Source organism: Leuciscus leuciscus, assembly GCF_965113295.1.
Source record: "Leuciscus leuciscus genome assembly, chromosome: 6".
In the NCBI taxonomy this organism is placed as follows: domain Eukaryota; kingdom Metazoa; phylum Chordata; class Actinopteri; order Cypriniformes; family Leuciscidae; genus Leuciscus; species Leuciscus leuciscus.
Window position 1 is genome coordinate 12,748,147 of NC_138730.1, and position 144,179 is coordinate 12,892,325.

Below are 144,179 nucleotides of genomic sequence, written 5' to 3' on the forward strand. Positions count from 1 at the left end.
AGTCTGAGAGTCTGAGGAGGAGGAGGAGGAGGAGGAGGCGGGAGAGCCCACGGTCTCCGATATCTTGAATTGGACTGCAGTACCTTATTCCACCACTAGTCATTCTTACAGACTGCACCTTTAAAGGTTAATTCCTGTTTCTAATAGCTCAGTCCAAAAGGATCTGAACATACTATTTGGGGAGTCATCAGTTTCCCTAAATACCTTGAAATGTGCATTTTGCATATTCCCTGCATGTTTCTTCCTCTGTTTAATGTCGGATTGCATTTTCAGTGCATTACTACCATCTCCTGACAGCAGATTTAAAAAAAAAACAAGTGTACTGATAACAAAATACCCATAAATTCTCCATATAGTGGTATCTGGTCAGTTATTCTTGCTTTTTTCTTTGAGCAAAACATAGTTCTTTACTCTAGTTGTTTCCAATATGAAAACATATATTTTATTAAAAAAACAGATCCTCAGTCTGAACTCAAACCCATGACACGATTTGTTCTACGCCCATAATAATTTAGACTCCACGCCTTTAACAGTGGTGCAGAAGACAGTAGTTGGTATCACACTTTTGATTCATATTTTTGAGGTGTATTGTATGGGAGGGTACTGTCTAGCTTAAAAAATAAAAGGTCTTTAATGCACGAGGTGGGAAATATTGGAGGTTTATATATAATCTTATCTATATGTCCTTTCTATGTCACCCAAATATTTCATTTGACATTAAAATCAACTAAGCGATATGAGGAAGAATTGAACGTTACAGTAGCAAAAGATAAATGCAGCAACAGATATATTAAAAATGTATTAAAGAGAAATGATTTGCCATGTTCAACAGTGTTTTGGTCATCTAAATATGAAATTATTCAGTGGGAAAAAGTATGGTCAATAACACAGAAGTTTTTTTTTTATTTTATTTTTTTTTATAATTAATAATGTAAGAGAGGTATCCTTTAAAATTTTACACAGAGTTTACCCTGTTAAGAGTTACTTGAGCATTTCAATTATGCCAGACTCCTATGAATTTTGTGTTGTTGCTAAATAATCTGTGATCCATCTTTTCTTTGAATGTGTAGGCCAATATTCGAGAATGTTTTGGTTGGATGTCCCAAACTTTATTTCTAGGCTGTTTAAAACATTAATACACATTTATCTGTATCATGTTATAATCTTCTCTCTCTCTCTCTCTCTCTCTCTCTCTCTCTCTCTCTCTCTCTCTCTCTCTCTCTCTCTCTCTCTCTCTGTTTTTTTTCAGATAGCTATCATTGATTCCAAAAGTAGGCCTATATATTTTTTCCTCATACAACTTTTGTACTTGGAAAATATCACATTCATGTGAAGAAATGGGCTAAAGCTAAGCCAAATTGTGCACACTTTATAAAATAAATTAAACAATATGGCACTACTTTAGATAATATTAAAAACAAAAAGCAAAAAAGACTTACGAAACATTGTGTCACTTTAACTTATTGTAATTTTTTACTCCTGGCATAAATTGTTTTCCTTTATATATTTGTTGCGAGTTGTATATGTTTGTGCAAATTTTGTATATTTTTCTGTAATAGAAAAGAACGTTACAGTATTTTAAGTTCATGGTCGTGTATCGATTACTTTGGTCTGACAGATTACTTCTTCAGATTGAACACCATTCAGCGCATTACCGCCACCAACAGGACTGTTAAAACGGCTGAAAAAATGATAAAAAAGTAATAATTTAAACGAATAACTATAAAAAGCCAAATAATAATAACAATAATAATCGTGAAATCCGGGCACACAGTCCCGAAGTCTTTAAAAATGCCTGAACATATTTGTATGTTTCGGATCGGTTTGACAGACTGAAATGCCGATGCAGGAAAACTCGATGCCCATGCGGAAGTCGGTCTATGATCATATGGATAAACGAAGTGGAGAAAATAACGAAATTAAAATGTAAGTAGGCTTATACGTCCATTGATTAGCACTGCACTCTTAACTGCTCTAAGTTACCTGTTGAACTGAGCTTTTGCTTTTCGGATGTGTTGCAGTTTGAGCATCTAATGTTGATGTTTGTTGTGGTTGTGGTTTTGGGCTGGGCTGTATTTTAGATGTCAAGCTGCTGTAAACCTATCACAGGAACATGGACATTTCAGTCCACACCGGAGTTCAGGGTGATGCTAGCTTTCATGATTTCGCAGAGGAGGTGTGGCTCATTTGTTAAACATCTGGTCTGAGCACCTGAAAGGTTGCAGGTTCGACAGGTTGTTCCTGTGATCAGTTCACAGCAGCATGACAGCTAAAACACAACACAGCCCAGCCCAAACTAAACTACAACAGGTTGGGGTTTATTCGGTTACACCCATCAAATTAGCTTTTAATTTAGCCATAGAACACCACAAAATGTCCACCTCAATTTCTTTTTTTAGATAATGTTAATAACAATACATTTCTGCACGTAAATGTACATATTCCTTGCAGAATATGCCCCCTTAATGTATTAATGCACTGTCTTGCCTTCTTGAGCACCAGGAAATGTTTCTACCTTTTGTAATAGTTGCGTTTGAGTCCCTCAATTGTCCACATTATGAAAAGATGGATCTCAAAATCATACAGTCTGTTGGAAAGAACTCTCACAAAAATATTAAAATGAATGAATAAAAAAGCATCGAAATGACAACAATACACTCACTTTTATAATGTTCAACCACGCAGGAATCAAACCCACAATTTTCAGATCAGGTGAATGTTACTTACTACCACGCTCCACTTGGAAGACACATATTCTCCTTAACTACCGAGCTTCAGTAGTTCAGGTGAGAATGAATTTAAAATGAAAAGAGGTTTATTACAGTGATCACAGAATAAAAAACAAACAAACAAAAAAAAACATTAATTTGTTAATCTAAGAGGAAGAAAGATTAGTACAATGCTTACCCAGATAACAAAGGAATTGAAGTGACATAACAATACATTTTATAAAGTTTCACCCCGCAGGAATCGAACCCACAATCTTTAGTTCACGGGGGAAACGAGCCATACACCGTAATCATTTCACCACTGTAATTTTGTTTTAATAGCTTACACACCGCACAGGGAGGCTTTATTTGAATCTTTGAACTACATTTACAAAAAATGACAAGTAAACAGCAATAAATAAGAACAGATAAACCAATTGCAAACGATAGCACAAATAAAAACAATAGAATAAAGAGATAAATGAAATAAACCCAAAATAAACATTTTCAGTTGGGTCTAACAGTAGTATTCAGGTAATACTACAGAAATTTTAATAAATTACTCAAATGTAAACTAACACTGGATAGTTTCCATTGCATAAATTAAATACAGATTAATGCTTACAATTAAAGTTACAAAAGTTATTCAGTCAAGGGCAGCGAATGATTTTCTGTTCTGTTCTTTGATTAACATGACAGACAGCAGCAGGTTTATTAGGCTGCTGTCACTTTAAGAGCTTAATACGCACAGATTCACAGATTTACTATTACACAACATGCGTTTTCTCAACTATTTACGTTCTACAACTGGCTGTATTTACCTGAATATTCGGCAAGGCGGGCATTTTCGTTTCGATTGATCAAAGTTTTGCAGAGATACAGCCTCTGATTAAATTTTGGGTCAACATCGTTTAGTTCACGACATCATCATTTTTGAACAAAGATAAATATTAAACATCTGTTCAGTCATTTCTGTGCAGCTCGGTTCAAAGATGATCTGATCAGATTTTTGACAAAATTCGACAACATTTGTTGGTGGAGTAGTGAAAAAATGAAAAACTGTACTTTTCAAAATGGCCACCACTGTAATGGGTGGAGTCTTAATGTGAGCTATTGAATGTGATCAGCATGAAGAGAGTAATCAGGTGAACTAAATTACATTCTTCTTGAACCAAGGGTTCCAAAGTTATAACCTTTTGAAATGTACCTTGGGATAATTCTCCCAAAAATGAAAATTCTTTCATTGATTACTCACCATCATGTCGTTTCTTTCATCTTCGGAACACAAATGAAGATCTTTTTGATGAAATTTGAGAGCTTTCTGTCCCTCATTGACAGCTACGCAACTATTACTTTGATGCTTAAAATCTTTCATAACGAGATCATAAAACTAATCCATATGAATTGGTAGGTTTAGTTAAAATTTTACGAAGAAACTTGATTGCTTTATATGATGAACAGATTCCATTTAGGCTTTTAATCACATTTAAACAATGAACAGTGGACATAAACAGAAGCTCAACTAAACCTGCTTGACACACGAGAACGAACCTCATTGGTTCTTGCAGAAGCTCAGACGTGCTGTGCAACACACGAGAACGAACCTCATTGGTTCTTGCAGAAGCTCAGACGTGCTGTGCAACACACGAGAACGAACCTCATTGGTTCTTGCAGAAGCTCAGACGTGCTGCGCAACACAAGAGAACGAACCTCATTGGTTCTTGCAGAAGCTCAGACGTGCTGTGCAACACACGAGAACGAACCTCACTGGTTCTTGCAGAAGCTCAGACGTGCTGCGCAACACAAGAGAACGAACCTCATTGGTTCTTGCAGAAGCTCAGACGTGCTGCGCAACACAAGAGAACGAACCTCACTGGTTCTTGCAGAAGCTCAGACGTGCTGCGCAACACAAGAGAACGAACCTCATTGGTTCTTGCAGAAGCTCAGACGTGCTGCGCAACACACGAGAACGAACCTCACTGGTTCTTGCAGAAGCTCAGACGTGCTGCGCAACACAAGAGAACGAACCTCACTGGTTCTTGCAGAAGCTCAGACGTGCTGCGCAACACAAGAGAACGAACCTCACTGGTTCTTGCAGAAGCTCAGACGTGCTGTGCAACACACGAGAACGAACCTCACTGGTTCTTGCAGAAGCTCAGACGTGCTGCGCAACACAAGAGAACGAACCTCATTGGTTCTTGCAGAAGCTCAGACGTGCTGCGCAACACAAGAGAACGAACCTCACTGGTTCTTGCAGAAGCTCAGACGTGCTGCGCAACACAAGAGAACGAACCTCACTGGTTCTTGCAGAAGCTCAGACGTGCTGCGCAACACACGAGAACGAACCTCATTGGTTCTTGCAGAAGCTCAGACGTGCTGCGCAACACACGAGAACGAACCTCATTGGTTCTTGCAGAAGCTCAGACGTGCTGCGCAACACAAGAGAACGAACCTCACTGGTTCTTGCAGAAGCTCAGACGTGCTGCGCAACACACGAGAACGAACCTCATTGGTTCTTGCAGAAGCTCAAACGTGCTGTGCAACACACGAGAACGAACCTCACTGGTTCTTGCAGAAGCTCAGACGTGCTGCGCAACACAAGAGAACGAACCTCATTGGTTCTTGCAGAAGCTCAGACGTGCTGCGCAACACAAGAGAACGAACCTCACTGGTTCTTGCAGAAGCTCAGACGTGCTGCGCAACACAAGAGAACGAACCTCACTGGTTTGCAGAAGCTCAGACGTGCTGCGCAACACACGAGAACGAACCTCACTGGTTCTTGCAGAAGCTCAGACGTGCTGCGCAACACAAGAGAACGAACCTCATTGGTTCTTGCAGAAGCTCAGACGTGCTGTGCAACACACGAGAACGAACCTCACTGGTTCTTGCAGAAGCTCAGACGTGCTGTGCAACACACGAGAACGAACCTCATTGCTTCTTGCAGAAGCTCAGACGTGCTGCGCAACACACGAGAACGAACCTCATTGGTTCTTGCAGAAGCTCAGACGTGCTGCGCAACACAAGAGAACGAACCTCATTGGTTCTTGCAGAAGCTCAGACGTGCTGTGCAACACACGAGAACGAACCTCACTGGTTCTTGCAGAAGCTCAGACGTGCTGTGCAACACACGAGAACGAACCTCATTGGTTCTTGCAGAAGCTCAGACGTGCTGCGCAACACACGAGAACGAACCTCATTGGTTCTTGCAGAAGCTCAGACGTGCTGCGCAACACAAGAGAACGAACCTCATTGGTTCTTGCAGAAGCTCAGACGTGCTGTGCAACACACGAGAACGAACCTCATTGGTTCTTGCAGAAGCTCAGACGTGCTGTGCAACACACGAGAACGAACCTCATTGGTTCTTGCAGAAGCTCAGACGTGCTGCGCAACACAAGAGAACGAACCTCATTGGTTCTTGCAGAAGCTCAGACGTGCTGTGCAACACACGAGAACGAACCTCATTGGTTCTTGCAGAAGCTCAGACGTGCTGTGCAACACACGAGAACGAACCTCATTGGTTCTTGCAGAAGCTCAGACGTGCTGTGCAACACACGAGAACGAACCTCATTGGTTCTTGCAGAAGCTCAGACGTGCTGCGCAACACAAGAGAACGAACCTCATTGGTTCTTGCAGAAGCTCAGACGTGCTGTGCAACACACGAGAACGAACCTCACTGGTTCTTGCAGAAGCTCAGACGTGCTGTGCAACACACGAGAACGAACCTCACTGGTTCTTGCAGAAGCTCAGACGTGCTGTGCAACACACGAGAACGAACCTCATTGGTTCTTGCAGAAGCTCAGACGTGCTGTGCAACACAAGAGAATGAACCTCATTGGTTCTCACACGTCAAGCAATCAAAATTGAGCCTCTGTTTACCACAACTGATGTGTGAATGATGAAAGTTTATATGTGAATAAAAGCCTAAATTCAATGCTTTCATTGAGTATTGACATCAGTCTGTTTAATCGGTTGATTATATGGTTGGTTACGCTTCATTTTAGTTTGTTTTAGTTTTTTTCAGCATGGCTCATAAATAAAAAAAACTAAATTATAAAACATGATCAAATACAATATACAAAGTAAATCAACTTATGCATTTTCTGTTCAGTTGTGTCTTTAAATGACTCTGTAATAAGGGTACTGTGAGGGGTTTTGGATGAGAATAGCATTATTGAAAGTGTCTGTTTGTGTGCTTTAGGTAAAAGCATTGTTGTGGTGCCCAGCTGGAATCATCATGTCCTCCGCTGGTCCATCTCTTCCATCTACTCGCCGTTCTGTGGCTGGAGATGAAACCGTGGCGGCGAGTGATCATGGGATTTACTCCTCAGACAGACATGCTGGTCTCCTGCTAGCTCAGATGAACAAGATGCGTCTGCTTTCTGACTTCTGCGACGTGCGGCTGCTGGTTGGCGGACGGGTGTTTGGGGTCCACAAGCTGGTGCTGGCTGCCAGCGGCCCGTATTTCACTGCTCTGTTCTCTGGAGGCATGAGCGAAGCCCGCGAGGAGGAGGTTCGCATTGCTGGAGTGGAGGCTGACGTCTTTGAAATTCTCCTGGGATTTATTTACACTGGTATGTTAGAATCATATTTGTTGTATGTTTGCTAATGACCATTGTCACTATTAATATTACCACACTTGTGCTCCTCACGGTCAAAAATGGCCGCATTGGAAACGAATGGGAGACGAATTTCATCTAGTGAAATCTTTAGTGTTCACTGCTTTAAACCGTTTTCACCTCAGCAATAATTTGCCAAGTGTCGTCTTTAAAAAGAGATCAGACTTAAGTCTGTGCTTTAAAGCATTCAAGATTTACGACAGTTTAAGTTGGAAATGTAACTTCCAGGTTTATGCTCAAAACGTGAATAAATGGATTATAACTACTGCGTAAATACAATGTAGTACCATAAAATCCCCTAAAAATACACAATATAAAATAAAAAACATTATCAAATATTTTACATTCCTTTCATTGAAAATAAAAAAAATTTGTTCATTTTTGACCGGCACGCGAAGAGCACCAGAGGGTTAAGCCTTTAAAATCTTTTGGTCATGCTTTATATAAGATGGCCTTAACTACTATGTATTTAACCAGTTAATATATACTTATTATGTGCATACATGTGAGTGCTTAATAACTTTACCCCTAACCATAGCCTTTATTTAATGTGCAGTGTCCCTTTAAAATGATATTTATAACAGGGGAAGGTACAAGATTGTCATCCAGTCACTTCTTTGACACTGTCAAGTAGTAAAGAGTTTAAGTGGACTAGTTATGTGTGTGTTTGTGCCTACTTAACTATACGGGGAGAGATTTGCATCCTGAATTGAGCTAAACCTGACAAAAACACTTCCATTTGGGGATGTTTTCACTTGTAAAAATAAAGTTTTGTTCTGGTGGCCCTCAAAAATGACCCGGATGATGCACTTATTTAATCGGAAAAAATGAAGCGTGGGACGTTGGACACTTCATGCACTCGACTGTCGCAGCTTTAATTACGTAGCTGAGGGGGAGGGGCTATCAGACTCCGATGTTGACGGACAAAATAAACATATAAAGTTCATACACTACACGGTTGTGTAGTGTATTAGCGCATAGTGTATAGTGCGTCATTTGGGACACGTCATTACTATAATCTCGTTCATCAGGGTTCCATAAATCCTCGAAGCCCTCAAACCCTGATCAATCTCAGCGGCCTGTAATATGATGACCTTGATTATCTTGCTCAGGTGTCTTTGATTAGGGTTGGCAGTGGCCCTCCGGCTGCCAGATATGAGGAATCCTGCCGTACATAATCAACAAATGGCACAACGAATGGGATCAATGCATTCCAAACAAACTACATGAAAAAGACAAATTTTTCTACATCCAATAATCACTGGAACCAGATCATTTACTCCCAGGCTGACATTCCAAAGGATTACACATCATTTTTTTTTTTATATCAGGCAATTGAATGCTCCATTATGCCCGCTGTCTTTGAAGAACAGTTTATTATAATCATTGAAAAGTTCATCAGTTTTAGAGTTTTTTTTGTAAAAATACTCTTTAAAACCTTACATAAGTTTTATGTTCATTGGGACTGGACCTGTAAAAAGTACACTGAAAGTTTCTTTGGATAAAAACCTTTCTGTTATATAATGTGTAATAGTCTTTTCCAAGTATATGAATGCTAAACATATTTGAAGAAGGTCTTCTCCTGCTCCTGACAGGCTCTATTGACGTGACGGTGGACACTGTGCAGGAGCTGATGGTGGCTGCAGACATGCTGCAGTTGAGTGAGGTGGTGGATATCTGTGGAGAATTCCTCCGGGCTCACATGGACCCGTCCAACTGTGTGGGGATCTATCGCTTTTTGGAGCAGATCGCCTGTATGGAGCTGTTAAAGTTTACTGAAGACTACATCCACTGCCACTTTCTAGAGGTGGGTTTATTGACTCGAGTTTTCTGTATTAAATATTCTCAGCATTTTGTTCTTTGTTCTTTGTTTCTTTTCACCCTGATTCAAAGGTTTAAACCTGAGACTGAAAAGAGAGGGTTTTTGTAAAGGTAGAGTTGATTCTGGATGAGTATTGTAAGTACTCCTCTCAGCATGGAGGTCTGAGCCAGGAGGCCTGTGTGGAGTTCGCATGTTCCCCCTGTGTCTGCATGGGTGTCCTCTGGGTGCTCTTGTTTTGCCCGCAATCCAAAAACATGCAGTTAGGGCTGTGCCGGTAAACTTGACAACCGCACCACCGCGGTTGTAAAGCGCCACCGCGGTGGCTGAGTAGTACCGGCGGTAGTTCGCCTAAAAAAAATGTTTGTATATGAATGCTGTTTAACATTAATATTATGACACACAAAGCTTTGTTTACAAAATAAATAATAGGTTAGCAATTAAATGTAATATCGCAGCCATGGAAAAGTTTAAATTCATGACGAATGAGAGAGTTGTAGCCTACGTGAGCCCATAAACATAAGCTTTGTCGGCTTTGAATTCTGGTTTGCGATCTGGTCACCCGATTATTAGCGAATTTAAAAATATTCCATTAGTTATTCTTATAGAAAGCTTGAATTATATACTTTTAAACAAAACAATTCAAAACGAAAATAAACCGACTAGCATATGCTTGTGTATTCCGTATGAAGTGTGCATTTCTCTCTAGGCGCGTTCACTGCAAAGAGTGAGCATCGTCAACTTCATCTTTGCAGCCCGACACTGACACACACAAAAAAAAACACTTTATTAATAAACAATTCAAATGTCTCTTTGCTATCTTTGACACGTTCATAATCATTACTTTTGCCAGTTCTTTGTGACAGCTGTTATGTGCGTTATTGGCAGCGTCACCCTCCGGTTACGCATCACCACTGCATCAGCACCAGAACATGGAGATTTTATTTTAGAGAATGATCGCACAACAGACATTAGAACATTCGATATTATATAATTAAATCAACTAATCGAATATTCAAAAATCGTGACTCATCCCTGCATGGAATGAATCTCTTTTTTCTTTTCCCATATCTTCACTCGCGTCTCACCCAAAGACGCGTTATAAACGTTTCTTCCTTTGTTCGCTTTTAGGTCGATTATTTTCGTATTCTTTACTGTGTTAAAGTAGAAAAAACGCTGTCGGACAGATAGCCTACATTTTTACTTATAAGTCAAATTCTTTTTAACACAGTTTGTGCTTGTTAGACATGATAATTGGTAAGAAGCGTCAAGTTCATTTTGTAAAGCGCGTTTCACAACCGCGGGTGATTTTAGTTTGGCTTTCTCTGGCAGCGCGCAAACAGCCTAAATGCCTTGCCCTTGTAGAAGATAAAATTCGCTCTTCATACCTTTTACAAGTAGAAAACATGATGGTCTCGAAAAGATCGATGGTCTCTTTCCTGCTTGTGTCCCACATCCCTCTCAATGCGCAGAGCGGTAGGCTATATCACGCGCCTTTGTGTGGAAATATTAACCGAAATTTTTTCTTAATTTTTTTTTTTTTTTAAATAGATTCAACTTTATTATATTATGTAAGTTACCAGTATTTACTGATATTTATTTCAATGCTTTACAGGCTTTAGTTTGTTGTTTCTTTGTTTTTGTTTAATTTATTTATTTCAAAACACCCCCCACCCAACAACCGCAACACCGCCGGTATTTGGGTCCATTACTACCGCGGTGGTAAAAAACTGCCACCGTCACAGCCCTACATGCAGTATAGGTGAATCGAACAAAATGAACGACCAAAAACATTCTTTCACAGAAAAAAAAGGAAATTCTCCATTTTGAGAGTAAATTAATTATTTCTCATGTATATTTTATTTTTTGATTTGCTACATGAAAGATTATCTTTTTTCTGTTAGGGTTACTTTATTCAAAGTGTTGATTTTTGGCAAATTGAATGGAGTAGTCAACTAATGGTAGACCAATTTGACCCCTAAAACAATTGATGTTGCCAACATTTATTCAGCCTTTCCAAAACACATCTGTGTTAAAGATTTGCATGCAAATTCATACCCCTAAATGTGAAAATGTCTCAAAATTACCAGTGTTTCAAGCAGTTGGAAAATTGAATGCAGGTCAAACTGTCCCCAACAGCATAGGAGGGTTTTTAACGTATAGAAAGTCACCCAGTTAAATGACCTACTATTGTAAGTACTGTCCACTGTTGTTCTCCAAATACCAGCTTCCATGACTGTTTTGAGAACCAATCACAACCTCATGTGTTAAAAAACCCGTGTTCGGTCATGTGTGTGGTGTCAGGTTCGCTCCTCAGAAGAGTTCTCCAGCTTGTCTAAAGATCAGCTGGTGAAGTTGCTCCGCAGTGAGGAGCTGAGGATTGAAGATGAGTATCAAGTGTTCACGGCTGCCATGGACTGGCTGCACCACAACGTGCCCCACCGGAAGAAGCACGTGGTGGAGGTTCTGGAGCCTGTACGCTTCGCTCTGCTGTCCCCACAGAGACTCTACAAGTACATTGAGGGTGAGCTAGAGAGACTGGCATTCAGATGAGTGCGACACTAATGAATGAAACTCAGAATTTTTATCTCACTTTTTATTTCACAATTCTGACTTCTTTTCTCAGAATTTTGATATATAAACTTGCAATTATGAGTAATAAAGTCCAATTCTGAGGAAAAAAAGATCTCACAGTTCTGACTTTATAACACCAAATTGCGACTTTATATCATGCAATTCTAAATTAAAAACTTGCAATTGCAAGTTTATATCACGCAATTCTGAGAAAAAAAGTAAAAATTGTGGAACTAAACTTCTATACTTTTCTGACTGAAAGTATAGCTACGGTAACCGTAGAAAATTCACTGTTACAGATTTGAGAGGTGTATTTAATTTTTTTTTATAAAAAAATGGCAGCCGTAATACATGTAAACACAAATATTATTATTAATAATAACATGAATAAAATATTCTGTCAAATAATAAAAGCAAAGAAAATGTTAAAATATATATTCACATGCAATGGTATTTCAAAATGTGTTACACAGACATTTTAAGAGGATTTAAGAGCAAAAAAATTATGGATAATAATTTTTTTTTAAACAATAAGAGTAGGCCAGTAAGAGCTGTGCGTGTAAACCTCACTCCCCTGATCTCAAGAGGCGCTCTAGCGATTGTAATAGATTAATAAGACCAAAGATTGCCCGTTTGATAAACCCAAAATGTATTATACGTCATGTTTAACTCTAAAATAAATTGTAAAATAGGCATTATGTTTATATATGAGTCACATATTTGAGGTCTAAATAACCACTTTCTCACCTAAAAAACTCTCAAAACTACATTCCGTGACACAACAACAGGAGTATTTGTAAAATAAAAATATGGTGGATTTGCTCGACCGCCATGACAGCCGCCGCAAGCGGAGTGATACAAACGGTCAGAGAGCTGATACTGGGGGGATATCGCACGGCTGGAAAAGGCTCTCGGCCATTCAGATTCGAGAACCAGAAAGAACTGTTGTATAAACGGAAATAAAATAATGCAGTGCAATAAATAAAGTGAAGTTCATTATCGATACAGAATTGAATGAATGTGCGTATCTTGTTTATTTTACAAAAAATTTAGCTGGAATTATTTGTTTTATTATGTTTGTTTTTGTGTACACATTGGTGATGAGACTTTCCCTCACAGGTATTTCTGACTTCAGTTTGCGGGTTGCATTGCAAACCCTTCTGAGAGAGTACACTGAAGTCAACAAGTCCCCCAAAGAGAGCAAACATTTCAGCCTTCTGCAAACGGCCAAGACCCGGCCCAGGAGAAAAGCCCGCAAGTACCTCTATGCCATTGGTACGTAAACTCTTCAGCCAGTGTGCAGCTGGGATATTCGTCTCAAGGTTGGAATACACCACAGAGTTTTCAAATCGAAACAGATTTTAACCTGTTAACTGTCTATTGAGTATGAACTTTATTGTTTTTTTTTTATTACTTTATTATTTATTTTGTAATTCATGAATGCTTTGGAATACAGACCTAAGGCTGGTTTTTATTATTATTATTTTTTTGAACAAGGCACTCAGTAGATTATTGCAGAAGTTCTTCAAAAAAGGTTTACTGTAAAGCAAATGTACTAAACTCAACTTATTATACAAAATATATATTTTACTAAATAATTTGGACTCTAGAAAAACAAAGTAATGTCCTACCAAGTTCCAAAGTTGATATTACAAAAATTAAGCCTGGATAAGTAAAAGTACTGTCTTCGTGACAATGCAAGGTCCAGTTTTAACCTGGCGTTCATGGGAGGAATTTTGAGTGTTTAAGGGTCCAAATGATAAAAAAATGTGATGCTTACTAAAATAAGTGCTGGGGAAAAAAGCATGCCAAATGTCCTGCTACCAGGACACTGACAGCTAACTATTGTTGACTCGTCCAGACTGTAAATCAGGGCAAAAGTCATGTAGTGCATTCCAGCCTTTAGTCATGTTCATCCAATTCAACTTCTTCCTCCTCCTGTCTATAGGTGGTTACACGCGCCTGCAGGGCGGCCGATGGAGTGACAGTCGGGCTTTGAGCTGTGTTGAACGCTTCGATTCGTTCAGTCAGTACTGGACCACCGTGTCTTCCCTGCATCAGGCCCGCAGTGGACTCGGTGTGGCGGTCCTGGAAGGCATGATATATGTAGTTGGGGGTGAGTGTGGGTTTATTCTATTGTGTTGCCTCATGCAAAAATGTCTTGTGTGGGTTTATTTTTTGTGTTTGTTCTATTGTGTTGCCTCAACAATATTAGTGCCCATGCAAAAATAATTTCTTGGCTGCACCCCCTATTAAATACACTAAATGGACAAAAGTATTGGGACACCTGACCATTATACCAACAGGAACTGTAATGACATTGCATTCTAAATACTGAAAAAAAGAAGTGACATGACATTAATATGGAGATTAAATGGTCTTTTGCAACTATAACAGCTTCCACTCTTCTAGAAAGGCTTTCCACAAGATTTTGCCCATTCATCCAGTATTGAGCATTAGTGAGGTCAGGCACTGATGTAGGACGAGAAGGCCTGGCTCGCAATCCCGTTCCAGTTCCTCCCAAAGGTCTTCGATGGGTTTGAGGTCTGGGTGGCTCTGTCAAGTTCTTCCAAACCAAACTCATCCAACCATGTCTTTATGGACCTTGCTTTGGCCTCTGGGACACAGTCATGCTGGAATAGAAAACGGCCTTCCCCAAACCATTCCCACAAAGTTGGAAGCATAGCGTTTTCCAAAATGTCTTGGTATGCTGAAGCATTAAGATTTCCCTTCACTGGAACTAAGGGGCCAAGCCCAAGCCCTGAAAAACAACCGCACACCATAATCCCCCCTCCACCAAACTTTAACAGTTGGCTCAATGCAGTCAGGCAGGTAACGTTCCTCTGGCATCCGCCAAACCCAGACTCGCCCATCATCAGACTGCATGATTCATCACTCCACAGAACGGGTTTCCACTGCTCCAGAGTCCAGTGGCGGTGTAATTTACACCACTCCTTCTGACACTTGGCATTGTACTCGGAGATGAGAGGCTTACACGCAGCTGCTCGGCCATGGAAACCCATTCCAAGAAAATCCCTCAGCACAGTTTTTGATATTTTCTGTTATTAATGCCAGTAGAAGTTTGGAACGCTGTGGCTATGGAATCAGCGCCCCGAGTTGGTGACTTTAACGTACCATTCACCTCAGCACTTTACATGGTCTTCCGCTTCGTAGCTGAGTTGCTGCTGTTTCTAAACGCTTCCACTTTCCAATTATACCACTTTCAGTTGACCGTGGAATATCTAGCAGGGATGAAATTTCACTAACTGACTTATTGCAAAGGTGGCATCCTATCACAGTACCACACTTGAATTCACTGAGCTCTTCAGAAAGACACATTTTTTTCATAAACATTTGTAAATGCAGACAGCGTGCTTAGGTGCTTGATTTTATACAACTGTGGCAATGGGTCTGATTGAAGCTCCCTGTGCCCCAATACTTTTGTCCATATAGTGTGTATAATTTTTAAAGTCTCCCTGTAGTCAATCATTTTATCACTAAAAAACTAATGTTTGATCACCAAAATTACATATTTAAAGGTTTTTTTTAAATCACGTCAAATAATGCTTTTTTGAGACTGTTTTTTGGAATTGTTTTGAAAGTGATTCCAATGATATCATTCCTTCCTGTTGTAATCGTTATAAATGTGGTGTGGTGTTAGAATGATTATTAGAACTTTATAGGTATCAATAAATGCCTCCAAACTGAAAACGAGATCTGAGTCTAGAGACCAGAATATGGGCGTATGCTGTTTGGCTATTAAGCCATCACATAGAGCTACCTAGCATAACCACATAGCAATGAACTAAAATTGTATTTAGAATATAATTTTAGGAGACAATGGTAAACATTCAGCCATCTTGTATTGCACAGGAGAAAAAGACTCGATGATCTTCGACTGCACGGAGCGGTACGACCCAGTGACCAAGCAGTGGGCGGCAGTGGCGTCTCTGACCTATCCACGCTGTGGGGTTGGAGTCTGTTCCTGTCATGGAGCTCTTTATGCACTCGGTATGCAAATTCATACGCTTTCTGGCAGGGCGAGTCTGCTGCTCTCTTCAGGGTTTTGTTGGGTTTCACTATAACACCATGTGATTGATTGCATGAAGATTCCTGTAGTTCAGCATAGCTCTGGCAACGCCAAGCTCATGGGTTCCCTAGCAATGCATGAACTGATGAAATGTACACATTGCGGGCAATATAAGTGGCTTTGGATAAAAGTGTTTGCCAAATGCATACATGTAATTGTTTATTGTTTCAGGAGGCTGGATTGGCTCGGAAATTGGGAAGACCATGGAACGATATGACCCAGCAGAAAACAAATGGGAGATTATTGGGAGCTTGGCTGTTCCTCGATATTATTTTGGCTGCTGTGAGCTGCAAGGTACGTCCTCATCGATAACTGAACCATATCGATGACCAATAAATGACTTTTAAAGGTTTAATATATTTGACTTGAACATCCACTTTGTTTCATAAATCCATTTATTTAAAATAGTGTAGCATTAAAATCAACATCAAATGAAATGGGAATACATTTACCTGGCTTAATTGTGCATGATTCTTCACTTCTACTGTATACCTCTTCTTTCATCATAAAGGCGTTTCACTCTCTGTTCTCCACAGCAGGGTTAGCTCAACTTTTTAGCCAAACTTGTACTGTGTGAAACGATGCAGTTAGAATGTTACGGCTCGACACTCAACAGCAGAAACCCAAACACGTGCCTCATTTTCATGTGCTTTGGTGCGTCACAGAAACACTGCACATTATATGACCAGTAGATTCAGAGTTTGAGGGGAGAAATGTCAAATGATGATGGAAAAAAATGTGAATTGTGACATACATTTGTACTCAACCTGCAAACAGTTTAAAATGATAAAGTCCACTAAAAGAACGGATAGAAAAGAATGATACATTCACAAACTGGACATAACTATAAAGTCAGGTAGCTTGTTTCCACCACAGAATAAAAAAATAAGAAAGGTAATTGCGACTTTTTATCTCACAATTCTGACTTTTTATCTCATAATTGCGAGTTTACATCGCAATTTTTATCTCAGAATTGCGTGATATACTGTAAAGTCGCAATTGCGAGTTATCAAGTCAGATTTGCGAGATATAAACTCAAAATTGCGAGGAAAAAAGTCAGAATTGCAAGATGTAAACTCGCAATTGTGAGATAAAAAAGTCGCAATTATCTTTTAAAATGTTTTATTCTGTGGCGGAAACAATCTTCCATAATAAAGCGCTGCAGTGATTACATATTTTTGTAGGAAGTTTGCATCAACCTTTTTTTTTTTTTTACACAATTTCTGATGTATTTAATATCGTAGAATAAAGCCTGAACTTATCTTAAGCATGTGTTCACCACAGACCTTATTTCAGGCATTTAACCGAAACTCCACTGACTTCTGGACGATGCATCCAGAAGTGCTAAAATGCACTGTGGGAGAATGGGGAAAACGTATATGCAGGCTCTAGTCTTCAGTGTGGTGTGTGAATGTTCCAGGCTTCATCTATGTGATTGGTGGCATCAGTGATGAGGGAACGGAGCTGCGCTCGGCTGAAGTGTACGACCCAATCTCTCGCCGCTGGAGCGCCCTGCCTGTCATGGTGACCCGACGGGCGTACGTGGGCGTAGCGAGCCTCAATAACTGCATCTACGCTGTAGGAGGCTGGAACGAGGCCCTGGGGTCACTGGACACTGTGGAAAAGTATTGCCTAGAGGAGGTTAGGATTCCATAAAGCCTGGTTTACATGATATCAAGCCGACCCTTTATGCATATGCTTCTCCTTTTAATGCTGCGTATGGCTCTGTTCTTTTAGGAGAAATGGGTGGAGGTGGCGTCGATGGCCGTCCCGCGCGCAGGGGTAACAGTGGCGGCTGTTAATGGGTTGTTATATGCGGTGGGTGGTCGGACCACGAGCCGGGACTTTTCAGCACCGGTTACTGTAGACTCGGTGGAAATCTATGACCCGCACCTGGACACATGGACCGAGATCGGTAACATGATCACAAGCCGCTGTGATGGAGGCGTAGCCGTGCTCTGATGTTCACAACCAGCAATATCACTCAACTCCACTCTTCTAACTGATTTTACAGTGTCTAATTTATTATACTTTTTAAACGAGTTAAGAAGGACACCTGGGATAGATCTCATATGTTAACCTATGAACTTGAGAAGGCATGTTTGGGAGTGAAGCATCAAGGTGTATCTTTTTTTTTTTTTACACCGCTTGGGTTTTGTATGGAAGCTTGTTTCCGCCACAGAATAAAACATTTTAAAAGATAATTGTGACTTTTTATCTCACAATTGCGAGTTTACATCTCGCAATTCTGACTTTATTTCTTAGAAATGTGAGATATAAAGTCAGAATTGCATGATATAAAGTCTCAATTGCATGTTATAAAATCAGAATTGCGATTCTGACTTTTTCTTGCAATTCTGACTTTATATCTCGCAATTGCGTGTTCGAATTTCAAGTTTATTTCTTGTTTATTAATTAAGTTTATTAATTCTGACATCTTTTCTCAGAATTGTGAGATATAAACTCGCAGTTGCGAGTTAAAAAGACCAATTCTAAGGAAAAAAATACTTTATAGAGTTTATATCTCGCAATTCAGACTCTAAAACATGCAATTGCGACTTTATATCTCCCAATTACGTTCTCAATTTTGAGAAAAAAGTCAGAATTCCGAGTTTATTTCTCCCAATTGCAACTTTATATTATGCAATTCTGCCTTTATAACACACAGTCGCGACTTTATATTATGCAATTCTGAGAAGTCAGAATTGCGAGGTGTAAACTTGCAATTGTGAGAAAAAAAAGTCAGAATTGTGAGATAAAAAGTCACATTTACCTTTATTTTTCATTCTGTGGTGGAAATGAGCTTCCATAGTTTTGAGATCATGAGCATTCATCAAAAGGTCACTCAGTTCACCCATGCCGTTCGTGGTCCATTGAGTTGTTTGTGGTGTTATCATCTCAGTGTTGTTGATGTCCAGTTTAGCCAGCAACTTGCTTCTTTTGTTCAGTTTCACATTTGCCTCATTTCAAAATGTTTAATTTGTTACATTTTGCACTTTTGTATTGTACCTTTGTTTCTCACGATCTTAAGCTTGTGGAAACCTGCTTGTTTGTTGTTAAAAAAATATTTTAATAAATTTAAGCACTAGAATTTGTTCAGCTGAGAGCTTTAATATTCAAGATCCTGGAATAAAACTAAATAGTTTTCCACTCCTGTAAGACTGTCATATCTGACTCAATGGCCATCACAGACATTCACAAAAGATGTTAATGAATTATGATTCTACAGACACAGTCCTACTGTAATATCAGACCAAAATGAATGTCCATTCACTTCCTTAACTATAAGTACAGCTATTAGCATAATGTAAATTGGAATTTAAATGTTTTTTTTTTATGATCGGTTTGTATTTTTGTCGTTGCAAATTTATCACAATGTAAATTTCTATTGACAACTGGTCAGTCATACAGTCACACTGTAATAGTGTAGTTTTATTACACCTGCACGGTAACATGTACAAAGATTTAGAATAAAATAGAAAACTGTGACATTTGGTTTATACATTTGAGACATTAAATGCATTCTCAGATTTCATATACACCACAAATGTTTGACAGGTCTCTTTCAACAAAATGTTTAAGATGCACCAAGGAATAAAATAAAACTCTGAAATGGGTTCTGCAGTTTTCTAAGACCCTAGAGACATAAAAAACAAAAAAATCTGTCAACTTGTATATGCAAAAACAAAATGACTAGCAGTTGTTTCAAAACATACACAGGATAATTCTACTTTTCATAAACAGCAGGTGTCTGGTAATTTAGTTTCCTTCGATTCTTTAAAATTGTGCCATTTTTAGAAAACCTTTTTTTCCCATTTGATAATCTTCATGTATGTGTATACACCACAATTTACATTATATTACATTGTTTTCACACTCGATGGATAATAAGTCACACACAGTACTTTGAAGGTTTGGAAGAAACCAACATAAACTTCTGCTGAACTGTAGTCAGTGTTTGTGCTGAACAGAAAAAAATACAAGAACGCATTTTAAAAGTCAATGTTTTATGTTAGAATATTATATCAGGTAAACTGGAACCACATAGTTCATGATATTTGACATGGGAAGGAAAGAAATATTTCTATCATGTCTATCAATGTATTTACTCGTGTAAAAATTAGTTTTAAAATGTTTCGACTGCTAATAAACAAGAGTGTAAACAAATCGACAAGAAAAAAAAAATGATTCTGTAGTTTCAGATTTTAAAACGATGTTTTACTTTGGTTTTCAAATGATTTTGTTTTGACAGGGACAGATGAGAATAGCTGAGCAATCTGAACATCTGTATAAGACTAAAAGCGTGTCCTAAACTTACTGTGGCTGTGTTTATGAGCTGCCTTACACAAAGTCTGAAACCACACCTATATTTCCTTGAACTTTATCAAATAAACAGATCACGTTTTGTTAAAAAAGGACAATATCCAACTTTAATATGAGCAATATTCATGTAATGTGTCTGTGAAACGTGATTATGCAATTCAAGACACCAGCATATGAGAAGCAACCATTACCATTTTTTAAGAATTAGTTATTAGTTAAGAAAAGAAGCTTTGCTCGACTTTTTGCAATGTCAGATGCTATCGTATGAATAAAAGCAGGTGTAACACTGCTATATGTGCAGATAATAGCTAGAATGTTTAAATATAGCAAACAGAAAGCTGCTTATCCAGTGTGTATACAGCAGCAACTAGGACAAAATCTGCAAGTTATCATAAAAGGAAAAGGAAAAACAATAAATTAGTGAACATGCTAGTTCGATACATCAATACCAAATAGATATAGCAATCAATATAGCCAAGATATATCCATCTTCCTTCATTATACAAAATAAAAACAGAAACTGTTTCAAAGACTAGACCTTGAGAGTTTTAGAGTGTTTCTTGGTTGAATTATAAATTTTCTAGCTTTAGCCCTGGAATGAAGTAACATACGTGGTCAAAAAATAAACTGAACATGGAATATATTAATCTGCACCTTTAAGTCATGAATATATTTTACATCCAGCTTTTTTGGAGTATTGACCGAACTTTCCTAAAGTCTTCCCTGGGTGGAATGTTCAGATCTGAAAACTTTATAAGTTGGAGGAGAATAGAGAGGTCGCTGTTGTTGGCAAGTGTATTCTTCTCTAGGATTTGTTGGTGTCTCTGACCTTTTGGATTTCCTGTTAAAGGAAGAGAAGACTTGAGTGGAAGTGAAACATTTTCACATGAGACGTATAACACCTAGTTTTATCTTTGAAGGAAGACACGAGAGGGATTTTTTAATGATTTAATAGGAGGTAAAAGAATGTAATGGTATGGCGATTTTGCAGTACACTGTTATTTTAAATACAGGTGGAGTCTATGAATTAGATTTCCATTATTATACATTCAATTATGTTCAAAAATGTCTAAATTCTCCATTCATTTAACTGTCACTCAACCCAGAATCCCCCAGTCCCAGTGTGGTTAGGGTTTGGTTTTTGGGTGGCCGTTATAGACGGGACTAATCAGAGCAGCCTCAAAGACGGCAGCAGGAACACGGTAACACTTTAATTTAAGGTGATGTAGTCACAAAAAACAGAAGACAGAAAGTACTAGCGTTGTCACGGTACACAGAACAATTTCAGTACTAGAGCAAAAACTGTTAAAGGGTTAGTTCACCCAAAAATGAAAATTCTGTCAGTAATTACTCACCCTCATGTTGTTCCAATCATGTAAGACTTTCATTCATCTTCGGATCACAAATTAAGATATTTTTGATTAAATCTGAGAGCTATCTCACTCCTCCATAGGCTTCCAGAGGGACCGAAACTCGCCGGCCCAGAAAGTCAGTGAAGAAAATGTTGAAATAGTCCAAGTGACTACAGTGGCTCTACATTAAGTTTATCATGCGACGACAATACTTTTTGTGCGAAAAAACAACAAAAATAACGACTTTATTCAACTATTAGTGTTCTTCAATGTGGGCCTCTGACGAGAGTTCACGGGAGCGCCACGACGCATGCAAAGTGAAATCATAATCAACCACCCCTTTAAAAACAATTGTCGCATTTCGACTCGTCCATTGGTTATCACTGTCAATCATTTCAGTTTCCGATTCAATCGCATATTTAAATACAGTTGTCAATCCAGAAACTTTACAGTGTACCGAGCAGCATGAAAAACTTCAGATTGTGAATGGGTGTAATAAACAGAAAGCAAGAGAAGAGCCTTATCACTAAGGCTGTCAAATCTCTAAAGCTGAATTTGCACTCTCGCGATTGTACAATCAATCTCTTATTTACATTGTTTACACTTTGTTGGTTATAAGGAAAGGACTCGCATTGAACAAAACAAAACCTTGTGCGTTTTCAGCAGTGTTGAGTGGATTCTGACCAACTTATTGACTAGCACCTCTGATTGGCTATTGGTTTCATGCGCTCAACAGATATGATTGTGATTGGCTACAATGAGACTTTTTTTTTACGCTTGTAAAACACACTGTAAATAGAAACCTTTGAAGCTAAGAGAAACAAACACGAATGTGAGAGTTTGAAAGCGGGTATCAAATATACCCGGTGCTGCTATGGAAAAAAATATTGAATAATAATAATAAAATAACATTAATATGATTATTATTATTATTATTATTAATAATAATAGTAGTGTTCTATAATAATAAATATTTTTTGCTAAATTATTCAATTGGATTTTGAGCAAATCTGATTGAGAGCATTTAAAAGAAATCCAAAATAAAGTTGAAATCCCGAAGGAAATTCAAGTTAAAGAATTGGTTATAACTTAAATGTCTCTAAGGGCCCTCCTGGGAAAACCAGGTTACTGCTGGAAGAGGTGTTAGTGAGGCCAGCAGGGGGTACGGCTCACCCCAGGGGGGTACATCCTAACGCCCCAGTGTAGTGACGGGACAATATAAAGACAAAGAGCACCGTTCTCCAGATGAGACGTTAAACCGAGGTCCAGACTCTCTGTGGTCATTAAAAATCCCAGATGTCTTTCGAAAGAGTAGGGGTGTAACCCCGGGATCCTAGCCAAATTTGCCCAGTGGCCTCTGTCCATCATGGCTTATACATTATATACATGATGGCATATATATATATATATATATATTATATATGGTCGGGTAAAAGGGTTGTCCCTATTCTCTTAATGAGTAATGGGAGTGTTTTGGCCGTAACGTGCAACAAACCAATCAGAGTCTCATCTCCCATTCCCTTTAAAAGCTAGTTGCGCTCGCGCCATGGCGGATTCGTGACGGAACATGACGGAATTTGCAAGCGGAAAAACTGAACGCTTCTCTAGCAAGGAAACGGATCTACTCAAGCATGAGGTTAAAGCGCATGAGCAGACCATCTACGGGACAAAGTGTAAGCTCGTTTTGGACCCGCCTATAGGCACACATTACCAACGTGCTCTTTAAATAACAAAAAAAATATTGCACCATTGACTTTAGACCAGGTTTCAGTTGGTCAATGGCACAGTCTATTTCAGTCACCTCAAAATAGCAATACGCCAACAATGCGCCTGAACACACCTCGTTTTCAGACCAGCACCCATGGGCGCAAATGCATTTGCCATTTAAACAACGTGGCGCAGGAAATGATAACTGCGTCGGGCTGATACTAACAAAAAACACTTGTCGCGCCTGACGCCCCATTGCACCGGCTGTATGATAGGGCCCTGCGTGTTGATCAGACAAGTGTCTACTAAAAATGATATTATTCAAATAGTTATTAGCAATGCACCCTAATACTGTGAAATATTTGTGAAAATGTTTGTACCGTGACGGTCAAAATCTCATACCATTACACTCCGGGTGATGAAAATTTAGACTGGAAAATGTTACCTCGAGAAGAGTGTCTTTTAATTTCCCATACGCTGCGTCAAGATCATCATTGATAATGATCACATCAAATAATCCAGGCTCTTTACCTGAAAGATGGATAAATTACGGTTAGCATGCTATTCTAGATGCGAAAAAAAATTGCAGCATTTTATTTAAAAAAAATTGTATAGGAACGGATACCTACTTATTTCCACGTCCACTTTGGCTGCATCTAAACGTTTTTTTAGACTTTCCTCAGATTCAGTTTTTCTATCCCTTAATCTTTTTTCCTAAAATAAATAAAGTTATACAATTGAGATTAAAATGAAAACATGTAAACATAATATTTGGAGAGAGAGCGCTCATTTGAAGTATTTCTTACCAGGATGTCCATTGACGGGGCCTGGATGGACACATATATGGGGTTGAGATCGGTCTTCTTGATGTTCTTCACTCCCTGCATGTCAATGTCCAAAATGCAAATCAAATTTTTGGCCTGAACAGCCTGTACAGCTGCTTTACTGTGAAGAGGGCAAAAGTGAGGTTAGTTATAATTACAGAAATATTTCTGCATACATACTTCTAAAGTTTGAATATGAGGACAAGCGTGTTAAGTTATAGACCATTCAATAAGACCAAGCACTTATCAATGGGATTGTATCAGTGGTTTCAAAAGAAGGATGTCAGTTAAATCTCCCTTCAAACAAGACTTTCCAAAGAGGGCTGTACCTTGTTCCATACATGTTCCCTGAAAATTCGGCATTTTCAACAAATTCACCATTTGCTATTGCTGCCTGCATAACTTCCCTGGTAACGTAATGATAATCTGAAAGAAAAAAGAAGATTTTTTCAGAAGATCCGTCACTCATCGACTGACTTTAAAAAAAAACCTGATATTTCAAAGGATGTTGCAATTATCATTTAATCAGCCAGAATACCAATTAAAAACAACACGCAACTGAAAGCACAAATTTGGAAAGCATATTTTTTATGCTTCATTTATGCACATAGCTGCTGAACCATGTTTTTGGCTCATCACTGTATCAGTCAATTTGACAATAGGGAAGAAAAGACTTGCGCAACTTCCACTTCATGCCGACGTTAAAGTGCCTCTATCATGCTATTTTAAAGGTTCCTAATGTTGTTTTGGAGTCTCCTACAACAGGTTTACATGCATCAAAGGTAAAAAAAAAAAAACATTTTGATTTTCTCATAATATACATTTCACATCACCACATTTTCAATGATTCTCAAACGACTCCGATGCTTCAGTCTCTCTAAATCCCTCCTTTCCGCAAGCTACTCTGCTCTGATTGGCCAGATGGCCCAGTCTGTTGTGATTGGTCGACAGGTTACAGCGCGTCAGAAACGAAACGGCCATTGCCATTAACTTCAGCTCCGGAGGCTTCCGTAACGATGGCGTCGATTTTATTTGATCAATCCAAGCGCGAGTCCGATGATGAATCATTGGAAGAACTAGTTATTCAACCCGAACCTCCATTGCAAGGACGACTCGAGCAGGAGCTACTCAGTTTGAGGAAAATTATGAGATGTTGCAGCTGTAATTTCTCACTATCAGCATTAAAGTGCTTGTCCATCAACAAACCAATGTGTATTTTTCTAATTTATTGCGGTGAACCTGCGGGAACTGAATCAATAACAGCGCGTACGTTAGCCGAGCTCTAACATGAATAACTGATGTAACATTAAAGTTTATAAAACAAATCTTGCTCCATCCTTTAGCTTTACTCAAAGTAGTAAGAACGACAGACAATCTGCATTAATTGACACAGATTGAGGTAATGGTGGCCCACAACTGATCAGCAGAAGTATTTCAGTAAGACAGTAATATCGTGAGTTAGCCAGTTAGCAGGAGACCTACACAATATAAAACTCAAAACTAGGTTTTTTGAACACCCAGTAGAAAATACATACATCAGTAGTTAATCATTCTTACAGGTTGTGATTCTGAGGAGCAAATTGGTCCAATTAAAGTGGGTACTGTCCCATCTTTAATGCGTTTTGTAAATCACATTTAGACCTCATGGAAAATTGAGAAGCAATGGTTATACTGTTGTATCGCTGTGGTAATTTTAACCACTTACTCTTCATTTCCTCATCCTTTGGAAGTGTTTACAAAGAGAATGTGCTTCTGTAGAGCAGAAAACATCGTCTTCTCGACATGTACACAACACGAACCAGCTACAGTGTTTGAGGAGGATCAAATTAGCCGCATTCACGGGCAGCCAATGAAGACCATAGACGGGCATTACGCAAACGTGTTACTGCGTTACGTATGAAGGTCACGGAAGTGAGACTGGGATTCCTGACGACTCGTTTATGTGGTTCAGAGTCGAATCTTTCTTTTGGGAGACAATAACTTTATTTATCGTCCACTTTCGACTTTACAACTTTGCAGAGTTTACATTCACAAACCGCTTTATTACACACTGCATGAGAGGTAATATTTGAAAAAGCATAATAGGGGCACTTTAAGATTTGATTCTGTTTGACTAACAACTGAAATAACTAGATATTTATGTAATGAACATTATGTTTTATAATAATAAGGCTTGTAGTCAAATTTAGTTTTGGGTTTTGAGGATAATGCAAAAGATATTTTCAGAAAAACATTGTTCTCTTTACCACTCAAGATCAAAAGCCTAACCTTTGCCGTTCTCCTCTCCTGGACGAGGGCTTCGCGTTGTATCTGGAAAAAGACCAATCTTAATTTAGAAAATTCAAAGTCCCCCTGTGGTGAAAATCAAGTTTTTAATGTTGTTTATATGTCTATGTGGTGTTTTTAATGTGCTTTCAGACAAACCATGTGTAAATTCATAAATCAACATCATTGCGGAGTATTTTCTCCTTAAAACTGCAGTGAACCAAAGACAGGCTGGCTTTAGCATATCATCATAACTATGCTTCGAAGCAGAGGAGTCTCAAGAGAAGCCAGATTATCAAGGTATATTTTTCTGTTGATATGAAAAATCTTGTACATTTGGCAATATAGTGGGTGAATTGTGTATATGAGGTATATTACGATATTATGATGAACTATTTGCCTTTCTCCACTATCGTTCTTAGTTGTTCAAAGCGTTTCTGATGCTAATTTTTAGAAGGCAGCTGTCTGACTCTGAGATGGTGCACTGAACATGGTTTGTGGAACATAAGCATCACATTATTAGCTGTTTGATAACGTAGTCAAGCAAAAGGCTAATCATATTAATTCCCGTTATGTGTCCAACATTGTAAAGAGCAATATCCTTGTGCAGTGTTTACTACAGTAACTGGAGTAAAATGTTGACCGATCAGGATCAGGTATTCTGAGCAGGTGTGAGTGAGTGGAGGCGGGGCTAATTTGTATAGTCATGGTTCACATATACTAAATGAAGCAAGAGTGTAGAGTTACATTCAAGCTATTTTAAGACATGAAGACTTTTTTTTTTCACAGGATTTTTTATTTTAAATATGTCATTTTGGAGTTCAAAGATGAGTTTTAAGGGATAAAATTGTTGACTATTCCTCCCCCCACCCAGCTTTTGTTACCACAAAATAATTGCTGGTTCAGCATTTGTACTTCCTCATATACTGATTGGCTTCATCGCTCTGTCTCCTCTCCACAAGTAAGCTGGTGTGTGGTGGGCGTTCTGGTGCAATATGGCTGCCGTCGCATCATCCAAGTGGATGCTGCACATTGGTGGTGAGGAGATTCCCCCCTTCTATGTAAAGCGCTTTGAGGTCTCAGAAAATGTAACAAATTATAATTATTATAATTACTTGTGTCACATATGTATGTGACTTACGGGATACGCTGAAGCCAAATACACCATCGAACTCCTTTAGCAGTTTCTTTAGCAGAGTGCTTTTCCCAGCCCCGGAGGGTCCACTCATCACCACAGGCCTCGGTCCAGCCATCGCTGCAAACACACCACAGACAGGGAGGAAGAAAGAAATAAAGAGGCTTTCAGAAATATTCAATTCACTTTCAGATTAAAGTCACATTCACACAGGAATGAATCAGTCTAAATGTTTAGAAAACTAAAGACTCTTTGTGAACTAAAGATGAAACATTACTCTTTGTAATGATCTGAGCTTTGAGCAATAAATACAAAGGTCTACAATAGGGAGAAACTTTCCATTTCATTTTCCATTTAAGACAGCCATTGTATATTTGAAATTTCAAAGATTTTCCATCTAATCCAGCTATTTTAGGACAATATTACATTTTTACCTTAAAATCAAGACCTTGAAAGTATCAAGATTAAGCAGCAAAGACTGCTTTCATCATTGATTATGATCAGAAATGTTTTTGAGCATCAAATCATAATTTCAGAATGATTTCAGAAGGATCATGTGACACTGAAGACTGGAGTAATGATGCTGAAAATTCAGCTTTCCATCATAGAAGTAAATTACAATTTAAAAGTGCACTGTGTAATTTTTAGCGGCATCTAGTGGTGAGGTTGCGAATTGCAACCAACAGAAGTTACGGTGGTCGACAGGAAAAGATGTGGTCGTCTGAGACAGCAGAGAGTAGCCAGTTCAGCAATGAGGTTTCTTTACAAAGATAAATTAAGAAATTATGTTTACTTAATTATTCAGTAAAACGATATGTTATTGCGAATATTATTGTAACTTGATCATCATTGTGTCAGTGTTTTATTCACTGACCTTAGCTAGTTTCTTTGCACGAAGAACAACATATTGACGAAACACGTTTGTCCGTTTAGGGCTCCTGTAGAAACATGTCGATGTAAGGGGACCCGCGGTGTGTGTAATAGAAATGCCTCATTCTAAGGTAATAAAAACACAGTGGCTCATTATGTAAGGTCTTTATGCACCACTGAAAACATAGTTATGTATAAGATATTGCATTTCTGTCAATAGATTCTCCTAAATATTACACAATGCAACCTTGGTGAGGATCAGAAACTTCTTTCAAAACCATATATATTTATATAAAAAGTTAATTATTCCAAACTTTTGTCCGGTAGTGTAGTGACTTCTTCATGTCTAAATACTGTCTCAACATGTTCCAACAGGACTGAAGCACAACAGCTCATTAGCTCTGAACGCAGTTGAGGAGTTTCAGATGAGCCAATTCACTAAGGACATTTTGATTACGACGACAGTGGAAAATTACAGATCCTGTATTGTGCCATGTTTCCGGGGGGAGGTAACCTCCCCAATATTCAAAATGTTCACACTGTCAGTCCAAATCAGATTATTTTTTATCTGATTGGAAACTGATCTAAAATTATTGACTGTCCACTAGGTGGCCCTTATTTTTCAAGTTTTGATTTATAATTGTCTGACCCCCTCAAGTTGTTCCAATACATGAAAAAATAATTCAGGCAAAATATGAGCTCATTTGAACAATATTTAGAGGTGGCACGATGACGTTGACATTTTTGTATAATCAGTTATTATGCTCAATTTGTGACAATTACCACTTGCATAATTGTATCTAAACTATTTAAATTACATACTTGCTTATTTAATGGCAATTCTTTTGCACAAAATATATTCTATGCATTTCTTGCAGAAGCATAAATTGTGTTAACGACGGGCTAACAAAGCCACTTTCACAGAAATGCGTGGTGTAAAGAAACTCTGAACTATTGACTTTAAACTGTGCAAACTTAGTCCAGGCAAAGTAGCGTTTTACGACAGACTAACTGTAAAATAATTTTTTGCAGCTTAGATAATTTCTATGAGGTGTCCAGAACAACATACTAAGTCCTAAGAAATCCTAGTTGAGGAAATATGTTAAATTCTCACCAATCCGAGATGTGTGCCAATAAGGCCAGGCAACAATACACCCCAATGGGGCTATTTTTTCCTTTACTCCTATCAAAATGAAACTTTACACAATGAAAGTACGGTACCCACAAAAAGTAAAAAAAAATTGTATTACAAGTTTCTTTGAAAATTTATTTTAATATGCAAATGAGCTATACACTAATCGAATATGCCCAAAATACACCCAAATAGGCTTAATGTTTTTCCTTTACTCCTACCACAATAAAACTTTACACAGTAAAAGAAATGACATTTTTTTTATTTTTTTTATTACAAGTTTCTTTTGAAATGAATTTGAATATGCACATGAGTGCCACACTTATTGAATATGTCCTAATTTGCATATAGGCAGAAACACCATTCATATGTATGACAAATACATCGACCCGATCTTCATCCAATCATCCTACTGCCAATGGGTGATGGCAATGCTGCTTTTAGACTGGCCTCTAACCTGAAAACTGCCTGGCTTGGTAGTACCTGCCAGGGGTATAACCCCCACTGGTATAGTCTTCAGGGTCGGTAACAACAGGTAACAACAACATGGGAGGTTTATTTTTTATTTATTTTTATTTTATTTTAGTTTTTTTGTTTTGTTTTTTTCTTTAACTAACCTAGATATTGCTGTTGCTAGCTTCTCATAACACTGCAAAGCTACTTTACAAACGGTGGAAGTCTGATGTGTGGCCCGCCTGGTCTGATCTCTACTTGCTAACTACAAAAAGAGAAGCAGTTTTGGTGTCTGGCAAAATTATTTTAAAGAGCTGGAATGTCTGGAAAGTGTGTCTATCCAGTTTTTCATCTGTCTTCTGTGTGAGAGTGAATCGTTTAGTTGGTAAGAATGACTTCTGTCTGTAATCTCGTAATCTTACCAACAATACCAATCATTTGTAAATCTACCAGCCCAAAATATCCCACCACGTTACTAATGACTAAGATGGCTATTCTGACTTTCTTCTGATGTTATCTGTGGGGGAATGTCATTAGGTAAGGCTTGTTAGCAAAAAAAAAGAAAGAAAAGAATTTAGAAAGCAACTGGAGGCAAGATTGTGCAATCAATTCTTAAGGTCAATATAAGTCTTTTTGTGGCAAGTGACCCAGGTAAGTGTGGCAAGTGACTTCAAATTTATGCATAGGTTAACTTACTGAATGGACATGAATGTGTTAGTTATTTGGCCCCTGTTTTTTCTACTTGTGACTTTATGGTTTCTTGGCCATAAGTCAATTAGGCCTAGTGTTGAGCTCATTTGCATATTTAAAATAGATTTTTCAAAGGAACTTGTAAAACAAAAATTTTACTTTTCATGTATACTTTCACTGTGTAAAGTTTATTGTGGTAGGAGTAAAGGAAAAAATTAAGCCTATGCGGGTGTATTTTGGGTAGCCTATTTTCGATTAGTGTATAGCTCATTTGCATATTCAAATTCATTTTCAAAGAAACTTGTAATACAAAAAATTTGACTCTTCATGGGTACTTTCATTGTGTAAAGTTTCATTTTGATAGGAGTAAAAGAAAAAAAAATAGCCCCATTGGGGTGTATTGTTGTCTGGCCTTATTGGCAAACATCTCGGATTGATGAGAATTTAACATTTCCTCAACTAGGATTTCTTAGGACTTTTAGTATGTTGTTCTGGACACCTCATAGAAATGATCTAAGCTACAAAAAATTATTTTACAATTAGTTCTATTTTTGGCTCCAAAATTAGTTACTTTGCCTGGACTAAATGTGAAAAGATGCGTATCATCAGTTATCTTACAATAGTCAAATGTATGTTGTGTAAGATATATTTGGTTAAATAATTAATATAGTACTCACACTGAACTGTGATCAAGTAATAGGCTATGTGATTTGATGCATTCTGCAAACTGTGTATAGTATTGAATACAATGCTCAATGCTAAACGTTTTAGAATGAAGAATTTTGCTGACTTGTAGAATTGCCTAAAAAAAACGTGAACTTTGATGTGCTTGAGCTACCTCTAAATATTAATATTTTTGCCCCATTTATTTTCTGGGGTGTTTTTAGCATAAATGGAACAAATCTAGCGGGTCAGGCTGCAGAAAAACGAAAAAAAAAAAAGTTCGTACATTTAAGGGCCACCCTACTGTCCACACTGTGTATGGCAACTGTTCAGATCCGATTTGTGTGTCCTGTGGCACTTTTGTTTACCAGAATATCTGCGTTGGTTTCTATGGCATTGCGTTGGTACGCATACGCCAACAACAACAACAACAACCGCAACATGGAGGGGTTTGCAAAACAGATGTCTTATTTACAACATGATTTTTTGCTGTTCCCACTTGCTAAATCTGATCAGATTTCAATTGGATATGCACAGACATCGGATTTGGACTGACAGTCTGAACAAGGCTTTAGATCGGATTCCAATTGGATACACAAATAATTTGACTAAAGCCGAATGCACGAATGGTGCGCAAATCACCGTATACTGTGCAAGATTTCACCAGCGCGCTCCATTTTGACTAACTAGACTTTCTAATAGATAATCTGTTAAGGGAATAGATTTTTTCCACTTTGTGGCTATAGTTCCTCATAAACCATGCCATCTATAGTGTTGGCTATTTGTAAATGTAATGTGTCTGGCTTCCGGTGTAATCCACTTCCAGTTATTTCTAGTGTACAAAAAAAGCTTGTTATGCTGCTTGATATTGCAAACTGGTATTTCTTAGCCTATTATTTTAATGTATTGTCATAATTGTAAACACAGTAGGCTGTAGAGCAAATAGTTTTACCATGCACTATGTTTTCATTCTCATTATATCCATATAGTGGCTAATGAACCGGAAGTCTCGCACATTCACAGAAACTAGCTTACTTTCGCGTTGAAAAATAAGGTGGATAGATTAGAAAAAAGACACAATTCTTGAATTATTGACCAAACATTCAGTGTTCCTGTGTAAAATGTGTTCTGTTCTAATGATGACTGACAGGAAAAACCTGACCTACATATACTCCAAGATAAGACAAAGCCAAAGTTGTTCCAAACCTGTATGAGTTTCTTTGTTCTGTTGAACACAAAACACGATATTAATGTTGGAAATCAGTAACCGTTGACTTGCATAGTATTTTATTATTTTTTTTCTATGGAAGTCAATGGCTACCGTCAACTGTCTGATTACCAACATTTTGGGGTGAACTATCCCTTTAAGAGCCTGATGTATTGTTAAAGAGCAGGAGATAAACATTATAAGTAAATATAAGAAAATGTTAAATGAAGTTAGTTGGACTTCCCATGGCACTTCGAAGTAGAAAATTCGATAACACTTTACAATAAGCTTTCATTTGTTAACATTAATGTATGTAATGTAATGTATACATTAATGTAACATGAACTAACAAGGAGCAATACATTTGTTACAATATTTATGTATTAATATTAATCTTTGTTGATGTTAGTTGCCAACAGTATGTTTATTGTCCATTCATGTTAGTTCACAGTGTATTAATTAATGATAACAAATACAACTTTTGATTTTAATAATGTATTAGTAAATGTTGAAATTAACATTCAGATTAATAAATGCTGTAGAAGTATTGTTCATTCTTAGTTCATGTTGACTAATGTTAGAAAATGAAACATTAAAGCAGCTGACATGTTAATGATAATGTCAATTATATAATTTTCATTAAACTGCTCTCTTAAGGCTTAGGTTTACAGGGTTTATAATATTTAAGCATTTAAACAATATTTCAATACATTCATAATAACAATAACTCAATTTACATCACAATTCAAGCTCTGCGTTTGTATTGCTTACCTTGCTCAAATGTGCAAAAGGAAACATGCACAACACTCAATCTGATCTGAACGTGTGTGTGTGTGTGTGTGTGTGTGTGTGTGTGTGTGTGTGTGTGTTTTCTGATAATGTCATGCTCCTATCAGCTCACTGGAAGCCAAACCCATCAAACAACCCAGCCTTCTTTATACGAGTTACTACCATATCAGCATTACACCAGACTGAAACACATCTGCCTAGCTTACAATAACAAAAACTATAGCGTCAACTTGTGATATTTCCCATTAATCTACTGAATAATTCAAATTTGAATAAAATTCAAATTATAAATTTTAGCTATGAATGGGTGCGTGAATCTCACAAAAACATGTCCAGGTCAGCATTTAAGCCATTTAAAAAATAAAATTAAAAAATAATTATTGTGAATAAAGAAATGTCAATTTTGTCTGTAAATTTGGACATACATTTTTTTTCATTGATAATTAAACTACACCTTCCCCAAAATTTTCATTAGACTATTTTTTGTTAATTATCATTGGTACACATGTATTGATTCATGTGTGAAATATATGTACAAATGTTTTCACAAACAAATCATGATTCATTATTAACTATCTTATTTAATTTATTATACATGTACGATTTTATTTTAGAAACAATCAAAACATGTATGCAAAAATCACATACTCTGGGTGGCCTAATAATCATTTTAAAGGAATAGTTCGCTTAAAAATTTTAATTCTGTCATCATTTACGCACCCTCAAGTTGTTTCAAACCTGTATGAATTTCTTTCTTCTGTTGAACACAAAAGATGATATCTTGAAGAATGTTGGTAACCAGACAGTTGATGGACACCTTTGACTTCAATGGTAGGAAAAGATAATACTCTGGAAGTCAATGGAGTCCATCAACTGTTTATTCATACAGGTTTGAAACAACTTGAGGGTGAGTAAATGATGACAGAATGTTCATTTTTAAGTGAACTTTTATATATATATAAAATGTGGGTCTGTAGAAAAGATGTTTATTGAGTTTGAACTGGTTTTGAGGATGGTGCACTTGAGGATCTTTCAGGTGTCTTTCGAGAGTGTAACATGAGTGTCGTATGTTTACTGAGTCATGAATGGCTGTAAAGAAAAGGCTGTGGAACGCAAGTCATCATGATTGACGTTTGATCAAAATTGACCCCATTTACTTTGTTAGCGCACATTACTAGACTTGTGGTGAACAATTAATCTGTGCAAGTTAATATACAGAAACATTTGTTTTTTTGTGGTAATCTTTAATCAAAATCTGAAAATTTGCTTCCGCTCTGGAATGGCGTTGCTTCTCTGATGATGTTAGTTTGGAAAAAGGAGATGAGTCACGACAAATAAGTTGGAGATAAGTCAAAACACTGAAGTAAATTCGGTAAACTTCCGGTTCACAGGGACTTTAAATGGAGATGGTACGGGCAGGTTTTATGCCAAACGACTAACCTTGGGCATGCAGTCGCTCATTTAGAATAAGCCAAATTCATTAACATCAGAACGAGGTTAAGAACAAATCCATGTGCGCACGCTCGTGTCGTGAATTAGGTGGATTCCATCAATTATTAGTGAATGAGACCCATTATTCTCTCATTGAAAGTGACATGTGAAGGCCAAGTAACCCATACTTGGAATTTGTCCTCTGCATTTAATCCATCCAAGTCAGTGCACACACATTAGGAGTAGTGAGCACACACACTGCAAACCGTGGACACACACACCTGGAGCAGTGGGCAACCATTTTTTGCTGTGGCGCCTGGGGAACAATTGGGGGTTAGGTGCTGATTTTGAGAATCGAACCCGCAAATTTTGGGTTACCAGTCTGACGCTCTATTAACCATTACGCCACTCACATTCTCAATGGTTATTCTCATTAAAATCTCCTTACTTTAATGTAGTATTTGTTACTGCACCACTTTTCTACAAATCAACTCCACCTCTACCAAGTCTACACCATGCAAGGTCAGTTTTCATATTGTACATTTATATACTACAGTACATAGTCACCACACATTTAAAGACACTTCGTTTTATATATATATATATATATATATAACCGGTTTATGGTATATTTTAATTCATAATAATATCAGACTATAGATCTTAGTCAGGGACAGGGTAGCTCAATATTTCAATTTTGACAGGAATGAATACAATGCTGTGAGGGAAAAATAACTAGCCTACAAAATAAGTCACTTTTTACTTTTTGAAGTAAATTTAAAAGGACTAGGAGAAATCCTAAAATGGCATCTTTGATTTGAAAATAGCCTCGAGTCTTTCTCCAGTGAGAGCTGAAGTGACGTCTCAGAGCAAACAGCTGTGAGGGACATAAGGCACTTGAAGGTAATAGGCTTGGAAGTCCTTACAGCTCCTTTTCAGTGTCAAAATCAGAGCCACTGCTCATAAGAGAACGTTTACAATACACGCACAGTGCATTCAAGCAAGTTCTCACACTATCAAGCACAGTTAACCACAACATGGCACCTTGTGCTATTATTTAAAATTTATATTCAAGAATTAAATTCAATAGGGAACCTGAACCAATCAAACCCTGAACAATGAATGTGCACCATCCACATCGCTGCATAAATCACTACAGCTGGACGTTCCCCTAGATTAAACTGTAAAACAGCTGTAATCACAGGAAAAATACTTGACAATGATCATAAAACAGGCCACATCTCATACTGACAGACTATATAAAAAAGCTTTCCTCCAGCCTAATGAGCCCATCATATGTGCAACTGTTTTCCCCCTTTTTAATTCAGTGTCCTACACAACATTTGTTTCAACCTCTCCATAACAAACTGATGTCTTCAAATAAATGAGCTCCACGTGTGACATCCACATTTTAATGCAAGTCATATGGTGCAACCCCTCACCCATGAGACCAGTTTTGTCTGGTGCTTAAAGACAGCGCGTTTGTTTCCTCACCAACCTTTATAGTACTATTTAATCTTATGTTGTGTGCTGTATCGTCCATGTCTAAGTCTTCAAGGTCACAAGACGAGTGGGTTCTTCTCAATACTCAAACTCCTCCATCCACTGACCCAGAAATCAATGAAGGAATCAGCTAGCTTAAAGTCTTCTCGAACTGCACTGAGAAACGTGGATTCTTCCAGAGGCGCTAAGAAAAGCGCTAGCTGTCGAAAAACCTCACGCATGTACAAATTCTACTCCCCCTTCACGTCACAATTTATTTAACTTACGTTTTACCTTTGCATAGGGGTTAGCAACCTGACGACAAAATATTAGAAAAGTGGAAATAAAGTGTTTAATGTGCGTTTAATAATAAAGAGTTTATCGGTTAGAGGTAGGTTTAGGAAGGGATTTATTGTCCCAATAAGGTGGCATCCATTTAATAATTTTAATCAATTACACCATGTTATTATTGCATACCGTTTAATGTACAACACTGAGGTGCTAATAGTGGCTCTGAATGAGCCAGTGGAATGGATTTGACTGACGGCGCTCTGAAGAGTGAACTGACATGCGCTGAATTAGAGACTGTAAAAGTGAGTGGGTCCAATATCATTGGACTTAAAAAGTTGGTGGGTCTTGTCCCAACGTGGGTCTGGTTCCGACGCCCGTGCTTGTAACGATTATGGAAACGTGATAATCAAGATAAAATGATCATTGTATCACATGCCATTCTTTTCCTTTAAAGCTACCGGTATGTGCTTTCAGCTTTCCTTAAAATCCGAAACTTAATGTCCAAATCAGTCAACTGTGGGACATGCTTTATTTTTAAAATGAGTAATTAAAAGTGCACTAAACTGCGAAAGAGACACACTTTTGTGAGTAAAGTATACTTGGGGTTTCAGGCGTGCACATAAACGGTCAAATATACACAAAAAAATCGTCAAAATGTCCATCTTGGCGAGTATTTACATAAAGACAGTCAGTTATGTGTCTTAAGTGAATAAACAGTTGGGACAGAAATTGGATGCGTGTCATTATATTAGATCCATGCATTCGGTCTTAAAACCTAATGCAAATACCTGCCGCTGTCCATGTCATTAATGTTAAACAAAAGACAGACAGAATCACTCACTGCTGTTGACTGAATCACTTTAGTAGTTTTAATAAGAATCAATTCATACAGTGAAGACTTTGCTGAGTTTATCTCGGGGTTTAATTACCATTTTGACAACTGACTGTTAAATGCAATACTGTGTTTTAAACTGAAGTCCATAGGCTTGTTCCAATCTGGATATTATCGATAATACATCTCAAAATTGGGAAGATCACGATTTAGATTGTGATATGAAATTTTGGGACGATCTACCTTTGCAGTTTAAATGAAGTGTATTTCACATATTTCTACAGGGCTTCTTGCTTTACTAATATTCAGAATGAATGTCTTAAACCACCAAACCTCAACATGAGGACAGATCCTTTGGGCGCAGCTGATGACATTTTGAAGTGATCAAGAATATTCCAATTTACAAAGAAGTTGTGTTTCGATTTCTCAGTTTCATTCACTGCATCCTTTCCTAACATTGGGCAGAGCCAGGAAGCGAGGAAAGTAAACAAGGATGCACATTTAAAGAGATTAAACCCAGTGGTCTTTTTTTGCCATGGTCTTTGTTTGTTGACAGTTGCGCAATCATTTTCTGCCCAGACAAAGTCAGACTGAGATTCCTCAAAAAACACATCTGTCTTCTTCCACCTTTTTACCTGCCTAGCCTTTTGACTGTTAGAAAAATCTAATATTTCATTATTTAGAGATTTAACTCTTGCGTCAATTTTTCAATGAGGTTTTTCTCAGATGTTAGGCTGATAATGCGCTTTATTAGTCATTTTTGTTTAAATATTACATTACAAAAATGGAAACCCAAAACTTTTTCACTTATCACACTGTAGCTTCCATATCTTTACACAGATACAATTGAAAACCCTTAATAAACTATACATAAATCCATCCAGGCATATACACAGCACTGTATTATCATTTAAATGCTTGCATAATGCATTAAACGTTTATGACATGCATATGACTAAAGCATAACGCAGCAGGTTCACTTTGAAACACGCCGAACGTGAGGAATAAAAATCCGCTACGAGTATAAGAAAGTATGCAGTAAAATTAAGCCTCATGAAAAGTCAACATCATAATGGCACTTCACAAATAATCTATAACACTTGACTTAAAAGGATGATGCAACTGGCGAGGATTTAAAGCTGTAGCTCATTTCAACTCACCTGAAAATAGCCTGGAGATAAACCTCACATACATTGGGATAAAAGTGGTCAAACACAGGGAGAATGTCTTCCCCCTCCGCCTAAAATCTTCCTTTCTCGCTCAGGTGACTGGCCTTCGCATGAGAGCCATTACTGATGCCCGGTGACGTCATCAGACGCGGACAGACGTTCCGCAGATCTTCAAAACATCATCAGTGAAGCGCGCGCCAAACGGCAGATGATGTTCACATCACATTTTCGTATTCACGACACTGCATGCGCTTTGTTGTTTTTGTAAGGAATCGTTTTTTTGGGGGTGTCGTTGTGAATAGAGCTTGCTCGACACGATAATGTTTGTGGTTGTTAAAAGAGCTATTCGTGCTGAATTCGTTACTAAGTAAAGACGAGCGGTTTCCCGGATGTTGTGGAAACCCAAGGCCTGATTCCTCTTCTACTACACGCGTGTAAAGCATCTCTCAGTGCCTCCAGGAGGCTGGAAGTGTGCCTGGATAGCGAGCAGAAGTCATGTTCGGCTCGTCGAGATCTGGAGGGGTGAGAGGGGGTCAGGACCAGTTCAACTGGGATGAAGTGAAAGTGGACAAACACAGAGAGAACTATCTGGGTAAGTGTCGAGCTAACGTTAGCAGCTAACTCAGTCAGCGCTATTATTGTGTGCTCTATATGCGAAGTTCACAAAATACAGCGTTATATTCAGAGAAGCATGATTTCTTGTGCACTTTACACGCTTGAATGAACTAATAATTGCTAAAGTAGAGCTCATGTAACTGGTCTGTGATAACATTTTGTAGTTTACTGGCACACGATAACCTGTTCAGAAAGCTAATAACTCGTGAGGATATTGTAGCAGACTTGTAATGAATAGTTGTTTTGCTTTCCTGTAAAGATATTGCTAATCGACATCAGCTCTGTCCATGACAGAGTGTCCTCTGGGTACACGTTGCATTATATGTTTTCTTCTGTTTAAAGTCCTTAGTAACGTTAATTGTAATGTAAATTCAAACATTCCTACCTTTTTCCTTGGTATGGTCTCTCATTACAACGCCTGTTAGTTGAATGTGTATGTATCGGACACAGTTGTGGCTTTTGTTGGTGTAGTTGACGTGTTGGCTTTCTAGTTAAAGTACCCAGAGTCGCACGACACGTGCACGCAGCGCGTCAGTTCACGAATCCTACTATGGCAAAGGCTCAGCATCTGAATATTAATAAGGTCATGCGGTCGTTGCTAGGTAACCTGCCCCCAGCGTCCTGCAGCAATCCTTCTACTGCGCATGCGTAGCTCATTAATATTGCTTTTATGTGCCGTGATGACGTCAGTGAGGCCTACTGGGCAGACGTGACGCCACCTGTTCAAGAAAGCTATCTTCATCATAGTTGGATTCATAATTTGATGTACCATGTGGGCATTTGACGTACCACGCAGTTTGTTTTTTTAACCCCCAAGACATTTAACTTACAAAGTTGCTTGCTTATCTTGTCTCTATCAGTCAGAAGGGCAATATGATTTAGTATTGATTGCCATTTAAAGGAGCTATATTTTCTACCCTTGAAATAATTATTTCAATTTCACTTGTTAATAACTGATAAGGACAATGATGATCTATAAGCCCTGCCGCACACAAAATATTACATGTATATTGTATAAAGAATTATTATTATAAATTATTATACACCATAAATAGTTTTAGTATTATAATATTATATATATTTTCATGATAGTTTGGCACATTTTCCAATAAATACGTATCATCAACATATGCAAATAAATGTAATTTTACTTGTTCTTGACATGTTATGTAAGATTTGACTAAGGTCTTGGGTAACACTTTAGTTTAGGGACCAATTCTCACTATTAACTTGTTGCTTATTAGCTTACATATTACTAACATATTGGCTGTTTATTAGTATTTATAAAACACATATTAATACCTTATTCTGCATGACCATATTCTATGTCCCTTAATCCACCCAGTACCTAAACTTAACCACTACAACAATTACCTTACTAACATTTAATAAGCAGTAAATTAGGAGCTTTTTGAGACAAAGGTCATAGTTCATACTAGTGAATATGTTTTCCCAAACCTTAAGTGTGACCAGGTCTTGTGTTGATTTTCCTCAGGGAATTCCCTCATGGCGCCGGTTGGACGGTGGCAGAAAGGCAAGGATTTGACGTGGTATGCCCGAGATAAGAAGGGTGGCGCAGCGGTGTCTAAAGAGCAGGAGATGGCAGCGGTGCGGGAGGCGGAGCACGAGGCCATGCTGGCAGCACTGTGAGTGTGCTTGATCCATCAGTGGCCTGTCAAATAAAATCAGTACAAATCTGAATGTTTCTGTCTGTTTTAGGGGTCATAAAACCATCAAAAAACAACCAACTGGTCTCACCAAAGAGGTTTGCATTTGTAAACATCCAAACATGGACATTTGTAATTATTTGCAGCATTTCTTGTTGAATTTTCTGATGCATATTTCTCTTGCTGGCAGGATCTTGCAGATGTGTGCAGGAGGGAAGGAGAGGGGGAGGAACGGGACGTGGACCGGGTCTCTGGGCTCGGAAGCTCCAGGTAAAGCCAGTGCTGTATGTTCGTTTGCTGATCTCTTTGCCTGTTAAAAATACATTCTGAGGACATTCTATGTTCTAAGTAACTTATTCCACCATAGAATTACCCTAATGAATGTATAATACATATTATCAGGGTTGAGCAAAATTCAGAAGTGCAGAATATCTGTCTATCTACCTATAAAAAATGACTTTGTACACCTTTAAACAAGAAGTTTTTTTAAAAAACACAGTGCCTTTTACTAGGGCTGTAACAATATATCGTGTCACGTGTCGCAAAACAAAAATGCAACAATATATATCGTGGATGGTGACAATCTGTATTTTGTATAATTCACCCAAAATGAAAATTACTGTGTGAGAATTTTTTTTACAGAGTTTTAGTGTCAGTACTACATTAAACTATTATATATAATGTTGAATATAATATATAATAATGCAATGGGGCAATATTTGTGGGTCCTGATAATGCCAAATGTCTTATGTTACCATTCAAAAGTGGCCTACATTATTTTAAATATATCTAGCTTCAGAATCATGAATATTTTTATTCTGGTGTCTCTATTATCTGTGCTTTGGGTCGCACCATGTCCAACCCAATTCATTTACACTCACAATGTAATACCAAATTTAGATTATATCATATTATATCATATACCTTATATCATATGTCTTGGAGTATCGCAACAATATCGTATCGTGATATGTATAGAATCGTGATATGAGGGTATCGTTACACCCCTACCTTTTACCAAGACTGACCAATCTACCAGGAGTATGTCGCCACCTGAACCCGATGAAGGATAGTTATTTATTTATTTATTTATTTGTTTATTTAACAGGGACAGTGCATGGCACTCTGCCATACCAGAATTAGCTACAAGCTAAATTTTATCTGTAGTCCCTGGGCAGGAAGAAGTAACATACAATTAACATTCCAAAAAACACATAAATATACCATAAAACGTCATCACGCAAGTAGCCTTTCAGACAACAAAGTTTCACATTCTTAAAACTACAATAAAACAACAGAAAAAAATAAAGTGCAATATTAATAGACACAACAATACAATGTTAGGATACGACAAAAAAATGAGTTTTTTGAGTTTATGATTAATGGGTACATGATTGTATAGATTTTACGAAGATTTTACGATATACTTCATGAAGACCTCACCTCTGTAAACCTGTCCTCTGCTGTCTCAACGGCAGTGCCAAAAACAGCCCTGAGGGCGAGACGGGGCATCAAGGAGGACAGCTGTATCTGACTCCTTGATCCCTGACAAATTAAGCCAGAGATGTTTCTCCATCACCACTATAGCAGCCATGGACCGGCCAATAGAGCTAGGGATAAACCTCCCCTGACCCAGGTCTTTGAGCAGATCTGCCACAGTGTGCAGAGCTCCAGCCGCTGCATACGCTCTTCCCACAAACCTCAGTGTCGTCTGACCTTCAGCTGGCTGTCTGGCTATGGCACGAATCATAAGTTTCGTATTTAGCGGTTTGCTGGGTCGAGCAGGAAGCCGATCTATTAGATCTATCCATTTTTTTCATGGACACCACGTCTGTTCTATCAGAATCATGGACGAGCAATGAGTCCGCTGTGTGGGCTTCCCTTCTGGATAGAAATGCTTAGGTTTTGAAGTGTGTATTGAAATGTTAGACAAAATAAAATCACTTTTCTGTTTCAGTTGATGAAGTAGCTTTAGTCTGTAACTTGCTCCTCTATTTTCATCTTATTTTTATTCATAAATAGAATATAACATTCTGAGATTCTGCTTTTGTTCTTCATCAGGGCCGGGGCGAGAGGAATGCTGCTTTCCAAGCAAGAAAAAGAAGCTGTAAAAATGGGTTTGCCGGTTTTCACGGTATGTGGACATAGATAATCCGTTTTTAATGCTAATTTGATTTTAAGAATGTGTCATTGCTCATATCTCAAGTAAAGCTGTCACTGACGATTATTTTAGTAATCGGTCAATTATTTTGATGTTAAATCGAGTAAATGGATAATTTGTTTGTGGTACTAAAAATAGTTCTGAGTGAACAATAGCCTTTAAAATGACTTAAAATATAGATAGAAATGCTACAGCCACTGTAATGTCTTGAACAAGAACATCAAAACACTCAAACTCAGAGTGAGGGTTAAAACTTTTATTTTTAAATAGTGATGAACAACTATGTTGATTAGCCTATTGATGATTATTTTTAAATCGTTTCTTCACTGGAAGAAACACGTAACCTGCACGCATGTATATAATAAAGCGTTGCGCTTCACTTTCAAATCCGCAGAGTATATATATATATAGCACTATGCTATATTATGATTTTTCAATGGTTTTAATATATCATGCAGCCCTAGAAAACGAATGCACCACTTCCAGTATTTTGCCGGTTAATCGCAACCGGTAAATTTAACCGGTAAATTGCAATCAATCGAGGATTTTTAGAATCGAGCACTCATTTGATTGCCCTAATCTCAAGAATCATATTACAAGCACAGTAAATCGTTACTGATCTTGAATTTATGAATACGTTTTTTGCCAGCATCATAAAGCTGACAGACCGCAAGAAGCCGCTAAGACGCCGGAGGAGTCCAACAGACATGATAAAGGAGATAAAAGGTATATAGACTAAATGATTCACAGGAAAAAAATAAGTTTGATCCATTTTATGGTTTTAAAGACTTGAGAACTGATATTAATTACAGATCTGACAGCAAAAAGAAGAGTAAAAAGGAAAAGAAGAGTAAGAAGGAGAAGAAGGAGAAAAAGAAGAAAAAAGAGAAGACGAAACACCGAAGCAGAAGGGACTCTTCAGATTCTGACTCTGAAATGTACAGTAAAAGGTAAACTGTGTATATTTTTTCCATTGTGTCAATTAACTAAATACCATCATTTACTTTTTGTTATAGATTATTTTATATGTAAAACTATAGATTTTTTATTTATCTAAGGTGTAACGCAGTTTCTTCACAAGAGGGCGTTGTAACACAATTTAACTGCTTTAGTTCATCACATCTTTTAGTTGGTTTCCTCTTCTTATTACATAATACAGTCCTTTTGAAGACAGTGGTACAACTTGGTTTGGGCTGAAAAAAAATGATCAAACTATGGTTCTGTTCAAAAACTTAGGGAGCTTCTAAGGTATTTTTATTACTTTTAGATTACTTTTGACATAACACTTTTATCACAGATTTGAATGGGATTATTGTGTACCATATTGATATGAGAGAGAGAGAATATTCCATTCTTTGTTGTCATGAAGTGCATTTAACATTAATTTACGCCAGAGTTTCTAACTTAGTGAAAAAACTGCAGGGAGTTCGTGAGTTGGTTTAAAAGTATTAAAATAAGTAAATCACAAAAAAATTACATTTTACAGTAAATCATTTTTAAATAATAACAATCAAAATAAAATACTAAAAATAGAAATATATTTTATTTGTTTACCTGCATGTCAATGTGTCCATTAACAGGATTAATCAGAGAGCCGTAAACATAGAAATTTGATTAAATTTCATAGGATTGCATGCTTTGACTACAGCATAATCACGTATTTATATTTTTTTGGTTCTCTCTTGTTTATGCATGTGTTCATTTCTTTTTATGACAGCCTGGACAAAAATTATGTTGGCAATTTGGCATGTTTCACTGCGTCATCACAAATAAAACAATTTACTCAAAGCACTACTACACAATATGTTTAAAAAATCTTTAACAAATTTTAATAATATTTGAATAAAAGGTGAAGATGTCAACTCAACTTGGATTATCTCGGCAAAGGAGAAGTGCTCACTAACACAGATTTAGACAGATTTGTGAACAATATTTGAGAGAAATAGGCCTTTTGTGTACATAGAAAAAGTCTTAGATCTTTGAGTTCAGCTCATGAAAAATGGGGGCAAAAACAAAAGTGTTGCGTTTATAATTTTGTTCAGTATATTTATTTATTTTTAAATCATACCAAATCACAATTCATTAAATTTTTAACATTGCACCCTATGATGCCTACAGTGGCAGCTAACTTGATTTTGGAAAAGAGCTGTAGTTTGATTAGATTTGGGAATCACAAATAGCACTCATTTAAATTAGTGTTTTTTTTGTTTTGTTTGTTTTTATGGAAGCTGAGATTGTCGGGTGATATTTCATATTTTAACTTCACCGATGCCTCTGTGACTGTGACACTTAAACTGCTTAGGATGGGGATCACAATTTTTAACTGTGATTTATATCACCGTATCAGTGTTACACACCACCAACTTTTTATAAATCGAACAAAACCTCACAAGCTTCATTACATTCATAAATTCACTACATAAAGTACACTTACGCTTAGTGGTATGTACTACTATAGCAAGTCTCAACTGTTTGATTGTTAGGGTTCAAATTTAAACTATAGTTGGATAAAAGTTGGATATATAACATCCTACTTTACATTCATGCATAAATACACTATAGTCATGTAAAGCGATCCATACCATGGTCTGTCTGAATACCCTATTCTGATTGGCTAGAAGGTGTGCAATAAAATAGTTTAATGCACAGGTAGTTCCCAGTCAGTTTAATCACCGTTCTATATTAATGCTCTGTTTTCATTGAAGCACACACACACACACGCGCGCCGGAGATCGTGCTGAACACACACAGAAACATTCAGGAGCACAGAAACTTATCAACGGCCCATGGATTTTATCGATAAAATAGCTTTGCCACTGAATCGCTGAGCAGTGATGACACAAAATGTGATGTAAAAAATTAAACTAAGATAAATCATATTTTTGCACCTTGAATGTAAAAATTACAACCTATGCAATGCAACTGAAAACCAAAGTGACACACTTTAGAGAATTGTTTTTAAACTTGTAATAACTAGCTGCATTTTTGTTCACACCCCTGATTAATACTAGTTGAAGCACCCTTTTATTACAGCACCAAGTCTGTTTAAATAGGAGTCTATCAGCGTGCCACATCTTGACTTGGGAATATCTTCCCACTTTTTGCAAAAACATTGCAGATCTGTTTAATTGTGATCATGGCATCTCATGTGCACGATCCTCTTCAGGTCCCCTTACATATTTTCTATAGGAATCCGGTCTGGGCTCTGGCGGGGCCATTCCAAAACATTCATCTGTCTTTGCTGAAGCCATACTTTTGTTGATTTAGATGTGTTTTGGATCATTGTCTTGCTGAAAGGGGAAAGTTCTCTTCATTTTCAGCTTTTGAGCAGACAACACAAAAGTCTATACCAAAATCAACTGATTGGAGCCAGAGATGTAAAGAGAACCTGAAAACCATACTTTAAAGGACAAGTTCGGTATTTTACACTTAAAGCCCTGTTTTCAGATCGTTTCTGATGAAATAGAACGGTTAAGATTGAAATTTGGACACATGCTGCTGGCCCGAAAATTTTCGGTTTGTGTTAGCACCACCCCACCTCCAGAATGGTTGCATAGGTGCACTGGAACTATCCTTCCTAAAACGCATTAAACTTTCGTTTACAAAGACGTGAAACTCACCGAGTGGTCAGGGGTGTTCACTGATATGCTCACACAAAAATCGCTGCAAAAGATGCTTTCCAACAGGTGTTTTACCATTCGTTGTAAAACTGTGGACCTTTTTTTCCAAACGCCTCACACCCGTACATTCTTCCGTTGAGAGCTTGAATAATAGACACTCCAGCCCTGCGGCGGAGTAATACCGTACCTCACAGCACATCCAATACAAGTCAATGGAGTTGGACAAAAACTACGATAAAACCTGTTGGAAAGCATCTTTTGCAGCGATTTTTGTGTGAGCATATCAGTGAACACCCCTGACCACTCAGTGAGTTTCACGTCTTTGTAAACGAAAGTTTAATGCGTTTTAGGAAGGATAGTTCCAGTGCACCTATGCAACCATTCTGGAGGTGGGGGGGTGCTACCACAAACCTATAATTCTCGGGACAGCAGCATGTGTCCAAATTTCAATCTTAACCGTTCTATTTCATCAGAAACGATCTGAAAACAGGGCTTTAAGTGTAAAATACCGAACTTGTCCTTTGAGTAAATGTTGAGATCAACGACTCTTGAGTCAAAACAATGGCAGTGACATTTTAAGATATCTCAGATATAGTTCTAGTGCAAGTGGCTTTCAGTTAAAACAGCTCACACATTAATTTAGTCTGAGACTAGCCTTTAACCCGTGGTTTCACAGACAAGGCTTGAGTATCTAGTCTTAATAGTATTTTACTCATACTGAATGTAGGCCCAAATATGCATTAGTCCTCAACACCTTTATTTTTTTTAAATCAAAATAAAACTGAACAGCTCAGTATTGCAATTAATCAAGGTGGACACAACAGCCTCTTAAAAGTCTACAAACAGTGAAGTCTCAGTGCTGGTTTGGGCCTCATCAGTGGCTGCATGTCCTCATCTCATATATGAAACACCTGCGGTTCAGCAACTACATGCTAATGAACTCGCGTTCGTGTAAAGTAGCCTTGTTGACAGGTTTGGGAGAGTGAAGGCAAAATGCACAAGATATCCCTTACGAAAAAAAACTATACTTCAAGTTCATTTTTTTTAAGTATAATTAACTTTATGTAGTAAGTATACTAATATCAATGTACTTGTATTATACTATTGTACTATTTCAATACTGCTTGGGACTAAATTGGCCCACTTTTTATTATATAAAAGTATATGTGTAAGTGTACTTACTATAAGTGTAACAGTAGTAAACTTTAAGTGCAAAACTAGTTCACAACTACATTTCTCATTTGTACTGAATACACTTTTTTTTCCGTAAGGGACAGTACCTTCAATGTCCTGTAGATGCCCGTATCACTTCTTTTATAGCAGAAATAAACTGCTGCAGAAAAGGTTAGGTGCCAAACAAAATGTAATAATAATTGCATTTCTCATTACAAATCTATTGGAGTAAAGAGTACATATACTTACTCAAAAATGTAGTCGAGTAGAGAGTAAAAGTTGCCAATATCTTTGATACTATAAGTCAAAGTACAAAGTTTATCCAAAAAGATACTTAAGTACAGTAACTAATTACATTTAGACAAATACTATAAAGGCCCCAATATACTCAAGGCAAAGTTTGGTTTATTTTTGTTCTTCGCTTTGGGGTAAAAAGAAGTTTTACGCTACGTGAGCAGCGGTATACTGTTAGCAAACATCCCGATGCCGCGCACACTGCTGAGAGCCAAGTTTAGAGCAATATGAAAATATGTGCTGTGCGCTTTTGATTCAATAACAAAAATGACAGTGGTGAGAACTAGTACTCCAGTAAATTCACATCATGTTTATTTATATAGCACTTTATACAATAGATTGTTTAAAATCAAGCAGCTTGATTCTTGAACATGAATTAAACATGAAAAACAGTGTCAGTGTCACTTTCAATTAGAATTATAACCTAATTTTCTACTATAAAGCGGCTGTCCAGTGTGTTCATGTTTTTACCCGTGGACGTCTGACCTCAATGGGCAAAGAAGATTTCCACGTCAAAGAAGGCGGAGCCTCTGAGCCACGCCTATTATTTTTCCATGGGTATGCTGTTCTTTTCCAGATGTGCGGTGTTGTTTTTGTCCCAAACATACCCGTTACAATTTTGGCCAAAAAGTTCAATAATGGTCTCATCAGACCATGGATTTGGGTGACTGTGTTTCATGGTATATCTTATTCACCTAATATATCAAATTTTTTGTAGCCCTCGCCTGAGCGACACTTTTTAACGAGATCCCATTAATGCTTCGTAATCTCTTGTAGAAGCATTCAAATAGGGAGGATGTCAGAAAAATCTTAAAAGAACAGCTGAGATGTATTCAGATAAAAAGTTCGGATATGATATATCTTCTCCTTTTTTACATCACAAAAACCAGCTGTTTTAACAGAGGTGTGTAGACTTTGTGTACATCCACTGTTTATATACTGTCCAATTTAATCCGCATATGTAAAGCAATATATAAAATGTAGCACATCTCAACTGCTTGACTTTATTTAGTACCAAAATGTAATTAATATTATCACCCAGCTTTTTATATTAAGTTGGATATGTAAGTACACCCAGCTTTATCTGTATACATCAGTGTACTCGCATAGGGCGATATGTACTATATAGAAGTATATTCAGTTCAAAAAACTGTTCGATTGCTTGTATTATCGCAAAATATAAGCTATATTATCGCCCAGCTCTAATCTTCTAATTGCGACTATAAGGCATGAATATATTAAGATGTTATACACATCAACATTATCATTTTCTTTAAAGAAGTTTTGAAAAAAATGTGTATTGTGAAAAGTGCTAAATAAATAAATGTGACATATTTGATATAATCCGTAGACAAGGATAGTGTATTCCTCATAGTCCATGTCTGAATTATGGTCCTCCCCTCAAACAGAACCAAACTTCCCATGCTCACCAGGAATAAATGATTGTCTAGGTGTGTTTTGTGCTCCCCAGGCCGAGAAAAGATTCCCGGGACCACCATGGTCCTAATCCATCAAGGAGCAGTCAGAGTGGAGCCGGAGCCCGTGACAGCCATTCAGGAGGAGGGCCAAAGGCTGACCGCAGGACACTGCCCCCCCCTCGCCAGCGGCACGACACGGACTCGTCCTCTGATGGGCCAAGCTACCGGCGGCGCCACCACACCAGCTCAGACCCCTGATGCCCCGTCCACACCTCCTCACCCCGAGAATGGATCTGATTTGCCCCTTTGTCAAGCCCTGGACAACTTAGAGACACGGCAGCTCAGCGAGGACAGATTCATATGCAGCACACTAGTAAGGAGTTCTGGGTGTCATGTAAATGTGGAGGAAAACTTTACCTTCGGACTAATTAGCTTGTACAGCACTCTTATTCTGGACACAAAGTGAGACTGCATTTCCTTTTCCCAAAAACGAAATTCTCTCATCATTTATTCACCCTCATGCCATCTACGATGTATATGACTTTCTTTCTTACGTTAAACACACAAACTAATATTTTTAGGAAAATAATCAATCTCTGCGAGTCCATAAAATGCAAGTGGCCAAATAGAAATGATAGGTGTGTAAGAATTTTTTTTCAAAAGTTAAAAATATGAGTATTTTTTCTCACACATACCTATCGTTTCTAATCAGAAGACATTGATTCATCCACTGGGGTCATATGGATTACCGTCCGATTGCTGTGTGTGGTTTTTCAAACGTCAACAGAGTGGCACACATTCACTTGCATTATATGGACTCACAGAGATTGATTATTTTCCTAAAAATATTAGTTTGTGTTTATCGGAAGAAATAAAGTCCTATATGCAGATGGGATGAGGGTGAATAAATCATTTCCCCTCAAAATACTCATCACTCTAATGCTAAAAAACAAACTAGTTTTATGCCATTTGTTGTCTTGCTGTGTTTGAATTTATGCTAATTCTTATAAAAAGAATTACAGCAATCAGAATGACAAAAACTCAGTTGAATTTTGGAATAAAATTGGCTTGTTTGTCATGAAAATAATATCACACAATGCACAAAAAAAAAGGTTGAATTCTCTTTATGCAAAATACAATTTATTTTTTCCTTTTGGGTTTTGAACTGAAATTATATCTGGACAAGTTTTGGTCTTCGATGCATAAGAGAAAACTCAGATCTCCAGTGATTACAGCAGATATGATTTACTTTTTATTCTTGTATATGTTTGGTGAAATAAACTTTTTCCATCACATTGTTATGGTCAATGCACCTGCCCTCAACACCTCTATCCTTCAGATATTGTTTTCTCAGTCTAATCTGTTCTTATTTTAAAAGTGCTGCTTCCTGGCTGCAGGAATGCGCTCCTGTCGCTAGAATAGAGGAGTGTTTGCATTTGCATTGAGTTGCTGTGAAAGGCGGTATTCTGCTGGCTGGCACCTGGGGCCATGCGAGAAAAGAGCAAAGCGCAGACAAAAGACAAGTGCAAAAATCCCGGCCCAGGGATGGCCCGAGCGCCACACACAAACCCCAAGCCGCTGGAGCAGCAGGAGTGGGCTGAACAAAAGCCACCCTGTAAGAGAGCCAGCGAACCCCTCCTTTTCCCACCATCATGCCTTCCCTGCCACGCATTACTGGCTTGGTTGCATTATCCATGGCAGCCTAATCGGGCCAAAGGAACGTTGTTGTAGATTGCTTTCCCTCCCCCTCGTTGGGCGCCTGATTCCAGGCTGCTGACCCCGTAGGCCCGGCCCATCCTATTTGTCACTTATTAAAGTGCTTCTGCTGAGAAGGCGAGGGAGGTGTTTGGAGAACTGGAGGGCGTTTGAGTGGAGAATTAATGAGTTCCTCAAGAGAACACCCGACAAACCAGGCACACGCACCACATATCTCTGCCGTCCCGTCCACTGAACGCCCAGGCACTCGCCACAGATGCTTATTGCTCAAGCAACTCTGCTCATTTCTCGAAAAAGGTTTGATGTTAAGTTAACCCCTCAGTTAGATGGCTAAACATTTTTGAATCTAAAAATCAGGTTTGATGAATGTCTTTGCTCTTCTTAATTGTCATTTCATCTGAACATCAACATTTGTGAGATTTAGTCAGTTGAAACAGTTCTCAGGTTGATTAACCCTTTCCCCACTAGCCTTAAAAAAAAAAAAAAAAAATTCACTAAGCTTTCATGGCCCCCAGAATATTTTGTTGTATGAATATCTGAGCATGCAATATGTGCGGGGTAATGCATTAAATGATTTTAATGCACAATGTGGATGGAAAAAAACACCTGACACGAAGTGCATTCAAATCGCCTCATCCTTCCCTGGGTAATTTTGACCCGGATTTTCTTTTTTTTATTTAAATATTGAGTGATCATCGGAGGGGTTCAAGAATTTTTAATGGATTCGAGGAGTTTCATGGTTGAAATTTAAAAAAAGTTACAAATCCTTCCTTCTCGGGTCAAATTGACCCCCATAGCAATGAATAGAATGCAAGGGATGCTTTAGTACACATAGAAAAACCTAAAAATGCTCAAAATTCAAACTTAAAATGCTTAACTTTTACCAAAAAAAATATTTTATAATGTCTACATGTGTATCTGAGTGCATACTGAAGAGAAATGACTTTAGGACCCAGTGGAAACAACTCATTTGCTCCATATAGAGCTATAAGGCCATCTAGTGGCAAGAGCTATGAAATATCATTATATTGTTTTAGTTTTTTTTCCCATAAGGGGTAGACACCCAATGTAAGATATTTTGAGCTGAATTAAAAGGTTTAGGCATAAAATTGTGAGTTATTTTGAATTTAATGGTAATTTGCCAGCATTGACAACTCAAAGCTGTTATTGATGTTTGCAGCGCAATATTTGAGTGAAAGGGCAAAAATTAATCGCTTTCAATCAGACACAGATATATAGTGGTGCGGTAAGATAACTTAAGATATTTAAAGCTGCAGTCTGTAACTTTTTTAGTGTTCAAAATTTACTAAATTTATATAGTAAGCAAGTACATTATGAATGAATTTTCCAAACCATGTTTTTGTCTTATCCTGAATCACTACGGAACACCTATAATAAGCGTTTATATTGGGACTATTTTAGACTGGCACGGGTCATACCACTGCGGAGTAGCCCAGTACCTGCGTGACTCGTCATAGACTTAGGCCCCATCCACACTACTGCGTTTTAGTTTAGAAACGGAGAATTAAAACGAATACGATCTCCATCCACACCAGCATTTTAGCTCCATCCACATTAAAACGACTGAAAACGCGGATCACGTGACCATTCACCAACACTGGCATGCGCGTGCTGGTGTAAACCTAGAGACTTTCAAACACAGACTGTAAAAAAAATGCTTTCAAACATCAAAATGTCGTTTATTAATATGTATTTGTGTCAAAATGACATATAAACATCTTTTCCTATTCTATAAACCCTTCCAACACGCTTGCGTGTCGCATGAAAAATAGGCGTCAGTTCTATTTCTAGCATGCACGCGTTTACCGCGCAAACTGCACAAGACGCAGCAGTTTCTTACAGTAAGAAACTGTTCCAGCGGGTGGAGTTTACTGGTACTGAATATTACCTGTGTATACTCCATGACTGATGACACCCAATCATAGAGCCGAGCGTGAGCCTCTGCGTCATCGTTTCTAAAGTCCTCCGTTTTGACCCGTCTTCACTAAAACGCCCTCCGGAGATTCAAAACGCAAAACGGGGTCGGCAGTGTTTCTAAACTTCTCTGTTTTAGGTCTTCGTTTTTGCTGTTTTAGTCTGGACGGGAGGTGCAAACGTAGCAAAAGGTCTCCGTTTCTAAACGAAAACGCAGTAGTGTGGATGGGGCTTTAAACCGAGAGAAGGAGATCCGGCTACAATGTTCTTCCACAACACGCATGCAGTTCTGTTTATTAACGGCTAGAGTGCCAAAAGTTACGGACTGCAGCTTTAAATTAATGAATTATAGCGTTTATTTGAATTAATTATTGAGAGCGAGATGAGAGAATGAGAGATGGGTGTGTGAATTACGTTCATCTGTGCAGCGTCTCTATTGACAACAAAGCTGTGAGTTTAATTACCTCAAAAACAGCGACGTTACCCCCTCACTGCTGAGAAATATAAAGTAGCAATTCAATAGCAAAGCTATTTTATTCATAGAAGTCGCAGGGCAGCGCTGAAAACTATTTTCTGTGCTCCTGAATGTGTGTGTGTGTGTGTGTGTGTGTGTGTGTGTGTGTGTGTGTGTGTGTGCTTCAATGAAAACAGCACATTAATATAGAATGGTAACTGACTTGGAACTACTTGTGCATTAAACTGCATTAGTCATTCGGTAACGTTAGGCAGTTTTGATTTATATGCTGTTTAATGTTTGATTTCACATGTACGTAAGCAACGGTTTTATCGCTTGTTTCTGCTTCTTCGCCTGTGTTATGAATGACAAATTCTCTAATCTTTCAGAAGTGACTTTTGGAGTGGAAGTCTACAATTGTGAGATATAAACACGATATCCTTGTGTCATAAACTTACAAAAAAAGTCACAATTCTGAGATCGTAATAATAATAGGTTTAATAAAATGTTATAGGTTTAAATATTATTTCATGCTGTAACTGAAGGGCTAAAATATGGAACTTTTCCATAAACTAAAAAAAATATACAATGAGAAAAGAAAAACAATCGAAAACAATGAACTAAATTGTAAAAGTTTAATACGGTCTTTAAATAAACTGTATTTTTTGTTATCAATTTTCTAAGCTTCCATTTTGCTAAACATGGTTTATGAATGCGCTGCCAGAGTTTTTGCTTGTGCTTTCAGATTTTTCATTTAAAGCCCTGAGATACTCACGTCTGATTTTGACGGACTGAACAGAAGAAACGAACCAGAGAAGATTTCCACATCAAAGAAGGCGGATCCTCATCCTCGCATCTATTACGTACTCAATGCTGTATGAAGGTGTTTACCAGCTGGAGTGAACTTTTCTGGAAAGCTCGCTTTGGCAAGCTGTTACAAATTCCCGAAAGGAACTCCAAATAAACGTAGTTTTGGCCTGATTTTGTTCGAAATCACGTCACACCAGTTCGTTCAGTTTTGCTTGAAGTATATCAGGGTATATAAAGTATGTATGATGCTGTTCATCACTTACACTAACAAAGCAATACATTTTCATCGAAAATGTCACAGCATTGTTTAGCCAATGGCTGTAAAAACCACTGAGCTGTTGAACATGGCAAAATATGAATGATAAGGTGGTTGGGGGTTATCTTCATCTCTATCAGCTTGTGATATCATTTGTTAAAGTCTCACATAGTGCACGTTCTAATTAGATAAGTTTGAGGCATATCGGTTCAGGTGCATAGCTGGATTAGGTCAATAGTTAAACTAACCTAAGGGTATGTCCACATGGCTAGTGCTGGGTTGAAAACCCTAAAACACTTGTGGTGTTCCGAGTCAAAAATGACCGGCCTGCAAAAAATTGCTTACAAATCTCTCGTTATGTTTCCTTATTACCAAACATTGGATTCAATCATTTCAATCTGATGTAGTCAGCCGGATCCGGGCCGTATCCAGATCAGATGGTGGACCTGCGCTTAGACACGACCACAGCGCATCCCTGAAGTGTCAGCAGAGGTTGTGTCCACTAGACTCTCCCCTGTGAAGGCCTCATCGACACGACAGCCATCGGCACAGATCCTCAACAAACTCGTCTCCATACCGGCGTGATGACTCGATCTTCAACCAGATGGAACTGGATAATATTCTGAATGTTCCAATCCAATCTGACTTCTGACCTGTAATGCTGCCACCTGATGGAGTTTTGGTTCCTTGCCACTGTCGCCATTGGCTTTTGGCTTGCTTAGTTTGGGACGCTTAATATTCAACTATGATATTGATCTGCCTGCATTGACACCATTATATGAGAACTGAACTGAACTGGACGATGACATCACTGTTTTCTTCAGAGTGGCTATATATATAAATGAACTAAATTAATAACTTTTTTACAACAAAAATGAACCATTACTGAACTTACTAAAGCTTGGTTGATCATTATTTTCCTTTTATCACTGTAAAGCTGCTTTGAAATAAAGGTGACTTAACTTGACTTGTCAGCTGGTTTTCTTTCAATTAGGACAGGTTTTGTATTTATTTTTTAAAGTGATTGATCGTAGGCCTCACTGATTTGAGAATAAAGTTCATCTCTGTGAAAAAGAAAGCCTGTAATACTAAAAATAGTTTGAGCTATTGTGCATTAACGTGTGTGTGTGTATGTGCGCGGATTCAAGAGTATGCATGTATATACACATGCACAGGTCCGAGGCCTTTATTTTTGCAAGCCCATGTACATATGTGAATATGAATATGGTGAACACACTCCTGAACACTAATTGTTTCTCTGATTTTCAACTCCCCCATTCATTTTCAATGGGCGGCCATTTTTGACCAATATAAGCTCAGTACACATATAAGCTAAATACAAAACCTGTCCTTATTTAAAGAAAACAAGTTTACAAAAAGATTGAATCCAATATTTGGTGATAAAATAGCATAACAAGAGATATAAGCTTTTTTTTTTTAGCTGGTCATTTTTGACTGGGAACACCACAAGTGTGACTTTGACTAAATTATCCACAAATAATGCTTTTTTCACTCAAAAACTGAGGTATGTAAGCTCAGATGAATGAGGCCTATGATCAATCAATTCCAAAAAGAAATATAAAACCGGTCCTAATTGAAAGATAACAAGTTGACAAAAAGATTTAATCCAATATTTGGTGATGATGTAAGCATAATGAGAGATTTAGTTTTAGAAGCAATTTTTTGTAGGCCGCTGATTTTTGACCGGGAACACCACAAGTGTTACAAAGTGGGGAAAAACCGCACAAAAAGTATAAAAAAAAATTGGGCAAGTTGTTAGACTCAGTAAATTTGAGTCCAATGCAATAACATTAACTAGCATTTTCGGGTACGGGAAAATCCTCTCCGTGTCAAAATGACCCGAACACAACATAAGGGTTAGTTAAATAACACTATCTCTTCGCTAGCCCACATACACACAAGTCAAGCCGCTAGATGAGAGTACATAAGTCTTGGCGAGATCTATTTGTTTTGGGGGGCTGTATTGTCCTATTGTCTTCCTATCATCTCTGTGTGATGATTATATGTGTATTAATGTTGCAGCATGTTTTAGGTTCTCTAAGCACCAGGCATGTGTTGGCTTGTATTGTGTCGCTCTTCTTGTTCCCGCTCTGTCAGGGGATTTATGCAGCAGCAGCAGTATATCTTTCATGCTCACAGCAGCGTGTCTGTGTATCTATTAGCAGTAGCAAGTCTAGTTGGCCAAGACCAAATACATTAACATTACCATATTCAATAACATGCTAAAACTATTTCAGGTCTATTTAGAATAAGTCTGGATTAACTGTAAACGTCCTGTGAGTATACCATGTGAATGGAAATGAGACAGACCATCTAGGTAAGCAGGCTCTGAAATATTTGGAAATTGACTTTAAAGTGGCAATAAGTATAAACTGAAGTGAAAGGGTGTTACTCTTTTCTGTGAATGTGCGCAACTTCCAGTTCATTATAGATCAATAACTGTAACAATAACAAAATGCTGTAAATGGTATAATTTGTGCTACAAACCAGTGTGTTTATGATTACGATAATATGTTAACAAATGAGTTTTCAATATCAAACAGGTGAACTCATCATCAGGTACTCAATGCATTTGAATGAGTAAAGCAGAAGGTCTATATATCGCTTCTCTTCACTTACTGCCCCAGGATACATGCTCACAAATGGATAAAATACTTTCTAATTACATCTGGAGAAACAAACCTCATAAACATAAAGAAAAATTAATAAACTGTCTGGAGGTGGCATACATATTGTGGATTTTAAAGTTTCCAACCAAATTCTGAAAGATAATAGGATTAAAAACCTTTTGAAAAATGTTGTTCCTCATTATTTTATATAAACACAATTTCTCTCACAGCAGATGTTTTATATGGAACAAAGGTAATCACTCATAACAGTGTAATATATTAATTGTAAACCAATTTTTTGACAAGAATGAGCAATTATGCACTTATTTTTCAAAATATGTTTTAAAGTTTTTAACTTTGCTTTGATAAACTCTAAGAACAGGAATTTCAACTTAATATAAAGTTTTAGGGTTGAAGATTAACATATAATTATTTTTTTCAGTTATGAGCCACCTTTTTCAATGAATTACTGATGCCATGGCAGTCAATAAATATTTCAAAGCAGCAGATTAACAAGAGCACACCAGTAAACGTCCAGTTATACTAATATCTTTAATTACAGTGCATTTCTGTCAAAATGAAAAACAATAAAAAAAGACATTGGTTAAGAGTCACACTATACAACAGTTTGCTATGAGATTCACATAGTTTCGACCCCAAGTAATCAGTGTCTACCAAATCAGAGGTTAATTGAGAAGAAAGAGAGAGAGAGAATAAAAGATAAATAATAAAGTGGTTTTTAAACCATCAGTTCTAACATTGCATTAACAGTGACCATGTGATTGACGTGAAGGTTGTTAATCTCTAACAGGTGTCTCTGCGGACAGTAAAGGCACCAGGGCTTATGGGGGAAAATCACTTCTACATGCAAAACACAAAACTCAAACATGTCTTTGATATTAACATGCCAACATTCTTATAGTTGTTTTATGTCTTAAATCTATAAAAATGCACTACTGATTTGTTAGATATTAAGTTATAATGTGCTAAGATGAGGTCGGTGTTGTTTATTCCTTGTGCTGGTTAGATATTGAGTTCATAACACACTTAAATCCAGAACATGAAATTGAAAATAACACTTAAACAGAGTGTCAAAACAACAGGAAATTTATTTAAATTAAGGTTTCAGTTTATTTTAAGGGTGAACCTCCACAAATATGCCCAAGTGACATTTCACCCGCCAAAAATAAATAATTGTAATATTTTGTAAAAAGAAAACAAAGCCTATTTTTGTAAAACAACTAAAAAAATTATATTGTTGCATTATTATTTTTTTAATGACCAACCTCCCCTTAAAAAATATCATTACTGTTACGAGCCTGAACATTTTACCTCAAACCTTTGTTAACCTGAGCCGCACCGACTTTTCTTCCACATATTCACAAAAAACATATGCTGTGTATTGGGAATCTGATTTAAAAAAATAAAAATAATAATAATAATCTGAATCTTTGTGTAGCTGACTTAATGATTTAAAGGCATCACTCCTCTGTGGCTTCTAAAGTATCACGACAGTAAAGCTAGAGGTCACGTCAGCCTTGGCTGAGAAGACAGTGTAATCGATTTTTGGTTTCTCTTCCTCAAAATTGAACCGTAATATGTGCAGGTAGTGTCCGTAATGTTTGATTTCCTTTACTCAGTTCAAGACAAACAAAACAGTTTTGTTTACAGTACATCTAAAAGAGAGTCGTCTTATAAGCACAATAAAATAATACATGTGCAAGATTCAAATGAGACCTGACAGAGTTTACAGGACTAACGTTCTTCAAACTCTTTCCAATGACTCAAACAGAAAGAATGTGAAAAAAAAAAAAAAACGTAACAATGAAGGGCTATATCTATTTTGCATAATGGTGCTCAAAAAAGCTGCCTCACAACAAAAAACTATTTACATTAAAGTGAGTAACACTTTTTCTCTCTGTATTTGAAATGAGCGCAGCTTCCAGCACCGTCGGTTTAAAAACAAGAGTAAAGCGAGTGTTGAGAATATGAAACTAGGGAAGAGCAGTACAGTGGGGCATTATTTGTGGTTTTTCAGTTGGTTGGACAACCAATCGAGTCCTTCATAGAGGCCATCGCCGCTTGTGGCGCACGTGGCCTGAATGTACCAGTTCCTGTGCCGGAGCGAATGCAGCCCCAGCTTGTCCGTGATTTCCGCAGCGTTCATGGCGTTCGGTAGATCCTGTCGGACAAAGACATTGTCAAATATGTAAAATAAAATGCATTTGGAAAGAACTGCAGATAATCAGTTGAAATCTGTTAGCACCTGTTTGTTGGCAAACACTAGCAGGACTGCTTCCCTGAGCTCATCCTCAGCCAACATTCTCATCAGCTCCTCTCGTGCCTCATTCACACGCTCTCTGTCATTGCTGTCAACCACAAAGATCAGACCTAAAGAAAGAAAGAAAGAAAAAAAAAAACATCAGAATAATGGACTGGTGTGAGAGACCAGCTTATATTTGGTTCCAGCCACAGATTAGGGATGAAATGGTAACCGCTTTGACGATAAACCATGATAAAAAAAATTCCTGACGGTTAGTATTACCGTTTCATATTTGAAATGACTCACTCGCATGTTTTTCCAACCCCATAAGACTTTCGTTCATCTTCGGAACACAAATTAAGATATTTTTGATGAAATCTGAGAGCTGTCTAATTTCATTCTGCCGGTCCAGAAAAGTTAATAGTCCAAGTGACTACAGTGGCTCAACCTGAAGTTTATCAAGCGACGAGAATACTTTTCGTTGCTACCTTTCTGGGCCTTGCAATGGCAATAGCAGTTGCAATGACGTTGCTGCCTATGGGTGGTTCAGAAACCTCTCGGATTTCATCAAAAATATATCTTAATTTGTGTTCAGAAGATGAACGAAGAAGGTCTTACGTGTTTGGAACGACATGAGGGTGAATAATTAATGACAGAAATTTCATTATGGGGTGAACTAACCCTTTAAATATTGGCCAGTTTATTAGTATTATAGTATAATCATGGACAAATTGCTTGGTTTAACCATTCGTTTGAAATGATTCACTTGACTGCAAAGTTGGTACATAAGTGGCAAAGTGAGGAAGTAAATGTGGACTTGGACAACAAAATACAGACTAATTGATCTTATTCAAATTAGGGCTGTCACGATATGATATCGCAATTATCGCATCCCAAATAAAAGTTTGTTTTTTCATAATAAATGTGTGTGTACTGTGTATAATTATTTTGTATATTTAAATACACATACGTGCATGTATATATATATAAAAAAAAAAAGTTTAGATATACAATATTTATATAATATAAATTATATATAAATCTATAAACTGTATATACATGCAAATATTTCTTAAATATATACAAGCATGTGTGTGTATTTATATATATAAAATAATTCTACACAGTACACACACACACATTTATTATGTAAATACAAACTTTTATTTTGGACGCGATAATCTCGATATCATATCGTGACAGCCCTAATTCAAATATATAGTGATTACAGCAGCCCGATTAAAACTTTCTTAGACTACTAAAATACACTATCACACAGAAATGTCTGATAACACTGTCTGCACATTTGAATTAACTGGACTTCCCAACTCTAGCACCATACACTCAGGGCCCGACATTAATGCTCGTCCGAGACAAGTGGATTTTTTTGAAGGGGCAAGTGAAAGAGAATTGTATTTGTCGGACCAGACAAGTAGCCTGATTAAAATGTAAATAACTAAAATAATTAGGTAATCACCAAAAAGCGAGAATAATTCTGATTTTATTACATTTAGTATAAGTGGCGACTGATAGTGGATAATAAATAATAATGTATTATGTACCGGTGATAAGGTTGTGCTGTTGAGGCTCGCACAGCCTCATGAGTAGAAATAGAAACATATGAGTGCAAGTTGCAACACACACAAATAAACTTGGTTAACATACTGCGGTAAAAAATCTAAATGTGGAGTTTTTATATTTAGCACATGACACACAACCTAGAGTGCTGTTTTCCTGAATACCATCACGATTGAAACTGTGACTGATTTCATACAACAGTTCAATAAACAAGTAGTTAATATTAATGTCACTTAGATTTTAGAAGCAATATTGACTGTTTTTGTTCTATTTCAGCAGTGAAAATAGCTCTAAAAAAAGATCACAGCAGAACTTTAGCGCATCTCACAGCAACACTCAGTCATGTGTCTTTACTGAATGATTCAGTGTTTTGAACGAATCGGTTGAGTCTGTCTGCCTTATTCCGTAGATTTGTGGCTGTCAGACTGCTTATGAGATTTTACGGCGATGGTTCCCATTGTAGCTACCCAACTTACCGTAAATCCTCTAATATAGGCCCGGGCCTTTATTTTACTCAAGCGCATCGCGGCCCAGGCCTTTATTGGAAGGAGGCCAGAATTAGAGACAGGCCTTTATTTCTATTTGAGCAAAACGGACTACCAGTAGAATGAATAAAAACTAGATTTTGTGTCTATTTGAACCTATAAAATACTAGGTTAATTTATTGAAAATGTACAGTTACCATATAACATTATGGTATGCATACAGAACATTAACAACAAATAAATATAATATAAATGATATTTTTTTTGTGAAAAGCAATGATTCATTTTGAAACAGTATTTGTTCCAGCTTAGCTCCACAACAGCGCGCATCTGTGCATTCATTCATTCATTCATTCACACACACACACAGAAATGCGATTCATATTTAAAAAGTCTTTTTGCGTGTAACTTACAGACACTATTGCGATTAGAACAAAGCAAATATAGAACTGACCTATTTCTCAGCTGGATCCGTTCCTCGAAATAATACTTCCAAGCACTTCTGAGGTACATTTTCCAGGATTATCATTACTTAGATATTGTGTGTTATCCAGCTGATTGTGGGCGTTCACAGGTTTGCGTGGATCGCCTCAGATTATTTGCGTTTGAATAGCGCGCGCTCTCCGTAATTAAGATCAAAGTCAACAGAGTATTTTGAATCTCTTTTGCACTTAAGAAAAAAAGCGAGCCTATAGCGCCAGCGCGATTGTCGATCCCAGGGGGTTAAAAAATAGATTTTCGCCAAAAATCCTCTTTGGCTCCGCAGCTGCCATGGTAAACAACATTAGCCTACCGGTGACTGAAGTCTCACGTGCGAGTCAAGAGCGAAGTGATTGACATGACCAGGCTACCGTAGCTATGGCTTGGATTCATTAGCAAACATTGCCCCCCTGTGGTATTTGCATGTTACTATCACAAGCATGATGTTGTGGCCTGCCCAGAAAAACGTTGGTTCTAATAATAGCCCCGGCCACTATTAGAGACTGGCCTTTATTTACCTCCGCCGACAGCGAAATCGGGCAATGTTAGAGACCCGGCCGCGAATGGAATACAGGCCAATATTAGAGAATTTACGGTAAATACCTTTTTACAAACGCTGCAAAATCCTTTATTTTGACCACCAACGGACTGCAACCATGTCCTAAATTGTTTGTCTTCCAGCCACTTTCCCATTTTTCTGGTCTAGTTTTATTCCTGCTGTAGGTTTGGGAACCGAGAATCGGTTCTTATCCAGAACCATTAGTGTTTTTGAAAAAACTGGAACCGTGCGAAATTCCTAAGTTTCGGTTCCGAAAACGATTCTGGTGCGATGTGTGGGCGAAGTGCTGGAAGCTTATCCTTTAATAGAATATGAATATTCTCATGAATATTAAAATAGTAATGAATGCACTGAAAAGCCCTCGCGCTACTCATATACGTTTTGCGTCAGATATCAACGCAGAGAGAGAGTATAAAGACAGTAGAGCTGCATGATTAACCTTTAAAAGATCTCGATTCAAACACCCACTCGATCTTATTCCTAAATGACAAAAACTTCACACCGGAACATTCAAATCTGTTTGCGCTGTCGCTGACCCAGAAAGAGCAGTTGTCAATATGACACAGCTTTACTTTCAGTCTTTTCAACCACACAGTATCGATATTTCTGTGTTACAAATATTCAAGTGATCACAGAAGTACTAAGATAAAAGTTTATAGTTCGAGTTTAAACACTGATGTCTACGGTAGCAACCAAAACAGAGTAAATTACCTTTTGAAAGTCACTTCAGAATTTACTAAATGTATATAATGAGCGAGTACATCATGAATGCCTTTTTTCAAACCGTGTTTTTGTCTTATCCTGAATCACTTCGGTAAGCCTGTAATAAGCGTTTATACTTTGACAAGTATAAGAAATAAATCACAAAAGGATTGTGCATTTTTCCCTTGCTACTAGTTTTTATTAGTTGTTTAATAAATGTATTGAATGGGAACCGGAACCGAAATCATTTGGCGGAACCGGAAAATTTCTTCCGATTCCCAACCCTACCCAGGTCACATCCGCATCATGCCAATTTTGCTCCGGCCGGAAGCAATTTACCAAACTGGTCCCGTGTGTTTATCACACTAACGTACATATTTTGCGACAGCAAATAAAAAATATTAATTATGAAGTCTATATTCAAATAAATTGATAATGTAAAACATTTTTTCAAGACTATCTACATTTTTAATGCCTGTAGGATTCAAATGTAATGCTTTTTAATGCCATTTAAGGCCTTAATTTTCACAAAATCTATTTAAATGACTTTTAATGCCATGCGGAAACCCTGAAAAACGCACTCGTGGAAAATATTTAAATATGTCAAAGCTGATAGAACACTGATGAGAATATTATAGCTTCAAAATAGATTATATTTACACCACAATACAACTTTTTTACTCGGACAAGTGAATGACCGATTTACTTGTCTGAAGGACAAGCACATGACAAGGCATAAATGTTGAGCGTTGACACTGTATTACTGTCTTACCTTGTGTGTTCTGGAAATAATGACGCCACAATGGTCGAATCTTATCTTGACCACCGACGTCCCAAACTGTGAAACTTATATTCTTGTACTCCACAGTTTCAACGTTAAAGCCTTGAACACAAAAGAAAAAAAAAAAATATAAATATACATACACACGCATTATTTATTCTCTTTATCAGACACTGATAATGGGAAACAGATCTTGTTCATCTACCGATTGTTGGGATGGTGGTAACAATTTCTCCCAGCTTCAGCTTGTACAGAATCGTTGTCTTTCCAGCAGCATCAAGACCCACCATAAGAATCCTCATCTCTTTCTTGCCAAAGACTTTAAAGAGGTTTGCAAATAGGTTGCCCATGTTTGAGAGATGCTTTTTTCACTCCACTGAAACTAAACAGGACAAAAAGTGAATTAAAAAGCCACTTCCTCCAGCAGGACCAAGTGTGAAATACTTACTGACACAAATAGTGTGAAAAATCTTATGCATTTGTGCACTTCACAGACACGAACAGAGGCTAAACTTCAAGTCGACATAATGACAAAGCGTGATTCTCCAAGTGGATAACATGTACATGACAACTGAGACTCTTTAAAAAAAACAGGAAATGCTGTAAAAAGCTCTAACGACTGAATATATAATCAAATATTTCAATAATAAAGCTGACATAACTCAACAGCTTGGAGAAGAATTTTAAAATAATATTTACTAATAAAGGATGATAGTGTTCAGGGGCAGTTTTACATAACTTATTATATCTCATCTGTTTAGTAAGCATAGCGATTTCAGTAAAATATCAGGTTAACTTATTAGATCTGATCATCAGACGTTTTAGTAACATGGCCACACGTCTTTATAATAATTTAAAATAATAAGTCGATTAAACTAGTTTTTGTGGTTGACTAAAGCCTCTATAATACCCACACATAATTTTTACAAATATGTTGAGTGAGAGCAAGTTAATGTATTACATCATCTATACGATATTAGTTATTTGAGAAGTAAAGTTGACTTCGGATTGTTGTTTCCTTTGTCACAGACACTCACATCTGACCGGCTTTAGTTCAGTTTAACTCCGAAAATCTCCCACTAACCCCTTTTCACCGGTAACGCATCATACAATAGTATCTAGCGTTTGTTTTCACTGTGGTTAACAGTTCGAATACAACAATTAAAGTTGAAATTAAATATGTAAACGTATGTTTTTTAAATGAAAAAACTCACAGTTCAAGTTTCCTCAACTTCGAGGCGTTTCCTCCCTCAAGATGGCGGGTTTCCGGCCACGTCAGTGCGTCTCGCATCACTTCCGTCGAGAAGGTGATACATAACAGAGAACTCTGTAGGTCAGGTTTAGTACTACACGTGTGCATTTTCTTTTTTTCTTTTTTAATTATCAATGCATAAAATACAGAGATGACATGTTTATGGTATACAACTTTGTATGAACAATATGAAAAAGAAGAAGAAAATAATGAACAATAATTGGCTAAAGACTGAAAAAGAAAAAAGAAGAAGAGAATATAGAGAAAAAGAATATGAGGGTAAGATATTTAGGCCTATGCATCAATTAGGATATGCAAATTAAAGACATCCTTTTTTTTTCACAGTTAGGTCCAACATGCACATATTCATGTAAAAAAGTAGGTAATATGTGTCAGTGGCTTTTGACTAATTTAAAATGTACTGTATTATGGTAATATCGAAGTAACATGTTAACATTTTCTGTCCAATTTCAAAATGATCCGAGAAATGGCAATGTTATCTTACTGTCTCAGCATTTAGCCTATACCGATACAGATAGACAGATATAGGCAAAGAAATGTACAAATATAAATAAAAGTGGTCGTTTTGAAACTTTAATTTTTAACTTTAAACTTTTTTGCAGAATGTAGGCTATATCCTATCTTTAACAAGTGCAGCTGTATGTTTGTTTATTGAATCTGTTTTATCACCTTGGAAATGAGGTGTTAAATCAAGCTAATTGCTCAATGTTGACAATATTTGACAACTTACATTTAGACAAGCCCCCATTGTTTCATAATTTCAAAAACTAACTAACACATATACTTATACACATTATTATTATTATTATTATTATGTTATCGCTTTGCAGCCATTTTAAGCAAATCATTGCATCTTATGCACACAAAGGCACTTATTCATGTGTGTCGCATCAAAGTATGTTGAAAGCATTTAGCTGACTTTCCCCCAGACAGCTGTCTTTTCATGAGGCATTTCTCAAGGCCAGGTTAACAGCTGCTACACCTCTGGGGGTGGAAGTTTGGGACCTCAGATCCAAGTCTCCTCCATGCATGCTGGCACAGAAATATTAGTACGCTGTTGGAGAAGCGCAAATCGTGATGGCAGGGCCATGTGGATACTAACGGCTGCTATAAGAACTATAATGTGACAAGCCAGCTATTGAAAACACAACCTACAAACAAATATGTTTATTTCTCATAATGGGATGTTAAAATTAATAAAAAGTGGCATAACCCACATTAACTATAACTACATTGTTGTTGCAAATACAATGTCCTATTTATAGTGGGAAACTAGTGGAAAAGCAATATGGTTTGACCATTATAAAGTTAAAGTTAACCACTTTATTAATCCCACAAGGGGCAATTATATTAGGGCAGTGGGCATCACATCACAAACTAAAAAAACATAGGCTACAATAAAAAAAAATTCATATTCCACATACACATATTTACATTTTACAACATTCCACTGCACTATGCTTTATAATAATAACAGAGAGCAGGAATATATAGGCCTCATATTACAATTGAATGGAATGAGAGGTGCATTTTATATCCCAAAAATATATAGTGTTGGAGAACTATATAGTTTGGGCTGTTTGGGGCTAAGTTGTTTTTTATTCATTTATTTATTTTATTGATTTATGTATTGATTTTTTATAATTTTTTTTGCGAGAAGTGTTGTTTCGGTTATTGGTCTATTTGCAACTATTTGCAAATAATATTTTATTTTTAAATATGCATACATTAACTCTTATTATGTAAAAAATGCAAAATGTTTCTTGTCTCGTTCACATTCAGTTATGAAGCACCAATAATGCAGTACTTTATATATATAAATCGTTAAATGTATTTAACCAAGCTTGACCAGAATATTTTTTCAAATCACCAAAATCTTTTTGTAATTCACAAAATTCACCAAAGACTAGCACTGGGGTTTTCCACCCTAAATAGGCTCTGTTGTGGATCTGCAACATTTTGAACAGGTCCGTTGTTGGATTCAAACTTAGATTAGGCAAATACTCACATCCATTTGTTGATTGTATTTGCTATGCATTTGCAGGAGTTAAAGAATAAAGTAAATGAATCAGTCCACCAGAGGGGGCAGCATAGCGAGTTCACAGCAGGAACTGTATGATTCAAAATAAAACAATGAAGCAAACAATAACATCTAAACTGAAAGTGTTTTGATCCAAGAGACGATAAATCTACATTTTTGTCCTGTAAAAATCTATAGTAAGGGCTCACTTGGGCAGCTGTTAGGTGTGAAATAAGTGAGCAAAAAATGTCAGGACTCAGTGGCAAACAATTCATTTGACATGATGACAGACATTTGTTAGAGGCAGCATATAGTTCTGTAATGTCTTGAAAGCACACAGTGCAGTTAATAAGCCAATAAGTCAACTTATGGAGTCATATCAATAAATGCACTTGACAAGATCAAATGATCAAAAGGTTCTCTTTCAGGAAAACATCTGAATGACTTTGTGTCAAATTCTGCTTCTTCAACAACAAAGAAAACAAAAGCCACTGGATTCACCCAGTTCACTGTTACTGAAACGGAACATATTTGGGTCATTCTATGAAAATGTAAATTTTTCTGTCCCTAGCCTTTACAGAAATATTACACTTAAAAAACACTTTAGGGTTACAATTTCTTTACATTTTAAAATAAAACAATATGTTATTTGAACAATTACACCTTCTTGAGCCATCAATGTGGCAATATTTGATTTTTATTAATTATATAGAATTCCAAGCACCACAGAAGTGCTCGTCCCAACAGTCATGTACAGACGGAAAATGCTTTATTTTGAGGTCAATAACAGATTTTTACACCATTTAAAATACAATAATGTATACATAACTATCAAATATATTATGTAAATGATATATATAAAAAAAATGCAGAATAAATATTATTAAATTTATAATGAAAGTAGTGGTCCCCTGGAGTTGTGTCACTGGTGTTACCGTTAAACAAAAATCTCTTATTTTGAAATAAAAATCACACTGATGACATCACTTGACTTTCTTCTTCCAATTTCCTGAATATCTATGAAGAAAAGCCCATGGTAGATCCACTGTCTCTTTTCAGTTATCAGAAATCTTCTCATTTATCTCATGATTTCATATGAAGCTTTTAGTTGAAGTCACTGGTATGACCTACTTTACTGTTAGGTAATTGTAAAAAAACTAGAATACAAATGGATTAAACTACTTAATTTAGTTAGTATACTATGATTGACAACATGTGGTTTGTTACCTTGCAGCAGCCATTTTGTCAAATTAATTTTTCATGAAAATTGTCACTGGTGTTACTGTCACTGGTGTCACCTTTCTTATGGGTAACACCAGTAACACCAGTGACTTCCATTTATAGATAAACTTTATTGTGTCACTGGTGTTACTGTTTATTGTGTCACTGGTGTTACTGTCTTTTTTTCTGTCACATTAAATGCAATGTCACATGTGACATAGTAATAATGTTACATCCATTTAATTCTGCTACACTCAAAAGTTAAGATTTAAAGGATTGCATCATTACTTGATTTTAACTGGTTTTCAAATATTTTCATTGTTATAGCAAATAGATGGTAGCGCAGATGAACTAACCTCATTCAAGCACACTTTTAACAAACCTGATTAAAATAAATAAAACATAATCTCCTTATTTGTTGCATTATTATTATTTTTCGCTAACTCTGTCTACATGTGCTGAAAAAAATTAGAAATAATATTTTATAAAAACCAAATAATATTGCCAAAGAAGTAAGGTAACACCAGTGACAAAAAAATGGTACATGCGGTCTTTAAATAAATGTACAAAAAATATAAAAAATCATTAAGCTGTCATTTATGCATATTCATAAAGTCAAAGGGTAGTCTAATAATGTGGTGTAAGTTTAAATGTTAGAAAAAGAAATCAATTTTAAGACATCTTGCCCTACCAAAAGTGGACGTTTCTGTAGAATGACCCATTTGCATGTCAACATAATTGTGTGTTGTAGCTCATGCACTACTACAAATCAGCCTGTACACAGTGATCAAAGTAAATATGAGATATTTAGAAAAAGAAAAACAATAAAAAGTAAAAAAATCTCAGTCTCACTTATTGGACCAACAACAACAACAACAAAGATAGTAGTTAGCTGTTGAATCTATTTAATATACACTAAAAAAAACATCAGGAATTTACAGGATTAAAGAGTATTATTTTACAATAAATTACTGTTGTCAGAAATTTACAGTGAAATCAATGCATGCTGGGTCATTTTCTTATGAATTACTGTCAATCAACAGCAAAATTATGCTGACATCACAGTAATTTACTGCTCTTGTTTTACTATGAATTCACATTATGAAGTTGTCTTTAACCATGATACCACTATAAGAAATGATATTGTTTAGTACTGTAATTGTTCTGAAGTCACCATGATTGTGATAAGTGTTACATATGTGACCCTGGACCACAAAACCTTCAGAAAACCACAAAAAAGTCTTATGGGTAATTTTTTAAAATTGAGATTTATACATAATCTGAAAGCTGAATACATAATCTTTCCATTGATGTATGGTTTGTTAGGATAGGACAATATTTGGCCGAGATACAACTATTTACAAATCTGGAATCTGAGGGTGCAGAAAAATCGAAATATTGAGAAAATCGCCTTTAAAGTTGTCCATTTCTATTGGCGATAGTGCTGCATCCATTCACAAAAATAAATGTTTTATATATTTAAGGTAGGAAATTTACAAAATATCTTCATGGAACATGATCTTTACTTAATATCCTAATGATTTTTGGCATAAAAGAAAAATCTATAATTTTGACCCATACAATGTTTTGTTGGCTATTGCCACAAATATACCCGTGCGACTTAAGACTGGTTTTGTGATCCAGGGTCACATATGCTTGGGATCTTGGACCTTGTATATTTATTTATATTAAAATTGCTGATTTAGTCAAGTCAGAACATTTGTTAAAACAATGATAAAACAAGAATGGTCTGTTTTTAAGTCAGTCAAACTATACTATTATTAGTTGTATTTCAGCATAAAGATTTACCAATATCTTATTTTAAATTCTTAATTGTTTGATATTCACAATAGTAAAACAGCTGCTGAGATTTAACTTTGAAAGGTGTCACATCGTCTTGCAACACAATTTTTGTTTTTCCATCACCTAATGATGCACAGACATTAATACAAAACACTACAACACTACAACTCAACAAATAATAAAAAATAAAAATTTGGAATAATAAAAATAAACAAACAACACAAACTGCTAAAAGTGAACCTAAAATAAGTTCAGCAGCACATATAAAACCAAGAAGAATCAAGAAACTTCACAGCATAATCTAATGAATAATCTGAATGAATGAAGAGCACTTTATAAGCCACAGTTGACTACAAGAGCTGGAGACTTTGGCCCGTTCACACCAAGCACGATAACTATAAAGATAACGATAAAGATATAATTCTAAAAATCGTTCTCCATATTAAAGAATAACAGAGTTCACACCACAACTATAACGATAAAGATATGAGGAACGATATCGTTGGGATCACTTTCAGAACGATTTTTTTTCCAGCTGTCCAACGATAAAACACTGACAGCCAATCAGAATCCATTCTAATTTAAAGGTCTCGCGCATTTAAAATGGCAGATGACATTGCAGAGAAGTTAATCGTCGAGGTACAAAAAAATCCTCCACTGTTTGACAAGTCAAACCCCCTTTTCAAGGATACGTTAAAAAATATGGATATATGGAAAGCAATCGGTCGTATCCTGGGAATAAATGGTGAGAAGTATTAACGATGAGATATTATGCAGTTTAGCATAGTGTAACAAAATTACCTCAGGTAGGCTATCCAGCGCTAGTTTTGACAACATTGCTGAAGTTGCAGTGAAAAAGGCGTTGTATACAAAGGTGTTGACTAGGCGATGTTTTTATCCCATCATTGACAGCGCGGGCGCGCGCGTGCTTAGAATAAAAAGACCGTTATCGGTCGTTGTTGTGGACGCATATATAGCTATCTTTATCGTTATCTTTATAGTTATCGTGCTTGGTGTGAACGGGCCTTAACACTTGATGGCTGCTCTGTCAAGTCTTCTTCATTGGTTAGGAACCTGGGTGTGCTTTTTGATACCAATCTCTCATTTGAAAGTCACTGTAATGATGAAGCAGTGTCGTTGAGATCCATTAGCAGTATCTTTATTGGTAATAGTAAATGTAACACAATCAGGCAGGGGTCAATCACCAGCAAAGGATATATCTGAGGTCCACAATCGTAGTTTATATTTATATTTTTATATTTATTCATTTAGCTGACGCTTTTATCCAAAGCGACTTACAATTGCTATATATGTCAGAGGTCGCACGCCTCTGGAGCAACTAGGGGTTAAGTGTCTTGCTCAGGGACACATTGGTGTCTCACAGTGGATTCGAACCCGGGTCTCTCACACCAAAGGCATGTGTCTTATCCATTGCGCCACCACCACCCACAGGCTGTAGTTGATGGACAGGCAGATAATCAGAGCAGACAGCAAACAGTAAAGCATAAATCCAGTCAAACGAAGCAGGGTCACAATGGCATGAAGCAGAGGGTCGAAACAAGTAGAACAGTCCATGGATCAGTAAATGAGGAATCAGTATGGAAACCACTCAGAAATGTCAACCAGAGTGAAACAAGACTTCACACTGAAGCATATATTAGCCCGGTTCTGTCAACACTGCATTGGCTCCCTATTAAACATTGTATAAATTTTTAAATATTGTTCATTACTTACAAAGCACTAAATGGTTTAGCTCCCCAGTACTTGAGCGAGCTCTTAACGCATTTTAGTCCTTCACGTCTATTGTGATCTCAAAATTCCGGCCAGTTGATAATACCTAGTATATCAAAATAGACTGCTGGCGGTAGATCCTTTTCTTCTTTAGCACCTAAACTTTGGAACAGTCTTCCGAACATTGTCCGGGAAGCAGACACACTCTGTCAGTTTAAATCTAGACTAAAAACACATCTCTTTGACCTAAAATGCACATAATTTTTATAATTCAATGTTAGGCTGCATAGATTAGGTCAGCCGGAACCGGGAACACCCATATATCCTGATGTACTCGTTACATCATAAGTAGAATGGCATCTACGCTAATATTAGTCTCTCTGTTTATCCCGAGGTTTACCGCAGTCCGCCGGATCCAGGCCGTATCCAGATCTGATGATGGACCTGCGCCTGGACATTACGACAACGCAGTCCTGAAGTGTCAACTAGTCTCTCCCCTGTGAAGGCCTCCTTCCCTTCCCTTTACCTTTGTACAGATAAACCACAAGTTTACTCTGTCGATATGATTCCAGTTCACGTGGATATGCGGAAGCTATTGTTATTTGGTGAGGTCAATTTGTAAAGAAAGACTACACACCTGCGCACATATACAGTACATTCAAATGCGCATACCGATAGACTAGACACGTAATATGCACGTGCACGCCGTCAGCGTTTTCACAGATTTGCGTTTTTGACGTTTACGCTGGAGATGATAACTTTTTTCTACATTTTTCAATGCTTGCACCTTGGAAACTTTTTCAAGGTTTGCGTTCTCGAGCCACCAGGCACTGTTGTTGTGCGGATGAGCGGGCCGGAGCACCTTTCGAAAGGGAACTCACACTGTGTCGATTGACAAATTGGGGGAATGCCTCAGGCGTGACAGGTGTCTGAAATTACTATCAAATCACGGCAATCCTATTGACCGGCGACAGACCATGAAAAATTAACGTGAGACCTGGAAGTATATAAAGGCACCTTGCTTAACATGACATTCATCTTTTCGTCTTCAGGGACTGTTTTGTGTGTAAGCACTTGAAATTCAGGTAATTATGAAATGCACTAAGAAGGCTGAGTGCTTTCAGAAGTGTGCAGACCTGTGCCCAAGATATCTGATGCCGGGTGACACACACGAATTGTGCGTTTTTTTGTCTAGGGGGAAAAGCACGCACAGGCAGTTCTCAAGGGAGCTGTCTGCGCTCTCATCTGGCCCTCTTCTCAAAAGAAGAAGGTTCATCGTCTGAACCTCATGGCTCAGGTCCCGCTCCTGCTGAGGGAGTGCGGCGATGTGTGTCATGGGGTTCTCTGATGGAGCTCGCCGATTGCCTTGAGAGGGGTGTAATCGAGAGGGGTGTAATCGTAATGACGAGGGTGAGCTGCAGGTGGATGATTTTTCTCCTCCTAGCCCCATAGAGTGCTCTTCCGGACAAGCAGGAGATGGCTGATGAGGGTGGTGATAATCGGATAGATCTGAATCCTCTCAGCCACCCTACCCCGTGTATGCTGAGCTGGTGGATGTTATGGAACGCGCCGCGGGCTGGCTGCAGCTGCTGTGGCGGCGCGTTGGGGGAGAGATTGCTCGCGGTAGACTTGACGATCGGTTTCTTCATAAACCACCAGCTCAGGTGAGCCTTCCATTTCTTCCCGATCTACATACTGAGATCGAGAGGACATGGAAGAACCCATATTCTGCCCATATCCACCGACATCAGTGGGCTAGTTTCGCTGATGTTGAGGGGATAGGTGAACGTGGGTATGTGTCGGTGCCGCCCATTGACGAGACGTTTGCGAACTATCTTGTATCCGGGCGGGCATCGACACTGAAAGCTCCGAACCCTGCCATCCAAACCACTGAAGACAACGTCACGTTTTGAATGGCAGAGCATACATGTCAGTGGGTCAGGCCGGCACCTCCGTGGAGGTAGTGGTTGGACAATTCAGAGAGGCAAAGGCGCGCTCAGTGGCGTTTAATACCTGTATACCACTGAGATCCGTGCCCACACCCAGACAGGCGGGATGGATCACCTCCCCTGAGGGCTTAATTTAGCCCTCTCCTCTTTTCCACGACTTCCCAGGCGCTGGAGCTTCAGATTGATCTTATGTTCGGCCCACATGGCCGTCTGACATTTTCCTGTGTACATCGCTCCCCTGAGCTCTGTTTGGGTTTTTCATACAGGCTGAGCGGTTTTGCAGCCTCTCATATGAGAATTCTTTCTCTTGAGGCTGTTGCTCCTCCGAGCCTCAGGTAGATCTATGCCTATAGGCTGGCCCTCACCAGGGCCGCCTCAATAGCTGGCCTAGGCTATACTAGGGATAGTGAAGACGTTCGGCTAAAGCATTTTCTGCCCCTGGCCCTTCACTATGTGAATGTAGGCTTTTTAGCCTCCCTATATGTCGCTCGGCCAAGGCCCGCCCCCTGCTCTGAAATAGGGGGGTGAGAAGAGTAATGCAGGTTGGTGTAGAGGCATGATTGATAAAGACCTAGGGTTAGGCCTCCAATAAGGCCTCCCCAGTACAATGGGTCTTTTTGGGCAGGGTTAGGCCGTCTTTCACCCTGCGAAGAGATCGTTTTCGTTTTTTGTTTGCCAGACCCTGCCGTGCAGAGCTAGCATATGGACTTGGGCCTCCAGAGTAGGCTCCACTCAGCTTGCTGAGCTACTGCTCAAGCGATGGGTTGAAGGTGGTTGGCTTGCAAGCAAGCCCCACTCCCCTAGGCTGGGCGCAGGAAAAATCCTGTCACCTCTAGAGCAACTGGCAGGCCCGCACCCTGTTAAATTCTCAGGGGTAGGTGGTTTGTACTCCCCCGTTGATACAGGGTAGTTCTAGGTACTCCACTTTCAGCTCTGTATCATTCTACCTCACACCACTATGGCTCGGGTCGAGTGGAAAGTTCTAACCTTCACTTCATTTTGGTTTTTGAAGTACGCTCCCTTGAAGCATGAGCTGATGCCCATGCGTATAGATGGTAGACCTCTCAATCTGGGGCCTCGATTAAGGCAGGCATTTTTTGCGTTTTTGCTGAGTACACTGCCATGGGCAATGTGGTTAGGTACCAGGATACTGTAGGCGCTGTGTAAACAGCTAATCTGCCAATGAAGGCTGCACTGTCAAGTAGTAGGCCTCAGCAGGCCTCCTTGACGGGCAGCCCCAAAAAGGGCTCTTTAGGCCAGCTTGCCTCAGGTGGTTGGCCTTAGTAGTTCAGGCAGTAGACTCACTGATGGGTAGTAGGCCTTAACAGGCCTCCTCGGAAGAGATTCCCAACGTTGTGGGACATACATTAAAGCTGCGACCAGATAGTCAGCCCCAAGAGGCCTCCTGTGGGTGGCCCCAATATTTGAGTTGGTGTAATATGGTTCCCAATGGTGTTGTGTTCGTAGCAGAATAGACTTGCTATCAGCTAGTAGGCCCTACCAGGCCTCCCTGAAAGTGAGTCCCCAGCAGTATCGGTAGTTGGCTCTTGGCTCTTGCCTTGGCTCTTAAATGCACTGGTCAATCAGACAATTGGCTTCAGTGGGCGAGCCCCGATCATGATCAGCCAAATAAGATTTGCCACTGAATGGTTGGCCATTTAGGCCTCCCAGAAGGCAAACCCCCAACAGTGTGGGTAATTTTTGCCAGTTAGTAAGACCACTGTCAGGATGTTAGCTTTATCAGGCCACCATGAAGCAGTCCCCAACCTTACTGGTCCATGGCAGTCAGTTTCTTACCTAAAAAATCTTTCAGGCGGCCGGCCTTAACATACTGCTCCGAGACTGAGCCCCAGGACTGGGCAGCTGGCCTTAGCAGGCCACTCTGGGCCTGACACCCGGAATCGGGGTTCATAGCAACCAGTTTTCTAGCTTGCTATCAGGTAGTAGGCCTCTCCAGACCTCCCTGAAGGTGAGTTCCCACATATGGGCAACTGGACAGCTAGCCTGACTAGCTATCAGGTAGTAGGCCTCACCAGGCCTCCCTGTAAGTGGTTTCCCAACGATACTGGGTTCTGGCAGCTAGTGGCCACTTGCTTTCAGTTCAGCTGGCCTTAGCAGGCAGCTTCTGAAGGCGAGCTTGCGCCCTAGCATGATTAAAGTGTTCACTTTTGTCTACTGGTTCCCTCTCGGAATCTCTTTTTTAGCCTACAGCCTGGTTTGCCTACCAGGCAGGCCATGTGCTCCCCTCACTGAGGGTCACTATGAGTTCTCGGCCTCCTGAGTCTGGTCAGATGGTCAAAGGCCTCTCGTGAGGCCTCCCAGTTAGATCAGTCCTAAGACCTTTTCAGGCCTCTCAGAGCTTTGAAACAAAATCGCTGGGTAGATCTGTGGATCGAGCACAGAAACTCCCCTCGCTGGCAAGGGTTGTAAGCGCTATGCTGAGTCATGCTCTCCTGGATACCCCGTCTCTAAGATCCCAGCCGAGTGGTTCACTGTCAGCTTCGCAGTCCCTCGGGTTGGATGCCTTATCTAAAGGCAAGTGTCCAGAGGCTCTGTCTTCGGACAGACAGGAAGTTGGCCAGACTGAAATGTCCAATGTAAGTGACACCAGCTCAGGCCTTCCTGGTGGCATTTCGGGTGAGTATGTTCCCCTGAATAGTGATTCCCTAGCCACATTCCCTAGAAGGGACCCCTTCTTATTTGGAGCTGTGGTCCTAGGTCCTTGAGCAGGCCAAGGTAGGCCTTTCATTAAACAAAGTTTATGGAGGTTTTCCTGTGAAGCGAATAGCTTGGGTTATGACCGTAGGGAATGCTGTCACGGACAGCCCAGTGTGACCTGAGGGTAAGTGGTTCTGGCATTTCATTTGAATTTCGCTGGTTCTGACGATTGTCACTGCCAATGGGCATGCACTCCTCTTAGCATGGCGGCGTGGGTATATCATTCCCCAATGCGTCAATCGACGCAGTGTCCAGCAAATCTTTCGACGTTCCCCTTCAAAAGGTTACGACTGTAACCTTTGTTCCCTGAGAACAGGGAACGAGACACTGCGTCTTTCTGCCATGCCTCTAGGCCTGCCTGCCAAACAGTCCCTTCAGATAATAAGGTGAATGTCATGTTTGCAAGGCGCCCTTATATACTTCCAGGTCGCACGTTAATGATTCATGAGCTGTCGCCGGTCAATAGGATTGCCGTGATTTGATAGTAATTTCAGACACCTATCACACCTGAGGCCCCAATGCGTCAATTGATGCAGTGTCTCGTTCCCTGTTCTCAGGGAACAAAGGTTACAGTCATAACCTGAGACGTTTTCTGTTAGAACGGTGTTGTGTAAGCACCCCCTAAGTTAATAACTAGAGATCTTTGCAACGGAAGTGACTCAATCAAAAGAGCTGCTGTAAAGCCAAAACAATCTCTGTTACTGTAATTTCCTATTATCACTGTAAAACTGCTTTGAAACAATCTACATTGTTAAAAGCGCTATATATAAATGAAGGTGATTTGACTTGACTTGACTTGACTCTCCCCAGTGAAGGCCTCATTGACACGACAGCCATCGGCACCGATCCTCAACAAACCCGTCTCCATACCGATGTGATGACTCTTTACAACAAAAATGAAATATCACTGAACTTACTTAAGCTTACTTAAACACTATGTCCTTCTAGATCTGCTGTACAGCAGAAACAAACTTTGTTGCATTATTTTCCTGTTATCACTGTAAAGCTGCTTTGAAACAGTCTGTATTGTAAAAAGCGCTATATAAATAAAAGTGACTTGACTTGACTTGACTTGACTTGATTGTTTCTATAGCCGTTTCTCAATACCAAGTACGCAAACTTCGGACAAGTTCGACTCAGGAGAACGAACTCCCAAGGACGGGAGGACGCAAGTCCGATAATTCTGCAAATGGAACAGCGGCGTACTTGATAGCGTCACTCAGCTCGCTCTGGCTACTCTGGTTATCTCTTTATGTATATCTAGGCTACAAATAAAACAAAATATGTTATAAACCACCACTCTGCCTCTTTTCATTTTCATTTAAAAAAATATTAAACATAATGGCCACACAAATGTGGTTCAGGCAACGCAATTGATTATCTTCACTGCATATATTTATAACAACACGAAATATAAAACACAACCCTGACTCTTTTTGTTTTCATTGTTAAAAATATGATACATAAAAAAAACATTATAATATTGATAATTAAAACTAACATTTAGCAAAACATTTTATTTTATTATATATGTACATACAGTGAAGAGAATGTTGGCAACATGTATAATAAAATATTTGATATGTTTTAAATATATAAAATAAAATGACATAACCTTTTTTGTGAAATGTCAGTTTTAATGATAAATAATAGCCATTATAAAAGTATAAGTAGCCTGAAAGGTATAAGAAGCTATACAATAATAAAGCAAACGATTCAGTCAAACATAATTAAGTCAGCTTATATGCTACAACGTTAAAGTTAAATAGACTAAATAAAGCAATGAAACTTCACTTTGCCCTCAGCTAAAACGTTTTGCCAGGGAACAAATGATAGATTAATGAGACAAATAAATACATAAATAAATCACCCGTTAGATGTACACAAGACGATTTATATCTCATGTTAAACCACTAGACTAGAGACATCCGAGCCAGCGGCAAACGTCAGCAGCACTAACCGAGGAAAGGCTGTTCTCGGGCGTCCGATTGCCTGGTTCTCACAACTCCGAAAACTTCAGATCAAATTTTCAAATAGGCGCTATCTTTATAAATAAACCAAAGATTTGAGCTTTAAACAACTACATTCTTGCCTGAAATACTCTTAAAACTACATTTCGTGACACAATTACAGCAGTATTTTTAAATTACGCGGGGTTTCTCCTCTGCTATTGACGCTTGCTGGTTGGTGTGAGATGCATTCTGGGATACCTGGCTGTCTCAAGTCCGCACAAGTCACCTCTCGATGCATCCTCGATAAAAGGGGCGGATCAAGAACACATCCAGGGATTTGAACTGGACTTGGCTAGATGTGAACTTTGAATTGGAACAGTACTTGGGCAGCGACTGATGACGTTTCACAAGTCCACAAGAACACAAGTACAGACAAGAACGCATATTGAGAAACGGCTTTTGTTTCCATTTCCTGTGTTTCTTCCTGTGTTTGATTTGTTTCCATGGTTTCTGATTTTGCTCACCTGTTCCTAGTTTAGTTTCTCATTATACTATGCTATGCATATAGCCCTTTGCTTCCTTAGTTCTTTGTTTCTTCCAGTATCTTTTATCTGCTTGTTTTGTTGAATAAAGACCTGAAGATCCATGACTTAAAGTCCCCCTGTGGTGAAAATCAAGTTGTTTTTATTGTTGTTCATATGTCTATATGGTGTTTTTAATATGCTTTAAGACAAACCATATGCAAATTCATTGCTGAGTATTTTCTCATTAAAACTGCAGTGAACCAAAGTCTGTAAAACTAGGTTTAAAATCGCCATTGTTCTCAATGTCACAAATATGTTGTAATCAATCACATCAACGTGCTGGTCGGGCTTTAGCACATCATTAAATGCTGCGAAGCAGGGGAGTCAAGAGAAGCCAAGTTATCCCGGTATATTTTTCTGTCGATATGAAAAATCTGAATTTAGCAATATAGTGGGTGAATCATGTATATGATGTATATTACAATGTTATGCTAAACTATATGCCTTTCTTCACTGATGATCTAAGTTGTTCAAAGCGTTTCTGATGCTGATTTTTAGAAGGCAGCTGTCTGACTCTGAGATGGTGAATGGGAACATGGTTTGTGTAACATTATAGCAACACAATATTAGCTGTTTGATAACATAGTCAAGCAAAGGGCTAATCATATTAATCATATTAATTTAATATTCACTCTTCCACTGCTTCTTCTGAATCAGTTTCTGGATCAAACATATATGGCTGTATTTCCACTTGCCATCGTGCAGTGATTACTACAGTTGACTTAAGCATATCAGGTATTCTTAGCTTGTGTGAATGAGTGGAGGCAGGGCTAATTTGCACATGTACGGATTTCCTATACTAAAATAAGCAAGGGTGTAGAGTTACATTCAAGCTATTTTAAGGCATGAAGATTTTTTTTTCACAGGAAAAAAAACATTTTAATATGTCATTTTGGTGATCAAAGATGAGTTTTAAGGGATAAAATGATTAACTACAGGGGGACTTTAACTATTCTCCTTTCTCCTTGTCTCCTTGACCAATAAAATAGTTTTGCTATTACATTACTCATTACTTCAGTAATATTGATGTTACCACCTTGTCATTAAGAAATGTAGTAAAACTACAAAAAATGGGGTTTCATGCTATTCTAAGGTGTTACTGTGTCAGTGTAATTATAGATTTTAATACCAAGTAATATTAATTAACTACATGTACTTACAGGGTTAGAGTTAGTATTATGTTTGGTTTAGTTGCATGTAACTATGCTTAATTTAAAGTTATTACTATAGTAACTACATGTAAAATGTAACAAGGACACTGCAAAATGAATTGTTACAAATATGGTATAAGGAAAATATATAAGTGGAATAATTGACTGAATTATTGAAAATTAATGCAATTTCCAATCATTTATTATAAGTCCATAATCAATTATTCCTTACTAAGCACATTCTCCAACACATTTAATACTCCTCTTAAACAAACAGTTGACAGTAAGCCTTTAATTTCAATAGTAGGAAAACATATATACTATGGAAGCCAATGGCTACTGTCAACTGTCTGGTTATCAACATTCTTCAAAATACTGTAAATTATTTTGTGTTCAGCATAAGCATGAAACTCATACAGGTTTGGAACAGCATGAGGTTGAGTAAATGATGACAGAATTTAAATTTTTGGGTGAACTATCCCTTTAAAAGATTTATTAGCATTAAAGAGCAACAATAAGTTAAGATAAAGGGTAAATATGTAGAACAGCAAATAATTCTGTACAGGCTCATCAATCTGTAGCTACTGCTGGTTTTATTTATAGGGTCACTCACCACAAAAAGAAGATAATCCCCTTAGATTTGTGTATTGGAAGCATGGAGCGCCGCTTCAATGGAGGAAGACCGCCAAGGGACAAAACGGGCCTCTCAGTAGGAAATGGGGCTTGCATCTCAGTAGGGTACAACCACGTTCCCCTCTGAGATGGGGCCTGGAGAGCAGAATATTGCACAGTGTGAGAACAGTGTGTTCTTCAAAGGGATTGTGGGAGAATGTGTGTGCATTGAGATGAGTTTGGGGCATCAAATACGAGCCGTGCTGGCTTTGTCAATTGAAAATTGGGTGAAGCAACTCGCGCCTGGTGTGCTAGGCGTGTCTGTCATAATAATAACGTGAATAACGACAATAGCAAAAGTGCATCACTATTTGTTCTCATTGTAAAGAACTGACCAGGGACAGGAACAACGAGACTTGCTTAATTTCTCAATGGGAAGCGAGCTAGCGTGTAGCTTTTTGACGAAGGCTGACAGACGTGGAAGCACCCCTCTGTTCTCAGACGCCCAAGAGATTGTGCTACAAAAGAACCTAAAGACGTCCAGGTTAGGAAACAAACAACATCATGACCACACCTCCCCTTCCCTCGCTGGCTCCCAGTGTTGGCAGCAGGAGTCGTTGGGCACTCTACCCCACGCCTCGCACAGTAGGGGTCAACGTTGAGAGGGGCAGGGTTCAGTGCGAATAAATGCGCCTCTCAGTGTCGGCTGCCAATCACCTTTGTGTGCTGATTACTGATAGCCTGAAAGGTCGTTAAGGGGATTTACATCGCATTTTGCACCACTTCCGCAGTCCCGTCGAGAAACGTGCGCAGCCTTCGCAATATTTCACTGTCATCGAGTTGAGTTTCCACCCACAGCTCGAACCCTACTCTTTTGGACTGCATAACGAATTGCAGTTAGAGCACAAGGCTTAAAGAAGTACTGGGCCCGTCAAATGTTTCCCTTAAAGGATATAGCATTGTGAAAAAATCTTGATTTCATTGATATTTTGGAGGGGAAAAAATCAGCATCAACTTTCAAAACTCCCAACTTCCTCTCAAATCCAAGACTTTTCTTTGAAACGAATCTAAAAAATGGCTTGTTGCAACCATGACATCACAACCATTAATGCATTAACACTGCTCACATTTGCATGACACCTATTTGGTGTTCAGCCACTCGGCCCATGCAGTCATGGTGAGGTAATATCGAGGAAGTAAGGCATGTGAGGGAAGTTTATTGAATGTATTTCCTGGTTAAGTGATAGCACTTGTTTTAAGTGTAGCCAATGTTTTCTTTTCTACCAGGATCCCTGAACAAAAATTGGAAATTGTCATGACGTCTGGTTTACTTGGCAGATTGAAGCCAAGCCATGCTGGAATGACATGAGGGTGTTTAAATGTTGACATAATTTTCATTTTTGAAGTGAACATGTTTAATATTTACATTTTATAAGCAGTGTAGCCTTGTTGGGCATGCTTTGTAAAATGTTTAGCTTGTTGAAACAAATCTGAGACCAAAACAATTCCACTTGGCACAGTGTGCCACATTTTCATTTTGATCTGTAAGCCACCCTTGCCTCACAGCTTTTTGTCCTCTCAGGATGAAGGCTAAGAGATGGCAGTCGAATTCCCCTAATGGGGTTAAAGGGAGTTTAACCATGTAAAGAACCTCTCAAAGCGTCAGAGATCTCATCGCTCTAAGGTGGTCCAGGCGTGTCTCCTCAGTGCTTTTCACATCACACCAGTGTCTCTTTTGATATGATCAAATCCCATAGACAGGCTTTTCTCCTTGATGGGCATAATTTCTGTAATTATATTTAATCCTGCACTTGTGGCAGAGTCAGTATATTGATTGTGAAGTTTGAATCACTTTTGACACTTAAGAATGCTGTAATGTTGTCAGCATGTTCTCCATGTCACACAAAGAGACTTAGAGCCTCCTGTTGTGTGTATCGGAATCAAAAGACTGTACAAATAAAATGAGGACGCATAAAAATGCTCCTTGATAATGGAAAGATTCATTTTCATGTTAACCTTGTCTGTGCGCCAACACCTGTAGCGGCTTCCAACTAGAAGACCTTTGGCATTCCCTCTCTCGTGCTGTTGCAGAGCACACCTGTCCTCCTCAGGGCTAAATAAAATACCTCAGTACCTGGCAGGCGGCAACAACCACTCATTGCCGACTGACATGGCGGTGTGGTAACGTCTCTGGAGACTTGTCATTTTGCTTTATTAAACCCCACTGACAGGCTGTTTGACACTGTGTGTGGGGTCAAAGGTGTCAGGCCACTGTGAGTGAGATGTGGGTTATACTGATTACCGCACAAATTACAGCTGAGGAGAGCCGAGCAATTGAGCTTCATAATTACAAGGGATGCTTTCACCATGAAAGGCCTCTTGAGAGACTTTATCTACATGTGTGTGTGCGTTTGATCTGTGGGGTGGAATGTCAGTCCAGGCAGTATTTGAAAGATCTACAAGCACATCTGTACGAAATGCACCATGCATGATGTTCGAGGGCAGTATAAACGTTTGGAGCTTCAATGGAATTTTTATGCATGCCGTAACTGATTTGAAATTGGGTCTTTGCACACGGTATCCCAGTGTTAATCTTCAGTTTTAACTTGTTCTTCTGTCATACACAGGTCTGTCTTAAAGGGTTAGTTCACCCAAAAATGTCATAATTTACTCTCTCATGTTGTTCCACATCCATAAGACTTTTGTTCATTTTTGGAACACAAATAAAGATATTTTAATGAAATCTGAAATATCCATTGAAAGTCTATCAGAGGGAGTGAAATGGTGCATATAATGGCGAAGGATTGCCAAGCAGGCACGTTTAACATTTCAACATTGATCAGCAAACAATGTTTGCAGCATTCAAATTTGTTCAAGGAAGTTGTACCAACTTCGTACCCAGCAAGCTAAACAGTTCTAATCAGTATTAAGTCTTGACACCAGGAAGTCGTCGTTCAGATGATTTAATAAGTAAAATTTGTAAAACTGTAAAATTCAATAAAAAAATTCTATAAATAAACTGTTACAAGACCATTTTTTAGTCCAATTATGTTCAACATGAGATAATCATGCAAATTGTTTGCACAATATAAATATGCTGAGAGATATGTTTTTCCAAACCTGTATGAGTTTCTTTCTTCTTTTGTGCTCAACAGAAGAAAGAAACTCATACAGGTTTGGAAAAACATATCTTTGGAAAAACAAAACGTATTTGTAACCAGACAGTTGACGGAAGCCATTGACTTCTGCAGTATTTATGGTATTACTATGGAAGTCAATGGTTACCAACATTCTTTGACATTTGCTGTTCTTCAAAACTTAAAGGAGCCGTATGTAAGATTGTGGCCAAAACTGGTACTGCAATCACTTTCAAATTACTGTAGAGCGGTGTATCCCCTCCCCCTCTCCCCTGACTCGAGTTTGCCAGATAAGCTGCAGGATCCAGCAGGAACGTAGGCTGACACGTAGCTGTGGTAACTAGAGCAGAGCTGGCAACCCCGATGCCGAAACACTACTGACTTCGTGATTGGTAGATAGGTGGAGGGTGGAGCTTCAGACCAAAACACAAGATGACAACGTCAACATCAGTTGAGGAATGCAACTTCACTTTTTAAATGACAATATCGTGGCCGGACTACTGTTGTCAGTGATATAAGTATTTGAAATGAACATGATTTCTTAATGTCTAGTGACATATCAGGGCCATTTTATGATTAATTGAAATACATTTCTTACATACAGCTCCTTTAACCCCGGGAACGGAATAATATCAATTTAAGCAGTATAATATAAAATGACCAGTAGGGGGAGCAGAAACTAGTTCTGTTTTGGCAGAACCAGAACAAGAAGGTCAAGCATACTTGCTTGACGCACAAGAAGCAATGAGGTTCATTCTCGTGTGTCTCACAGCACGTTTGAGATTCTCCAATGAGGTTTGTTCTCACAAGTTTATGTTTTATATGTGATCAAAATGAAATGAAATCTGTTCATCATATAAAGCATATAAGACTTGGATTAAAATGCTCGATTCACATGGATTTTACGATCTCTTTATGAACATTTTGAAGAGTTTTGGGTAAATAGACTTTCAATGGAGGGACAGAAATCTCCCAGATATCATTAAAAAGATCTTAAAGGTGCTCTAAGCGATGTTGGGTGATGTCACTTCTTGTTGACATTCGAAGTATTGTCAAATAAAACGGAGGCTAGCTCGACCCACCCTCCTCCTCATCACGTCCTCTCCCTTCCATGCTTCCTGAAACAGCCATGAACCATTTAGAAAAAACAAACTGGATTTACCCACCTGTCCAGCAAAAACAGAGCCACCTGAATGTCGGATTGGAAGCCCTTCTGCCGGCGGAGTTCTCGCCACCTTTTGAACGCTTTTCCGATGTAAATTCTGGACTTTGCGTTCCTTCTCCTTTTCCCTATTCTTTGTTATTTGTTTTTTACAGTGTTCAGGGGACAGGCAGCTAGCGGATAGTGAGGAAATGTTTGCTGTATGTGACAAAAAAATGTTTGGCCTAAAAAACGCGTGACATTGCTTAGAGCACCTTTAATTTGTGATAAACAAAAGTCTTATGGATTTGGAACAACATGCGATGAGTAATTGATGACAGAATTTTCTGTCTTTACTAAGGTTTTTCCATAGCTGAAGTTATAAAAAAATCTTGACAAACTTTCTTCATCTAGTAATTCACTTCTATCCTTAGCTATTTGTGTGTTGGTCATGAATGATACTTCAAATCATGTGCTTTGTTGAGGAGTCTTACTAAATAAAATAAAATAAAATCTTTCTTTGGGGACCTAAGTCAAATGGGACAAGAATATCATAGAGACTTGGAGTGGGCTATTTTGACTTGGGCAAGTAAGGAACCCTAGCAACAAGTTAACAACCACTCAGAACCCTTTAGCAAGTGCATTGCCACACTGCATGGTCAGAAAAAAATTCGCAAACATTCTACCTGTAGGGGTACAGCAGTTTGTCACTGTTGTACCCCTAAAGGTACCTTTTTTGCATTATTTTTTTCTGAAAGTATGGCAATCACTACAACGCCAGCATTTAGTGACTGTTCAGAAAATATAAAACATGCAGAATGCAGATCCACAATATAGGATGTAGTTTGATCTATGCTCCTCACATCTGTGCAATTACTCTGTGCATGACCACTCTTAGTACCAAAAAGACACAAATGTCCTCTACTGTGTTAAATAACTTGCCATTCCAAACTTTTTTGACTTTATTGAATGTAATTTATTTTTTTAATTATTAAGCTATACATCCCAACTATTTTGAGAACATTCGCATTGTGCTCAGCACTCAAAAATTATTTTGTCCTATTATTTTGTCATTTCCCCCCTGTTTACTCATTGACACAATATAATAATAAAAAAATTCAAATTTGGATCATTACAAATTGCACAGCCATGCTCTATAAAGACTCTATAAAGAGTTGTGAGGTCCAAAATCCTGGTTAAGACTCTCCATTTTTAAGCTAAAATGGATAACACCAAGAATCTTTTATCCTTTTATCCTGTTCAGATCCCTTAATCCTGCGGCCATTTCAGTTTTCTGCTGTTATTTCTATTCAATGCAAACAACACTTGCTTGGTTGTCCAGCTCTGGAATGTATCGAATTAGAAGCAGGGACTCAAGAAGAACAGCTCAATGGTGCCAAGAACAAAATTAGATCTCTTTTAGTATTTTAATGAGATGAACTTCAGCATCCACATTTGAACAAACCTCTAAAAATGGTTAAAACGGTTGTTGATTCAGGGGTACACTGTTAAAAAAGCTCATATGCAATTGTTAACTTAAGGTTCTGTTTCTGCTAGATTTAAACCTTAAAAATTACCTTTGCAGATTTAACCTAATGTTGCTAGATTTATTCAGACATAAAAAAAAAATTTTCTTCATATAAATAACACAAATTATTGTAGATTGTCACATGAAGCCCAGTTTAGATTACCTGACAAAACATTGTTACAAGATGTTATATACAATAACTTTTGTTATACAACATGTTGAAAACCACAAAATTGTAATAATTATTTATTTTAGTGTTCTATCTATAAACAGCAGACATTGTAAAATTTTAGAAAGTCAATTATTTTAAAGGGATAGTTCACGCAAAAATGAAAATTAATTACTCACCCTCATGTCGTTCCAAACCTTAAGACTTTCGTTCGTCTTCGAAACACAAATAAAGATCTTTTTTGATGAAATCTGAAATATTTCTGTCCATCCACTGACTGCTACGGAACTGAAACTTTGACGCTTCAAAAAGTTCAGAAAGAGATCATAAAACTAATTCATATGAATTGAGCGGTTTATGAATTGAGAAGAATTGTGTTCCAAAGATGAACAAAAGTCTTACGAGTTTGGAACGACATGAGGGTGAGTAATTAATGACAGAATTGTCATTTTTGGGTGAACTATCCCTTTAAAAGAATTGACTTTATGAAATGTCTGCAACACTGTTTATAGATAGAACATTAAATAAATAAATATTAAAATGTTGTGGTTTAGTTTTCATTTTTGGGTAAACTATCCCTTTATTATCCCTTTTTTTTATTATAAATTCTTAATTAACCCCTAATTTAAACCGCCCAATAAACAAATTTTTTACTCTCTATTTACCCTGTGTTCAATGGCATCCCTAGTGTTCAGTGGTCAGACCGGGGGGCTGGGCAAGCCGGCACCAATAAAAACGGCACTAAAATGCAATTACAGTGCCTGAAGAATGGCCAAGCTTAGCAATTTGCCTGGGTTTAAGCAAGGAGATTGCAAGTCTGAGGCCACTTGGAATTCTGTGCCTGCCCTGTGTGGGAAAAACAGTGGGATGGCAAAAACCACCCTTTGTGAAGTAATTACTGGAACTAGTCGTGAACAGCAGCAGCAGGCTTCACTGATAATAACCCCTTTCCTCTACCCCCTAGTCACCTTGTCATTGATATACTTACGCTGATATAAGCACACTTCACCGCAGGGTAGGGTTCACACTATGGATCTCAGCTCAAAAAGTGAATTAGTTTTCTGCTCATCACTGTCATTTGTAGGTAAACCAATCCATATCCATCAGATTTGACCCTTAATGCATCACCCACAAAAAGACAGAGTGCTAAGTAATGTCAGTCATTATATTGCAGAATATTAACCATCACCAACGCAAATATTTTCCACACATGGAATCTTTTGTTTAGGCCACATGTTTGATAGCTTAAAAAAAAAAAAAAAAAAAAAAGATTTATGAAGAATTATGTTATTCAGCATATGCAATGAAAACACTGCTAAGATGTGACACTTTATTTCAAACTGCTAAATGCTTCTCATCTCAATCTGATCATTTATCTCGACCAAGAGGGTGAATGTGATTTCACCAAGACCAATTAGCTCCTGGATCAACATCTTTGACATTCCAATCAACCAATCAAATTTAAGGGACTTAAAAGTTTACAGTTTATGTCAAGTTTAGGCTTACAATCAGGGTTAGGTGCTTCTACATCTGTGTTATTCACCTATCATTTCGGGACTGGTTTTAGGGAGAAGTTATGGTCGGATAGGGTTAGTTTTAGGGGTTGGGATAGGATAATGACTAAACTTTCGGACAGGAATGTTGTTCTAGGATCAACAAAATATGTTGATCTAGGAACATGTCTTACTTGGCAAAATCACGGTGACCCTTCTAAGAGCTTATTTTATGTGATCTTTTTTTATTACTTTTTTATTATTATTTGCCTGACTGATACACGGAACACTGGCCACATTCAATAACTTTGTTAAACATCAAGAATAAGTATCACTCAATCTCTCTCTTTTTTTTTTACAGTTTTACAGTAAGCTTACCTAATATACAGTAACCGTACTTTGAGCACAATTTGAGTGCACACTGTAAACCCCAAATACGTTAGCTGAACTAAAAAAATTGGAGGTAATCAGTTACATCAATTGTTTAAGTTAAACTCCAAGATTAAGTTCGTGAAATTTTAGATTTTGATTTTATATTACACAAGCATGTTAATTGCACAACTTATTGTGTACGCTAAATCTTGAGAGAGTTCCTCCAAAAATGAAAATTTTGTCATATTTACTCATCTTCATGTTGTATCAAATCCATAAGACACAAATGAAAATATTTTTTATGAAACTTTTTTGATTTCTGCCCCTTAATTGAAAATCCATTCTTCGACTGCTTCATGTATTTAACATATTTAATTTAGTCTGCTTTTGTCAGGTGGATTTAAACTCATCAATAACTAATCACTGTTCTCTGTGTGTGTGTTTACTACTCACTGCTCCTAATGTGTGTGCACTGACTTGGATGGGTTAATGCAGAGGACAAATTCCGAGTATGGGTTGGCATACTTGGCCTTCACTTCACTTCACTTCACTTCACTTCACTTCACTTCACTTCACTTCACTTCACTTCACTTCACTTCACTTCACTTCACTTCACTTCACTTCACTTCACTTCACTAAGGTCATTTTCTGCTGGACACCCAGAAATATGCCAACTGGATTTTGGTTCTGGTGTTCTTGACCTCCAGCCCACAAACCTCAATGACAGTAGACCTCAATGACCTCAATTACAAAAATGCTCTCTAAACTCAAAGAATCAGTTTCAATCGCAATAGCTATTGCAGCACCATTGCAATAACATAACTAAAAATATCAGAAAACAGCAACTAACGGGTTTCAAGCATTTTACGACCTTTATGCCATATATGCTGTTAGGGTCTTGGCCGACCCGAAATGTAGGGCTGTGTCACAGTGAGGATCTGTGACTAGAGACTCTTATTTTGGAAAAGACTCTTAGTATGACACTGAACTGAGAAAATGCATACATACAGACACTTTCACACTAACATCTTAACACACACTATCTGTTTTGCGCAGTTTTACACCAGTTAACGCAGATATATGTGTGTCACTGATTGTGTATTGTTTCGTGTTGTACCTGTCTTCACCATGCCCTTTTTTTCATTTACTGAGTTATTAATTTCTCGTTGTTGATTTATATATTGTAAAGAACTCAAACAAGACCGGTAACCATGTTATATGTTTATGTAAACAATAATATTTAATACACACTAAGAATGCTTAAACACACATGCACAAACATTTTGTTGTAGATACAGACATTTGGAATAAATGATGGGCAACAAAATCTTTACTGCAAGTCTCCTCTATAACACCATTTTCAGGTTTCACTACTCATAATATGGCACAATTGTCAAAACCGAGAGCTCATTACAAATGAAGGGATACATTCTGACAAAATGTGATTGTGTTATAATAATGATTTTATAATGTCTACATATGAATGCAAAAGCAAACCCTGTGAAAATAACTTTATTAGTGAGTAGAATGACAAATTTATGATTATAACCAGCAGATGGCAGCAGAGGACCACTCATTGGCTCACTCTCATGTTAACTCCATTAAGCATGCTTACACACACACACACACACACACACACACACACACACACACACACACACACACACACACACACACACACACACACACACACACACACACACACACACACACACACACACACACACACACACACACACACACACACACACACAGGGGTCCCTCTAGTGGACAACAGTAGTATTACAGCCTTCATCTTTCAGTTGAAATGGCGGATAGTTTAGAATTTACTGTGAGCCCTCTGAGCATCAGAAATTTATGAAACTAAGCATGTTTCTTCTAAATGACCTATTCTCCATATTTAGACATTTTGTTTTATAAGTTTGTACTTTGTGCACACAACATATAGACATGTTACTCCTAATTGGCCATACCACATAAATTTGTATCTGCTGAACGGTTTAATATATCAAAATTCTTTTGATAACTTTTTCCCATGAGGGTCTCTAGGTGATGCATATCAAGTTTTGAGCAAATGGCCTACCATGTGTAAATTCATAAATCAACATCATTAGCCCTATTCGCACTGGATTAGTATTATCTGGGGACCTCGTGTGATTTAGAAATTACCCACCCACATCTGAATTTCGTATGGCGCATTCGCACGGGATAAACGAAGCCTGTGATTTTACTCGAAATTACTGACATATCTCCCGGATATGATGTCAACTGGCTATTGCTTGGAAATATCTTGTCGTTATTATAGGTCTAGCTGTAACATAAACAGAAGAATGTTCCTTACCGCATGCTGCTATACATGTCTGTAAGGAACATGGAACAATGTGCCGCTGCTCACCGCTCACAGCCAACATTCACTGGCAATCCTATAGCTATACGATCCGTTATTTGGGACTATTTCGGCTACAAAAAGAGGTACTTTAACTGCAGTGTTATAAAGTTGTGGATGGTTGTCTTTTTTAAAAAGTATTTTGTCTTTTATTTTTCGTGTTCGCATTTATGAGGAAAACGTGACCGTTCTTCATAACGGACGCGACCGCTCTGAACGCAGCACTAAAAGACTGCTTTAAAACTTTCACAGATACCTAAAACAGAAAGCACAAAGCCTTTCTTTAAATCTAATAATTTTAATCAGTGTTTTATTATAATGCTTATTATAATACTTATCGGTTCAAAAAACCGCCCACAAAACCTCGCACAATACAACTTTAACATCATAGGATGTCCTGTTACTTTATCCTCTACAGTAAAAGACCTGGGTGTTATACTCGATTGCAACCTGTCTTTTGAAAATCATATTTCATATGTTACAAAAACAGCCTTTTTCCACCTTAGAAACATTGCTAAGCTACGTAATATGCTATCAGTTTCTGATGCAGAAAAGTTAGTTCATGCATTCATGACCTCGAGACTGGATTACTGTAATGCCTTATTAGCTGGCTGTCCTGCATCCTCAATAAACAAGCTACAGTTAGTCCAAAATGCCGCCGCTAGAGTTCTTACGAGATCAAGAAAATATGATCATATAACACCGATTTTATCATCACTGCATTGGTTACCTATAAAGTTCCGTATTAATTACAAGGTATTGCTACTGACTTATAAAGCCCTAAACGGCTTAGCTCCAGTCTATTTAACGGATCTTCTATCGCCCTATAATCCATCGCACTCTTTAAGATCACTAAATTCAAGGCTTTTGGTCATACCTAGGATATCCAGAACCACCAAAGGAGGGAGAGCATTTTCACATTTGGCTCCAAAACTCTGGAATAGTCTTCCTGATACTGTTCGTTGCTCAGACTCGCTCTCCCAGTTTAAAACTAGATTAAAGTCGCATCTCTTCAGCCAGGCATTCATATAATCCTACAGTTCAAACTACAATCCGGCCTCTAGCTCATAAATGCCAGAGGAGAACTGGCCCCCGACTGAGCCTGGGTTCTCCCAAGGTTTTTTTTTCTCCATTAGGTCACCTGATGGAGTTTTAGGACACCATTAGGTCACTTGATGGAGTTTTTCGGTTCCTTGCCACTGTTGCCTTTGGCTTGCTCAGTTGTGGATATTTTGGGGATATTTAATTTAATTTTATCAATCAATAAATTCCTCTTGAAACAAACTTTGTTGTATTATTTTAATTTAATACTGTGAAGCTGCTTTGATACAATCTGTATTGTGAAAAGCGCTATACAAATAAACTTGACTTGACTTGACTTATTATCCAATTTCCTGGATTTAATAAGTAAGAAGTAAATATAGATATTCAAGACACGGAGGGTGCGAGCGCCTCAACTGAACAGCGCTATCATCCATGAACCGAAACTCAGTGTATAAGGTAGCCTACTCTCCTCACACACGTAAAAAAAAAAAAAAAAAAAAAAAAAAAAAATATATATATATATTATCTACAGAAATCTCTACTTTTAAACAAAACCATTCAAAACTAAATAAAATTAAATGTGCATTTCTCTCCAGCGCGTTCACTAGGATACTGAAGATCGTGAGTCAGTAGCCTATCGTCATCTTTGCAGCCGACACAGAAAACACTTGTTTATTAATAAACAATTAAAATGTTTCATTGCAATAGTTTACATATTCAGAATCATTACTTTTGCTGGTTCTTAGTGACAGCTTTTAGGTGCCGTTTACATGAACGCGTCACTGCATCAGCACCAGAGAGAGAGAGAGATTTTTTTTTACTTATTATTAGGAATTATAGCCTAATGAACAAACAAATATCTATTAAGGGCGCCGCCAAGTTGTATTGCGTAGAACATTCACCAAATTCTTACAGAAATATGTTCTAAATATTGCAATGTTTTTTTTTTTCAATATCGTGCGGCCCTAGTGTATGCTACAGCCATGACACCGCACCCAAATACTATCAAAACACTCCAACGCAATCTCCATTCTTCGCGAAAGATGGATAAAAAAGCAAAAAAACCAAAAAAAAACATTGACAAAATTATAAACGACCCGCCAAATCACAGAGATGCCGATTCACACGGGACTAATATTATCACAGGACCTCGGTGTTCGGCGAAATATGGTAGGTCATTTGCGGGGGAATTTTTACTTTACAAATTACAGATATGGCCGATTCGCACGGGATTAAGATCACAGACAACCTCCGCAATTATTACAAATTACTAGAGGTCACCAGGTAATACTTATCCCGTGCGAATAGGGCTATTGCTGAGTATTTTCTCCTTAAAACTCCAGTGAACCAAAGACAGTCTCAAAAACACAGTATGAATCGCTGGTGTTTCTAATGTCACAAACTACCTTGTAACCAATCAGGTCAGCGTGTGGCTGGCTCAAGCATATCATCATAACTATGCTGCGAAGTCTCAAGAGAACCAAATTATCCAGGTATATTTTTCTGTTGACATGAAAAATCAGGTACATTTCGCAATATAGTGGGTGAATAATGTATATGAGGTATATTACAATGCAATGATGAACTATATCCCTTTCTCCACTGACGTTCTTAGTTGTTTAAAGCATTTCTAAGGATACTGGTTTTTAGAAGGCATCTGGGCGGGAACATGGTTTGTGTAACATTAACACATCATTAACGGTTTGATAACATAGTCAAGCAAAAGGCGAATCATATTAATTACTGTTATGTGTCCGATGTTGTAGAGAGCGATACATAAAATGCATTACCATTCTGATACATCCACTTGTAGACGAACCTGTATAAGTGAGTGGATGTGGGGCTTATTTGCATATTCATCGTTCCGCATTCTAAATCAAGCAAAGGTGTAGAGTTGCATTTATTTGATTTTATAAACTTTATTAATCCCCCAGGGGGAAATTTACAAAGAAATTTTACATTTAAGCTATTTTAAGGCATTTTTTTTTCACAGAAAAAAAGTTTAAATATACCATTTTGGTGATTAAAGATGAGTTTTAACGGATGAAATTGACTCCAGGAGGAGTTTAACTACTTTTTGACACACACGCACGCACACACACACACCATATGTATGTCTAGTGGTCACAATACGAGCTACAACAACAACAACAACACCTTTAATGAGACTGTACATTCAGGGGGTTTAAGCTCAGGTTCCTTTCAGGTGAATCCAAATGGAGCAGGCAGTCAAAACATGACATGTTACTGGACTGTGAGTGTCAGTTGCCAACATATTCATTACATACTCTTCATAGTCATTCATCTAGCACTCCAGAAAGGCTATAGCTGAAATCGTCCATAACACCAGCACACTAAACCCCGAATAACATTTCTTAGTTGCTTCAGTAAATGCTCCAGTTTTGCAAGTGGTCTATGCACTAGATCTGAAAAAGCAGGCCCATTGCTTAAAAAAATATTGAATATGATTTTTTAAGTCAAGGCACTTTTCACAATATACATTGTTTACAAGAAGCTTTACAGAAAATCATGATTTTAACATTTTGAATATCTTAATATATTTATGTCTTGTATTCGCATTTAGAAAATTAGAGCTCTGTGATAATATAATTGACATTTTGTGACGATACAAGCAGTCAAGCAGTTGAGATTTCTCATAGCATATATTACCCTATGTGAGTACACTGTATGTACAGTATGCAGTTCAAGTTTCTATATTTTTGGCTCAATAACCAGTCAAAAGAGCCCACCTTTAAGACTTTGTGATAGTTTAGGTATCATTCAACGTTGTAGCACAGATGGTGAGGGATTCCATAACATAGAGTATTCCATTCTGCACTTTTTTATGAAAAAAAATAAAATAATCTAGAACATTTGCATTCTTCTGCTCATGCAGTTGAAACAGCATATCGAATATGCTGTATACACATCAAGATATTTTAATCAGATCCGCAAATTCATTTGAAGAACCAAATTAGCAAAAGATAAATGATCACAATTAAAAGATCTGGCATCTGTCAAATCATCTCAGATGTATTAAGCGAGGCATGAAGAATGGACCCCAGGCCTCTGAGGATAACATAAGAATTGTTTTCTTGAACACATCCATTCTTTCTTCCTCAATATTACTAAAAGAATCGTTCAGGGGTGCATTTCCCAAAAACATTTTTAGCCAACTATGGTTTCTAGTTCCATCGTTATCAACGATTTCCCGAAATCATAGTTCCAGTGAACATTTGCAGACAGAATTGCAAAGTTGTATGGTTGGAAGTAAAGCTCTCGACCTGTGGTTAGAAGCACAGTTTGAAGCAGATGTGGTTAGAAGCACATGTGGACTTACATAGATAATGCTCTTGAGGAAAATAAGCAAGCAACATGCAATATTCTATATCTTTCATTCCAAATACATACAAATTCCATTCTATGTCTTTTAGTTTGTCAAGAGAATTGAAGTGCTGTTTTTGAAGCGTGTGCATGTGCGTACGTGCTCTAGTACGCCAGGGGAACCCCAGATTGACGTAAGAGGGAACCTGCGATTGAATGAAACTTGGGAGAACAAAAATAGAGAAGTAGTGTTCAGAAGCCATGTTCGTTATTTACAGTAATCATCTGACATTAATTTGATCTAGATCCGATTAATCAGTAGACATTATTATTTCTCCACCACCTGTGTGTTTTCGTAAACTATTATTGTTGAACCAGCATGGTTTGAACGACGGATGTGCGACAAAGTTAGTCTACTATGTCAGGAAACAGTTGTGACTAGCTAGTTAGCACTAAAAAAAGCAAACATTTAAACTATTTTGCAGGCGAGTTTTAGAAGAATTAACTAAATCTCAACAGCAACAAGCACTTATACATAGTAAAACAGAGATATTGTTTACCATTTCTGTGTTTTAATTATCAGTTTGTTTTTGTTGCATGGATATGATGGAGAAGTTACTTGGCAGGTGCTAAACCTTACTCCCTTTTATTGTACCACATTACTGACCTCTCACATATCACTAGCACCTACTCCTCCACATTTTGTTGTCCTTCAGAGACCAGCTGAAAATCCCTTGCTCTTTTAACGGCAAAGTAATTTCACTGCAAATACCTCAGACATCAAAAGACTGTAACGTGTGAAACAAGAATCGTTTGAACAGAGGTGTGACTTTTGTGTTGCTCCACCTAACCTTACTACGTTCACCCAAGAGAACATCTATCCATCAACTTGTCTTGGACCTCAAATGCAAACGAGAGGCCCTTCATTCAGATGCATTGAAATGCCATTGTAAAAGTCTGCTAAAATTCAGGTCATTAGAACAACAGTGAGTGAAATGTAGGAACATAAAGTCAGTAGAGCTGGAGGACACTGATTGCAATTAGGTCCATTGTCTTCTATTTATATGGTTATTGGGTGGTACCACTTCGACTGTGTCAAAGTTCTCACACTTGTTGAGTGAAGTCTCCCGCAGTGGAGTTGCCAAGTCCTCCAAAGGCAATTACCTGTTAACTAGGTTGCTCTCACCTTGGTGACAAGCTTGTTAGGTGGGTTTCTTCTCTGTAAAAGCAAACAATTTCCCTCAGCCTGAGGGTGAGGTGCTTAGCTACCGGTCTCTTCCGGCTCAAATTTTCCTTTTTTTTCTGGTTTCTATCTGGTTGCTGGGAGTTGGGATCTGGCTCCAGATATACGATTTACTTCTTAAGAAAGAAGTTAAGAATTTCTTTAAGACACATTCTAAGAACTTAAACCTCATCGTATCTTATCATTTCATCTCATCTCCTCTTATTGTATCTTTTTTTTTTTTCGTAGGAAGAATTTCCCGGCTTTGGTGTTATCTGATTGAATGTAATATTTTTTTGCATTAGACTCGCTGATCAACACCTTAAAGGTTGTCTTTTTGCACTATTTGCAGGTTACAATGGCTACGTTTACATGCAACCAAATAATCCATTTGTAATCGGATTGACGGCTCAATCGGACTGAAAACCTTCATGTAAACACTTTAATCTATCCGACTGAAATTTGATCCGAATGAAATTTCGATCAGATTGAAAGGGGTGGTTTATTCCTGTTCTAATCCAATCGAGAGAACATGTAAAAACTTAAACGGATTGAAAACCGAAACTGAAAGGACTGCGCATGTGCAATGAACGAGCTGTTCTTCCTGTTGAATGAAGTGTCATATAAATGTGTGTCCCGCCATTCAAAAATTGACATTTCACTCAGCGTCTGTGAAGTGGAGCAGGACAACGTCTCACCAGTCCTTGTTCTTTCAGACTCTCATCCACAGACGACTGGTTTTGGGCGCTGGGAGGGACAGTTTTACTGCGTGATAAATATAAGCATCAAGGCACAACGGTTCATATGTCCATTGTCACCAAATATTAAGTCTGAGGGAACCCAAAATTACAAATGGGACACCCTACAGTCTTGTGGATTTCACGAACATGCGCATGTGGTGGCCATTGTAAGTGCACGAGACCATAGTGCACATGAAATGTGCCTTTTGGGACAGGGCCTATCTCTCATATCTCTCATATGTGCTGAATGCTGCTGAGAATTATATCCTAATTATACAATTAAAAACGATGTCCCTATTGGAGTAATTTTTATACAATTGTTGCTGAATTTCAAATACAGCAAAAAGTCACATCAGACATAATCATGACAGATTATTCTTTACATTATGGATCAATGGTGTCAAGACAACTTAATGATGTTATTAAGATGTTATTTATGATGTTTTTTCACTGATGATTCAGTTTTGACTTTAGTCTTCTTTAGACAAGACCATGAAGAAATACAAACAATTTTTTACTTTATTTAGCTAGAAGCAGTTGAGAAGAATTGTATTATTAAGAATGTTTTGTGAATCCAGCCCCTGGTATCAACAGTTTCATATATTTAAATGAAATTAATCTTTATCTGGGGTGCATTTCCCAAAGCCAACTGGTCGCAAGTTCCATCATTACCAACACAATGCAAAGGAACTTGCGACCATAGTTGGCTAATGATGCTTTTGGGAAACACACCCCTGAAAAGTATAACTGTTTTTGACTATATGTATTTGCAAAATGGGACTATTGAAAGAAAGTAGTATGTAGTATGTGTTTTGTACATGTTATGTACATTTTCTGTATGCTGTATTTTTTATGAATATGCTACCTTACTACCTATACTAATTTGGTGCCCTCTGGAATTCCTGAAAGAATTAGCAAGAAATAATAAGTTTAAACACACCAGATCGCTGGATTACTCTGTATATTATAATATAATATTTTAATAAACATTTTTGCACATCCATTTTGTCATACGATTTCCCCTCATTACAAATGGAGCATTCCACAAAATGTTAAGAGAAAAAAATATTATTTGGGCCCTTTCTACAGAATGGCAGGAAGACAAGTAAATAATCTCAATTCCTTTTTGCAATTTTTTTACCCAAATTCTACACCCATTCTGGACTTAAAACTGGATGCCATTCACTAAATATGAAATGCAATCTAGAAAGGTCATTTCACAGGTGTAGAATCTGAGGAACTTTTTTTTTAAAAGGCCATAATTTGCAGTATGCGATAATCAATATGCTAGCATTCCATTCTAAACATTGCTTTAAATTAGCTATATAGACATGCATGTATGTCAATATTTTTTGGGATAGTGGGATAAGGCGATACTAAGACCTAGCTTCTGGCAGAGACATTGTGAGAGGAAGAATGAGTTATCAGGGGTCCTCTATTAGCCCCTAGTATTGGTGGGCTCTATTCACTTTGGCCTATAATCTGCTTCAGGGGCTGATCAGTGATGCAGTCCTGTCCCTACAGAGAATTTTTGCCCTTATTGTCCCCCAGAGAACTAAGCTGGCTCCTGAGCTTTCTCAAAAGAATCAAGTTATTATCAAGGGATTTTTCCCCTTCCTTTCTCTCACACCGAAATCAAGAAAGAATGATGCTATTGTGTCCTGTTTGTTCCCAGATCCTAATTGTGGACAAGACTGACAACTATCCCAAGTTTTAATCTGGTCTATTTATTGGATGGTTTGCTCTTCAGTGAGTCAGTGGGGGACAGATTCCAGATAGACAGATGTTATAATGTCCTCTAAGCTCTATAAAGGCCGGTACATGGTTTTAGCTTTTTCAGTTTCAGCTAATTCAGTTGATAGTTTTCACACCTGTCCCTGATCCTTTTCTTAATTTGGCCAGAATGGCACTTGCATCTGTCAGGTTTGCCATAAGGTGGCCCCAGAATATTTCTGAAGTGAAAAATGATTGAGTTTGAAGTGAAAACAACAAAAATCAGGCTGGTCTCTGAGTCCCTTACTAGCTCAAAACAGCAGGGAGAAGGATGAAATGGTAGTCCTGATCAGGCAAAGGTCAGCATCGAGAGATCAGTCCAATCCATCAAAAGTACCAAAGGTGAGGCAGAGACAAAGTCAATGATAGCAAACAATCCAGAGGGTAGATCACAGACCAGAGTCAGAATGAAGCACATGTTCAGACCCTGATCGACAAGCACGGTGAGTAGATCAATAAACAGGAGCAATCTAGTGAACTAGAGAGACAGCATGAGAACAGACCAACAGGAAACAATATCTCGATCCACCAAAAACTGGAATCTCCATCCACATTGCCTGAACCAACAATCCTTCTAACAATGCACCATGGCCGGACCGATCACTGTAGTGATAGGTAATGGCCCGATGAACCAGGGAGCCAACTTGCGAGTGGTAAACCAAATAGGCCATCCTTGGTGGAGAGATACACCCTTTGTCCAAAGATGGTACAGGACACCACAGTCCAACATTGGTCAGCCATTTTTTCATGTGTTCCTCGATCTGTAGCAACGTCTCACTGTACCTCATCCATGTACAGCAGCAGCTTTAGATGAATACCTGGACTGAAGGAATAGCAGGCATTGGGAAGGAAACATTTGTACATTTGGTCAATTGTCTGGGGACTGAATCCTGATGACAGACTAGTGGTAGCACCAATCTGCCGACATAACTCCCTCCAAAAGTGAGAGATGAATTGGGGTCCCCTGTCAGAGACCCTGCCTTCTAGAGGACCACAAAACGACTTATTTTGAACACAGACTGAGCTGCACCCACAACCTGAAGGACATCATCTGCCATGGCTGGCCACAAAAACTGGAGACTGGCAGACCAGTTTGGAGTAATGACAATTTCTCAAAAGATGGTAGCCCCCTCCAGCCAGTGACACCACCCCCTCAAAGTCAGCCGTACTACCAGCAGATCCCGATTGCTGATGTTGATGTTCTAAGAGATGTTGTTCACCATCACAGTGACAGAAAGCGGAGTGCGAGAGTTGAGTCAATAAGCATCATTGAAGGTCAAAACTTTGTTCCAGGGTTATGATGAGAGCGAGAATCAAATCTCACTCAAAACCCAAGAGCAGAGGAATACTGAAGTGAAAATGTATTGAGTTTGCCGAAAAAACAAAAATCGGACTTATTGCCGAGTTCCTAATCAGCTCGAGACAGCAGGGCAGATAAGGTCAGCTCAGAGAAATCAGTCCAATCCAACAAGTACCAGGGGTGAAGCAAAGACAAAGTCAATGACAGGCGGGGTTCAGAACCATAGACCAGTCCTTAATAGCAAACAATCGAGTGGGTAGATCACAGACCGGAGGTGGGATGAGCAGAAAGATGTACAGGAGCTATCCAGCAGATTGACACAGTTTTTTGCAGAAAAACAGACCAACAGGAAACAAGACCGACAGGACAGGCAGAGTGCATGCATATAAAAAGCGAGTAATCGGCACAAATAATATATAATTATATACAATATAGAATATAATTTACATCTTTGCAGCACCTGATTTCGCCATCTCTTTAAAAGCTTTGTTTTAGTTTCGGTTTCTTTAAAACCCGCCTTCGTAAAAGCCCAGTTATTCTGATTGGTCAGCTGGCCCCAGTCTGTTGTGATTGGTCTACTGCTGTATCGGAAATGTAACGGCGAGTATGAACTCTGGAGGCTGCTCGAGACGCGGAAATTACTACTGTAACTACGTCAACTATGGTGTCAGTTTTGCTGTATCAGTTTGAGCCTGAGTCTGATAATGACAATCATGATAGTGCAAGCACAACTTGAGCAGGATATTTTACAGAATAATTATTTATTTTATGCTACTCTTACATTTCAGATGTGATGTTATATTATACTCTGCCTGCAGCAGCGAGTGTGTTTGCTTCGGTGCTGTAAGCTCCGTTTAAGCCTCGTATTTCTTTGTTTTGAACCATCATTTACAACAATTTCTAGTTGTTTATACTACAACTAAATACAGCTTACCCAACATCTCAGATTAACCTGACATCGCTAGCTTCCGTTAGCACAACACGCTAGCCTGTTAACGCGCCACCCGTGCGCTCAGCTATCTTTATTTATTTATTTTTCTCTCGCGCGCCCGCGCCTTTGAGTTCATAAAAAGCTCAGGTAAGTAAGAATCAGTCAACAAACACGGTGAGTACGCTTAATTAACAAACTACAGCTGGTCCAAAACGCAGCAGCTCGAGTTCTTACCAGAACCAGGAAGTATGACCATATTAGCCCGGTTCTGTCAAAACTGCATTGGCTGCCTATTAAACATCGCATACATTTTTAAATATTGCTGATTACTTACAAAGCACTAAATGGTTTAGCTCCGCAGTACTTGAGCGAGCTCTTAACGCATTATAGTCCTTCACGTCTATTGCGATCTCAAAATTCCGGCCAGTTAATAATACCTAGAATATCAAAATCGACTGCTGGCGGTAGATCCTTCTCCTATTTAGCACCAAAACTTTGGAACAGTCTTCCTACCATTGTCCGGGAAGCAGACACACTCTGTCAGTTCAAAGCCAGATTAAAGACACATCTCTTTGACCTAGCATTCACATAATACGTTATAGACTTCTATAATTCAATGTTAGGCTGCATAGATTAGGTCAGCCGGAACCGGGAACACTTCCCATAAATCGTGATGTACTCGTTACATCATGAGAAGAATGGCATCTACGCTAATTTTAGTGTCTGTGTTTATCTCGAGGTTTTCCCGCAACCTCCCGGATCCAGGCCGTATCCAGATCTGATGAAGGACCTTCACCTGGACCCGATGACAACGCAGTGCTGAAGTGCCAACTAGTCTCTCCCTATGGAGGATCCCTTTACCACTCTACAGATAAGGCGTTGTCGGGAAATTTCGTTTCGCGTTCCTACCCGAAGTGACAAAATAAAATAAAATTCTCTATCAAAATTTATAAGGAAAGCCCAGTACTTTGTTTAGGCTTGGTCTCTAGGGAATTCCAAACCTGCGCACATATATTCAAACGCACATAACTATAGAACCAATTCTAAATACGCATGTGAACGCCATCAGCGTTTCTCACAGGTTCACGTTTAAAGTCTGTGTAGAGAGAATGGTGTCGTCTTAGCGCCCCCCAATTTAATAACAAATGATCGTTGCGACGGAAGCAAATTAATCAAAAATAACTCTAGCTTGAAAATAACTTTATTAAAGAACCTTAAATGATACGCTTGTCTCTGTAAAGCTGCTTTGAAACAATCTACATTGTTAAAAGCACTATATAAATGAAGATGACTTGACTTGACTTATAACTGTTTCATTTCTCTACATCACGATAAAAACTGTGTCCATTACCTCACTGACCTGCATTGAAAAGAAGCATAATAGGTCCCCTTTAAAACAATTATGCGTAGGTGTACTTAGCTTAAACTGACAAGTTTACAGAAAAGTATATTTGGCCTTTTTATTGAGATACACTAAAGAAAAGTATAATTAAAGGTATAGCGGAGGATCTTTCCAAATTTTAGATAAGACCCGCCCTCTCCACTTTTTGAAAAGTTTGATTGATTCACCAGAATGATTGACAATTAGGAGGACCAATAGTTTAGACTACCCACCAGGAAGTAAAACATCCTCTGCTATACCTTTAAGTATTGTAAGTATACTTGCCTTGTAATTGTGTTTATTCTTTTAATAGATAAACTTGTTAAATATATATATATATATTTGCTTCTTTGAGGTAATCTATATATTTGCTACACATAATTGCTTCTTTGTGGTAATACTCCAGTATATGTTTTACATATAAATTCACATGCTCACAGAGTAAGTCAGCCTTGGGGAGGGGTAGTTTAGAGTGAAACCAAATCTGATTTTTTTTTGTACACAGTGCTATTAACCCACACAGAAACAGATAAACATTTGGATGAATTTATTGACAATTCGTCCAAGGTGAGATTATTATAACTATTAAACTAGTAGTTTTCTATGCTTTCATAAACTAAAATGTACGCCAGAAGTATATAGCTAATAAACCAACAGTGAATACATATACAATTATTTGAAGTACTTTTGTGTTACAATTTGACTATAACTACTTTAACTATAGCCTTAAAGTAGTTATAGTCAAATTGCAACACAAAAGTAATTACTGTTAAACTTAAAATTGTACTTGAATGAAATACTTTAAATGAACATACAGTACACAAATTTATACAAGCAAGAGTTTGTTTGTTAGTCGCCAGCAGCACACACTCAAAACCAATACTACTCGTATGGAGTAGAAACAACACAACTTCGTTGTGCAACGCATCCGCTTAGGTCTCTCGGGCGCTGGAAAGCTTTTCTAATATTAACACAGGTCCTAAAGCTCATTCCCCTTCTTTTCCCACTGATATTCCTCTGACCTTTTCTCTTTTGTAATGTCTCTCAGCCATCTCTCTTTCTACAGTTTTTCTCCCTCTTGCTCACTCTCTCTCCTCCCATCATGAGTGGACATGACTCCTACTGCTGATTGGCCACAAGTGCTCGATCCAGCACAATGCTCGATCCACTTTCAACAGCGTTTTCTAGAAATTCCTTTCTTCATCTTCAATTTCCCCCCCAATAGTGACACCCCTGGTAGTGACTATACAGAACATCAAGAAAAACGTAGTTACTCTTTGGGTGCTTCTCAATACTCAAACTGATGCTTCCTCGTTTCCCCGCTCCTCCGTCCACCAGCCTGTGACCCGGAAACCGATCGAACTCAGCCATCTTGAAGGACATTTCAATTCTCTAATTGTACCACAAGGAGCGAGGAAGCTTCCTGAGGAGTCATGAGCGAGGATACACTGATGTATCCTTCCCTTGCATCCTGAGGGGGTGCAGCTAAGACGCAAGGAAAGGAAGCGAGGATGCACATAAGAAATGAGAAGCATCCTGTGTCTACTCATTGTCCCTTCCTGTTATCCTCATGTTAATACAGAGCTTGATCATGACATGAGTTGAAAGCTATAGTTATAGTCATAGTTGCATATTTTTTATAATTTTTGCTCTTGCAAACAATTTCAAACAGGACTATACTGTTACTCATATTTAGTTTTACTCTAACCCCTAAATCGAAATATTAAACTTTGACATGTAACTTGATGTCAAATGTCAAATCTGGGTCCATGAAGCAAAAACAAATTTGAATAAAAAAAAATCAATGACGAAAAATGAGAATTTGCTTGTAATTTTTATTTAATTTGGTTATAACATTAACAGCTAGAATTCTAATAACAGAGAGCAGGACATACAGTGCATCCTATGTGGTCAGTGAAAAAAAGCAGCAACAACAGTTTCTGGTTGCTGGTAAAACTGTTACACAAAACAACATTTTTTCCACACAAGTAATAATCTTTTGTCAGCAAATATATACTCTTACTAATATATACATTACAGTAAAATAAATAATCATAAAAAATCCTCCGACTTTAGAAATCCATAAACACAGAACTAGTCTGTACAAAACTTTGGAATTTAAGACCGTGTTTAGAATACAAATTGAACTGTGTGGAAGCAAACAATCGAAATTTAGATGCAGTGATGTACACATAAAAACAAGAAGTATTGATTTTGTAGTTAGGGGCGGATCATAATGTTAAATAAAGCTTTGTGCTGAATAGGGCATGTGCTTTGAAATTATCCCTGATTGATGAGAGATTAAATCAGTGTGAGATGGGCAAGAGAAAACTTGAGTTCATTCATCTTTGAGGAAAGATCTGTGAAAAGAACTTCTGCCAAAGAATTTTACAAGCCGGGGTTTTATCTCTGCCTTCTCACATTTCCCTGCGATATTAGACTGACTTATAGTTAATACATTGCAGGGTATGGTTACTAGATACAATTAGATACAGATACTTACACACAGGACCATAGGTATGATCACAAAATATTCTTCAGAAAGTTGGTTGTATATAATTTTTGATTGCTACTTTGTCAAAATATACCGTGGCTTTTAATAACACAATATTCAATGTATCTCAGTTTTCATACAGTACATACATTTTACAAGCTATTGTTCAAAAGGAAACGCAAAAGTGTTAGAATATCTCTATTTGGTTAACGAATACAAACTCTATCAAGATTCCATTAGTAGAAAACTTCACATTTTAGTTGTTAACTATGCTTACACAGTGTCTTTCACAGAAAGAAGAAAACAAAGAGTCATGCACATATACAGACACATTTACATACACACATCAAGACACTTACAGTAGATTTACACAGAGAAAAACAAATCCACAAGCACATAATCACACATAAATATAACAACAAACCTGTAAATAGTTAGCAGCATTATAAATGAAAGTAGTTCATTTAGTTTCTGCACTGCTGCTAACATTCAAACTGGGTAGGTAAAGTCACAATAATAAAAACATTAATTTTGGTCATGGATTCACATATAATGGCTATTAAAGACAGATGTGAAAAATACTTGAGTATTACAATTGTGAATAAAAACTAAATAATTAATTTTGTCATAGCAGAAACAAAACCTATGATCACGGTCCAAAATTAACCTTTTACCAAACAAAAATTATAATAATAATGAAACTTTTCACCACCTGTCAAAGGTAGGTGGATTAACAAAAATATCTTCTGTTTAGCATTAGTTTCTTTTGAAAATAATAAAAATTATTATTATTATTTACCCGCATTTGACACTTTGCACATTTGATTGTTAATTTTGGACCCTGCATGTAATGTTTCAGCTAGTGAATAAAGGCACAATTACCTTGTATATTCATTCTGAAATGTCATAAACCTCTCTGTCTGTGAAATATTAATAATACTGTCACATACAAATAGGGCAAATGAATATCATGCTCCATTTCAAGATAGAAGTGCTGACATCTTTTTGTTTTCGCTTTAATAGAGTATTGATCTTTGGGGAAAACTGAGTGTTTTCACACTAGTACTTTTGGAGCACACCCGGATTAGTTTGACGTCAGAATTCGGTTTGTTTGGTCGAGTTGGACAACGAGAACGCTGATTTATAGTCTGTGGTGTGATATGAACACAATTGTCCTAAATGATTGAAGTGAACTACTATTGATGGTGTGTCGTTCTGTGTTGATGGTTTGGGGAAAAAACCAAAGATTCAAAAAACAAAGTACAAAACTGAGCCTGGCTGTCCATTTTGCAGCCTTCTCCCGTGTAGTTAACTAGCAACAGGGGTAAACAGCTGCTGCATTGATGACACAAACATACCATGGTTCGGATTCAAAAATACAGTGTGAACACAATCCAGCAAGGTCAAGGAAAAAGGGGGAGCAAGTGAACTCTGGTTTGGACCAAGCAATCGAAACAAGTGTGAAAGCAGCCTAAACAACATTAGTTAGAAGAGGTCTTGATATGTGCAGTGAGTTCTAAAATCATATCAAGAAAACAATGACATACAATGTATGGACATTCACTCGGGGACAAGTGCATTCATAACCTAATGTTAGTAACTTAATATAAACTCAACCTAATAAGTTCAATGTTTGGTCTTACACACAGAAACAACATAAAGTGAATTATATGTTGTAAAGGAATTTGTTAATTGGTTGTTTGCTGGTATTCAGGTATGTTGGAATGCACTTTAAAATATGTATTAAAGTAAGACACAAATAGCTTCTTTAATGGTGTTAGTAGTAAGGCTATTGTTAAAAATGCAACTATAAACATATTTCAGAGGCGCTTGTGGGCAAACCCTGGTATTCGGTTTATGCTGCATTTGTTTTTCAGAGTTCTCCCATCTGAGTTTGCTGCCACGTGCCGACAAAAACTCTCCCTTTTAAAGATTTTCTGTTCTTTTCTTGGAGACACAATTGGTCAAGGTCCCAAGGGCCTGAGTCTCTAGTAATCTGATCCATCACTTATCCCCTCCCATATCAGACTGGAAACGATTAGTCCCTTCCAAAGCTGAGCCACAGGCCCGTGTTTGTCCTCAACAATGGTCCAGGTGGAGAATAAAGGATTAATGGTTTAATCTTGTTGTCTGTTTAAACAGCATTCTTATCAAAGGTCTTTTAGAATGACTTTACTGTCCACTGTATATTTTTTGTGATTGTCTTATTAGTGAAACCACAAACTCAATTCAACTCAGCCCACAAGTTTCGGCGAAAGGCCCTCGAATGTTCACAACCCCAAATGTCTAATCTGGTCCAATCTGGTTTTGGTTTTGTTTGGTGCTTACTTGCAGGTGTGGACATCATAAACTCGCGTACACTCCTGGCAACTCACGTAGCAGCACCAGTGGAAGATGCAGTGGCATTTCTCCTTGCGTTTCTCAGTTCGAGTGTTGTGGCCTCGACCGCAACAGAGCAAGTCGCAGCCATCGATGCCGTGTGATGTCAGGTTACACGTACGGTCACGGGTGCCAAAGGAGCCGGTTTCTGGGTTGGGTTCACAGAAGTTAGGGGAGCTTTCATAGTAGACAAGGTCAGTTTCAATAGGAGGCTTGAAGAAGGTGTACTTTGGCCGTAAGGTCTCGACCCAGCCTCGTGATTCCCGATGTTTCTCCACCACCATTTCTGATGCGCTGTCATACTTATCCTTCATGTAGTCGCCTATCACCCGAAAGTCAGGCTGCGACCACCAGCAAGTTTTCACCTCACAGCTGCCCGAAAGTCCGTGACACTTGCATTTCAGGTACATGTGGTCAGTGATTGACTAGGGAAAAATAGGAAAACGGAATATAGATTATAGAAAACGGAATTTAGAAAACGGAATTTAGCACTGTATTGCATGCTATATGTTTACCATAGAAGTAATTCAATTTGCAATTTTACACTACTGGGGAAAAAACTGCGTTTTGTATGCTAGTCCCTTGGTTTCATGACCAGGCATTTGTAAATTATTCGAACTGACTTGTTTTCAGAAAGGATATGCTTATTCACCAGCAAGCAGCATAAACTAACCTAAGCATATACTAAACCTGAGCATAAACTAACCCACCAGAAAGCTGAATAAACTAATCTGATACAGAGAGGAAAAGCATTTTGGTCTTTTCAGCAGGGTTTTGTTAGGACCAGGCCAACATAACCAGGAAAAGTACTCACCACACGTCCAGCTTCGTTGTTGTGACGATTCATAGCAGATCGAGCGTCTGGCCGATTCTCACGAGCATCAGCAAACTCTCGGGATACCATGCTGCCAAAATCCACATCCTCACTGCAGCCACCCCACTTCCAGCCCTCGCCTGGTGGTCCTTTCCTCCGCGTGTCACAGCCGCAGATGGTGGCAGAGCCCTCGGAGCAAGCCCGCGTCACAGCAAATGCTACCCCCGCTGAGGCAATTGCATGGACAAATGCTGACTCTCTGGTGGCTATGGAAATGTACAAAGAAAACAATCAATGTTACATGAGTTACACCTCAGGATGTTATAGAAAAGTTGGTTAATTGGGAGATTAAATTCTTTGTCAAGACATTATTGTTCCCATAAAAATACTCAATTCAATTAAACATCTTATGAGCATGTGGTTAAATTTGTAGGTAAAAGCAGTTCACTCAGGTCTCTTTGTGTACAAGGTGAGGCATTACTGAGGCATGAGTCAGGGAAGACCAAGCATATCCTTTCAGATAAGGTAAATACAAGGCTGACAAGTCTATAATTAGAAAGACTCAATTAAGCAACTCTGAGGTGGAGAAATAGACCCGTATTACTCATAGCTAAGACTCACTGTCGAATTGTGGTAACAAGACCCAGCGTGTTACTTTCAGAATTAATGTGAAGAATGAACAATGCAAGTTTTTGGTTGATTATAATCTCATAGATGATCCAACATTCTGTCTAACAGGGGATTTTATGACAATTCTTGCTGACGAGGGCCCCATACAAACTTAAAAGCATTTTCCAAGAGACAGCTAATGAGGTTGGTAATTTTGATAAATACTCTGTGGTCTTGTGCAGTCTTGCACTTGCTGGAGAGAGGAAACGGCTATGGAGACGTGAATCAAGTCTTCCTTTGTTGCAGGTTTCAACTGGTTGGAGAAATCAAGGCTAGAGATAATGATGTTGCAAAACTGGCCACAAGTCTTTCTTATTCCTTAATGCTAATTATAATGACAAAGAGATTTGGTGCCTTTGAATGTTTCGATTGAAATTACCACCCAAAACAATGTTTCTTTGTTCTTAACTACAAAATATTAAAACCTAAATCAGTTGCTGTTTTTTATCTGTAGCACAGATGCCTTTGATTTCTCTCTCTCAAACTAGCAAATTCTGCTTCCATATCCATCAACTAAATCATACAAAGACTGGGAGCCAATAGCCAGGTCTGAAAGGGCCATTAAATTACAATTTAAAACTAACTGAGTGGCCTATGTTTTATGATCAGGAAGCCAATAAAATGTGGGTCAAATATGGCTGTCTGACAATAAAATGGCAGACTGATCTGGGGAATAAAGGAGAGACAGCATTGGGGGAAAGAGGGGGCAGATTAATATCCAGAGGAACAATGGATCAAACATTGATAAATAGAAGACATAAAGACTCTTTAGAGAGGTAGGGAGTCTTTACCTGAGAAAAGAATGCAGGTGAAGTCCGATTAGACTGATTATTTGTGACAACAGTTGGCCCCTGCTGCCCACCTTCTGGCTAACTTTGCTGGACGCTCACATGGCAAGTGGTCCCTGTTACCTGCTGGGATCCTGAATCCCCCATTGTGCTGCCACTGTCATGGTGAATTACACACACAAAAGCCCCCCGATATTTTATATGAAATTTGCCCTTGCCAGTGATTAGTGGGGACCAAGTTAAGTCATAGCAACAGAGAACTATGCATTGGCTGGACCCCACTTGTCGGCAGACGGGGAAATCCCCATTGAAATGGTTTAATAAAACAATCTAAAGGGCGTGTGAATTGTGAAAGGAGCTTTCTCTCTGGCTTAATCTTATGGTCGCCTAGATATTGTGTGGTGAGTTGGGCCCAGCAGGAGGCGGGGCTAAGGTCCCACCATCAACTCAGTTTGCCACACCCCATTCTTTCTTTCTTGGGCAGAGTTAATGATATGCCGGTGAGCAGACCTCCCCCATGCACAGTTAAACATGCATTTGATGAAAGGCATGGTGCTCTCAGTACATCCTAAATTGTAACAGTTTCTCCTCTTGAGGGCAGAGGTCATAACCCGGGTAGCCTGACCTCATGCAAAGTTGGTTTAGATGAGGGTGTTAGCATTAAAAGTCATGGGATTCCTTTACTTGACTTTGTGGTGGTGGCCAATGTGGTGATGGCCCTTAAGGAATTCCAATTGAAAAGGGGTTTCATTGACACCCAGATGCAATTTTATTGCTTGTTAAATGTCTGAGGAAATTGCAAAGAAAAGCTATGCAAATATCACAAAGACAATATAGAGGTACATGTACGTAAAATGCCACTAGGCCACAAAGTTATTTGTGTGTAAATAACCACTTTTCAGTTTAACTGTCTGATTTCAGTAACAACAGAAATCTCAAGTGACAGTAAGAACACGTTAATTCTGGTGTCCAGTTACAGCTCGCATGCGACTGGCAACGTTATCTGCTAAAGGTGTGTTCATTACACTCTTCTAGAACACCTGCGCTGACTCTCCTTTCATCGCGAGTGGATTCCAGTGGGCCATGTTTTGACACTTTGGTTAATGTAAATTAATGAGCGCTGATGCAGACGTAGCCCGGGGCAACACTGTAAAATAGAGAGATGAGGCTGAGATTGGAGAGGCAGTTTACCTTTGCAAAACAATGCAATACAGTAGGCATACAAAAACAAGCAAAGCTTGGTGGCAAAACAGACCGATTTTTCATGCATAAGTTAGTGACTAGGTATCCAAAGAAAGCTGACAAATGGTGTGCATCAAAAAGGTATCAAAAATAAAGGCCTTTAAATGAGAAGTGTGCACTTTCTGCTCCTGTGTCCCCACTGAAATTGGGCAAAAAAAATAAAATAATTCAGACAGGTTTCCAGAAAACTCCCCTCATCTGCCAAAGGACAAGCAAACAGATCCCGCCCTAAATCATGTCATAAGTTGAGCCAGTGATTGGGATGCTTAAACAAACATTTTCTGATAGCCATACAGGGCCAGACTTACTTCATGGGAGAAAGTACATTTCTCTGCTATCACCTCAAATGCTGAAGAAACATGTCTGCTGAAATTACCAGAGCAGATCTCAGACAGTTGTGTGATTGTCAGTAACAAGCCACTGAAGACCTATTAAAGATCAGCGCTCCATTCAGCCCAGCACAAAACAGAGGAGGAAACCGGCACATATCCGTCTGCACCGCAGACATTAACACCACCACACAATAGCACTAGCTCCGCAAAAGTGACAGTGTTAGTCACAAAGGAGCGAAAGTGAGAGGTGCTCTTCTTTAAGCTCTATGAAAAGCTTCTGAGCTTCGACGCGGTCCTTAAACCGCCCCCAACAAAGCACTTAATCTGCCCGCTTTGACCTCTCACATTATTAAGAGCTTCAGAAGCTTTAATCCAATCAAAATGATTTACTAAAGCCACCCCTGGACCCCGATGACTGACCTGGTTTAAACCTCCATCACCCCTGTCCCAGACCAATCTCCCCTTCAATTTAGACCGGAGGAGGGGGAACTGCAGGGGATATAGAGTGGCTATTAACACTACAATGGAGAAGACCTGAGCAGTCCTCCCATCATCAGTGACCCGCTTGGGCTCAAGCCCTCTCCATCAATGTAACAATTGCTTGAGAGTTTATTAAAAGCAATTGGCTCGGTTGACACCGCCTTCCACCATAGCCGGTTCATCCCAACTGCGGCTCCGCGATGGGCTTTGGCCCCTTGTACCCTGACCCCTCGTTTCTCAAGGACAATGAGAGGGGAACTGATACAACAGTTGGGAATAAAAGCAGCAACAGGTAGCCAAACGCCTATTAAACACATCTCTACTTTTTTCAAAATCTAGATATTCCAGAGCAATTGAATTGAAAACCTAACTATATTCTTACAGTTGCTCAGCTGTTTTAAAAACGGAGTAATTTTTCCAGTAGCTACTCCACAAGCTACTTCTACAAAGTGTGATGGTGTTATGTGACATAATATTACATCGCTGTTTTGTAATATGGTATTTCACACACAGCTTTAAGCCAAGTGAAGCGGTTATAAAAATAAACCCCCAAAACTGGCCTAAAATACCCCTTTTCTCAGTGTGAAGTCTGATTTGCTTAAGTGAAGCAGTTTGTTTTTAAACCAGTTTTTTTTTTAAAAAGGTTCAATCCATTTTACTGAAACATTTTGTGTCTGTTTTTTATAGTGGTAAAATCAAAATATTCCTATTGTACAATCATTTTAATAGCAATGCTATATTTACTTAAATGAGGCTATTTATCACTGATTTCGACTAAGTTATATATATATATATATATATATATATATATATATATATATATATATATATATATATATATATATATATATATATATATATAAAAAAAAGAATAAATAAATCACTAGTTATGTATTTAAAAATTATTAACCTCAAACTCACCAAATAGTTTGAACTGTAGTTTACTTCAATATTTATGAGTACCTTGTCAAGTTACAGTTGTATAATCTATGATCAATAGCATAGCAATAATGCTTACCTTAGCAAAATAGTTGATTTGGGATTTTTGCTGAAAATGCCACCTCAAATCTACATAACCCTAAACTATGTGTTATGCACAGACTTGTGCCTCAGACAAGAATCCCAACTGATTAAAGACCAAAACAACACATTCATAACTTCTCCTTAGACAAACACACAAGCTGGCAATGTAATCCATTTGAGCGGTGAAGTATGTCTGTTTATGTGTGCGTGTTACACACACAGTGAGAGACTTCTGAAGTGCCTTTAAGGAGCGTCAGTGTGTTGCTGCTGGGAGATGCATTACTTTTACTGTGCCGGGACAAACGCAATGAGAAATGTGGGGATTCCCTTCGACAGAAACAAACAAAACATGTCCCACCCACTTTACACGCGTGCATCACTACATCTGTTCAAACGGTCATAGTCCAGTGCACCTGACTAATGCCCATTGAGAGTGGGATTAGAGAGCAGCAAATAAATAATGTGCACAGAACAACAGAGTAATCTCAGCAATCAGAGCTGTGTGCAAACAGGGAGTTTTGTTGTAATTGAGAAGCCATAATGTTACATAGCCACTGAATACAAAGAAACACAGAGTGAAATATGATTTTCAGCTAGCTTTCATTATGGGATGGATAAGGCTGATCACATTCCTGCTCTTGTATGAAAATGTAGAAACTGTGGCTTTTTGAAATTCATTAGCGATTTTTTATTAAATCTATAAGAATCAGCCAAAACATTTAAAAGCAGCATATGTATATTTGGAACCATCTGTTTTATAATTAATATTGCATAGTATAGACTGATTAATAAACCCATATCGGTTGACCACCATTGCAAAACAGTGATAACGTCCTGTATATATTTGGGTATGGTTGTTACCAGTGGCAATGGCAATTCCTGATCTTCTTCAACTATCTCTAATTCCCATTAATTCCCATAGATTCTCTCATCGTATTCCTACCTTTATCCAGCACTGGTCCGAAGATGGCCAGATTATCATTGATAGTAGTGCAATTCCATCTGCGGCCACGGAACTGATGCTGACACTCTTGGATGCCGATTTTCACCCCCTCTGCCACACTAGGCATGATTTCCACATAGTTGCGGCAGAAGCGGAGCTGTTTTGGCACCAGACCAGGAATTGAGCTGCACATGATGGGCTGGGTACCCAAAGAAGTGTACTGGTGTCCCACCGCCAAAGACCTGCCGAGGAAAACATGGAGGTGAGCAACTGACTAGTACAAACCAGATTTTGGTTAGAACTTAATTTTTAATGTGCATACTATGTACTTACTAACTTACTAATAACGTTGTACCAACCATGACTCCAACCTTAAACCTCTTTGGAAAATTGAGTGCAACTGTCTTTTTTCTTGCTTTCTCTTGCTTTTTTCTTTGCTAAACTTCATTGCTATCTAATTTATGAATGTTGTCTTGATTACCGACAAAATGCGCTGATTTGAAACAAATCTAGTAGCTTCCATGCGCATCTAGATAAAGTGCAGAATGAATGAATATTCGTACTGAAAAGACCAAATTAGAACAGAAAGGCTAGTCAGCCTCTTCATGGTGGTTTGCAGATGGATTGACCTGTTTAGCACGAATGTGTCTGGTTGAGATGGTTTACCCAGGTATTCTCTCTGGTTTGGCTAGTTAAGTAGCCTGTCAGTACACAAGCATTCAATGCTGCGGTCCTACATCCAAACCAGAACATTTGATGCTCATATTTCAGATGGAATTTAATTTAAAATGTAGCTTAAACATAGACCCTTCTTTAATAACTACACATGCTTACAGCATTATAACGGTTGTATCATTTACAAGGTTGGCTGAAATAGCCAAAAACAGTGTAATTAGAACAATTATAAGATCAAAGTGTAACGTGTGTGGACTCAAGGTCCCAAAAGGAGGAGATCAATTGGCATTGACACTTTGCGTTGTATATGTACCACAGCAGTTCAAAACATTTTGCAGTAAGAACTACTGTGGCTTGTATTGTTTGAACCTGTCAAAGGCATTGAAGATCTTTTGCTTTGTGGGAGGGGTTCAGATAAAGCCATAACACATTGCTAAGTGGTAAACAAACATAAAAGAGCCAGCTGAGACAGGAGTAGTATACTGATTAAGGATTCACAGTGCGCGACAGGCACCTTGTCATTAAGGGCCACCGACATCCTTAAACTGTCCAAAAGTGAAATAGGTCTGTGGCTTCCTGTAATGACACAGTGTGCACTGGTCTGGCTGAGCATCAGAGGATAGTTTGAACTCGACCATTCTTTGATGACACACGGCTCAGATGTGACATGTGCTGACATGTTTTTCACTTACAATTCAGAGTTTCCATTGCAATGTTGTGGAAAGTTTGTCAGCTGTCAGTACTATTGGTGCATTGCTACTGTTTCCAACATTATCTGAGAACTGAACTGAGCTGGACGATGACATCACTGTTTTCTCCAGAGCGGCTATATATATAAATGAACTAAATTAATAACTATTTTACAACAAAAATGAACCATCACTGAACTTACTGGACTATGACACTATTTTCTTCTAGAAACAAACTTTGTTGCATTATTTTCCTGTTATCACTGTGAAGCTACTTTGATACAATCTGTATTGTAAAAAGTGCTACTGTATGTAAATAAAGGTGACTTAACTCGACTGTTTCCAGGTTATGTCATCAATTTCAAATATAACAATGTATCCTAACTCTACCCTAATTATGAAAAAATACACGATTTTACTTGAAGTACTGCATTCGATGTGCTAACAACTCATGTTAAGAAAAAGACTTATTACAACACTTTTGAAGATTTCAGAAATCAGAAAATCACTTTAAAACAAGCCGTATCCAACAGTTGTCTCTAACTATAGAATAAACAAATGCAATTTCTACCTGAATAATTTAGTTCAGGCAAGAATAAAATAAAATAAAAAGTAAATTCTATATTAGTACTTAATTAAAGTGTAAATATCAATGTTGTAAAATTAAGTAAAACATACCCAACTTTTTGATACCAGTGTTCCCCTCATGCTCTGGGGAATTAATAATTAAGGCAGTAATTATTATCTTCCATTTATGTTCGCTGATCATTGTTTAAATGTGAATAAAAGCCTAAATTAAATCTGTTCATCATATAAGGCAATTGAGTCTCTTCAGAAAATTTTGACTTAAACTGCTCAATTCATGTGTTTTTTTGAAGCGTCAAAGTGGAGATGTTTATAGAGTGTCCAGAAAGTTCTCAGATTTCATAAAAAAGATCTTCATTTGTGTTCAGACGATGAACGGAAGTCTTACGGGTTTGGATGGAATGACATGAGGGTGAGTAATTAATGAGAGAATTTTTATTTTTGGGTGAACTATGCCTTTAATAAAGTTGCCTTTTTCACTGTTTTTCATCTGTATTTACACGGTTTTATTATTGCTTTAGTTGTTAAGTTTAGTAACTTGCTGTTTTATGACATCTGGAGTTCATTTTCTAGTACTAAAAGTGACACATTCATAATAAAAAATGTCACCGTTATTGTGTATTGTGTACCATATACATATTGATATCTCTGTGTTCGGGTGTGTACCACATTACTTCTATTATGTAGATATATTGTCTACAGAATATCTACTGTATTATTTACTTAGATGTTCCAAGTAAAGCATACACTTCAAAATCATGGCTTAATTCAGTGTTACTGTATATTGTTTGAGTAAAATGTACTTGAAACACAGAGAATTGCAAAGTAAGCAAACTTTAACTGCCAAGCTAAGTACTTATTTTATTCTGTTAATTTTACCTAACTTAGTTAAGTAGATTTGACTTGCAAAAGAAAAATTAAGTAAATTTCACTTATTGTTTTTTTTTCAGTGTTGTTCTTTCTGGAGAACAGGTGAACCAGGTGACAGCACGGTATTTTAGATAAACAACTAAAAATTACAATGCAATAGTGAGTGTGGAAAGTAAATGAGTGCAACCTCTATGAATGAAAATGAGCGCAGCAGTTTCTGACGTGCAGCACCGAGCATTTGAATTTGAAGTCGCTGCAAACAGACACATTGCATGCTGATTTCCTGTAAAGGCAGCGCTAAAAACGTTAGATGCACAGAAATACGTAAGCAGAAGCCTCATTCATTAAAGGAGAACTCGGTAACTCTAGCGAACTCTAGTCACTTCTTCGCTGATTTTCCCTTTTGTTGTCGCATGTTTTCCCCACGAGCTCCCCCTACAGCTGTGGGGGGGGGGGGGCGTATATTTCACAACACAGTCGTAAAAAACTCATTTGCGGCGGCCTCCTCCCCCTCTCTACCGCTGCTCATGTGCGTTTGTTTTGATCGGAGCAAGCCAACTGTATCGCGTGGAGCTATGTCTACCGAGGTGGGTAATCTGGTAATACATCATACATGCGTGTGTGTTTATGTCGAATTGCCGTAAAGCAATTTGTGTTTCGCGCTCGTTCTCGTTCTAGTTCTCGCTTCTCACGAGACTTCCAATTTCTAACTTGCCGGGACGGTAGTGTTGCAAGTTGCAAGGTTGGTTTTCCGCCTGGGAACGCTGGGGGGAGCGGGGAAAGTCACCAATATCACCAGAACAGGTTGTTTAACCATCCAAATGATTTCTAGACAGTTTTATTAAGTTAAAAAAGTTACCAAGTTCTCCTTTAAGGTGTTACGTATTCAGACATCCTCAGTGTCAGTTTTCACACCTTCACGCAAGTGTGTTGTAGATGGGTTCTACAAGATATTTTTCAATGGATTTCAAAAAGTGGTGGAGACAAAATTGCAAAGTGGCAAAAAGTGTTGGGAGCATGTCCCGCCTGTCCGCTGGTGGGACAGCGGGCAAAAAAAAGGTGCTGTATGGATTTAAATAGACAAATGCTTAAGAGTCTATGATTGATTGGATCATTATTACATTGATTATTCTGTTTATAGCATGTTATATGTTTGGCAACAGTTCTTCTGACCCCAACTGATGGAGTGTGTAGCTTTTCATTTCTTAAACAACTATGTAGGAAGACACATCATGGCCATATTCCAGGATGACAATGTCAAGATTCGTCAAGATCTTAAATTCATTGAAAGTCTTTGGGATGTGAATTTACAGAGTGCATTTACAAGATATTGACAAAATACTGATATACCTCTTGATCTAAATTAATATGATGTACATACATTTTTACAACTCTTAAGCATTTGTTTATTTAAATCCAAACCGCGATTTGTTTATTTGTCGGGCAATGTAGTTTGGACACACATCCGGTTAAAGCACCACCCATCCCTGTTTTTATCTGCATACAGAAACAGATAAAAACAATTTCATCTTTGAAACAGAAATAAAAGTTGACTGAACACCTCTACAAAAATGACAAATGACAAAAAAGTATGCAAAACATTTATGTTTAAACATTTTGGATATTAAATATTAACATATTTATTTGCTTGAAATTTGACAAATGCTTGACAAATGAAAGGGACCTGTCTGTAAAGGTGTGAGTAGTCTCAATTAGCTGTGTGTGTTGACCTGTGTTATGAGCTGATTACTAATCACAACAAGTGGTCCCCTCAGTGACCCCTGACCTGTAGTGATTAGACCTGAAGGGCTCTCTCAATGACAAAGACTACGCCACTCCCTCATCAGCTGATGTGCCACCAACCAGTTCCTATACCTGCTGCATTCCACATCACTTCCTCTCTTTCATTGTTCTGGGGGGAAGTTATGGATCTTTGGCTGTAAAGGAAATGAATGGTGACTTTGATCAACCATGTTGGCCTAAAGCAAATCACTAATTTCATTGTATGTCACTGTAGTTCATTAATTGGAACTTTGTAAAAGAGTACAAAAAGTACTTGTGCAATCATGCTCGAGAAATGTGAACTAAAGAAGTACACATACTAGTGATTGCTAGGCAGCTAACAACTTCCTTGTTATTCTGCGGCATGGTGTACTCTTTGATGTCATTTCTATTACCGCTCTAGTCCAAACTGACTTCAATAGGTTATGCTTTGTATAAGTTGATCCCTAGCATTATTTTGCTATGAGTCAGGCATTTTTACATCTTTCTTAGAGAGGAGCTTAATCAGAATTTTACTTTAAAGACTAAGAGAGTACAAAACAAGAGGGAACTTGAGAGAAACTGGCTCGAGAGAAGATCCTAACCTCATCTAGCAGGGTGTAGCGAAACTATGAGGATTTGTTCACTAAGTAACTCCTATTACAATTTGACCTTTTTTTAGCCTTTGTCAGTCCTTCGCCTCAGGGGCCAAGTAGCCTCTCAAACCAATGGCATGGGACGTTTACGTCCCCCCGCCCACCCTGTCTGTCTCACACTCTTACATGCATTTCTTTTACATGCATACAAATACACAACCAATTTCAGAGCTAGCCAAGGGCGGAACTAGGGGGCCACCATTGAACAAAGCTTGGCCACACCAACACATCTGGCATTTCTGTCTCTTTTTCTTGGCAAGAATTGAGTTTATTTAGATCTAGAACTATCCTTTTTTAACCATAAAACACGAGAGACCTTTCAGGCACGTGCACCAACTTCACAGTGCCAGGAGCAAGTCAAGCGAACACGGAAATAAGCACAGGTGCCAAAGGAGCTTCAGAAGATGAACGGTGAACAGCGAACAGTAGCTGTACAAGAAGAAGGAGAAGTTGGGTTAATACAACATGATTAAAAGGTGGAAATCATTAAAGCAGTGTCAAAACTTTGCATGCATGTGTGTAATTGTTATATATGTATTGTATTCCTGTAGCTCAAACAGTAGAGCATCGCTGAGATTAGTTCGATTTCCAGGGAATTCATGAACTGATCTAATGTACACCTTGAATGCAATGTAAGATGGTTTGGATAAAAGTGCTGCTAAATGCATAAATGTAAATATTTAAGAACATGTCTCTATAATAAAATAAAAGGCTATGTGAGATCACAATATTGTCATGGGTAGCGTGTGTAAAAAGGCTGTGCAGGTGTGTAAACGAAGACGAAAGAGATTCAAAATAATCTATTTTAATGACAACATTCAGGAGAATAGGGAGATATTAACGGGTAACATAAACGAGAACGGACAAGGAATGTCGGAGGCCCCAGGGTAGAGTCGAAGGTTCTGGCGACCACCCTGGGGACGGCCACAAGAGATGGAGACCCAGGAGGAGCTGACACACCAAACAGTCCACGCGGGACTGCTGGCACTGCAGACCGCAGCGGCGAGCTTCCGAGGTGGAACATGGGAACCTGAAGACTGAGGTGGAACCAGTGGGACTGAGGAAGAAGACAGAGCCAGACTGAACCAAAGATGACATCTGACCAAGCCTGTGGGACGAGGGAGCCCGGTGGAGTCGTAAGGATGATGGTTTCCGATGGAGCCGAGGGAGGGAGGAGCCAAGGTGGAGCCGACAGGTTGACAGGCCACGGTGGAGTGATGGGTACTGATCTGGAGGCAGAGCTAGGGAATCTTCTGGACTAGGCGGAACTGGCGGCCTGAAGTCCTGTGGCAGATCCACACAATACTGTGCAGATTATTACAGAATACAGAGGAGGTGGGGCTGAGGAACCGACAGTTAAAGGAAGAGGGAGAGGGAGGCTGGGAGGGATCACAGGAGATACAGGACTGGACGGAAATAGCGGGGAAACAGGCAGTTCAGGGCTTGGTGGAACCAGACACCAGCCATGTTGGTGGAACATTATTTTTGTAAAAATTAAGCACATTCCACACCCCCTCCTCTACTTCTTCTTATTATGAATGCATATTACTCTAGAGTTTGTTTTTTTTTTACTTTTTTTTTCTACTGTATTTTTTACATGAAAATGGAGAAACAGGGGAGTAATATCCAGTAATATCGTTTGAAAAATGTTCCAGCAACCATAGCGAACACATCCACCACGAACCCTCGAACTCCACTTAACACAATGTTCAGACACAGGCTCACACAACTGGTCAGACACACTATTGTGTCACATTGGTAGAGTAATTGATGTAGAACAGGTGAATATAATGACTAAATCATTTATTAAAGTAATCAATTTATGATAAGTATAAGGTACACATTTATATGTAAATTTTAACTGTAATTTAATGCACAAATAAATGCGAGCACTGTGCATTTATACTCAAAAATAGGTGCCGATTTTGCATTAGTTGGTACAGTACACATAAAAATTGAATAAATTTGAGTGTGCATAAATTTACTACATTTACATTCTGGCATTTATGTCCTGTCGGCTGCTGACTTTGTCATATTCCCTTTCTTGCACGGGGATTTTATCCCACTTTATATTAAGTGTCTTTAGCTACTATGTACTAATGATCATGTGATCATTTGATATCAACATACATGAATGTAATTACATCTGTAATACATTTTTGTGATTACACTATTGACCCTTCCCTTAAACCAACCCATACCACCAAACCTGTTTCTAGCCTTACCCGTATCTCACCGCAATAGCAGCAAAAGTGTTTTGCAATACAATATGAACACAAATAAGTACATTGTACCAGAAATTTTTTTTTGATGTAAGTACATAATAAAGACACCTAATATAAAGTGTGATCCATTTTTTTCCTTCTCTTGACTCTTGACCCTGACTAATCTTTGAACTATGTAGCTATCTGCATCTCATCCATGAGGATGCAATGATAGAAAACAAGCTTATGAGAGAACCAGAACCAACCGTTGAGAACCAGAACCAAGCTGACTGAGCAAGTTGAGCTTTAACTGTATGAGCTTCTTTTCTATTAATATGCCTGGAGGTGAAGTCAAGTCATCTTTATTTATATAGCGCTTTATACAATTGTTTCAAAGCAGCTTTACAGTGACAACAGGAAAATTATGCATTTTCGGCTGTTGTTCAGCTAAAGTCAGTTCGGTGTTGATTCAGTTCCGTTGTAAAGAAAATCAATGATTAAATTAGTTAATTTCATCTATAAAGCAGTTCTGCAAAAAAAAAAAAAAAAAAATGATGACAAATTATTTAAAACAAAAATGGTCAAATTCACACAGTACTATTTAATATATTCCATCTCTATCTCAATTACAATCAAGTACAATTAATTGTGTTCAGTTGAGTTGTAGGCACTAAAACAGACATGTGCTTTGTAGTTAAATTTATTTTAATGTTGAACTGATGTTGACATTTCTGTGTCACCCCTATGAAAATATTCTGGCTCTGCCAAATGACTGTAAATGACTAGAACAATAGGATAAATTGCACAAAAATATCCATTGGTTGCATTTAACCCCAATATAAAATAATAATAATAAATTCCCTCATTTAAGCCTATTTCAGGCATGTTACTTTTTTTTTTTTTGCATTGTTTTACAATGCAAATGTGACATTATTTTTGTCATATTATATTATACATTTCACACCCCTTCCCCTAATTCGTCTTATTATAAATGCATTCTACTTTTGAGGGTTTTTTAGTACTTTTTTGTACTGTATTGTACATGAATAAAATAAAAAACAACTACATTGTAATCCACAATGTTTCATTTAAATCAGCATAAATTATGTATACAACAAATCATAATGATGTTCAAATCATTGTTTTTTCACTGTAATCAGAAAGAGATTCACAGTTTCAAATGAGCTTTAAATGGATTCATTATTTCTTTATTTTGAACTGGACATATTCTTGAGAGGTTTCGTTACAAAGGCAAAAAGAGACTCTTACAATCCTTTCACCACAGGTAAGTCTTGATTAAGTGTTTTCCTTAACCAAAGAAAAGTGACTTAGAGTAATATTAGATCATTAGGCTAACTGTTGCCAAGCAACTTCATATGGAATTCATATAGAATTCAATATGATGCCACAGGTGTGCATGCACTGACAGTTTCAATTATGGATCATCCAATCATTTTTACAGCTAGAACTATCTTCTTCTCTTTTTTTTAAAGCTGGCAAACTGTTTGTGGGCTCCATCAAGCGTGGACAGCCCTCAGGTATACTGCAGTCAAGACTAAAGTGATAATTAATAGGCTCTGTTGACGGCTAGAATCACCACCTCATACTTTGTTATTGTACTTTGCCAGAAGCTGATAAATTTGAGACGTCACCAACGCTGAGTGAGGTGAACAGGTGTTTCAATGACATGTCCTCATGCTCAGCTGTCTAGGGCGTGTGTCTGCCTCGGTCATCTGTTGTAGCTCATGATATTGAGATCATCATTTAGTAAGAACGAAGAACTCAAACCAACACAACAGAGATCGGAGTGTCTTAGCACACTGGGCAAACCGGATTCATTGCTAATGTATCGCTGCACTGAGATTGGATTGCTGGTATTTCTTAAACAATGATCTGTAGATATTATCAATCAAATGCAACACAAGCATCTATAAGGTTGCATCAGGTGTGTGGAACTCATAGCATTCCTTGAACTATGTGCTTGTGCAAAGTTGTCATATCTTTTTGTGATATACCAAACGAAAGTATGACCAAACTGACATCTTGCCTCCACCCCGGAAGAACAGTATTGTCTTTACATCCCCCAAATCTCTTAAAGCCAGGTCATTAAAAGACAAAAGGACAGAAATGAACATATCCATTTGCTCTGGAGTCTTAGATATATTTGCTCACTTTTCATCTGAAGTGTATCCAGTCTAGGTTTTAATGCATATTTCAGCAAGCCCAAGCAAGTGCACCTCTGAATTACCACTTTACTTGTAGGCCCCGGGGCCACAGAGCCGACTTTGACATCAAGAGAGAAGTGTTTGGGAGAAGGAATGTGCGGCAAGCTTTCACCTCCAGGTATTTATCTTTTAAGGTGGAGTGCGGGGGGTGGTGTTTAGGGTGCAGTCAGGCAACACCATCTCATAAGGAGAAGAAGGAAGCCATGAACCTGGTCTCTATAACTGATCCACGTCAAAAACCTCCTTCATAGCGGCAGAAGCAAAAATTCAACATTAGGTTATGGGTTAGATGTTATTAGCTGGTATAAGTATAGAATATATATATAAGTATTAGCTGGTTATTAGCATAGATACGCTTTTGTATACCAATACTTTTAAGGTCTCCCCTGCATGGACATGGGCAGTCCTGCGGCAGGTTATCATATCACATATACATAACTCTCTCAGCTGGAGAACCGCAGGCCACCCTGCTGAGGTAAATTGCCCAGTGATTTCAGTATGTTTTCACGCATGTCCCTTCTGTTACGGGAAACCGAAACTCAGTGACTTATTGCACTTGATTCTTAAAAGAACAATCTGTCTATACATAAAATCCAACAAACTTCAATGACTTTATTCATACCTTATTTATGTCCGAAGCTGATTGTTTTAACCAAGAGAAATGGGTTCACATTCAGCCAAAAGCAAATTTGAAATAAAACGAGGCAGCAAAACTTGATCTAGGTCAAACTAGACAATTTTCTAAATTCTCATATTTTAACAATAAGCTGGTGTTGAGGCTGGAGCTGAAAAAAAACGTGTGACTCCAGAGGCAATGCACATTCTGTACAGCTTGACAGATATATATATATATATATATATATATATATATATATATATATATATATATATATATATATATATATATATATATATATATATCGATTGGCATACTATAGATAGCTTTATACCTCAGTGTTTTTATAGCTTCTTGTATCTTGTATCATTAGACAATTTCATACCTTGATGGTAAGTGTAGCACTTGTATTGCGCACCCCAGAGTTCCCTTGTGAAAAAGAAGTGCACTTTTGCATATTTTTCAAACATGCTTATAATGGAAATAATAAACTTAAATGCTAAATGTACTGTTTTTGGAGACCTAATTTTATGTTATTTACAATCAATGAAAATGTATTAAATGCAATAAAATAAAATAAAAATTATATTTAATGCAATTAAAAAAATTAAAAGAGTGTTCTGACCCACTTGAGCTTAGGACTCAAGTACACTCAATTGCATTGCTTATATTGTGTACAGCGCTTTGAGAAGCTGCTTTTAAAGGTGCTTTATAAAATAAAGTTCATTATAATTATTATTATTATTACACCTTTATATGTAATTTCATAATTACTTCTATTGTCTTTGAAATATGGTTAAAGTGTAAAAGAGTTAAATGGACAAGCATTTATGCTTTAATGTCATTTCTGTTAAAACTTGTATAACTTGAAATGTAATCTCAAATGACTAAAGTTATTTGATAACTACACAACAGTTAACATTATAAGAAAGTGCTTGACATGTGCTTTAGCATGTTAGTAAACACAATTAAATAAGTGTACTTCTTTAAAGCATAGATTATTAAAACATAACGAGTTCTTTAAATTAAAACTTTTCATTTGACTTTAATACAAAGTGCACTTTTTAAAAGGGAATTGTGTTAAGAAACTCTCTTTAAGTCCACCTAAGAGACCTTATTTCATTAAAATTATTATGTGCAAGTGCAGTTTAAAAAAAAAAAAGCGATATACTTTCAAGTTTTGAAGTACAAGACAAGTGCACTTTCAATACAATGAAGTGTACTTCTTTTTCACAAGGGTTGGCTACTCATTATAAGCAACAGAAGTTGCTGGATGCTGTTCTCTGAATTGGCATTGTGAATGAGAAGGAAAGCACAGCTTTTAAAATCTCAAGAGGGTCAGACAGACAACAATTAACAAAAAGAGTGGTCTGGACTGTGACTAATGACCTACTCAATTACAGCTTTTACAACCACTGAGAAAACTCTGCTTTATTGTCTTGCCTCCCTGAACAATGATCTTTTAGGCGTACAAGTGAAATCTGTTCAAGAAAACACCTTGAATGTTTCTGTCAGGTATGAAGTTATGACTTATGTGTGAAATTTTTGTACATGCATTTAGTTATATTTCATGGGAAATACCTTCTGTTAAATTCTTTTAAATATAGTCTCAAATAATTCTGCAATTCTGCATATTCTTAACAATAAATCATTTTCCAACCTTCTCAGTTACAATTGCCTATTTATTTTATTATTACTACAGGTGTTTTATTTAAATTACAACAACTAAGCGTTCAATTGCCAATGAAATAATGTTAATAAAAATACAACAACTAAAATCCAATGTTGAAAATGTTATAGGCCTAATTTAAATTCAGATTAAGTTTATCTCTGATTAACGAAACAAACTGAACAGCTACACAAACAGCATTGATCTCTTACAACTACACGTAGTAGGCTACAACTATGAGTTCCATGCTCAGGTTTTATTTAAAGACAACGCGCTTTTATTGGAGAAGTTCCAGGCTGTCATAAAATATATTAGTGGCAAAAAGACGACATCTGAATCACTGAGAATTTGTTTTCATTTTTTAAACTTTTTAATAGTTGAAAACAAATTAGCCTATAGGCTACTCACTCTTTCAATAAATCAATTGCACATTTTAACAAACAAATTAAACATGAGTTGTTACACATTTCTCATAGGTCAATGTTGATAAAAGTTGATCCAACAATTTACAGTAGCTTACTCCAAACTATTAACAGGTGCACGACAGACAGACAGACAGACAGACAGACAGACAGATAGACAGACAGACAGACAGACAGACATAGATAGATAGATAGATAGATAGATAGATAGATAGATAGATAGATAGATAGATAGATAGATAGATAGACATCGCGTAATCTATCATCATATCATCACCAGTTCAGCTGACGTCACGGACATTTTCAATCCCCAAATCATTGTCAAGTTGAAAGCTTGTGATTTACCCTTTCTAGACTAGCAAACTCATTGTATTTCACATAGAAAGGTTAAAAAGGTAATAAAACTTACCACCATATCGGGTAGCTTGCCATGACACGCGTGAGCCCACAAAAAAGAAACAGGAAATATCCAAGATATATCATCCTTTAAAAAGTTAGGCTTAAACAGACACGCACGCACACACGCACGCACGCACACACACACACACACACACGCACACACACATACACACACGCATACACACTCGCCCGCGTGTGTCAATAAGAGAACACGAGATGATTATGAGCGATATTTCTCTCCGATAATCCTACAGCCTTCTTCTGTGCGCGTTCATGAGGCACATATTAAAGTTGAGAACGGCTTTTCATTCGGACCCAATCACAGGCTTTTGCCACGGGCGAAATTCTGATGATAGAGTCACTCAGTCAGCCTGAACCGCAATGCTCAGGACACTCACTGTTTTAATAGTTATTGGGACATGCAAGGCTTTCTGTCTTATATATATAAGGTTGTCTACGGGTGGGTGGGGGGACCCCTGTGGATTGGGTAGCTATAACAACCTGTCCGGATTTCACCCCCCGATTTAAAGCCCCTCATATGCAAAAATGAAAAACGTGTGAATTGCTCGCTTGCCTCGTGTTCGTTTTTCTTGCTGTCCTGTAGCATATTGCTTTTTTCGCTCTGTTCAAATTATTCGATTTAATCTATTTTCTTATTTAAAAAATAAATAAAATAAATGATTTTTATAAATGTTTAATGTAGCCTATCTATAAATGCTACATCTACACAAATCAAATGCCCAGCTGAAGATAAGCCGTAAATAGGCTATATCAGGTGTTTTCTTTCCAATTCGAATATCAAATCCAATTAAAACATTTAAAAAAAAAAGGAAAATAATACTCGGGTTAAAACTAAAAACTGCACGTTTGCCTTATACTAAGATCATGGAATTATTAAAGTTTTTAACAATTGTTAATCGTAATGATGATAATATGAAGGGGGAAAAAGGATATAGGCCTGCCTATATTATGCTATAGCCTAATATAGGGCATTTTTTTCAATGTCGCATTTCCCAAATCGGAAACTTTCTTTTAAGCGGTTGCAGTAGGCTATTTCTTTCACGTGTTGTTTTTACGACTGGAAGTGTATTCATCCTGTGTATTCATATTCATTGATCCTACACACCTGATCAAATGGGGTTTGTGGTGGAACAGGTCCTTTACAGAGACTTATCTATAGATCTAAAGGATAAGCTCAAATCAAGTAGAGTAGGCTATATAGGAAATGCTGATGAATGAATGAATGAATCTTTCGTTCTCCCTCATTATAAAGTCTAAAAATATAATAACTAACTTGCAGATCTAATCAGAGAATTCTTTCCGACTATTAACTGTTAAATAACTATAGATCAACTGTCACATAAAACTGCACATTTCTCTTGTAACATAATAGGAAACTACAATAACGAAATAACACAAGGTCGTATAAACTTATATCATTGTCATGTTATGAAAGTTGATTGCATGGCTGTATCTACCTGCCTTTGATCTATACAGTCATGAGACTTTAAATTTCAAATTAATTCATTATTTCGTGTTCACAATATATGGATTAAAAAACACTATAATTATGCCACCTTCACATTCGATTCTGTTCAAACATTTATTAAATTTACTTGTTTTTTACTTGAATAATAGGCTATCTTCATTCATAATTTTTTTCATGCGCTCTTTGTGTGTAGGTTACAGGACTGAAACCGGATTGACATTTCTGTTTCACATGTCTCCATCTAGTGGCAATGAGCAGCAGCAAACTCGATGGTTGCAAACACAATCTCACTTCATTCATGTTGCTCAGCAGATTATTTAAAGAGAAGCAAATATTTTGTCTCAGTACCTAAACTATATATATATACATATTAGGGGACTATTTAGAGGACTTATGTCTAAGCTTTCAGTCCTGTCAAATCTGTCACTCCTCTGTGTTTCTGTGAACATCTGACCTGACCAACCTATGCCCTCTAGTGGCCATAGACTCTGAAGTGACTTCAGCTGAATAATGACACTATAGCTAATTGCATCATTGATAACTATTGTCCTCACTGTAAAGCTGCTTTGAATCAACCTGTATTGTGTAAAGAACCATATAAATAACGCTAATTTGAATAGTGGAAAAGCCATGTTATAACAGACAAACACGATCTACATATCCCTGATGCTTACCCAAAGATTGCTTTTTTGTGATTTGTGAATTACTAGAATTAATAAACAATAGAATCATGTTTGTAATGAAGAAATCTGTGTTGCCTTGTTAAATGCATTTTGAAAGATCTCTTCTTTACAAATCATCCAACAAGCTTCCTGGAATGACAGAGATTTATTGCTGTTAAGTCAGAAACTAGGGTGTTTTGGAAGTTATTGAATGCTTCTGTGTTGTAATATGTGACTCACCTGTGTTGAATGAGAATATTAACTTTTGGATTAGATATTCATTAAAGGAATCTCTCACACAAAAATAATCTGTATTGATTCATGTTGTTCCATTGACATCTATGACTTTCTTTCTTTTCTGTTTCTTCTGTTCTGTTTTTTTTTCTGTTTAGTAAAAAAATGAGAAATAAAAAGGTAAGAAAAAAGCATGCAAAAAGAGCATTTTTTTGGTGATCTGAAAACACATTAGTGTTTAGCAGATATTGATGATTGATTCTGAAGAGATACAGGTTTCGATGCAAAACATAACATCATCAAAAGACTGCATTTCTTTATTTAAACAATCTATTAATCCATGTTCACTTTTTTTCGTCATAAAATACTCTTTTTACATCCCAACACGTTTTCATGCGGTGTTGGGAGGTGTTTTGTAGAGTGAAAATAAGTTCTGTGCAGTGTGTTTTTACTTTTCTGGAGAAGAGACAGCAGAGGTGTGAGTCGAGGCACTTTTTCCGCCCGTTGTAATCATGACCTCACAGGCAGAGTCAACACTCAAAACATACTCAAATGACATGAACAACGTCAGCTGCAATCCTGTCCACAATATCACTGGTGGAGAAATATGAAACAGACACAAATGTTTGAGGTTCTGCTTCAGAGTCCAGCTAACAGAGCTTGAAGAGGGTGAGGTGTTGTTTAGTCATGGGTTACAGTATACGAGCAGAGTGTCAAGCTCTATTATTCCAGCCATGAGAATGGAATATGATTAATATTGCCCCCAGGTAACTATGAACTCAGTGAACCTTCACACTTTTTCCTCCTTACTCAACGTGACTACCAGATCATGTTGACAACGTTTCTCTAAAACCTTTGTCTAACCCCTTTTCCTGACATTTACATATAGGCTACATAAGGTACTGTAAGGTCATGAATTGATTTTTATCACTTTTAATGTTGTTATTTTTTGTTGTTGTTTTTACATCAGAAATAGGCATAATTTAGAAGTAAATTGCCATTTTCTACCCTGTTTTTTACCCTCTGGTTCAAGGATAGGCAACTCCGGTCCTAGAGGGCCACTGTCATGCAGAGTTTAGCTTCATCCCTAGCCAATCTGTGTCCCAATTCAGAGGCTGTATCCTTTGAAGTCTGTGAAGACGAACCGAGTATTGTTAAATGGGACGGTTCCTTCGAGATTTTCCTATGGGCTTTATAATGGTGTTTTTTTTATTTATGTATAGAATAAAGTCTGTGGTAAACACAACTTGACTAATACTTTGACGTTTTGTTCTGCAACGTAAATTACACACATCCATAGTGACAATGCGAATTTTGAAGCAGTTATGTTCATTTTTTATAATGTACATTTTTAATAAGTAACTTGATAGGACTGCTTTTTCCGAGGAAAAAAAATTGTCACCAACCATTAAAGCACTACATTTAAGAGAAAATGCATGGCAGGTATTATCCAGGGAATACAGCGAAAACGTCTTGGTTACTGTTGTAACCCTCGTTCCCCGAAGGAGGGAACAGAGACGTTACATTGACAGACTGACATTTTGGGATATCACTTGGGAGCTCAATCTCCTTCAAGTGGTAACAAAATAAGCCAATGGATATTGGTGAGTGAGATTTGCATGGCAAGCCACTCCCCCCGACCCATGGGTAAATAAGCTCGCTTGCAACTCACTCATTCAGTTATTTTTTTTGAGGAGCCGAGATATTCACAGCCATTCACCCAGCCGTCTCCAAGTATGTCGAATAGACCTCCGTACCTGGTGAGACGGAAGGACAGAACTTTCCAAGGGGAAGGTCGATAGCTGCTGTTCCTTTCGGTTTTACACTATACAGCCACAACTGGCTGGATAACACTGGGGAAGCATGCCGAGTCCAGATGGAAAGGGATACTACGGAGACCACATTCTGCCCACAGATGGCTTGACCTGTGGGGCAGTGCTAGATATGAAAGATCTATGTGGTAGTTCCTGCCTAGACAGGGATGGAACCATTACCAATGCAGCAACAGGGCAGAGTGGAATCTTCCCAGGGAAAGACACAGATTTACCGACAGGGAAACCGTACTGTGGAAAAATACACAAATGGGATTACCAGGAGGGAATCACAACATATGGGGCATCTAGCACAGTACACGCAGGAAGAAACCCAGAGATTTTGTAATCTCGCAAAGGTGTTAGGTGTCGCTCAGCCCGCAGCTCTGCAGATGTATGCTAGAGAGGCGCCGCACGCCAACGCCCATAAGCTTGCCTAATAGAGGGAACTCTGGCTTGAGTGATAGTGTCTTTCACTGCTGGTGGTAGGCCACTTAAAGGTGCAGTGTGTGATTTTTAGCGGCATCTAGTGGTGAGATTTGCGAATTGCAACCGGTTAATAACTCGCGGCCTTTCCTTCAAATTGCAAACTCGAATGAGAAACTACGGTGGCCGACGTAGGATCGGAAGATGTCGTCGTCTGAGTCAGCAGAGAGTAGCAAGTCAAGCAATGAGGTTTCTCTATATCAGTGGTTCTCAAAGTGTGGTACGCGTACCACTAGTGGTACGCAGGCTTCGTCTAGTGGTACGCAGAGGAATCACTGAATTTTGCACGTAAGATCAAACCGGTGTGATCTTTTACTGTCTATTATTGTGTGCTCAGTAGGGATGTCAATTTTCACAAATTCCCATGATCGATCGTCGTTTAAATTAACGATCAATTAATCGATTAATCGTTAGCCTTAATACTGCGATATGCGTCTACTGCAGTGGCTATGACAGCATGACAGGGTCTGCAAATGCTGCTCAAAACGCTATGTTCCTCACCAAATCAATTAGAATGGTTTTAAATATAAATAAAGGGCTAGTAGGATTGTAAAATGTTTCGATGTGATTGATAATTAAATTAATTATTTAATAATAAAATATAACTACTAATACAACGTGTCACCAACGCCGCCTCATATGCGCTTAGAATGTGTGACTGTTGTGGACGCGCTCTTCCTGGAACAACTGCACGCGCTGAATGAATCTGCTACCGTTAAACTGGAGCACTTTGCTAGCACGTTATTTATCTAAAAGAAACGCATCCAATGTGAGATTAATCAGATATATTCAAAATAAACATGATATTACAAATTATATCTGCACAAAATGACGCGAATTCATGCACAAGTGAACTTGAACTAAGTTACGTGCCATTCATTCAGAACTACTCATGTTGTGGACGCGGTCTTCCTGGAGCAACGCGACACGGTAACTAAACCCAAATAATTCACAATGTTTTATTACAATATTGTAATCTTTATAATGTTATGTAATATTACAGTCCCAATAGTCATTATTAGTCGTGCACTGCCGTTTGAGCTGCGCGCGCTGAAGCTGACGCTTTACTACAGAGTTAATTCTTAACCAAATGCATCCAATATGAGATCAATCAGATATAGATAGGCCTACAGACAATAAACAGTATTACAACTTACATTTGCACAAAACAAAAGGCTGCGAATGCACACGCAAACTTATAGTCATGATGAAGGTGTAAAATGGTCCCAAACATAACTCCGGCGCGCTGGCTTTACATGTTTCGCGGTTGAGCAGCGCGCACGCGCATGAAGACCTGCTTAATCGATGATCGATAAGTTGTATCGATTAAATGTATTATCGACAATTAATCGATCGTCGATTAATCGTTGACATCCCTAGTGCTCAGTCTTGGCTGGTCCCTGGAGCGTACGATACGATTACACCGGTGTGAGTAGAACGGCCAGTGCATCACGTGATCAACTGCTAAATTTATATTGTGCTTTCGCAGTTGGCTGGCGCTGAGCCAGAGACGGACGCGCGCCACTCAGGCGCTGTCAAATATCACAATTATTCAGTTTTTTTTTTTTAACCACATAATGTTTATTTTAGGTTTCAGACATTTAAATTCACAAAAGTACTAAAAAAAACAATACATTTACAATTTGTAAAATACACACTTATGTCTATGGAAGCGGAAATTATAATAATTTCCATTATAATTAGACGACACGTTTTACACATTGTGTAAGTAACTTTAAAGTTAACTCTATTCTTCTCCCAGTTCACCGGCCACTTACTTTCATGTATTTCGGGAGAAGTGGATGAATTCACGTGCTGTAAATCCAACAGATCCGATTCTCTGAACAGTGGCACAAACTAACGTAACACGGCGCATATAGCTCAACTAACGCGATCGTTTTAAAGGTGTTTGAACAACATAACACTTCCACTTGCATGTATTTATTTCATGCCATAGCTAACAAATTTGTGAATATTTTGAATAAAAAAATGTGTGTGCAATGACGCGTCACTATGGAAACAGTAAAGTGATCAGTTCTAAATAATGATTGCCTTGAAAAACTCACAGGGGTCAGCCAAAATATTTTAAATTTACGTTTAAAAGGGTTAAATATGAATAAACAGCCTGTTTTTTTATTATTAATATTTTAAGGACAGTAGGCTACAGTTTTTATTTCACTTTTAGTTTTTTATTAACCTGTATGTAAGCAGCACAATACATTGTTAATGTTCAAACGGTGTTTTTACAATGTTTAAAGTGGCTGACAATAATAAATATTCTTATTAGAAATTACTGTAAGCTGCCTCATTTTTGAGCTGTGCATAACTGTAGCTGAACAGGCCTACTACGCTACTGTATTTTCATATTGGTCATTATGGTGGTACTTGGAGAGCCAAATATTTTCTGAGGTGGTAGGCTACTTGGTGTAAAAAGATTGAGAACCACTGCTCTATATTATATTTTATATTAAATAATATTTACTTAAAGGTATAGCAGAGGATCTTTCCAAATTTTAGATAAGACCCGCCCTCTCCACTTTTTGAAAAGTTTGATTGATTCACCAGAATGATTGACAATTAGGAGGACCAATAGTTTAGACTACCCACCAGGAAGTAAAACATCCTCCGCTATACCTTTAATTATTCAGTAAAACCACATGTTATTGCGATTGTTATTTTTACTTGTTTATCATTGTGTTAGTCTTTTATTCACTGACTTTACCATAGCTTGTTTCCATGCTAGTTAGTATAAGATAAGAGCATCAAAGCAGCTAACTTAGGTAAGGGGAAATAGCTAACGTTACGATGTCCGAGGCGTCGTTCAGACAGCATGTTTTCCTCCACGTTTGCCGCGTCAGGGACAACCTGAGTATTCTGCTGCGTCTTTTTCTGCTGCTTCTCATTCAAGTTAGTGACGAAACGCGCTCTGTAGCGCTCTGTTCGCTGTCGGCTACGGTAGAAAAATGACGTCACAGTATGTCGACCTTCATAGAAGGGGGTGGCCGCGGTTATGTAGATATAAATGACTCATTCTAAGGTAATAAAAACAACGGTTCATTAAGTGAGGTCTTTATACACCACTGAAAACATAGTTATGGATCTTATATTGCATTTCTGTCAATAGATCCTCAGAAATATCACACATTGCACCTTTAAGTCTGGCACTGAGATCTGGATGCGGGTGCCACAGGGTGCCCCGTCCCTGATAAAGCAGGTCTTTCCTCAGGGGAATCCGCAAGGGAGGGGCTGTCGTGAGGACCATCAGGTCTGAGAACCATGTCCAGGTGGGCCATTAAGGTGCATCCATCAAGACCTGCTCCATGTCCTCTCTGATCTTGCACAGTTTTAAATAAATATAGGTTAACTAAATAAAGGTTAACTAAAGGTGTCTGTGTGAGCAGGCTTCTCGGTTGGAGGGTTCGGCTCTACTGTGTCCTTCGCTAGCAAGACCACAATCTCCGCACGCAGGACAGGAGCATCCTTGTCTGCCACTGAGGTAAACAAGATGCCGCTAAACCTGGAAGGACGCTGGGCAAATTGAATCGCTTAGCCGAGTCTGATCGTCCAAATGCGCCAACGAGATGGGCTGGGAAGCGCTAGCCAGGCCTCCAGACACCGACTAGACCTGCACCACTGTCCCCGAAAGGGGCAGCTCTGTAAAGTCTTCATCCACAGAGGACTCAAGCCTGCCCTACGATGCAGCTATCAACATCTGGTCAGCCCGGGAGCCCCAAATGAGATGCTGGGTCCCTAATGAGAAGGACCCGCAGCGACCCCCCGGAAACTTGCCTAGACACATGAGGCAGTGATCATGGCTGTCAGACGGAGCCAAGAAACGACCACATCCAGAAAGACATTAGTGGAATGCCATCTTTAAAAAGACGCAACGTCACCAGTGCTTGCTCTTTTCGGGGAACTGCTCTTTTGTTTTTTCAAGTGCCCAGGGGTATGATCGCTGCACTTATCTCTGCACGTTTCCTCTTTCTGCAAAAACACACTACGAAATACGCCATCTCTCCAACTCAGAATGCCTCCTTTTCTTTGTCAGCTCGAAGTCAGATTGGCTGAGCGCTGAAGATCAGCCACTTGGCACCGAAGCAAAAAGCTGTATGAGTGAGTTGCAGGCGAGCTTATATACTTGTGTGTCCAGAGGTGTGGCATGTCATGAAAATCTCACTTGAAGGTGATTGGGCTCCCAACTGAGCTCCCACAACGTCAGTCTGTCGACTTAACATAGAACGTGACTGACTGATAGGGAACTGCAAGTTAGTGTAGAACCTCTACTATTCAGGAAATTAAACTGTATTTTTTAAATAATTAAAGTTAGTATTATATATTTTTTTTAAAGTTAGTAATATTAGTATAGTGGATTTATGTATGGTTAGAAACAGAAACCCCCCCCCCCCCCCCCCGTCTGCTCGTCGCCAAGGCCGCCCCCTTGTGACCGCTCCTGCTCCTGCTCAGCTTTAGCAGCAGCCTCCAACCAAGCCAGGGCGTGGAGCCGGTCGCAGGCAGGCCGCCCAGCACGTTCAGGCCCCCGGCAAGCGTAAGAACAAGCGGCCCTGAGACGGGCAACCCAGAGATGGAGAGAGCAGCTCTTCGGGAGATGGTGACCACACCACTCCCTCCCCCGGAGGAGGGCTGGGTGGATAATCCTTTGTTTTGTTTTCTTTCTGTTCCGCCGCAGGCTCATTCCTACCATCAGACGCGGCTATGTGATTCAGTTCGACCGGCGTCCTCCCAAGTTCAGGGGCATCCAGTTCACTTCTGTGCGAAAAGCCGATGCTCCTGTCTTACGGGCAGAGATTGCAGTCCTACTAGTGAGGGACACGATCAAGCCGGTCCCTCCAGCCGATAAAGGCAGGGTTCTACAGCCCCTACTTCATTGTACCCAAGAAAAGCGGTGGGTTACGGCCGATCTTGGACCTGCGAGTTCTGAACCGGGCCCTTCACAGAATCCGAATGTTGATGCAGAAACGCATTTACGAATGCATCCGTCCCCAAGATTGGTTTTTCGCACAATCGACCTGAAGGACGAGTACTTTCATGTCTCGATTCTCCCTCAACACAGACGAGTGTCAAGCATGTCAATACAAAGTCCTTCCTCAAAGTAGATTGGTCTCTCTAGCAAGATTCCCGACTCATCGGTCAGTCCGACGTGGCATCTCCGTTCCCTCCTTCAGGGAACGAGGGTTACATACATAACCGAAACGTTCTTTATTTACCTTGCACTGCAAACAAGCAGAGGCGGTCTCCAAAATGTGGGCAGCACTTCAATCACGATGACAAGGTGGGTGCAGCTACTGTTTGAGGTTTTGCGGACAGTTTGAAGATCCACTGGAGTTACGGTGTCTGCATTCCACCCCCACCCCCCCATTAACTGCATAAAGGCGCCACAGTTGTTGTAGAATCTCTCCCTTCACCAACGTGCACCAGTGGGCAGAACAAAGAGTCAGAGAGGCCTTGATCTGTGTCTGTGCTGGCAGTTTTTAAACTTACAGTATATTTTTATGGCACAATGACCTCTTATTTGTCAAAAGATCAAGGAAAATTTGATTTCTCAATTCATGACCCCTTTAAACAGAAACACCTTTCTTTTAAACTGCAGACATAGATGAGCATATGACCTTAGTTAATGTAAAACCATAATGTAACATGGTGAAAGGTCAATATAAAACATTAAGGCATAACTGGTTATGTCTTCAACTACAGGAATGTCCAATGTTTTTTAGTTTTTTTTTAGTTTCAAGAACTTATTTTTTCTATTCTTTATTATGTTTTTTTTATTTTTTTTTTTTATACCAAGTTTTCCATACCCAGACTTTAAAATACTGTAAAATAAAGTGTTACCAAATCAATTATCAAATGATATCAAATATGCCTCAGCTGTAATTTCAACCACAACCAACAATTTTGCCAGTTTTATTTTTTGTATATATATATTTTTTAGTTTAGTAAGTTAGTGTTCTTGCTTACCATGGAGACAATGTAGCTAAAGATGTGATTGTACATTATTTCCAATTATTCCAAGCTATAATTTTGTCAAATTAGACAAAAAGTGTGAAAATATCATTTATGTTTTATATTTAAGACACATAAAATACTATAGCTATTTAAGTAGCTTTAATAAGGTAAAGGAGACAGCAAATTTATTCAGAAATGTTGAAAAAGTAATTTATACCACAGAAAATAATACATCATTTAAGATTTGGTAGATAGAAGCAAAAACAAACAAACAATTAACTAGTTCTGGCATGGAACTCTAGATACCGCAGGCTGATAAGTCGAACTCATTTGGTAGTGATCACGTCATTATCTACACAGCACTGCTGAGTGGTTGTTGTTGCATCAGCGGCCAAAGAGCTGCGGCTCAACATAAAAAAAACCTGGTAGCGTTGCTGTTAGCAGTCTGCAGCGCACTTTCAGAAACCTGCATCTGGAATGCGATATTTACAAAAAATGATATATTTTCTTGATAACGATAATTAGAAAAAATTTTGGTGAGTGTGTTTATTGTGTTGGTACATTGGCAGGTTTTGGGCTGCCGTGGACTGCTGACTCCTAAATATTTTTGATATTCTTCATAATTTTTGCAGTGACAGAAATAATATTATTGTTACAGAGCAGGCTCCTGCACCGCCTCCTCTTCACCACCGGAGGGAACCTTCCCCGGAATATTAACTTTACCCATTGAACTCCATTTCCCATAATACCGCTTACCTGGGACTGATTGCGTTACACACCTGCACCTCATTTACACACACTCATATAAACCACTTCCACACACGCATTCAATGCGAAGTCTTGATTCTGCCCCGGCCATCATTTCTGAGCGTTTATTCCTGTGTTTGATTTCTGTTACTGACCTTGGACTGTTTATCGTTTCTGATTCTCTGCTGCCTGCCCTGACCTGGATTGTCTATTGATTCCTGATTCTTGCTGCCTGCCTCGACCCTTGCCTGTTCACTTGGTTTGTCTCTGCCTAGCCTGCTTTGCCCTGTCTGCTGTGTTTGACCCTGCCTGTCTTGACTACTCTATAATAAAGCTGCAAATGGATCCCACTGTCTCTGCCTCATCACAACAATTATCCAATAAGTTTAAATAGATTTTTACCTTTATAAGGATTTTTTTTTTAACCTAATTAAATGTATGCATCATCTTTTGTGCCAAATTCTTACATTAATTCAATAATTACATAGTTCTGACATGAAACTCTGAATGGTGCTGGCTGATAGGTCTTTAGCTATGTAAAGCAACATGTCGTTATCTACTTAGCACAGCTGATTGGTTGCTGTTGCATCAGTGGCCAATGAGCTTGCTGCTCAAACATTCAAATACTTGGCATTGTTTGCTGTTAACAGTTTGAGGTGTGCTTTCAGAACGCATCTGGAATCAACATATAAGATAAGTAAAAATGATCTTTTATTCCACATCTCTGCACATATTGTGTGGTCCGATTATTAATTCCTAAGTGGAGCAATCTTTACAAGTTGGGTAGAGGGAGCAACAGACATATCCATAATAATAACAATATGAAAGAGTAAAAAAAAAATTCCTTTATATAGTCCAATATGTTGGAAGAAAAACATTGCCATGCATCAATGGTACTAGGTTTAGCCTTGTTAATTCGTGCTGTTGTACTTTCACAAGTCACAATTTTATGTAAGCTATGAATCCAATATGTTTTTGCACACATGTGCAGAGTAAACCAATTCTGTATTATTGTCTTCTTTGCAGCTGTAAACCCAGCAAACAACATTCTCTTTTGTAGTGCACTTATACAGAGATCAGAATCATCGAGAAGACACAAACCCGGATTAGACATATAATCAATTTGTAGTAAAGAAGACAAAACCAAGTTTACATTAGTCCATAGGTTGACAACAATTACACACTCCCAAAACATATGAAGAAAAGTGCCTGATGATAAGGTGTTACAGATATGGCAGTTATAGGTTGATTGCAGTTTCATTTTGAACCTCTTGTAAGGAGTAATGTATGCCCTATGGATGATTTTGAAATGAATTAGACGATGAGCCAAATTTTTAGAAGTTAAGATTAGATTAGACCACACCCTCTCCCAGTCGACAGATAAATTCAAATCAGATAATTCACGATTCCAGATAGATTTAACAGAAAGAGGCTTAGCAATGTGATCATTAAGTTTACCATATATTAAAGAAACAGAAGGCCGACCAGAGGGTGGTGCGATCCAATCCCACATAGGATGAGAAGAAATGGGGGATGCCCAGGGAACTCCATATGCCTTGAGGGCTGAGTAACTGAAAAAAGACTAAATATGCGGATGCTGGTAAACAGAACTTAGTTCTTAGTTCTTGAAGTGCGCAGAGCCCCTGGTTATCATATAAGTTGCCACATGTGTTTATGCCCAGTGAAGACCAAGAAGGCTGGACAAATGGCCATGGAGATAATATTACCATTTAGAACTGATGCCTCAGGTGAGTGGTAAAGTGTCTTAATCATAGAGATGTAATGTTCACCGAAACCAAAACATTGTAGAACTGCCCACATATAGTTCCACTCCAGCCTGTCAAAGGCCTTTTCTGCGTCAAGGGAAAAAAACGCACACGGGCTAGGATGAGCGTCTGCAAAATCAAGAACATGAAAGAGTCGACGCATATTATCGGATGCATGACACCCCTTAATAAAACCGGTTTGGTCCTCCTTAAGCTATGAATTACTTTCTCCATGCGAGATGTAAGAACTTTAGCATAAACTTTTAAATCGCATGGGATGAGTGATTTTGGTCTGTAGTTGGAGCAATCTAGCGGATCTTTACCCTTTTTAAGAAGCAATGATATCAATGATGTTTTTTGGTCCTTATGAAATGCCCCATGCTCAATTGCAAAATTAAACGAATCAAGCATGAGAGTCCCTATACCAGATCCCATATTTCTAAGTACAATTCAGGTGGGAGGCCATCTAGGCCTGGTGATTTGCCCTTTTGAAGGCTTTTTAGTGATTCATGGAGCTCCTCCAAATTTAACGGGGCCTCCAACGAGTCTTTATCCATCTGTGGGATCCGAGGCAGAAATAGTTTACCTAGATACTCTTTGCAGATAGACTCATCATATTCGGTTTCGGCTTTGTATAATTTTGTGTAAAAATCTTGAAATATATAATTAATTATCAAAGGATTCGTGGTGACCTGCTCATCCGAAGATTTTATTGCACTGATAAATGCCTTAGATTCGCATTCCCTCAACCTGAGGGCCAATAAATGGCTAGGTCTCTCCGATTCGAAATAATATTTTTGCCTAGTTCTATGTAAAATAAACTCTGCCTTAGATTGTGAAAGTAGATCATATTCCTCTTTTAAAGAGGACAATTGTGTAGCTTGTTGATCAGAAATATTTTGTTTTTGTAAATTTTGTAATAATTGGATCTTATTTTCTAATTGTGTACACTGGCGGGTTTTCGCTTTGGCAAGCGTAGAAGAGAAGGATATACAGAATCCTCTTATAGCACATTTAGTTGTTTCCCACAATATTTTAGGGTCTATATCGCGAGATGTATTAATTTCGAGAATTTCCTTTATATAATCTTTAAGTGAATTAATGAACATCTGATTATTTAGTATTGATGTGTTAAACCGCCATCTAGGGGCCTTGGTCTTAATGCTGGAAAGGTGAACATTACATAACACTGCAGAGTGATCAGACAATAAAATTGGTAATATATAGATGGAAGAGTTAAATGAAATTAGAGATGGGCTAAGAAATATGTAATCTATCCTAGAGAAAGTCTTATGTCGGTTAGAAAAAAAAGTGAAGTCCTTAGATGTAGTATTCTGTATTCTCCAAAGATCGATTATATTAAGTTCGGTGATAAATATATTCAATAACTTAGAAGACGGATTAGCTGCTGTATCAGGGTGAGATTTATCTAATGCAGGATTTAAGACAGCATTAAAATCACCACCCACCACTAAAGAACAATCAGTCTGATCAAGCAATGTATTGGAAATATTTGTGAAAAATGCACCGTCTGCCTCATTCGGGCAGTAAATGGAGGCCAATATTAACCTATTATTATGTATTTTGCAACGGATAAAGACAAATTTACCTTCATCATCATTCCCAGTTTGTTCAATAGTGAAATGTAGCTTTCTATCGACTAAGATAAGCACCCCCTTAGTTTTATTAAGAGCACAAGAGAAGGCTGCCAATTTATAATACTTGTTTTGAAACCGTGCCACATCGCCTTGTTTTAAATGGGTCTCTTGTATCAGGGCACAGGAAATCGATTTACGGTGCAAATATTCTAATATACGGGTACGTTTAATAGGAGAATTTAGGCCATTCACATTCAGTGATAAGATATTCAGAACATGCATTGTATGTTAGTAATGCCAAGAATATTATGTCTAAGTGAAGAGAAACAAAAGCAATACCATACTGTAAGTGACATGCAAACGTTAGCACATATCCTAGATACCAATCCCTCTGGATGCATAATCCTTTTAGAAGAAAAACAAAATAAATAAAAGTAAAAGTAAAAGTATTGGCGTCTGTTGGAGGGAATAGAAAAAAAACAGGAAAAAGGGACGACAAACAACTATGTACAAAAACCAAAACAGATCGCACATTATCGAGTATGTTGGTCTGCATGAACAACAGAAACAAATGTTGATACGTGACCGATCCACTTCAACGCAAGACATAACCCCAAAAGGCCCACAGAGCCAAAAACGTTGTAAACGAACCTACTCTCCATTAGCCCGAAGGAGAGAGAAGAAAAATAAAATAAAATAAAATAAAAATAGATAAAAAAAATTAAAAAAATTGCTGCTTTGTTGCTTACCATTCAACGGACAAGCGTACAGGATAAGGAGGAAAAAATTCCAACAACAAATCAACAACTGTCCATGACCACCTTGTAATTGTCCTCTTCGGAGCAGATAGGATCACCACACACCTCGTCGTTAGGCTGTCCTTGTTGAGCTGAAGAGGTGGCGACGGCAGCCGTTGCATACCTGTTGCTTTTTAGAGCTGCAGCATAAGTCTTCTTCTGTGACAATGAGCTGACAAAATCCTCTGCTTTTTGAGGAGAATCGAACATCATCTGCTCACCCTTGTGCCGTAATTTAATTGTCGCCGGATAGGTGAGGAAGGGCTGGAGACCGAGTGCAGTCATCTTCTTCAAGACTGGATTAAAGCTCTTTCTCTTGGTAGTTGTGGCTGGGCTAAAGTCGGGAAAAAATAATAGCGTGACATTGTCCTGCGTATATTTCACCGGATACGCCTGCCGAGCACCCTTCAGGATCAACAACCTGTCATGCCATCTTAATGCACGGAAGATGAGAGTACGGGGCCGATCGGAGTTTTTCCTTCCGTCATACACGCGATGAGTGCGGTCAATCTCAATGTCGTGGCCTTTCAGTGAAGGGATCCATTTGGAAAGATTAGCTCTAAGGAAGCCAGCTGCATCATGACCTTCCGCCCCCTCCAGCAACCCCACCAGTCGTACATTATTTCTCCGGTTCCTGTCTTCAATGTCCGTTATTTTTTCGGTAAGTTGTTCCAGCTGATTTTTTAAGTTTGTGACTGATCTCCTATCCTCACGTGCAGCTGCCTGAACGGAATCGACCCGGTCACGTGCCTGTTTCTCCGTGTTGGCTAACTTTTCAACTTCTGCTTTTAGCTCTTTTAACAGAATCGTTGGTCGTTTGTATGTCCAGATGTAGGTCACGGAGTGCTGGGGTCAATACAGAGTCTATCGCTTCTCTTACTGTCGAAGCCACAACCGAATCCAGACGACTTTGTTGCTTCTTAAGCGCTAGCTTGATACCATTAGCTATAGCAGCATCGAGATCCTCTCTGGAGATGGCGGAATCTTTGAATTTCTTCTTTATTGGCGATTGCTCAACCTCTCTTTTACGACTGTCTTTACCTGCTGTAGCAATGGCGCCACCAGGGGGTGGCCAGGGGTGGCCTTAGTAGCATCAGTTATGCATTTCATCCCTAATGCACAGCCAGGCAGGCAAGCCGCTCTAGACCTTCGATCGCACACAGTAGCCAGTACTCCCCCGCCCCTCCGTCTATGCCGCTGTTGCGCGCTCAGACAGCAACAGCTCAGCGCGTGCCCGTCGGTCAACAATTTCAAAAGAAGTTAAGAAAGAAGACGAAGAAGACTACCGCGTCAGTTTGGGTGACAAAGTCATCTGAAGTTATTCCATAGCTTAATGTGAGGGACATAAGTCTATTTATTTATTTATTTATTTATTTATTTCAAGCAAATAGTGTGACAACAGAAAAAAATACATAATAATAATAAGAATAATAATAGTAAGAATAATAACTTATACACTTATGCTTGAAATGGAGTGGGGAGAAGTAAAACTTATTGAACCCCACCCCAGTCTGTCAAAGAATACAAACAAAATAGCTGCTTCCTACTTCAACTATCTCCAAGAGAGAAGGAAAAATACAATTATTTATATATATATAAAAAAATAGTAATAATAATACCTCATTAAGAAACAGTATTATAGTTGCACATATGCAAAACCACACATACATACTATACATATTCATACAGATATTACCTCAGGTAACAATGAATATC

The 144,179-nt window shown here is 38.2% G+C and overlaps 5 protein-coding genes and 1 long non-coding RNA gene across 8 annotated transcripts; 2 read left to right on the forward strand and 4 right to left on the reverse strand.

The window, feature by feature from the left end:
* The first annotated feature begins 1,656 nt into the window (after positions 1 to 1,656).
* ipp (intracisternal A particle-promoted polypeptide) lies at positions 1,657 to 18,898 on the forward strand. Its single transcript, XM_082174009.1, has 10 exons — positions 1,657 to 1,926; positions 6,907 to 7,279; positions 8,920 to 9,131; positions 11,448 to 11,667; positions 12,837 to 12,992; positions 13,666 to 13,833; positions 15,591 to 15,728; positions 15,979 to 16,101; positions 17,228 to 17,448; positions 17,545 to 18,898. Exons 2-10 carry the CDS (start codon positions 6,943 to 6,945, stop codon positions 17,767 to 17,769), a joined length of 1,800 nt encoding a protein of 599 aa, XP_082030135.1. The 5' UTR covers positions 1,657 to 1,926; positions 6,907 to 6,942; the 3' UTR covers positions 17,770 to 18,898.
* Positions 18,899 to 19,208: 310 nt separating this feature from the next.
* guk1a (guanylate kinase 1a) lies at positions 19,209 to 39,579 on the reverse strand. 3 transcript variants are annotated; one of them, XM_082174131.1, is made up of 8 exons: positions 39,423 to 39,579; positions 27,420 to 27,533; positions 26,282 to 26,323; positions 24,343 to 24,439; positions 23,996 to 24,134; positions 23,819 to 23,903; positions 23,635 to 23,720; positions 19,209 to 20,971 (listed from the first exon to the last, which is right to left on the reverse strand). In XM_082174131.1, the coding sequence occupies exons 1-8, from the start codon at positions 39,445 to 39,447 to the stop codon at positions 20,936 to 20,938; spliced, it is 624 nt and encodes a 207-aa protein (XP_082030257.1). In that variant the 5' UTR covers positions 39,448 to 39,579; the 3' UTR covers positions 19,209 to 20,935. The 3 variants fall into 3 exon arrangements, with proteins under 3 accessions (XP_082030257.1, XP_082030256.1, XP_082030258.1); XM_082174130.1 differs by lacking the exon at positions 39,423 to 39,579 and adding an exon at positions 38,414 to 38,552; XM_082174132.1 differs by lacking the exon at positions 39,423 to 39,579 and adding an exon at positions 33,200 to 33,291.
* Positions 38,875 to 50,663, forward strand: cUnh1orf35 (chromosome Un C1orf35 homolog). Its single transcript, XM_082174099.1, has 8 exons — positions 38,875 to 39,014; positions 40,533 to 40,683; positions 40,757 to 40,802; positions 40,895 to 40,974; positions 42,766 to 42,838; positions 43,515 to 43,591; positions 43,678 to 43,815; positions 49,424 to 50,663. The coding sequence occupies exons 1-8, from the start codon at positions 38,918 to 38,920 to the stop codon at positions 49,626 to 49,628; spliced, it is 867 nt and encodes a 288-aa protein (XP_082030225.1). The 5' UTR covers positions 38,875 to 38,917; the 3' UTR covers positions 49,629 to 50,663.
* Positions 50,664 to 57,704: 7,041 nt separating this feature from the next.
* On the reverse strand, positions 57,705 to 65,308 carry arf1 (ADP-ribosylation factor 1). The gene is made up of 5 exons (XM_082174138.1): positions 65,234 to 65,308; positions 64,225 to 64,401; positions 64,011 to 64,121; positions 59,438 to 59,562; positions 57,705 to 59,353 (listed from the first exon to the last, which is right to left on the reverse strand). Exons 2-5 carry the CDS (start codon positions 64,367 to 64,369, stop codon positions 59,192 to 59,194), a joined length of 543 nt encoding a protein of 180 aa, XP_082030264.1. The 5' UTR covers positions 64,370 to 64,401; positions 65,234 to 65,308; the 3' UTR covers positions 57,705 to 59,191.
* On the reverse strand, positions 60,832 to 64,004 carry LOC309501850. The gene is made up of 2 exons (XR_014206992.1): positions 62,572 to 64,004; positions 60,832 to 61,483 (listed from the first exon to the last, which is right to left on the reverse strand). It is a non-coding gene; the product is annotated as an uncharacterized lncRNA (long non-coding RNA).
* A 40,476-nt stretch (positions 65,309 to 105,784) lies between the features above and the next one.
* On the reverse strand, positions 105,785 to 127,279 carry wnt3a (wingless-type MMTV integration site family, member 3A). Its single transcript, XM_082174075.1, has 4 exons — positions 126,920 to 127,279; positions 114,139 to 114,380; positions 108,662 to 108,927; positions 105,785 to 108,272 (listed from the first exon to the last, which is right to left on the reverse strand). Exons 1-4 carry the CDS (start codon positions 126,991 to 126,993, stop codon positions 107,793 to 107,795), a joined length of 1,062 nt encoding a protein of 353 aa, XP_082030201.1. The 5' UTR covers positions 126,994 to 127,279; the 3' UTR covers positions 105,785 to 107,792.
* Positions 127,280 to 144,179: the final 16,900 nt, after the last annotated feature.

What these genes read in the sequence shown, in the direction of transcription:
- ipp (XM_082174009.1), top strand. Translation starts at nt 6,943, where the DNA reads ATGTCCTCCGCTGGTCCATCTCTTCCATCTACTCGCCGTTCTGTGGCT. An exon ending in TCCACTGCCACTTTCTAGAG is followed by an intron (nt 9,132 to 11,447) that starts GTGGGTTTATTG and finishes GTGTGGTGTCAG; the next exon opens with GTTCGCTCCTCAGAAGAGTT. An exon ending in CAAGTACCTCTATGCCATTG is followed by an intron (nt 12,993 to 13,665) that starts GTACGTAAACTC and finishes TCCTGTCTATAG; the next exon opens with GTGGTTACACGCGCCTGCAG.
- guk1a (XM_082174130.1), bottom strand. Translation starts at nt 38,447, where the DNA reads ATGTATGTGAGGTTTATCTCCAGGCTATTTTCAG. An exon ending in ATTTGGCTTCAGCGTATCCC is followed by an intron (nt 26,324 to 27,419) that starts GTAAGTCACATA and finishes GTCTTTTTCCAG; the next exon opens with ATACAACGCGAAGCCCTCGT. An exon ending in TAAAAGACACTCTTCTCGAG is followed by an intron (nt 20,972 to 23,634) that starts GTAACATTTTCC and finishes TTCCTTTAACAG; the next exon opens with GAAATCCAAAAGGTCAGAGA.
- cUnh1orf35 (XM_082174099.1), top strand. Translation starts at nt 38,918, where the DNA reads ATGTTCGGCTCGTCGAGATCTGGAGGGGTGAGAGGGGGTCAGGACCAG. An exon ending in GAGGCCATGCTGGCAGCACT is followed by an intron (nt 40,684 to 40,756) that starts GTGAGTGTGCTT and finishes TGTCTGTTTTAG; the next exon opens with GGGTCATAAAACCATCAAAA. An exon ending in TCTGAAATGTACAGTAAAAG is followed by an intron (nt 43,816 to 49,423) that starts GTAAACTGTGTA and finishes TGTGCTCCCCAG; the next exon opens with GCCGAGAAAAGATTCCCGGG.
- arf1 (XM_082174138.1), bottom strand. Translation starts at nt 64,369, where the DNA reads ATGGGCAACCTATTTGCAAACCTCTTTAAAGTCTTTGGCAAGAAAGAG. An exon ending in TACCACCATCCCAACAATCG is followed by an intron (nt 64,122 to 64,224) that starts GTAGATGAACAA and finishes TTTGTGTTCAAG; the next exon opens with GCTTTAACGTTGAAACTGTG. An exon ending in TTATTTCCAGAACACACAAG is followed by an intron (nt 59,563 to 64,010) that starts GTAAGACAGTAA and finishes TTCTTTCTTTAG; the next exon opens with GTCTGATCTTTGTGGTTGAC.
- wnt3a (XM_082174075.1), bottom strand. Translation starts at nt 126,993, where the DNA reads ATGATATATCTTGGATATTTCCTGTTTCTTTTTTGTGGGCTCACGCGT. An exon ending in CGGACCAGTGCTGGATAAAG is followed by an intron (nt 108,928 to 114,138) that starts GTAGGAATACGA and finishes ACATTTCCATAG; the next exon opens with CCACCAGAGAGTCAGCATTT. An exon ending in ACAACGAAGCTGGACGTGTG is followed by an intron (nt 108,273 to 108,661) that starts GTGAGTACTTTT and finishes ATTTTTCCCTAG; the next exon opens with TCAATCACTGACCACATGTA.